Source organism: Pyrgilauda ruficollis, unplaced genomic scaffold (genome assembly GCF_017590135.1).
Source record: "Pyrgilauda ruficollis isolate IOZ18807 unplaced genomic scaffold, ASM1759013v1 scaffold37, whole genome shotgun sequence".
Lineage (NCBI taxonomy): Eukaryota > Metazoa > Chordata > Aves > Passeriformes > Passeridae > Pyrgilauda > Pyrgilauda ruficollis.
This window is the reverse complement of record NW_024525156.1, coordinates 13,459,986-13,604,164: the sequence shown is the minus strand read 5'-3', so window position 1 is coordinate 13,604,164 and position 144,179 is coordinate 13,459,986.

Sequence of the window (144,179 nt, the reverse complement as noted above, 5' to 3'; positions counted from 1 at the left end):
CACAAAGTTATGACAAAGATAGCAAAGTCCAAAGAGATTTAATATTTGCATTACAGGATATTACTGAACATTAAAGTATTCATTAATATATTTTTAGAATATATTATTTGATATTTAAATAATATAAAATGTATATACATTAGTTTCAGTCACTTTCTATTCTGATACTGAAGTGATTTTCCCAACTTTGACACTTCTTTTTGGAGATGCACATATGTGTTTTCATACTGTTCTTCCACTAAGTCTGCTCAGAAACTCCAGTTCCATTTTTGTTGCACCTCTTGCTCATTTGCAGTCTATTCTTTGTTTCAAATTCAGCAACAATTTCTGATGCCTAGAAACACTTCTTTTTTTCACCAAAGAAGGTCTTAAGAACATTGGAATGAGTAATTGATACTGAATTATGCATAGATTTAGACTCTCTGAGTCTATTTTTTAATCATTATCACTATTACTGTCTTCTGTTTCTCTTAGTAACAAGTTAAATAAAGAATTAAGAAGACAAGAGGATCCCAAGATTCATTTTTAAGAAGGTTAAAAGTTCAGCAGTCTCCACGTAGACTAGGTCAATATCAATTCCACTTGCAGCATCCAGCAAATGAGCTTTAAGAGAGGGTAGCAGAGCTCCTCATGATTAAGAATTAGAATAACAGTTGCAGATTAACTGCTAATTACTCACAACATTTGACTCAAATATTTTGCATTGAATAGAGACAGATGAGAGTTCTCTCATGCCAAAATAAAAGGGCATACTGTCAAAACAATTTCAAACATTACAGTAGAAGTCAAGATTTTGGGGGGACTCCTTAACTGATGTTCTATTCTAAGCAGAAATTTCCCATCACCAGTAGCTCACAAAATTAGCATAAAAACTAAAATCCCTTCCTATCCTTCATATTTCTGTAGACAACATCTTTTGTGCAAAAAATGAACACTCTGTTCTACTCTGGGTTATAATATGAACTAGGCAACTACATATGCCAGGGCAGGTAAAGGGCCAGCTCTCTTGTATCATAGTCTGGAAAATGATGATTTTTTTTTTTTTTTTTTTGCTAGTCTGAGTGAAAAGCTTCTGTAAAAATTCAGAAACCTTGCAAACACCAGTGATTTGGGATTGAAAAGTAAATATACATTAATCAGGAATATCTTGAAAAAGATTCCACAAACAGAGCTTTTAAAACACCTGAACTCAACAAGCTAGACATTTATGTTCATATTGGGTTAATAAACAATTATTGAACAACTGAATGAAAAAAGGTGGAAACTTTCCATTTTATATTTTAGTATGCATTTTTAAAGTAAAAGGCACAGGAAACAGCCTAGCCAAAGGCCAACTCTTGTTTTCAATGCAAATCTAATGCAAAATATTCTGTGAAAGGAGCACTTGTTGCTGAAGTTTAGACACAAACCTTGTTGCAGCAGCTGCTCCTAAGTATCCACACACAACCTATTTGCATGTTATAAAAAAAATAAAACGCATTGCTTTTCTTATTGCATGTGGCTTTCTTCTCTTTTATTTTTTTTTTTTAATTTCTCTGTTAGGCCTTCTTTGTACGTCCACTTTACTTCATCTCTCTTTAATTTATATGTTTTAGTCAGGACAATTTTAGTCTTAGAGAGAAAAAAATAGGAACTAAGATGTATTTGTCTGGCTTCTTTATTTTGTCTCTGAAAATTCCCTTCTAGTGAAATACCATATTCTGCTTGAACTGTATTCTGGTTTAAAGTATCTCCATATCTGTTTTTCCATGTATAATTCATAACCATTTCGTTATTATTTTTGTTATTGTAATCTTTCCCAAGTTGTCTCCTCTTCCTGAACTCTAAATTGTGTAAACAGATGGCACTAGGCACAAAACAGATTATTTTTATTTCAACTCTCAAAGACCATGAAGTGTATTTGGAAAAATTTGATATATATCTTGAGTTCAGGGTTTTATTTAGAGTAGGTTCTTTTTTGTCCAATATGTATGTGACCTGTACACCAGTTCTATGCAAAAAATTGAAATGACAGGAACAGGAGGTTTGTAGTTTATGTTTGCATCAAATTACACTGTACATACAATCACAGCAATCACTAACTTTTCATATTGTAGCTGACATTTTTAAATTATGCCTCAGTGTCTAGGAATCACCTCTCCATCCAAAACCACTTTTCAGGAATTTTGGAAAACTAACCCAACTTTTTAACTTCTTTCTTTATGAATGCTTACAATTACATTTATGAATTTTTTTAAGGAGACATAAAAGTATCACTCTGTGCTCTAGACTGTCTATATAAAACTGAATCTGTTCAGCTAAAACAAGCCACTAAAAACTCTCTCCAACCAACAAGATGAAATGAAACTTTTAAGTCTCTCTCAGTGCTAAGGAAAAGTTCTACAAGCTTCAAAATGGCAATGTTTCACATGAATTACCTGTTGACAGAAAGTAAATTCACAGTATAGTCATTCAGTCATCCATCCTTGTCATCTCAGTACAGGTCAACAATAGCCCCCTTTTTTGTGGCTTTCCCATGACTACTTGAAAAATTGACTATAAGAGTTTTCATTTCATATGAAAGAAGATTTCTAAGTTAATCTCATCCAAATATTACCCAAAATAAAATTTAGAATTTAGGCAGAACTTCCATATACAAAAGAACAATCCTCAAGAAATATTGACTCCAGTTTCTGTTTTCATGGTGAATTTTAACTGAATGTATTTTGCCTCTAATGCATATGTCACTCAGTGAAGAAAACGCAGACATTTTATCTACAACAGCTATGGGCTTTACAAAGTACAATTTTTATAATGGTGTGTTCAGCTCCACGGGGGAAAGAAGCACGAAATAAACTGCTTTTTATACCTACTGTTACTTTTAAAACCTCTTTAAATTGTGTTTGATGACTAATAAAAGTCAGCATATCCAATGCTTTTCTGACCTTAGTTCTGTAGAAAGTGTGAGAAGAACATTTGCTTGTTTTCAGCAAATGCCTTCTCTTATCCAAATGCTACGTACCTGATAATAATCCCAAAACATGGGTTAGAGTGGTACCATTTGCACTAAAGCACTTCCCCCTTTCTAGCTGCCTGCCAGAACTGATTATATTTCAAAAGCCTTGCATAAAATATAATCACTTATCTCAAAGGTTCAGGAGACTCTATTGATGAAAATCTGATCATTTAAGATGAACAGGGTCTGACTGGTATGGAGTTAAATTTCTATACACCTGTCCATATGGTGCCATGCTTTGGACCTGTGACTACAACACCCTCAATAATACACCAGTGCTTCAGACACTGTTGAGAAGTGCTTGCACATTGTCAAGGCTTTTTTCTGTTTCCCACTCTGTTCACTCAGAGAGGAGGCTGAGGCTGAGCTGAGCTTGGGAGGGGACACAGCCAGAACAACTTACACAGACTGATCCATGTCATATTCCTTGCCATGTCATGCTCAGCAATAAAATATCAAGAAAAAGAGGAATGAGAGATGGTGGCTATGATTTTTGTGTCCTCACACTATCTTTATGAATGCCAAGGCCCTGCCTCTCAGGTGGTGGCTGGGCATTTGCTCGCTGATGGAAAGTATTGAGTGAATTCCTGCTTTGTTTTGCTTTGCTTTGTGTGTACAGATTTTACTTTATCTATAAATTATCTTTTCCTTGATTCATAAGCCTTCTTGCGATCCTTCTCTTTTCTGCCTATCCCACAAGAGAGGCGAAGGAGTGAAAAGCCACGAGGATTTAGATGCTGGTCATAGTAAACATATTACAAGGCAAATAAAATAAACTTTAAAGTGTATTTAAACAAAATTCACTTCACAAACTTACAAAATTGTGAATTATCTTGTCCAAATATACCTCCATAGATACGTACATTAATTCCAGAAGATTTTGTGGACAGACATTGCTCTAACTTAGAGGAGCCAGTGGGCTTTCCACAAAATGCCTGTGGGCCCCATAAGAAGCCAGGAGCAGTCTGGAAGCACTGTAGGTAACCTACAGAGATATTCCCTCACATGCTCCATAAACTTGTCTTTATCCAAGTTCCACCCTCGTGCTAGTCACTAGGGACGTTAGGAGGAAATAACTGTAGACCTGATGCAGCCCTTCATGTCTGTGAGCTGCAAACTGGTTTGTTTTTTTTTTTTCTGCCTGGAAGAATTCTTTTGGAAAAAGCGTGAAACAAATTCGTTGTAAATAATTCACTCAGTGTGAGAAAGCAACACAAACTATGTGACAATGGGAGGAGTAAACTGTGTCAAAGCAGAGTGCCTCAACAAACAGTGGACAGTGAACAAAAACTGGGACACAACAAATACTCATCTAATCTGAAAATTTTTCATTTGACCATGTTTCTCAGCTCTGAGATTTGCTTCCTGTAAACATTTGAATACTAGACTGCCATGAATGAGCAGATAGATCAGTGAGTTTTAAACTTAAACACCCAAGGAGTTATCCAAAGTTAGTTTGGAGTTATATATTCACTCAGAAATTACAGCAAGTTTCATACTGGCCTGTTAAATCCGTCACAGACTCAGACTCAGGCAACCAGAACAAAATAGATAAAATCTGTAGCTAAAAAAGCACTTAATGACTTTCAAATACCCAAACCAAATCTCAGCAGCTATATACAAAGAAAGCACACAGAGATAGATGTGCATTCATGCAAGAAATGTAGAATTCTTGATCATGTACAAAGGCTGCATTTGTTGAATAGCTACATCAAATATCTGCACTATTGATAATTATCCATTGTCAGAGGCTGATGCAGAATGGTACACTCCCCTTCATACTACAGAACCTAATATCACAAATTTAATTTATCAGATGTTAGGGCCACATCTCTAAGGTATTAATTAACTGAGTACCAACAGCTTGTACAGTTATATAATCCTTCAGAAATACACAATTCTTTCTCTCTTGGACGCTTTTCAAAAATGGTTGAATAAACAATCACTCAGCTGTCACTTAAATTGCATGAGTACTATCCTTCTATTCAATACTGTATGTAAAACCTGTACTATATACATAAAAGCACTAAAATAAATTTAAAATTCCTTGAATCTAGTGAGCATCTGGCTATTCCTTACCTTGCATGCCTTCGGATGTACCAGAGCTGCTTCTTATTTTATGAAATGTGTCAACTTAAATAGCATAATTTTGTCTTTTATATAGAATTTCAATGCAAGCATTTTACTGTATCTCATTATCTTTTACTTTTTTCACTTCACCACATCAAATGCTTTTTAGTTTTCCTGACATTATAAAATATCGTCCACAGGAATGTAAGTATTTGTTATTGAGCTGTAAATGGTGACAGGAACTTGAATCATAACTGTAACCATGAGTGACCAGGTGCAGAATTTAGCAGAGTGATTCTAGGGTTGTGATCCAGCAGACTCCAGGAGCTGGGACTTGCTTCTGCCCAGCTGCCCACCAACCCATGTGGCTGATGCTTTCCATGTTATGTGGTTCTACCAGGAGGAAGGCTGTGTGTGGATCACGGCCAGACACTTTGTAGTGTAGACAGCTACACAGGGCGCTGCCTTTCCATATAACACCTTCAGAATCTGCATGAAACCTAACAGGTCTTTGTCATTCCCCCCGGGTATCAAGGCTGACACTCGCTAAAGAAAACTCACATTACTTCAGACTGTGCCATAGCCAAGCTGTTGACATTTCTCTATGTTGAACTACAACAGTTTTCTTTTACAGATTCTGGACTCCAAGCAGCAAAGAATCCTGTGTGTTAGCACAGAAACAGGGACATAAAAAATCCTGATAGTTAAACCATACAAGAAAGCAGAAGAGCTTGAGGCATCAGATACCACAGAGTAACATCAAATGTCACATCTCCCTGAGTGGAAAACAATGAACAAATACCTTGTGAGCTTATGTCTGGGTGAAATAATGTCAATAAACATGCAGAACAAGCATTTTATACAAACACTGCTTTATAAGTCTTCCTGGCTTTTTTTCCCTCATATCCTTTTTCCTGATGAAGATGCTTCAAAATTCAAAATAGTAAGGGTAATCAGGAGTAACTTTACATTAGACTTATTCTTTATTTGCATTCAATGCAAGTACATAGATTATACTCCCAGACTGTGATCAAAGCTATACTGAGTCTGTGCATGCCTTCTGTACAAAGAAGAAACAGACAAAACCCTAGCAAAGCAGCAGATGCTATACTTGTGCAGTATGTCAGAACATGTGGGAGAATGAGGGGAGCTCAGGACACTGGAATTGTGTCAACTGTCTCCTCAGAGGACAGATCTAAAAGCATGTGAATCTTGATGCTACCTGCCCCTATAGTCACTGGAAGTGACTTTACTTTCAAAAAAATTTTGGTTTGGTGAAAGTACGTTGACTACAGTAGAAATACAGCTAAATACCATAAAGATGATAATCGGTCTCTGCATTTGAAATAGCAAAATACAGCAGGTCTAATAATGTAGCACTGACTCTTCTGAAAAGGTCATGAGCATTTAATGTATATGCAAAACACATTGTACTACATTAGTTATCTAATTGTAAGAAAAGGCAATTTCATGCATGATAATTCACAAACTCATAAAAAGAGTGCATAATATACATCCATGTACTTTTGCTATGTCTTCCAACATTTGCATTTAAATATTTTTAATTATTTTATATACTGTGTCTTATTGAGACAGAATGGGTAACTTGAATATACAGGCAGTCATAAGTCAATAGTGAACACGACTGACATGGAACAGCCTTTAGCCTTCTGACTTACTCTTCAGCTGAACAGACACAGCATTATTTTGTTATGATTACCAATTCAGAACATATTCATAACTAGCAGATGTTTTTCTCTTGGTTGCTTGGAAATTAGGGATGTTGCTGCAGCTGAATTTTGCACCTGGACAACAAATGACCAAAACAATTCTGTAAAACCTTTGACTTACAAAAATTGTCCCTTAGTGCAAATGATTATTTTGAAACTAACACTAGATCTATGTGTCAAAGATAATTAATTAGTCACAAATCACTGGTGAATTTAATCAGATAGCATTTAGTTTCCAACCACTATGTACGTAAATAAAGAACAAAGAAGAAAATAGGATGACATTCTCCACGGCGCTGCTAATTTTAAAAACTTCAATCATATGTTCAGTTCTAAGTACACTGTCATTTCTTTCTCTTCAACAATAAAAAAAAATAAGTGTGCATCCATTATGAAAAAATAATATGCAACTGGCTAGCCAAAGGTTATTTATTGTTACATATCTTCAAAGATAGCAAGCAAGCCAAACATCTCTTGATTTATAGTGTCATGTTTTAACCACAACATGGTGATTGTGAAAATGCAACAGAAAATGCAACTTGGGAGGCACATTCTTTAGAAAGTGAAACAAACAAAGTTGAGGTGAACTATTTGCAAAAATAATTTTAAAAGCATCAACTTGTTATACTAACCAGCATCCATAATCACGTAGCAAGTGCAAGCAAGGATTTGTATCTGCCACTCTGACAGCAGACTTGTACAAGCCAAGTGATTCTTCTTGATAATAAAGAGAGAACAAAAAAAAAAGAAAAAAAAGCTAATGTTCTAATGTTTCTGATAAGAATCACTACACAACAATCACAGATTTCTGTGCTGCATTAAAATACCTGCCTGCCAGAGAGTAGGACCTTCAAACAGTGCTATGAGCTATATTTCTGCTATATTAATGAAACTCTTCAAGGTCTCAGAACAAAATTCTTCCTCTTTACTCTCTCTCTCTCTCTATTCTAGGACCTAAAATAGCAGTCTCTTTTTTTTTTTTTTTTTTATTCAAAGGGTTGATGATAAGAGAATTACTCCCTAGTATTTTGAAAACAAAAGGTCAGAATGTATAATTTAAGATCTAATAAGGTTTGATGGTATTGAGACCTTTGGAAAGTCATTTAATGCATGCGTACTTAAGGTACATTCAACATATATATTTCAAATATAAGTTAGTTCCTTCCTATCAAATAAAAAAAATATAATAATGAAGTAAGAGCTTGAAAGAACATGGGTTTTTTCTTTATAAAACAGCACAAAGCACAATTAAAGAAAGGTGACAACCCAACAGTCAGTACTGAGGAAATTAAACACAGCCTGCCACATACCATCACTTTAAGATAAATCATTTATTATGCTAGTTTAAAAAAAAACCCAACACATCACTAACACTCTCTGCATCCAATCACTGCAAACTCATTTGTTATTCATTGAAACATCCATCAAGGATCAAAATAGATTCATTTTCTATTCATGATGCTCCCATATTCACTTCTGCAGGTCTTGCACTGTATTTCAGCATTTAAATGACAGGTTCTACAGTGGGAAGTAGCACTATATATTAACACTTTGAAAGCCACCTAGTAACCTAGTCCAGAAACACATACAAGTGTATGTTTTATATATTAACTTAAACTCATGGTTTCCTGTGGCCTTTTTTGAGCATTTTAGCCTAGGATTATGAGTGGTTTCTGAAGCCCTGAATCATCCACTTTGGTATTTAACATTTACCCAGACATGCCATTATTTTCTCACAGAAATTAGTAATACATATTTGTAAGATGTAAACGCCATAACAACAATCTCACACACTACATTAAACTTTGTGGAAAAGATAGCATGTTTTGGAAAAATTGGGGGAATTTTGTTAAAAGAGATATCATGAAATTCTGTAGAGAGCTGGAAACAGATTTTTAGAGAAATGGAATTGTAACCTGGGACCATCTTTTCAGCATAACTAATAATTAGTGTAAAATTAAAGAAGGTATGAGAAAGAAAGGACAACAAAACAAGTAATAGCACACACAAATTGCTTTTGTGTTGTCTGCCTGAGGTTTTCTACTCTGCAGCAGGACATAAAGATCATTCACTTTCTTATATGATGCCATACAGACAATTTTCTTCTTCTCCACATAAAGAGGTTAGCAAACTGTGTTTCCAGTTTTCCAGGCCTATATATGGGCCATCCCTGTTGAAGATGGAAGCAAACCATCACTTCAGACATGCACCTCTGCTCTCTTCCAAAGGTCTTTGAAGACTGAACAAACTGCTGCACGAGCATCCCAGCTGTTATACGTCACATTTTGAGGCATCTTAATTTTATCACACATTTCACCCTGAGACCAAGGGCTTAGCACAGTATTCTGGATTATAGCTCAAAGGCCAGATTGCTCAAATTATATCCCATGGGACTTAAACACCCTTAAATGTGCTCCTTTCCTTACACATTGCAAGAACAAAACAGGTGTACAAAGCCACTAATCAGAATGGCAGAATTCCTAATTCATCTGATACTACAGTAAATCCCTGCAAAAGTCATTGAATCAACACATTCCAGAAAGCCTGATACCTGTGGTATAATATTAAAAAGAAAGATATAAGCTTTTTTTAATTTTTCTTAACAGTTGCTGTAAGAAAACACTGGTGGAAAGTTTAAAGAATAAGTACCTTGTAACAATTTTGGACCTTTTTTAGAAGTGAATCTCTAGTAGTCCATTTGCATAAGAATTCTTATACTAAATAATAGAGAAAAGTATCACATTCATATTTAATATACCTCTAATTTGGTATATCACTGACCATTTTTTCAGTAGTTTGCCACTGAATTGCACATTTGAATCTTTCTTGTCCTTTGTATGATGCCAAGTTTTCAGTGACAATTTAACAGCTGAAGTGACAGGAACTTAAAATTTTAAAAAATATACATCTACACAGGCTCTGGATTTTTAACTTCTTTGAATTTGAATAAAATGAGATATTAAATCTTCACATGAAATATTTATTCATATTAGAAACAGACAAAAAAAGAATACTTCATGCATAACTCAGAACAAAGCAACCATATTATGCAAAGAAGAAAGGAAAGGTTATGTCTTGACTTTCCTCACGTTTTATAGTGGATTATTATTCCTAAAGCAGAAAGGACAAACAAAATAAAATAAATATTAAATCTTTGTCTTAAGGTGTTCTGATTTTGTTTATACTTCACCATAATGTGTTTTTGAACACCTCTTATTCAAGAATAATTGTGATGCTATATAAATTTTAAAATAAAGTTGAAATAAGTTTTATTTTATAAATTCAGTGAAGAACTTGGTGTAGTAGAGAAAATACTACCTACCCTTTAGAGGAATGAAAAATAATTGACCGTATTAACCTTTATTCTGAGGAATTCTTATTGAACTACCGGCAAGACCTACCATGGTGCCAGGTTGCTCCTATGAGATACTAGTCATTTAAATTTAAATTTAAAAACAAAGAGTTAAAATACAAAACAAGAACCTTTTTGTCTTTACAAATACTTTTAGTCCAGGAAACAAACTTTATTATGCCAAAACACATCAGCCCACACATACACTAAGTGTGCAGTGGTTTGCTGCCCAGCAGTGCTGTCCAGGACACTACCACATTCTTATGAAAATGCCGATATTCAAGATAATTCAAAGACAAAGTTTGCTGCAGCAATATGGATGTACTGCTTTCAACACCCAAGATACTAATTTTAAAGCTGAATTAAGCTTGAATGTAAGATCCTAAGATGAACTTTAATATTTCACATGATTTTATATATTCTGGACATTTTCTCTGGGTTTTTAACCAGTTTTTGTTGATGGCATGCACACCACAACTACTTTTGCAGAATTTCTCCAGCAGAAGCTCCAGCTGCAACACTCCGTACTGAAGCTGTACACAGCTGCCTGACCAACCTGTTTTGCTGCTTCTCCTTGTATTCATACTGAAATTTCTTTTTGCTTTTTCCTTGCCCATCCTGTAAAAACATCTTACCATAAATGGCTTTGACAAACATAAATTTAAAGGAACAGATAGGACTTTGCATAAAACTGAAAGAACTGAAAATTGGTTCACATCACCTGTGAAAACAAATAAATTTCCTCTTTGCAGTGGATGTAATTAACTCATTGGTTTGAGCTGCACAACAATATTTATTTAATAAAAACACTAGTAAGTCTCTGTGACCATTTATATATTTTGGCCACGTTTGTCATGATGGGACATCAGGACAAATCCCAGTCCACCGGGATTTTGAAGTATTTTCTTTGATTCTTGAATAGGACATTAAATAGATAGTGAAAAAGTAATATTGATTTATAAAAAAAATACTGTATGTGTTGTTATGAGATATGGGTAAAAAAGATGCTTTTTTGAAAAAAAATATGATTAATCCATTTCTACTCAATTACACCAAAGCTCAAAAAAACAAATCTTAAGACATACAAAATTATATTGCCACCATTGAATTTTTAACTAAAATAGTTATTTTTCTAGCTATCCCCTCCAACACTGCAAAACCATTTTACATTTTTACAGTTGGTATCTAACAAAAGAAATTCTATACCATATAAGAGCTAACAGAAGTCAAAACTATATTGGTAGAACAGCAAGTAACAGATGTCTTAAGATCTATTTTAGTGTAAGAACTCCAAAACAAATGGGAAATATAATGAGACAACTTGATAATAAATTCACTTCAAACTCAAGCATGCAGTAGTTGAATACAGTTGGAGCTGTATCAGCTAATGGTTTGTCCCCTTAATACCTTTTCTTTAAAAAAAGAAAAAAATTGCTCTATTTAGCAGCCACATGAATGTCACCAACACTGAAACAGATGTTTGCAATGCTGACAGTGCAATGTGCAAATATCTGTTTATTTATATATATATATATACACACAGAATTTTTAAACTAAATGTTAGAGAAATTTTGCACCACTAAGCTATATTCACATAAACTCCAGAAATTTACTACTTTGAGTAAGAAGTTACAGAAGTTACAGAATATTCTGAGTTGGAAAACACACACATGGATCGAATCCAACACCCAAGTGAATGGCTCATACAGGGATTAAACTCACAAACTTGGCATTATTAACACCATGTTCTGACCAGCTGAGCTAATCTCAGAGTTGAGATCAACAGAAATTAGTTTTCCTAAGAGAAAGCTGAATTATTCCAGGATGAGCAGAATAGGCAATCCTCAGACATGGCCAAGAAACGCATCTAATGGACTCCTAGGTATTATTCGATCCTTCATTTTTAACTTTGCTATAAAGCTGATAAACTCAGGTAAACTCCAGGGGCCTCATGCCTAAACATGAGGCTTTAATGACCATCTCATTTAAGAAGTGGTTATGCTTATGCAAACAAAATTTATTTTGTCTGACCCTACCGCCAGTGAGATGGAAGGTACCAGTAGGTAAGAGAGAGAGAGCAAGGAGTAAAAGGATGAGGCAGCTCCCTCGTCCCCTGAGGTAGGCTGGAAGCTTTAAGATACAACACCTTTAGCTATCCAAGGCTGAACCTCAGCAGAGGCTCCTCTGCACCCAGTCTCGTTGCAGCAAGACTCTTCATCAGGCCAGAATGAAATAAACCCATGGAAAATAAAGTTCTTAATTCTTAGTCTCCCCAGCTAACACTGCTGAACTCTAAAAAAAATATACGATAATGCTACAGATATGGATATTTTTCCATCTATTCCCATTCGTCCTCCAGATATGAAATAAGGGAAACCACATAATGAATGGTAATTTATATGCTGGGATTCCACACCACATAATCACAAGTGACAATAATTTTCTCCAATAATACTAAGGACTCAAACACAAACCATTAGGATTAAATATAAAAGAATGTATAATCTAGAATGAAGGCTTTGCACAGGGAAACTTTCCCTGCCATTGAGCAGGGTAAAGAAGCTATTGCCTCCTTTAGGTAATCATATACTAAAATTAAAAATTAGCATATAAGGCTGTTTGAATGACTTCTACAAACTCCTGAAGGGCAGGAGAAGGATGCAAAGTTTATGCTGGAGAACTACTAGGATATGGAAAGAATGAAAGGAAGACAGTAGTTCCTTTCTAGCAAGAGGTACTTTAGAGATAAGATACAATTCCTACTTCAGCTGTTGGGGCACCTCAACCACTGCTTCTGCATCCAGTCTATCTTTTGTTGTTGTTGTTTAAAAACTGAGGAGTGCAAGCTTTTCTATTAATTCCCTTTTTCACACATACTCTGTCTTACTCCATTTTTATATTTTGAAATCACTATGATATTTAAAATTAAAAATCTAAACACAGATCAGGAGTGCATTGCAGCTGCTGTATTAGAGTACTAGAGCAGTGAAATTTCACTTGGTTCAAGAATAGAGCAGAGAAAAAAAAAAGAGGGAGGGGGTGGTGGTGAAATAGGGGGATAAAAAAATATTGTCTCCTTAAAGAGCTTTCCCTTTTGCAAAGCATCATTAAGTCTCCATGCCTTCATACTTTGTTCCTCCATCTACACAATAAATTGCCTAAAATATCACTGGAAAAATATGTATTGTGAAAGACTGATCAAAATGTTATCTCTGCATGCTGAAGAATCCTGTTATTAGGAAACTATCCTAGTGCTGCCACTAAAGTAACCCAAGAAGTTATTGATGCTCAGAACATTATAACCAATGGATCTGTGATTAAGCTGACTTGTTACTGGAATCATCTGGGAGTGGGTCTTTGCTGGAACTCCATACCTATCAGTATCAACATATCTGTGAAATTCCTATCTGTAGGGCAAAGACCTTAAAGGAAGCTTCGTGGTATGCTTATACTTTCTACAATGCTTCTCGGTTTCATTCCATTCTATGATGTCTTTAGAGATTGCCAAAGGGAACAGAAAAAATAATGATACAGTAAGAAGAAAGAGCAAAAGTTACCAAAAATCAAGTACTGAGGAGCACAGTGGTATGAGCTGGAGGGAAGAAAGCCTGCCTAGTGAGAGACAAAAAGACCAACACTGATAATGGAAAGATAGAGTCAATAAAATCACTGAGAAGAATCCCACATGTGGCTGTGGAAGCTTCATTTCTTTGTTCAGATGATTCCTTGGGGCCTACAGAAGGAAAGTGTGACAAAATACACAGCCAACAGTTACCTCCATCCCTTTCAATATCCAGTCACATATAATCTCTGTCCTCTGGCTTCATACAATCTTTGGGACTGACTTCAAAGTTGTGACATTTGCTGTTGTTTCTGCATTTGACCAACAGCATTGCATTCTCCTGGCTTGATGAAAAGCCCACGTGATCGAAAACTTAGATTCAAAATACCACTGCTTTATGTCTCAGGCATTCCAGCTTCACTCTCTGCTGGATTACTTTCTCCGTGCTGTACAGCGTTCTTAAATCCTACTAACCAAAGAGTCCTCAAGGATCCTGCAGGACAGAGATAACCCAATGTCTAGTGACTCGAAGCCTGATATGCCCAATGTATGAATCAGTAACAAGAGCAGTTATTCTTACAGCAGAACACTGCCTGGCAGGGATAAGTAGCTAGCAGTACACCATGAACAATTAGAGAGCACACATACAATTTTTAGCAATGAAGCTTCAAAGCGAGAAATATTTTAACTTTTTTCACTTTATAACTGAAAGGGTACTGTAAGCCTCCATTAATCACTGCTGCTGTACAGAGCAAGAATGTCAAAATTAGAATGTTTTCAATTGCAGTGTAAATAACTGAAGGTGTCGCTACCCTCTTTGCAGAGTTGGTGTGTGCATTTCTGAAACTGTCTATCTGTGTACATGGGAAGTTATTGCATACACTGAATTTTTATTTGCTAATGCTCCTCCCAGATATTTAAAACACTTAAATATTCCTATTAAAATCCCTTTCTTAATCTTGTCTAAAACTTCATAAACAGCTGTTCTTTGCTCTATTCACACTACTGAAACTAAGAGCAAGATCATCATAAGATCGCTGAGTTAGAACAGATGCCTCAAGCTCCTAAGCAAAGTCCCTTGCTATGGAACATGCTGTGTGATTTCAATGCCTTTCACAATGTAAGACACCTCCAAATAAAGGAAAAAGAAAAAAAACCAACAAATCACAGCAGCTTCCTTCCTAACAATTTTGTTTGGAGGAACATTCCAGAATTTGTTTACTCAAAAAACTAGGAATCTTCCAGTTTATGAGTTATATTTATTCAGAATAAATCAATACCCACTTGTTTGTGTCAGCGTGGCTCTTTAGACAGCTAGCTCTTTTTTTCACAGTATTTACACCTGATAGGTTTACAAATTTCACTCACGACTCTTCTTAGCCTTTGGTTTGCTAGAGTAAACAAATCAAGCCTTTTCAGTTGAAGGGGGTTTTCTGGCTCACCATTTTCTTGACAGTGTTCTGCAGGCAGCTGCTTGAGCTCTAGTTTGTCTTTCCTCTTTGTTCCTGAACATAATGTTTCATAATTTGTTTCATCGAAATCTTAATAGCCCCAATTGTCTCTTTTCCTTTATTTTTCTTTCCTTTTTTTTTTCTTTTTATGTAACATAGTTCTAATTGCATTCTGCCCTTTGTGCAAATGCATCACAATAGCAGTTTATAGCTGCACCAGCATACTAAGACTTACCCTTAGCTACTTATTTCCACATTAGGAACTCTCAATGGAAAAAGCTTAAATGACAACAGGAATAAGAGCAATGAAAGCAAAAAATTAGTGACACACAATCTAATAGCAAACATTCTCTCTGTAATATATTAGTCTGCTTTTCTGTCCTCCAACTTAATTCTGTTGGCAGATTATGCTGAAAATGTTTCCCTGTTATTAATGTAAGGGTCATTAATGAAAACATTTAAGAAAATTACTCCCAATGCTAACCTTTGAGAAACACTAATGATTTCCCTTTTGCTTGATATTTCTTCTTTCAGCATGAATAGTTGCATTAGCCAATACTTTATCCTCCTTTTTAATCACCTACATTGCTTTCTGTAACTTCTGATTTAAGACATAATCATGTAAAAATCCCTACTAAGGGCTACATAAAAGAGGTCTATCTTATTTTCACCAGGGGAAAATCTCTACACTATGCTATATCACATTAACCTCCAAACCTTTTCTTTTTCTCCTTTTGTTCAAAGTGTCATGGCTGCAGCAGTGGCACTCGAGCTTTTTCAAAAAGAAGAACTTAACTGAAAAGCAGAAAGGATGAGATCCAAACTAGCAGTGGAAGGAAAGAGCAAGGACTAAGGGTAGAAGAATTAATGATAGTGTTAACTCAGCTGTTAACATTCTACTGGAACATACGAGGTGCCTTTATTTCAACCAGCAGAAACACATGCCTTGATATCCTTTCTCTTGTGGTCAGAATATTATCAGCAGAAAATTACTGGGGCTGATAAACACCTGGGTCTCACTCCTGTAAGGAGAAAAAAAAATCACTGTGCAATCAAGATATACTTTTGGAGCCAGCTGCTTTACCACTGTGTAGTAAGAGAAGAATCCAACGCTCTCAATCTCGGTTAGCTTTGGGAAGGAAAGGTAGGAGCATTGAAGTTAGAGGGGGCTCCAACAGACCCTTCAGTCTGGACATTGAGGGAAATCAGCACTGAGGATTACATCGTGCAGAGTTCATGCCCCACAACTGGGAATTAATCAGGAAGACTGTATATGTAACTTGCTGTGGACAGCCATCCGTTCATCCATTAGGGTTTCCAGGGAAGCCATACATACAGAAACAATAGTTAATCAAAGGGCAGGGAACAATGCCTTGGACTTGGAAGTCACACAACTGATCTTACAGGTGTCACTTATTTTTCTTTCAATACTTTTTTTAGCCTAGATTTGTCAGGAAATTATGAAGGTATGAATACATTGCAGGTACACCTCAGTCAGGCAAAGAACAAGTAGCACATTTAACTTCTGAAGTAGATGATCAGATTGGTTAGGCTTACTATGCCTAATCGTTATTGACAGGTGCACTACACATGAACGAAAGGCCAGAGCATGAGTATAATCTTTAGCAAAACAAGAAAATGCATGTGAATTTTAATCCTGTTTCTCTTTTTAAGTTTCCAGAGGCTGAAGTGTTCACAGTACAAACCTATTCATCTTGGTTACAAACCTAACTTCTTGTAAAGAAGGAATTAAATCCAAGTAATTTTATTAAAGTAATTATATTATTTTTGTTGTCTTTCATTCTAGATTCAAGAACAGTCAGGATCCTAAGAAGAAGGAGTGTCTACTGCAAAGAAGTACACATACACATGTGTATGTGTGTGTGTGTGTGTATATTCATTCTTGCACATACCCCTGTAATTAAACATCTATAAATTTAAGACTGTAAAGGTGTTGTAACACTGACCTTTCTTGACATAAAGGTTTGATTTAAAACCTTAAAAACTGTTTAGGCATACAAGACAACAATTTACATTCTCTATTTAAAGACTCCAAAAACCTAATCACCTATCAGAATAAGCAATCAAAGTAAACTGTATAAATTACAAAAATGCAGTAAACCCTCTATATAACCCAGTCATCAAGACAAATGGCAATAGCTTATTTGTAGTACAATTGGAATGCTTATTTTCTCTAGCATACATTTTGACACATTGTTATTTCTCACATTCTGTTAAACCCTGACATATTTCAACCTCCTTAAAAGATATTCTTACTTTGAAAACAGAATTTGTATTTCCTAAATAATATACAGGTTTGCTTTCAAATTTCCATTTCAAAGGTTCAATTAATTCAAGTGTAAGCTACAAAAGCTACTCATCATCCAATCTGACTATCAAAATGTAGCAGAAAAAGTAAGTTAATTTTCTTCTATTCAAATTTTAACAGAAGAAACAGTTTCACATCAGATGAAAGCTTCCATTCTTTACAGGTTTTTCTTCTTGTTGTCCACAGCATACAAATGGGAAAAAAAAACAAAAACAAAACAAAACAAAAAAAAACCAAAAAAAAACCCCAAAACAAAACAAAACAAAAAAACCTCCAAGAAAACCCCAACAACAAAAGAACTTTAATAGCTTTAACATCAAACTTTTAAAAAAAGAAAATCAAAATTATAGTTGCTTAACATAAATATGACTTTGATGAATGACTCAGAAAAATAATCCAGAAAATAAACCTTCTATTTTATATATCAAATCCTTCTGGTTCAATGATAGACAATCTTCAAAGGTAGAAGAGCTTTGGTAAGGTTTCCTCTGGATTATTTTAAGCTTCTTTGATTTACCTGAACCTCTGAAGGTCCAGTGGCTCATAGTCCCTTGAATATTCTTGTTTGTTACAGTTTGCTGTAGAGGGCACAAGTTATGGGTCTGCAAAATTGTGAGTCCTCCTTTGTGTACTGGTAATCAGGAGAAATGATCATCTTGTCCCTTGCCTACATTTGGCAACTCTAACAGGAATCTCAGTTGTCAACATAATCTAATTTCCCTTTATGGAAAAAGAAAAACAAGAAACAAAGTAACAAACAGCACCACAAAATAACATAAATACAAACCAAAACCAACTAAATGTACTGCAAAGGGAACTAAGTAGTTTCAGTCTTGATATCTTCCTTTTTTGGTATAGATAGCTATTATTTTGAAAGCTATGCCAATCAAAATAAATGTTTCTCAAAGAAATGAACAAAACAATTTAAAGAGAATAGTCCTTAGCAAAAAGATGAAGCATCCAAGTGTATGCTTACAACAACTGGAGTCAGCAACAGAAAGTAGCTCAAAAGGTGACAAAGTTATGAGAAGAATGTCTGGTCAGAAGATATGCCAGGTAAAATTATATTTCTCAGATCAATGATGCAGCAAAAAGGGGAGGGAGATATGTGGACTGGAGTCTCAGTAGCATAAAAATTTGGAAGTGTCTGTTTCCTTTTCATGTTACTTGGGCCCTCACCATGCTGTGCTCTACTTCCCCATCAAAAACAGAAAGAGACATCCTGCACCACACCTCTATTTCTGAGTTTCAAATAAACCGAGCAATTGGCAAAGCTGTGATTTATATGAATATGTAAAGCACAAGAGTCAATCATGTTGCCTCACATTTTAGAAGTCTTGAGTGACTTTCCATTTCTGGAAAGGAAACTGGTGAAAATTAAACTAAACCACAGAGAAAATAACTGCTGAAGTTTCATCAAGGCTTAATTTGCCTGGTTATTTTCTCTGCAACTCCATGAGTTTAAGTTATGACTCAGTCTAATTTGGCTATACAAGTGAAAAAGGATACTACTTAACACTTGATGGAAAATTCCCTGAGTCAGCTGTAAAGTTAAACAATAGAGAATATTGTACAATCACGGCAGCCAATGATCTTCTTTATATAATTCTGAGGTGTGGTCCCTGTATTTATTTTTTAATTAAAAATTGGGCTAGCCAAATTCCAAGTAAATCAGAAAACTCTGGTCTTAGAATTGTTCTGATAAGTACTAGACATAGGTGTCTTACAGTCTGTAAATGCTTAAAAGACAGAACTAAAATATTTGAAGAAGGACCGGTCAGGCACGATTGCAGTATACAGAGAGTTCTGAAAATTGACATTTTAACTTGAGTCCAGGTGATCCTCTGGCTAATCATCAAAAGCATTATGCAGTTTAATACAAGTAGCCTTGAAGATGAAACTACACAGAAGTTTTGAGTGGAATGTGAATTGTTTTTTCTAAGAATTTAGGACTACCCAAGCCCTTATGGATGTTTCAAATCCTTACATATGCTAGTGCTGTTAGTCATACTGATATCTTTCCATGAAGGGTTTGAAATGTGAACATAACTATGATGGGCTCAGGTCATCCTTCTTCAAGGATAATATAAAGAACAAAAGCAGAATTAAAAGCAACTCATATTAGAGTGCATAAACAACATATTAAGTACAGAATAGAAACAAAGTTCTGTGAAGCACTGGAGAAAGCTGAATCCAAACTCAACTGCAGCTCATTAGGATAAGATTTGAAATGCTCAAGAACAGTGGATATTTCCTCAAGTATCGTATCACTGTTCACATATCAAAAAATTTGCAGTTTAGTCAGCACACAAACCAAGTATATTATGGAGCTTCAAGGCCTGTGATGCTTTTCCTCAATGTAATTTCTGTGGGAGCTCTTGTCCCCTCAGACTAATTCAGCAGCTATGTGCTGGGAAGTGGGGGAGAGAGGGGCAGGAGGAATGGAGGGAGGGAGGGAGGGAGGGATCTTCTAGTAGACAACTTTTCTCTTTTAATCTCCTCCCTGACCTGCATCTTTTCTTCATTTCTTTGACTAAACAGTAAGGCTTAGAAATGATAATACTAGAATGAGAACTTTAGGACAGCTGGTAAATAACGTATTAAAACAATACTGTCATTAATTAGTTTCCTGAAGATCATGTCTGCTAGATTTGAAAATAAAGGGGAAAGGTTCTCATCAGCCCAAAGCTAAGGAATCAGATTTTCTGATCAGCTACTTTCCACAGCAAGTAAAAATTGTCCAAATATATAACAAGACAGGTCTTCATCCTCTGCTACAGTCACAAGACAAAACTTTTATTGAAGGATATTAAAACCCCACATCGTATCTACAGGAGTTTCTCATAGAGCCAGCAATGATAAAAAAAGACACTGTAATATCATGTTAGGTCAATAGACACAATGATGAAATATCACTTTTAAATAAATGGATCTCAATTTTTTTTTTTTTAACCTGTACTGGCTATTTAAGAATCATTTAGCATTTTTCTTATATATAATATATACACAAAGAAATTTAATGGGAAAATTGTTCATCCTTTGAAGTTTATGTTAGGAAAAACAAAGTAAGAGAAACTTCACAATTTGCCGTCACACAATGAATTATCTCATAGATGTGCACTACCTGCTTATTATTTGACTTCTATCAATAAACACAAACACTGAATTAAAAATTTAAGATCCTGATGGAATATGCGTCTTCTGTCAGAAGTTATAACTTCTGAGCAGCAACTGGCAAACCTACAATTTTTTTTCACCAGCTCTGAAAATAAATTCAGCCAAGGACAGAAACTGGTGAACCATGAAATTGTGCACTTAAGTGGACTTCACACTGACAACAGAAATGCCAGATGAAATTTATATAGGTCTGCTAGTATCACATCTGCTGAGTCTTATTCTCCACAATCTTCTTATCCAAAATCCATTTCCAATGCATATAGCAGTCTAACCATTTGCTGTATTAATGCCAGTTTTCAGCATCATATTGATCAAATTCTTTTTCCCTAAAGTTTCAGCATCAGAAATTATTACCTTCATCCCAAACTTTTAAAGGATGGTGGCAGCTAACAATATGTATGAATGTTAGGATCAAGTTAACTATCTGTACCTTGTGAGAAATTTTGGGATTTGTTAAAAACTAACCAAGAGAAAAACCCAAACAAAATATGAAAAAAATGTGGTATGCAAAACTGGACCATGAGAGAAGATGCATTCTATAAAAACAAAAAAGTATGAATACATGCATTAGATGAATACATTTGTTTAATTAGAAAATACTGTTAAGAAGATAGATAAGTATGCTTGGTTTAGAAAAAGATTTTATTATTTTTCCTTTAAGAAAAATGGTGATTGATAGCATTGATTTCTTTTTTAAAATTTTTATTCTTCACTTTAGCATTCACTTGGAAAGCAGGAAATATTCACATGACTACTGGAAGAAATGCTAAAGTGGTATATAATTCATCAATCTGGAATAACACCAAGAAAATTCTCAATGTTCTCAAGATAAGTGCTTCTTCAATTAATTTATACTACTGGATTTACACAAGATGTGGGATTCTATATGTTAAACTACACCAAAACCTATGACACAGTTTTGCCATACAAATTAATAATGCAGATGATGTGAGAGCACCTTAACATAAAAAAAGCTGTAAAGAGATCAATTACACAAAACAAATACATACTGAAAAATATCTTCTGTCTTCATTACTCCCATGCCAATATTTAATGTTTGTAACAATAGCCAGTTTTACTTAAATGTTATTGTCATTTTCTTCAAGAACAATCTTTCCCCATATAAATTCAGTAGTCACAAATCTGACTACCTGTTCTGTAGTTGCAACTGTGACAATCTGCAAACTAAACACTGAAGAGAGCAAAGCATAGATTTATATGTTTATAAATTTGTAGCATCTCATCTGGGCAACCACTGTGACTGTCAGAGACCCAATCCAGAGACAGTAATCCACCATTTCCCTCAGTCACCTCCTACTAAATGTGCACAGAGATTCATGCTGGTGCACAGCCATTTTGTCAACTGCCAAAGCAAGGTCACAAATCCAGAAAATGCTGTTCCAAATATTTAACCCAGTGGACCAGACCGAGTACAAATGGCCAATGAATTCTATTAATTTAAATTTGTTTATGCTGATTTATATCACCTGGAACCCAATCCATTTTGAAAATGTTTTTTCAGAGAAAATTCTTCTTGGTGTATGTCCTCCCAACAAGTTTTCATCTATGTATATAAAGATCCAAATAAAAATACAAGCACTAGGGGGAAGAAGGAAAAAAAAAAAAAAAAAAAAAGAAATAAAAGAACTAAGGAGTACTCCTTAGGTTTTCGAATTAACCAAAAGCAGCTTGGCTTACGGTCCAGATTTAAAAATTCCACTCAGAGAATTTTCATCTCTTTCTCCACACTAGAAAAGCATGTAGAACATCCATCAAAGTGTCTTGGTGCTCTTCCTACCCCAGTAAAACAAAATTTTTACTTAGCTTTTCATTCTGATAGGTAGAAACCATGACAATGATCTTTTTTCACACTTGCACATGGCAAGGACAGCCCAAGCTATTGGCTGAAATACCATTACCCCTACAGAGTCTATATTTAGCCTGTACTTCTCCTGTAATCCCTTGTTGGTGACTGCAGGTAGCTATCTCATTCAGAGTATGACAGCTCTGTTGCCTGATTCAATAGCTGTTAAATCTAGTTTGTTTCCTCAGCAGATTTTGCTGTGTTGCTAGGTGAATTAAATGTGGGAAGCAATGTGAAGCCTTCTTTATTAAAGTCCCAGGTGATTTGCAGGGAAGACAGGATAAAATCTCATATAGACTGCACAGTAATCCTTCCTGTGGACAGTTTGAGTGCCCCTTACATTACTCTTGCCCCCTAAAATAACCAAAAGCAGGGGAGTTACCATGGCCTCACTCCAAGGATGCTACTAAGCAACAATCTCTGTTAGACTCAAACATGTTTTTAGGTATACAAATCTTCATAGTAAATTTCAATACACCTATTAACCATGTGTCAACACCAGCAGAAAAGTACACAAACTGTTAAATTCCCTCCTAGCACATTCTTAGCAGTGTAGACAGGAGCTCTTGCTGGCACAGCAAGAGCTAGATGGCAAAAGTTATTTTCAAGGAGGGATGTCATTACAGCTGCATTACTCTATGCAGATGATCACAATACTGATATTTTTATGGCCTCATTCTGTAACAGAAAAAAACCCTGTTCAATGATATTCTATACCAATCTAAGATAAAAGTAGGAAAATATTCATTATGTATCTATATTAGACCTGCCAGTTCTACTGTTATTTTTTAAGAGTTTCCATTTACACATTCAGGCAAATGGGACACTGCAGGCAGCAAAGAGATACTGATGTAAATGAGGCCACTGTCCAGACAGTAAGTAGCCATTATGATTCCCATTATTACTCACTAATAGAAATAAAATCTAAAAATACAAAGACTATCTTTAATTCTTCTAACTCTTTCACATCCCCAGAACCTTCCGTAAAGGAAGTATTTCTCAAATTTCTTGGCACAGTCCAGTGAAGTCCATTGCTGGCTGTCAGAACATCTCTCTAATTTTATTAAGTAGGAAAATGAGCTGCCACATTCCAAAGAGACCAATAATTTAAAACACATTTTCCTGCTAGTTAGCATGTGTTCACACCATCAAAATGTTACTAGTGAAATTTTTTGGGGGTACTTGGGAGAAAAAAAAAGCAAAAAACCTGAAAACGGACAAGGTACCCATGATTTCAAGTAGAAGTTAGAAATATTGATGTCTGCAAAGAATGTATTAAGGCAAATATGATCCAGAGCTTTAGAGAATCCATTCTCTCTCATTCATGGTAATGTTTTCACCCAGGAAAAAAAAAGTAAGTAAAAAAACCAAGCACTCCCAATTAATATGGCATAAGTTTGCAAAGATATGTGTCGCAAATAAAGGTAGTTTTTACATTTAAATTATCACTATTTTAAACAGAACTGAAGTGACAGACAAAAAAAAAAAAGATATGCTAATTTATATTAAATATTCTTTTATGTTCTGATCCTATAAATGTGACTGAAACAGCTGTTCATTGCCGAGAATAACATAATCATGTCAGTGCTATCACTATTTTGCAAGAGAATTAATAAAAGTTCATTATACGTAACAATGTCTTACATTGCAAATGCAAGATGTGGCAGGGGTTGTGTATTCTATTGCCATCTGTTAGAAGTTATCTTCTGTTAATAGGGCAGTTTTCTTTATCTCTTCCACAACCCATCCCCCTCCAGGAGATGTCTTCTGTTGATGGGCCAGTGAATCTCACTGCATGATTGATAAAATTACATCATCCCAGTGTGAGAGGTTCTGCTCAGGGGGAGGAGCCAAGCTTTCCCACCCAGATAATTTCTGGCATTTGGAACACCACCAGCAGCCTTTTCCCACTGGAGTCCCAAAGGAGCCGCTTTCTTTTCCACTGGATTCCCAGAGAAAGACAGGCCCATCTACACCACCACTGGACCTTCAGAAGAAAACTACACCCTTCTACAGGATCATTGTTGTAACAGAACCACATCTGTCACTGCAGGAGGGCTGCAGCCACCATTTAATGGGACTGCTACCAACACCCTGACCCACAGGGTGTCAGGTCATATTCTGACTCTATCAGTGTTGTTTTGTACTACTGATTTTTTTTTTCCTAGTAAAAATTTTTCCTAGTAAAGATCTGTTATTCCTATTCCTGTTTCTTTGCCTGAGAGCCCCTTAATTTCAAAATTATAATAATTTGGAGAGAGGGGGTTTACATTTTCCATTTCAAGAGAGACTCCTGCCTTCCTTCCTATCTTTTCAAAGCAAGACAGTAACATTTACTTTAGGAAAATAATGCCTTCGAGGTAGCCTGGTTTCCTATAACAGTAGACATTCATTTACTTTAGGGTCAAACGTGCTTGCATTCAAACTCTTACAATCATTACTGTCTAGACATCACTAACATTTTAACTGTGTCCCTTAAGAAGTTCAGTGTCCAAAGTTTTCAAAGTTCAGAATTGAAAAATTTAATTGGAGTTGTACTTCAAAAAAAATTGTATGCAATGCTAAGAACTCAAAGAAAAAAACATAATATTTTGTGTTAAACCTGATGCCTTAATTTAAAGGATAACTGCTATACTTTTTTTAAAAGGATGAACAGAAAAAGAAGAACCACTTCATTTCATAGGAGTGTTATGAAAACTAAAAAATCATTCAGTATCAGATTTGCAAGAATCTACGCATGAAAGGGAATTAATAACTGGTTTTATAAGAGAAATAAGTTTTATGAAGATCATCTGTTGTCATGCTTGCTCTAGGACATTCACGTTCACTAATTTAAGACTACCCAGCATGATTGCTAAGCAAAGAAGAAACTATTTCAAAACTAGAACATTGTCAGTTATAGATAGTGTATCTATACATATATCTGTGTATATGTATATATACCCATGCAGTTATAGAAGGTTATAGAAGTTAAAAGGTTATAGAAGTTACAGTTATTAAATATTTGTGTGCATCCCTTTTAAATGTATATAAACCTGCAACATTCTACTAAAAAAAAGATTTCTAGGTATTTTCCAAAACACAGCATCCTGCTTTATACCAAATATTAGAGAGGTCACAGTGAAATTTTTTTCTTACAAATCTTTAACATGATTGAATTTTCAAATCTGCAAGGCTAAAGTGCAAAAAACATGTTGATGTTCGGACACGTTCAGAACACTGTGTGGATATATTGGGACAGTGTGGGGAGTCCTGAACAGAGTGAGTCCATAATTCAGACTGACTGCCAAATAAATTCCAAGCACCTTTAAGGTAGTTAAACTAGTAGCAAAATATAAATATTCGAATGGGAAAAGCAAACAAACAACCAAAAAACATAAAGTAGAAGAGAGAAAGCATTTAAAGATAAATAAAAAATATTTAAAAATCACGTTTATCATACACTTTCTAATTCTAGAGTCACTTTCCACTGTCATCTTGACTGCTTCCTATGGACGTGCAATTGATCCACACAGCCATGGGTTTAATTTCTATACATAAATTTAGATCTTAAACTGCATCTCCACTCCCACCCATGGAATTTTCCACTCCTCCTTCCTCCATTTATTTGATTTTATATTCTGCATTGTAGAAGGTCTCAGAAATCTCATTCAGATTTGTAGCTACTCAACATTTACCCATTTTTTACTCTAACGCAGAAGTTAGTTTCAAAATATCCCTCACTAAATTCTTAAATCTCACCACGTCTCCAGAAATCCAAGCCTCTTATTGACATTTCAAACACCACATCCTGTACTTGATTGGAAGATTAGCAAATCAACCTCTCATTGCAGGGTAAAGAGAGGGGAAGATGGCAACTGTTTTTCTCTGAAGTGAACAGACAGTGATTAAATTTTAGTTTAAAACCTTTTGAATGTGTCTGATTGCTGCCAGTTAATCTGGTATCCTTTTTCAAGGTACAGCAGGTACTGGTGCTTCAGACAAAGACATGACACACCTTCAAGATTCATCCAGCTTATGTCCTTGTTTGCATTTGGGGATCTTCTGACCCTTATACAGGCCAGTGTCTGAGTCCCTGAGGCATATGATTTGATTTTCTTTACCATCTTCACTACAAAGAGCTCCGTGTTAACATTGTAGAATGAAAATGGAGGTTAATGTTCCACTACTGTGTGTAAGCATAAAGGCGAGGCATGAAGTGAAAGCAGAATGAGTTTATACATCATACTGAGGAAGATTATACATCTTTAATCACCTTGAACAGCACTTCACTGAAAAAACATGAAATTCAAATTTGCTACAGAGTAGAGACACAATTTCCTCTATAAGGGAACAAGAATGTTCTTTGTATATCAACACAAACATTCTTTTATATAACCACAGATTAAAGCAAGTCTATTTTGGTTCTCTAAATATTGTTGGAAGGAGGCAATTTTTCTAGAAACACTAATGAAACTACCTTGTGTTTTGCTGTGATGCTCTTTCCCAAACCACCATGCAGAAAGAACATAAGATGCTGTGTTCAGTAAAATCTGCAGAAAGAAATTCTAACTTTGTCGAATTGAACCTTGCTGTTGATATAACTAAATTTCTACCTTATTCAGTCTTACTTTAATAACATTCACAGCATTCTGTTAATTCGTTAACAGAAATAGGAAGGGCAATAATATATATGTGGCATTATCTTCACTGGGACACACCAGTTACATCTCACCTTGCAGTGACAATCTTACTGAATTCTACTTATGGAACAAGATAAGATATTAGTACCTCTTATCTACCCAAAATAATATTTGGGCCTATGTAACCTACCCAAATTTCATTACTTGCTTTTGAGTTCAGAGTGTCAGGTGCAGTTAAAGAAGTACAATATTATTTAATATGCTGATATATTTCAAGCTGTATTAGTAAAGGTAAAAAAAAAAATACAGTAGAAAGAAGATAGTAGAGAGTGGAAGAATTATAATATGGGAGATAAAATTATAAAAAAGGCAAAAACAGAAATGTTGCAGTTTGAGTTCTATGAAATTATCATGCATTCAATATATTTTTAAAACTATAAAAAAGCCAGCAAAAATTGTCAGTGACTTCTAAAGTTGAGATAGTTCAAATAAAACGAAAAAAGAAACCCATCTGGCATCAGTTCTGTGTAATGACAAGGATATACAGCAACTAAAGGGATATTTTGAAAAAGTAGCTTGTCAGATCCTCTCATTTTAGAAAGCAATTGGAGTGAAATTCTTCTACTAGTCAAAAATAATAGCACAAGAAGGAGCAGAGCTGAGATTCAAATTGTAGGATCTTACATCCAGTGAGAATTCATTATGTCCATTTTCCTGCTTGAAACTTGCAGTTCCCTACAGTTATAGCTTTTCACAGTACCTGCCAATAAAGTGTTTAAAATTGTTTTGAGATTCTGAGATTCTGAACTGTTTGTTTAGATCCTCAAGTACGCTGTGAAGCTGCATGTATTTCTGTATAAACTGCACTATCCCACATTCCTAAAAAAAGAAAAAAGCTATTGAATTTCCTATATAGAGGCAGCTTACATGCTGGATTTCTGTCAGTGAATGAATCAACAGGCCTGGGAGCTACAGACTGCAACATATTGGAAGGGGTCTTAAGTAGATTTTGCCACTCAGCAATACAACAGTTATTCAGTATGAGAGAGATTTTCCTGTCTTCAGTTTTGCTCTCTATTTCTGACACACACTGGTACATTTTTCTGATTCTTATCACATCCTTTTTTCTTCAACACTATTACAAGAGCAGAGTTCAACATGGAAATACTGTTATGAAATAAAACTACAGTGCAAACTCCAGAGCAGAAGAGAATCTAAGCACCTCTGGCTGCAAGCAGTTACAAGATATAATACATTATCCTCTTCCCAGGTAGAGAAAGAAAATCCCGCATTGTGTAAACACTCTCTGATTACATGGTAATACCATACAAACCTAATCAAGATCAAGAAAAAGATCACTGGAAGCAAAATAAATGTGGAACGTGATGAGAAACAAAAGGCTCCTATGAGAACAATGGCAACAAAACAGGACCAAGAAAAACTCACATTTGCTGCTAATAAAGGTAAGGAATCCAGTGATAAAGGAAGAACACATAAAGACATTAGTACTCATTTGCCTCTTCTGCCTCTACAGGTGAGGTCTACTCTCAGTACACCTTACTGTACTTAACAGCAGCCTCAGGGTCTGAGGCAGTGAAGTATTACCCAAAAGAGTAAATCACGGTAGAGAGGAGGACCATAAATTGATCAGACTGGAAATATCAGGTCCACTGGACTGCATAGGACTCGAGGACATTACCAAACAACATTGCTTTGAGACTGCTTTCATCTCAGAGGGATTGTACCTTTCTAGCAATACTACTGTTGCCACTACAAATGTAGTTTGTTTTCAGAGAGGGAAGGGAAATGAATGAGTACTAAGAGAAAAACCCAAGTCCAAAGATTTTGTGTCTGTGGCCAGACACACATAAAATCTATCTCTCAAATGTCTTTTCCACTGTCTACTGGTAGCTCACTACTGCTAGACTGCATGACTGCTAGAAAACTTTGCCATGATACAACAAAAAAGCACTGCAGAAATCAGTGCTCAGCTGCAACAAAGCCTAGCCTTTGCTCTGTAAAACAGCCCAAACAAAATGTTTAATCAACACTTTCTCCTGCCAGAGCATTAAGATTTCAGTGGAAATATTGCACAGAAACCTGTGCAAGAATAAAACCAAGACAGGTGAGTACAGGATGTTAATGGAAAACTGAACCTTTCCTGAAAAGTGGAATAAATCCCACTGGGAAACAAGAATACCTATTCCTTTAAACCTAAATAAGAAATTTCCAGAAATTTTGAAATTATTAGGGGCTGAGAAAATACACACATTTCCAATCATGCATGTGTTCAACATTACTCCTCTCTTAGGTACGATCCCATGTCTGCAGTTCTGACAAAAACTGGAGTGTCTACAGTATTGACTTGCTACTGAAACTGAATTAATTTACTTCTTTCCAGGTGAAGATTATAATATAGATAATTTACTTAATACTAAGCTTTTCTTAATGAAACTGTGGTGCACATTTAGGTACTTCAGAGCTGTATCAACGGGGTGGGGCAGGTACAGCACTCTTAAGTGAGAAAGGATGGTGAGAAGAAGAATAAAATGCCAAAAATTCAAAATATCAAAACTATTAAATTATAAATAAACAGAAAGGTTTTTGAAATAATATGCAAATAAAGACCTACTGTTTTAATGAAGACACAAAGAAGAAGAAAATACCTCTTTAGAAAAAAAGTTAACTTGATACCCATCCATATATCATGCATGTCACCACAGTGCTGAATATCACACGTATGTGGTATATAATAGCCAATTATTATACAGTTCAGATTTTTGAATCCTGCCTTATCACCCTACATAAAGAGTAATCATTATATATGGCTAGCTATTTCTACAAAATCTGGAATATTTGTCAAAAGTTGATAGATCTTTGATTGGTCTGTGTAAATTACTTGCCAACTGTGAAATGGCGAATGTTATATAAAGTAGTTGTGTTAAAAAAAAAAACAAACAAAAAAAACCCACCAACTTTAAAGAGCTAGTATACAAAGTCAAGAATCTGGCATTGCTCTAAAGGTATTTCAAGGGTCATCAGTGTTTGGCACTGAGACATACTTCATATAAAGTCCTATTTCCTAAATTTAAAAGAATCCTGTCTTGTATGCCTGAGAACTAACATAAAAGAAAAAAGAAAATTTTCATATGCTGCCAGACTGTACACACAAATATTTCTGATAGAATGCATGAGACCTAGCCATGTATTAACTGGCAAAGCTGTGTTTTCAATCTTGATTCCTTTTCATTCAATTGAGACAACTATGGAAGTCTTATTGTGACAAAATAGTGTATATATTTTATGTGTAGGAAGCCTTTGACCTTTTTTATCCAATAATTTTCTGATCTGTACCAACTTATGTCAGTTAACAACTTTATACTTTTGACAATTCCACTTTATTAACTAGGAATCTGATATAACTTCAGCTTCTTAAGTGTATGTGTGAGCCATTTGAATAAAGTTCTAAATTTAATAATTAGACAGAACAGATAATTCACAAGAACAGAAAAATAAAAATAGAGTGATTGTTTCTTACATAATTTTCAGCAAGGCTTTCAAGGCAATGCTCCACAGCAATCTCACAGGCATGTCCTGAAAATACAGTCTGGATGGATGGACTCCATAGCATAAGCAAGGCTTGTTGGATGGGTAGCCTGTGACTCAATACTGGAGCATACACTGTTTAGTTCCTCCAGCAGTGATCTTGCCAAAGAGATGAAAGAGATGGGAGCCTGGAAAAGGGAAGGCTCTGGGGAGACCTTATTGCAGCCTGCCAGTACTTCAAGGGGGCTTATAAAAAGGGAGAGAGTGACTTTTCACACAGGAGATAACAAGAGGACAAAGGAGAATGGTGTTAAAGTATAAGAGAAGAGAATTAGAATAGATGTTAGGAAGGACTTCCCTTCTGTGAGAGGGATGAGACCCTGGAACAGAGCGCTTAGGGAGGTGGCAGATGCCAGATCCCTGAAAACATTCAAATTCAGGTTCCTCAGACTCTGAGCAACCTGATCTAGTTGAAGACGTCCCTACTCAGTGCAGGGGGTTGGACTAAATGACTTATCTGTTCAACTTTTGTTCCAACTTCAGTCTTATATAGATGAAGGGGATTTTTTTTGATAGTTCCTGACATAAGTTTTCTTCCATCACGCATTTGTCTTAAAAATAAATAAGTTATTTAGAAACTAAACTATATTTGTTTTGGAAAATCAGAATGATGAAACTGAAACAAAATAACTAGTTAAATGTTGCAGAGAATATTAAAAAATCACATGAATTATGAACGTGTACAAAACAAATATGAAAACCTTTAGACCAGCTGTTAACTAGCATTTCAAAGCCAAATGAAGTGAGTTCATAGAATAATGCACCAGATGGAAGAAATATGTATACCCAGGGAATAACTGTTTCTTTATCTGCAATTCTAGCTTACTTTCAGACACATACTTATCACCACTGAGGAAAACTTCTTCACTCTATGTAACACCTTGAAATAAAGTAGTGTTCCTTTTGTCCTTGTCATTTTTTTGCATATTTTTTTCCTTCAGTGCACAAAGAAGGAAAGTAGTAGGTAAAAAAATCAAAACAAATTTGACATATCTAAAAACAAAATCCTATATGCTTTCTTCTTTAGCTTATATCTGCACATGATCAAATATTGTATGTATTATTTAATCATAAGCAGAGACTGAGGCAGTGCCTCTGGAATAACAGCTTTAAGAAGGCAAAAGAAGTTATTGCTCAGGAGCAATCACAGCCAGAGAAGAGAGGATTGAGGGTATGTCAAAGGAACAACTCTGCAGACACCAAGGTCAGTGCAGAAGGAGGGGAGGAGGTGCTCCAAGTCGTGGAGCACACATTCTCCTGCAGTCCATGGTGAAGACCATGGTGAGGCAGGCTGTGCCCCTGTAACCCATGGAGCTCCATGGGGGAGATACTGATATCAGCCTGCAGCTTATGGAGGACCCCGTGCTGGAGCAGGGGAAGAGTGTGAGGAGTGCTCCTCATGAGAAGGAAGGAGAGGAAGAGACAACATGTCATGAACTGAACAGAACCCCCAGTCCCTGTCCCCCAAGCCACTGAAGACGAGGATGTCAAGAATCAGGAATAGAGTTGGGCCCAGGAAGAAGACAAGGGTGGGAGAAAGGTGTATTAAGATTTGGGTTTATTTCTCATTATCCTTCTCTGATTTGAATGGTAATATGCAGCAATTTCTCCCAAGCAGGGTCTGTTTTCCCTGTGATGGTAATGAGTAATCTCTCCCTGCCCTTATTTTGGTCCACAGGACTTTCATTGTATTTTCTCTTCCCTGTCCAACTGAGAAGGGGAGTGTTAGAATGACTTTGGTGGGCTCTTGGAATCCAGCCATGGTTAATACTACCATATAGATAGAAATTAATTTTCTGCATGTGAAAACTATACGTGGTCCTCAGATGTTGCAAATCCATCTAGATCATGATTTACAAAACCTTAGGATACTAGCTGTTTTTTTGTGCACTTGGTGCTTGACACCAAAGCTTTTCCACATTAATTTTAGCAAATGTGGGCCTATACTAAGAAATATTACTCCTGTGCATATAATATTTTATCCTAAATCTCAAGAGCCAATCAAATTATTCATTATTTGTCTTCTTTTGCTGTGGGGCAAAAAAAATGCTTTCAGAGATATAACTTCATAATAAAAACTACAGAAAACAGAGTGTGATATGGACATCAAACACTAATGTACTTTGTCTCAGTATTTTGTTCAACCAAGCATGAAATCCTTTGCTGTTGGTATATGTTTTAATGTTGCAGTAAGATGCAGTTAGTACCCAATGTATAGAGATTAAAAAAAAGATATGTTTCTTTGCTTTGTGCTATGACCGAAATGATTTTGCATAATCACTGCAGCAAGTTGTGGAAGAGACAGAAAATTAATAAAACCTGCCGACTGAACAGAGGATAAAATCATTGCTGTGACTTTTCAGCTGTGCTGTACTAGGTTATTTACTGCATATTACAAAAACAGAGGATGCTTAGCTCAGATGCAGGCAGAAAATAAAGGCCTTCCAAGTCCAGATGTCTTAACTGTGATGAAAAGAGAAAAAGTTGAATTTTGAAGTGTTAATATTTTATTACTAAAATATTTTAATTATAATTTTTCACTCCCTAAGGCACTTCCCTTTCCTGTTTCCTTTAAAGCAAACAGATGGTTGAAATTCGTAGAACAAGAGCTATTTGCACATTTCAATCCCCAGTCTTCACAATATTCTGTAGAAAACACAACACTGTTACTTAAGAAGATAATAGTAATTGCACATACAAAAATATCCTTGTGGAAAGGGAGGCAGCTGAGAACCTGACAGTTAAATTCATTTCTCCTCTCCTTGCAGAATAGAATGTAAATCCTTGCTCAAGGAATAATGAAGGAGGGTTTGCTTGCCTGAACAACCTGTAAGAGACTTCAACAGAAGCTAGTACAGCAATAACATGAAGGTATAAGAAGAGTTTTCTAAATTACTCTAAAGTCTACAGAAGCACTGTCAGTAGGGCCAAAGTCACATACAACTATGCCATGGTTTAGTTGAGGTGTTAGGTCATGGGTTTGACTCGATGATCTTTAAGGTCTCTTCCAACCTAATTATTCTGTGAATTCTGTGAACTAAATTAATAACGTTAGTCAGTGTGAGACCCTCTCTGCAGTCACAGCTGCAATGCATAGGGAAATAAAATTTATTTTTACAATTTTTGAAAAACATATAGGCAGGCAGCAGCTTGAATTTAATCCTCATTCATTCCTAGATTCAGAATTATCTGTGATTTGGAAACAAGCAACACTGTTAGGAATTGTCACAGCTGCATTTGTACCTGCCATGAATGAGTGTTTTGCGCTGCTCCAAGAACTGGCATCAAAGGTATTGGCAAAAGCGGGTTTACTATAAAAGTTAAAGCATGAAAAAGTTTGTTGGCAAGGTGCACACTCACTAGATTATTAAATCACACAGGGAAAAATCAGACTAAAATCTGAAATCAATAACTCTGAACCTTAATGATCTGCATAGAGGCTGGGATGGAAAGAGTTAAGGATAAAAAAGAGTAAGGGAGACCTACCCATTGAGCCACAAGGTTCAGGGTGGAACCTTTGCCAAATTTTCCCTGAACTTGACCAACAATTTAGACCAAAAGGTTTAAGCAGCACCTGTACTTAGCACTAAAGCAATAGCTGAATTGACACAATTTAACCAAAGATTCTGTAGAATTGACCATAGTACTACAATACCTCACTTACAGGCCTAACTTGCTTACATATCTGATATCTTTAAGAATCTAAGAGAGTAACATTCATAGTGCATTTGCTCTGTCATATCCACATTCACAGAATAAGGGAGTATGTACAAGGTTCCACAGTCAGCATTCAACAGTGAACTTCCAAGTATAGCAAACTTGGGAGTTCCCTATCTCTGGGAGGCTTCCCACCCAGAGGGAGTTTGCTGGTCACAGCCTGTTGCAGTCCAGCAGAGCTCAAAAGGCCCCACTTAGGACCACTACTGACAGGGCCACAAGAGAGCTGGCTTTAGGCAGAGTAGTTTTCCATCCTGGCCTCAATCCAGGTCAGTAACTTTATTTGAAAGTTCGATAACAAAAATGTTGTTCCACTTGGGTTGTTATTCAGGCAAGAAAAATAGGTTTCCAAGGCTGTTCGTTAAAAAAGCAGGATCTCATTAGACAGCAGAAGTTCCTGGCAGCAGACAGTGCTTCTGCTGAGCTCAAGAGGAGCTTAGGCCAGGTGCTGTTTGTCAAGACTGAGGCCTAATGAGCATTTCTGAGATAATAGTGCAGCTCAAGAAAAAGGGGGAATGCACCACCACAGTACCTTACTTCAGTCAAGAGGTAAAGTCCAACTTCCTTGCTACTCACTAGACAAGGAAAAAAGTCTTCAGAGGACCCTAAGATTTATCTTGGTCTAACAATTTTGGAAAAAACCCACAACTATTTGTGCACACTATTTTTATAACAACTATACCAAGTTAGCCTTTGGAAGGGAGGTGGAGAAGGAAAATAACGTAGCTGTGACCACATCATGATTTGGATGTGAGCTCTGTCCTTATAGAACAGTCCTCTATTTTAAATTAACTGCACAGTCCCTCAGATAAGGGTCAAATATATCCTCAACTATACATGCTTAATGCAAGTGTTCAGGCACTGCAAAGAATAGTTGGGACTAGGCTATCTTTTCACATGAAAACAAGTGCTGACCCACTGCAATGTGCATGACTGACATCCATCCCTGGCCACGTATTCCATCACATGATGCTTATATTAATGTCACTCAACAAATGTAGGACAAGTCACTGAGGCTGTTTCCAGACTGTCTTGATGTTATGTTTTGCAGTGTAGTACGAGATGCAATTTGCCAGACAGGGGCATTAGGCCTGCTGTAAAATGGGGACATAGTCTGAATCTCACTGTAGTGCTTTATTTCCAGTCCCAGGATGCAGAATTGGTCAGTCTACATCAAGCCTGCACTACCAGTGGGAAAAGATAAACAGAAGAAGGGAACAGTGGACATATGTAGAAATACAAATTATTCCATGCACATGCTCCTTGAAAATAGTGGGCTTTTTCCTGTTCGTTCTCTCAGGATTTAGCAGTGTCCCTATAAAAACTTTCTGGCCTCCTATGTGACACCTACTACCTCCAGTCCACCTGAATTCCTCTGATGAGGCAATGACCAGGAGTAGTACTACATTTTCATCACAAGGAAGTGTGTTAATGAAAATGTAATCGTAAAGGAGTACAAAAGCCTCAAGAGTGCTGTGATATTTTCTTTGGAAACATCAGAGGATATGGGCCAAAGAAGCTGGTGTAACGCTAACTGCATCCCACTGAAATATCACCTTCTTTCTGGCAAGGTAAAAAAATATAGAAAACCAGAACAAAACATATTATCCTCCCCGCTCAAATAATCCGCATTTCACCTATTCCAAACAAAAAGGAAAAAAAAAATACTAAACAACAAAGAACTTAATCCCATATAATTGTCCCATATAATTGTATGTATCACAAATTCGGACTGGAAGAACTCAGGAGGTCCCTAGTCCAGTTGCCCAGAGATAGCAAGGCCAACTCTGACGTCAGACTGATTGCTTAGGGTTTGATCCAGTTTGGTCTTGAAAAGACAGAGGCTGAACAGTCTCTCCCACTACTTAGGGTGTACTGTACTTAGGGTGAAAATGCCTTTACAGACAATCAAAATCTCTTGTATCAACTTGTGTCCATTGTAGTTTTTCCTGCCATGCAAAAAGAGCCTGCAAAATGCTGTTTGCATGCCTGCAAAGAGCCTGGCATCTTACATATTTTGCATGCAATTCATGTGAAGAAACAGTCATTGTATAAAATAAAGTGAAGCTTTTGAAATACAGGCTGAAACTTTGACATTTTCAGCTTGTGCAAAGAGAGTTAAGAAGTATCCCAACTTGCCTATCCATTAAGTTTTAAGAGACGCTCCCTGGCTTTTGCGGTGTCCCTTACCCAGCAAGAATATGTGGAAAGCATCAGCTAAAGCTCCCCAGGAAAGACAAGCAGAGAAGCGCCAAATTTCTAAGGACAAATTTGCCTGGCTTAAGTATTCAAGTTTTCTGAAATATGCATAGTGCATATGCACTGAAATAGTGCATTTACAAGCACTTCAGCTTTGAGTCAGAACTGCTATATAGGAACCTTTGAAGCTTTTTGATAACTCACACTCTCCAGAGTATCCTTTTTGGTTTAAACACTGAGTTCCCTTCCAAGATAAATAAAACCCAGCAACAATCCTACATGCACTTGGTGCAGACATTTGTTAGAGCTGCTTCACATGCATCCCTTCCTCAGCATAGCTCTTTAGGCTCTTCATAAATATTAATGTACAGAATACCCAAGAAGCATAGATTTATTTTTTTTTTAGTGAAAAGAAAGACAGAACACCTATTCCCAGCTTCACAAACAAAATCTTCAGCAGAGCAAGAAACTACACCTACATGCCTCACTTGCTTAGGCAAACTGTAGTTCAACAGGTTCTTTTCTCTCCAGACCACTCTATTATTCAGTTGGCATGATCTTTTGGAGATCTTAGATCAAATGTTGACAAAGAGACAGGATCAGGAAGGAGTGCTCAGCTGGGAGACCAGGCAAATGATTGGTTACAATGCAATATGGACTCCTAGTACTCCCAAGAGAAATTTGAGACAAAAAGCAGCTGTTCATCTGATCATTCCAGAATATGCAAGCCGGCTGTGGGGTGGAGTTTATTGTAGTTTGTTTGGGGTTTCTGCAAGTTTTTTGCACTTGAACAGATGGTTTGAACTTGGAAGAATAGACATCAGCAATTTAAAAATTCAATAAAAATCATTATAATAAAAAAATCTTATTCTATGCTAAGTCTGATGATATAAACAAATTAATATGGACATGTTATTACAAAGGTTTGCTTTTCTAATTTTAAAAAATTCTGTGTACGGAATTTACCTTCTCTTATTTTTTAACTTTCAGAGACAAAAATTGTTATGACCAGCCACTGAGAAAAAAAAGGATGCTTGATAAAACAGTGATAGCTAAGTTCATTTATATTGATGTAGTGTTTTGTTTACTAATTTTTTCCACATATTCACGTGAAAGTGAGATAGCACCATGTGTGCCAGTCTTTCACCCTCACAAAAGGATTTTTATTCTGAGGGCTCTTCTTCTTAGAGTTCTACAGTTGAAATTTTCCTGCTTAGCAGATGAATTAGAGAGGGAAGGTGCTTATCTTGATGTAACTCCTCAGCTGGACAGGAAAGAGAAAACATAATGAAAAGCTTGTGAATCAAGATAAAGACAGGAAGGGATCACTCATCAGTTACAGTCATGGGCAGAACATACTCAGCTTGTGGAAATCAGTTTATCAACAATCAATTTAGAACAGGATAATAAGAAATAAAACAACAACAACAATAGCAACGACAAAAAACCCAGTAAAATCCCCCATTCTTCCCATTCCTCCTTCTTCCCAGGTTTAACTTCATTGCTGATTTTGCTGCCTTATTTTCCCCCAGTGGCACAGGGAGTGGGGGCTGTGGTCATTTCAGCATATGCTCTGTCCACCACTCTTTCGTCTCAAGGGAAGGACTCCTCATACTCTTCCCCTGCTCTATTTTGTAGATCCTCACCCATGGGGTGAGTCCTCTATGAACAACTCAAACGTGAGTCCTTCCCATGGGCTGCAGAATGGGTCCCTTCCATGGGGTGCAGTCCTTCAGGAAGAGGCTGCTCCACAGTGGGTCCCCTTCAGGGTTACAAGTCCTACCAGAAAACCTGCTTCAGCACGGGCTCCCCACAGGCTCACAGCCTCCTTTAGGGGACTGCTCTGGTCCTCCATGGACTTCAGGTGGATCTATGCTGTTACCATGAAATCTCCATGGCTGCAGGGAGACAGTCTTGGTCTTCACCACAACTTCAGTGCCTGAAGCACTTCCTCCACCTCCTCATTCACTAACCTTAGTGTCTGCAGAGCTGTTTCTGTCATACATACTAATTCTTCTCTGCTGTTATTATTACAACAGTAGACTGGGGGTTATTTTTCCTACTACTGTCTCTGATGGCTTAGCTAGTGCTTCCACTGGTGTTGCTCTTCTTGGCTGATAGCTGAGTTCAACAAAATTGCTCAGTATTCAGTGTAGAAATGCAACATTTTAGGTATGGGAAAGTGTTTTAAAGTTTCTGCTCTCTCCAAAAGTCCTGTGTTGCTTCATTCTAGAGAATATCATCAGTGTAATTCCAGAAAGTGGTGTGCAAAATTGCAAAACACCAGCAGCAACTTTCAAGTACGTTTCAGACATGATTCAAATTGCTCTATAAGTAACTGTTAAAATAAAACAAAAACTCCAACATATACAACATCTTTCTCAAAGAACTTAACCTCCAGTAAAATAACTTTCTCTTGAACAAAAATCTCCATTAAGCACCTCTCTGCTTTTAGTATCCATTAGCAGAGAAAGGGACGTTAGAAATATTCACATAATGGCAAATCTGAAGGTTTTTACTTGGGTATTTTAAGCAGTGTACTCTGACTTTCAGTCTTATAGTTCCATTTTCTCCCTTCCCTAATAGCTTTTCTATGCAAAGGAACACTTTTTTCAATGAGGGGAGGAAGTGTTGGTCTAAATATATATACACACACATTTACATGCCTTGTTATACACAGATAATTTATATTGAAACAGCTATTTCTGCCCACTGTTTGGACAATCTAGCATAATGGTGAGTTACAGTTATTCATACATGTATTTCGCAGATACAGAGAGAGTTTCGTGTGCCTCTATTCTCATTTTATGCCTCTTTACCAACAGTATATTTTAAACAATCATATAAGCAAAAAAATTAAGTTGCATTATTACAAGACATGTAATTTCAGAGTTTATTAAAAGAACATTTTTGAAGATTCACATCCCTGTAGGCAACAGCTGGTGAGAGAAAAGGAGCAGCTGGTGGTTTGCAACAGCTGGTGACAACAACCATTGATGAGAGATACTACATTTTTTTGATTAAAAAAACAGAAACATTTATGCTACTTCTGAGCACTGAGAGAACTACACTGGCAAAAGGAGTCAAAAGTGTTTGCTTGCCTTATAGATTCAGGCCATGTCTACCACTGGGAACCGAGTAAGAGCTGACAAAAATCCAACAAAACACCGTAACAAAAAAAAAAAAAAAAAAAGCAAAACAACCCAAACAAACAAACAAAAAAAAGAAACAAAGGAACTAACTTGAGTCTGAAACCTACACTGGTTTGGGCATAATGACAGAATAGTTGTGTTTACATAGCATTTTGGGAGGTGGACTTCAGTAATAAATGGATACCTAGTTTTGTGGTAGGAAGATTTGAAGTTGCCACACCTTGTACTATTACACAAACAAATAGAAAGGGTTTCTAAATCCTTAGAAAGGGTTTTCATACATCTGCTAAGTCCTGATAAATTTGCAGGATAAGATTCCCTTACCAAAGGTCATAAAGCCTTGCAACCTCTTTTGAGGGCCGCCAGACCACGTGTTGCCATTTCCTCACCCTCTATACGGAAGATCAGTAATGGGTAGTAGCCTGTGGGCTGCACCAGGCTTGAAAATTTCCCTCTACATCCTTAACCCATAGAGGCAGCAAATCTTCCTACTGGTTGGACCCATTTACCCCAACTTCTTGCTTCACAACTGGTATTCTCCTCCTTATTGGGGGATGAATAGATGACCCCTTTGATCTTGAATTGTTTCTGGTAGCTGCTCCTTCTTTAGGAAGGTCCAAGCATGGTCCAACCAGTTTATCTCCCTCTCTGATTCTCTGATGCTTCTCAGCCTTTCTACTTCATTTCATAGCTCCACTAGACTGAGCAGCTTGTCCACCTGCTCACGTCTGATGCAGCTTCCAGCACTGCTACAATCCACTGAGAGGCGTGGACATTCTCTGTAGCCTGAAGGCTGAATGGCTACGTAGAGTTTTGCATGTTTTGCATGTTTTTTTGTTTGGGTGGCTGTGCTCTGTCTGGGTTGCTGCATTTTTTTTGATGACCTTAGACAAGACCTCAGAGTGGACATCATATTTGAGCTGTCTTGGGGAAGGTAAGGACCAGCAACCGAGCTGTCTGCTGGTTGCAGAAGCAGAGGTTACTGCTTTTGCTGCAGTACTTCATCCTGCCTGTGCAAATGGGCTACCACTTGCACTCCCTGGAGCCATTTAAATCTCCCTCAGATGCTCCTGGCAACACCCCTTCTTTGCCTGGCTGGCTGATGAGGTGTGCCAGGTCCTGAGGGGACCCTGGGCTGCTGCTCCAGTTAACATTCAAATAACATTAACCCAAATTCCTAACACCACAATGATCCTGGGAGAAAAAGCGTGCCTCCTCAAAGTTTCCATCCCCTTTGTAGCAGTTTTAATCCACAGAAAGCAATTTAGTCTATAATTAACATCCTAAAACACCCATCTTGTTAGTATTGGCCCACATGCTCTGCCTTTTAAGACCTAATCTGCCAGTTAAATACTTTTTTTTTTTAATTACACTTTTAATGGTTTAAAACAAGCAGAAGAAATAAAAGTTAAATAACAGTGTGTAAAGAAGCAAGCTATTACTACTGAAATAATGTCATTCTTTTGGAACATGGAGCCAAGCCATGTTGTGTCTTGTTGAGCTGAGCCAGGCTGAGCCATGGTGGGACAGGTTGGGTGTCGTCGCTCTTGCTGCATGATGGGATAAAACTCTTAAACAGAGAGCTGGGCTGTTCTGTTCTTCCTAACAGAGACGGAAAATTCACTGTTAACCACTGAGTGCTACAGTGATGCTAGTGAGAGCCCAGTCTGAGGGCAAAGCGCTGCTGAGAGATGGAACAGGGCTCCCCTGCCCTGTGGGAGTCCCAACACAGGTACAGACAGCTATGGTCTCATTGCAGCCAACATCTTCCCTTCTCCAGAGACTTCTCTACCCACGGTCCTTGTCCTCCACAGGAATATTTCAGACACAACAGTCATAATGCAATACAACTCCTAGAGCTGGACATGACTCTCCATCAGAAACAAATTTTCGCTGAATATTGTTGTTCCCATTCCCTGCCCATGCACTGAGACACTGCTGCCATTCTGATGTCTCGTGCTGCCAGACATAAATAAATTTCAGCAGTGCCCTACTTGGCTTCCTGAAGGCTCTCAGGAGCCAGGAGTGTATGTTGAGTTGCTAATCACCCTCCCTAAGTCCTATCAGTAATCCTCTCTGCTGTACCCTGGCCACACGGTAGTCCAGAATCTCATCAGGAGATTTAATGGAAGGGACACTGAAAGAAAGCTGTTCCATCAACTAAAACAAACCAAGGGCTTCAGCTTACATGGCTTGCCCAGTGTCAGGTTTCAGCACAGGAGACTCTGGACTAGAGAGCCCTCAGAGCTGAATGGCGGGGGAGGACTCAGTGTGTAAATGGCAATACAATTTGAGAGAGAGGAAGAAAGATCAGAGTGTATTTAGAGATGCTGTGTAATCTCTGTGTTACATCCTGTATTTCCCTAATCATCAGGAAAACAGTGCAAGTGCATGGCAAATGTGCCCCCATGCTGGTCAGAGGTGATCCACCTTCACACACATACATCCAGCTGGGTTGAAGCAGGATCCCAGGGGAAGCTCAGTCTCTCTTTCTGCTGCACAGATGGAGCTCCACCTCAGCAAGATGTGAGAGCACCACAATGAAGTCCGGATGGGAGCTGATGAAGCAAAGAAGCTCAGAAAGGCTGCAGATGGAGCAGAGGCCTCTAAAAGAGCTGAGAGAGGCTCAGGCAAGGCACCACAAGGAATGGGATGTTAAGGAGGTCTGCAAGCTTACTGTGTGCCAGTGGAAAGTTTGAAAATCATTCACACTTGGATCTTAGGACTAATGAGACTCTGCAAGTGGCGACATTCATGTGTGTGCAGCCCAGGAGCACATTGTGTACAGCAGAGCCTGGAGTGCTGGGATTCTGCAGCAGAATGTCATCATCAAGGATGCTAATGCACAAACTGGCAACCAGGTCTGTCCAAGAGAGCCTTGCTGGAGTGGGCAACTATGGTGTTGCTGTCACAGCCTCACTTGGTGATGCTCCAATACCCAGAGTAGCCAGGAATGCTCAGACCATGCCTTCCTTCTCCCGCTCACTACTTAGCCATCCTGGAAGAGTGAAGACTACGGTGATGCTGCACGCTCTGCAGTTCAAAGTCTCCTGCATCCTTCACGTCAGGTCTTGCTCCATGGTTCAGCAGGGGTTGACTCCCTCCACTGGTTCAATTGTAAGTCACTTATTTGGGAAATATTTTCAGATATCTTTCAGGACAGGAGACAATCTTAACACTCGTTCCCCTCTAAATCATCTGGGGATAACTCATCACACCAAACACAGACAACTACTCAAAACTCACTTACTTGGAATGGACAACTTTATCTTGCAGAAAACCTTAGCCATTTGAAAATTTGCCTGTTCAAAATCAAACAAAAAGGAAAAAAACCCCAATAGCATTGTTTTCTCCACATGATTCTACAAAAAATTTCCACTGCAAAATCCCAAAATTACTATATTCTTCTGCCATATTATGATAGCTTCAAAGTAGTGTCATTTTCACAACACACATTTTAATGCTTAATTGTATTAAAATATTTAAGATATTTAATAGTTATCATTGTGCAGACCACACAGATTAAATATTAATATTGTCTTTACAAAATTAAAAAAAGGTATATCAGTAAATATATTTTTCTGGATGTTTCTATATACACATAATATATGTGCAGATTTGTATATACACATACATAAACAAATCTCTATATACATTCACAAAACTCCATTAAAATATGTTAATTTTAGAAACATGATATTTTCTGATGAAAAGCTGTTTCAATGATTTTTTTGTTTTTAAAGAAAGCAATCTGTTTTTATAACTTTGTTATTCAGATATACATCCCTCCCACAACTGCCCCTCCAGTGTCCACTCAGCCTGCATCAATATTCACATCTCTCTCTAATCATAAGATGAGCTCCCTGAAGGCCTATAGTAGTTAGGTTCTCTTTATATGACCATTAAAATAGATAACTGGTTTTGCCATTAAGCGTCTCTCAGCCTTCTGTGCAGTTATGCAGAAGTGCTTATGGTCCAGTTCCTAACAGGGAATCCACTCTGACAGAGCCCTAGAGAAGCATTTGGGGTACTATCTTGCCAATAATGCTTAGAAGCAGAAAGTTAAGTTAACAAAGTCCTTCAGTGAAAGTTAATTTAGCTATAACCTTGAGTCAAAACCTTACTGAAGAAGTACATTAGAAAGAAATCTTAGCTTAAATTAATTCAACCTGAAAGCTCAATAGAGACATATTAACATTTGTAGCTAGACAAATCAAAGCAGGGAGGCTTTTGGTAATAAGCAGCACTAATTAAAACAGAAAAAAGAACACCAGAAATTTCTCTAACCTAGAAAATTTCCAAAACCTGTGGTGGAGCCAACAAAATGATATTTTATATCAATAAACATCAACCAGTAAAATCTCTTTTTTTAACAGAACTGTTTTCATGAAGACAATCCTCTATTATTTCTTCTTTCTTTGCCTCTGTTTCTTTCTCTGCTTATTCTTTTTTTCAAGCAGTTTTTCATTTCACTTTCTTTGCCCTTCTTTTCTTTCTAATTTCATGTGTTTCCTCTGCTCTGCAACTCTCCTGCATGAAGCCTTTCTTACGTTAATCAACTCAGTGATAACAAACTTTCTTACTCTAAGCACACAGATATAGGAGATGTATCTAAGGGCTATTATAAGCAGATGTAGGACAAAAGGTAACAAGGCCCTCACACCCCTCTAATTAAAATGAAAAGTCGTTTCTCTGAGAGCTTTGATGTCTAAGATGCTCATGCTTATATTCAAACCTATTAATTTAAACTAGAGGAACATGGCCAAAGGCTGGAATGCTTTCCGCTGGTGATCTGTGAACACATTCTGTCATTGTTTTTGGTAAAGCCTCAGTTCCTTTTACTTCAGGACCTCCTATTTAGCTCCAGCTCTCTCAAAATTTAAATAAACCAAATTTTGGAGTTAGACTTTTGAGATTATACTGTAAATATAATTGCAAGGACAAATAATTTCCAGTGCTACATCAGAATATTACTGGGGTGTGTTTTTAGACATAATCAGTAAGTGTCAGCTGTGAAGAAACCATTATTATACATTGTTCAGTCATGAATTGAAACAGTGATTTTACACAGATACTAAATGGTTGTTTCGGGTAGTTTCTGTTGTTGCTGCTACAAGATTACAGTATAAGCAATGATTTTGGATCTTCACAGTATTTAAAATACTGCTTTTATGAATGTTGCGTACATCTTTAGCACATATTAAAGAACCTACCATCTAACATCAAATAGACTCTACCAAAAAAAGCCTCCACCACAGAAGCAGCAAATAAATGAAGTTTGGCTTTCACTAAATTCCAAAAATGTTACTAAATATGTTATGTCCAAAGGATATAACTTCTATTCACCTAAAACCTAATCATTAAAACAGGACTATATAACTTCATGTGATTAAGCCTAGATATAAAGAACACCAGAGTGGCAAAAGAAAGCAAAAATGAAAAATAATAAAAAAAAAATTGATGCTCAAATGCCTTATCAAATTGATGTTTATATAGATTTTTCTGAAGAAGTTCAGGACAACAAAACCCATGGTTACAGTTATTATCATTCCTGGCTAATAAAATGACATTAAGTAATAACAACCTTTTGAAGTCTATCTTGAATATAGAAACTTTTTTTTTTTTTCTTTAAAATCTGAAGTCCATTTTGTACGCCTAGATCTTCTGGGTTACATTCTAAAATGCTAGTTCTCATTAATTTAAAACTTATCTGCTTAATCCACCTCCTAAAGAGTCCTATCTTAACTTCCAGAGGCAACACTGCTTCAACATACCTCGGATGTATTCAGCAAAGACCAGAAAATAGCGTCAGCTAGTCCAGAACCCAAGGAGCAAAATTACATAATTTTATCACATGAAAACAGAAAAATCTCACTTGGTTGTAAGGGCAGAAAGTTGCAAGAGAAAGATAGATTCTCAAAATCTGAGCCAAACACTGTTTGCTAACTAGAATTAACTCACTTCCGAAAGCATATTCCATCTTATATTATGAAACGTTACCCTCAGGGCACATGAACATAAAAAAGGGAAGGCAACCTCAAGAGCCCAGTTTGAAAGGTGTCTACAAGCATGTCTTGAAATCAGAGAAACTGTAAAGAATAACTGAGGCAAAGCCCTGCAGGTGTTTGGAACAGCTATTTCCTTAGGAGACTTCTGTCTTCCCTCTAGGCACTCTCATAACAACAATCATACACATTTTACCCACAGAGAAGTTTTGTTTTCTACTTATGTAATTTGGGTTAAAAAAGTCATCTTTGTTAAGAGGCTATCTTAGAAAATAACTTTAAGATGAGAATGGCTACATTATTTAAATTGTTGCATTATCAGTACTGCAGTTTGTATAGGTACTACTAAACTAAATACATACTTGCAATTCAAGTACCATTTGCCGTGGTGTAGCTGCAACAAAAAGGGAGGTTTGTTCACATGTTTAAAAAAAGAATAAAACTTAAATATGTGAAAAGGATTTTTGTCCAGCTGAATGGCCTTTCCAAGAAGTGAGAGCCACCCAGCAATACAGTCTGGAGTGGTTAACTGATGGATAAGAGCACCTTTTTCAAAGTTCCTGGAACAGCTTCAAAACTGCTTTTCACTGTTCTGAATTCAACAGGTCTGAAATTTAACTTTTACTGTCACTGGTTCTGTAAAGCAAGCTTTGTTTGGAAAAGTTGCAGACACAATTACTAAATCTGGTAAGGCAAGCAATGATTTTCTTTTATAACATGTAATAAAAACTATTTTTTTTCAATAACTGGTATCAAAGAAACAGAAGGTTTCTCTGAAAAAGAGTAGATACTTAGGAAGACTGAAACATCAGATCATATGTATTAAAAAAAAATTGTAATGAGCTACATTTTACAGATGTTAAAAAAAATAAAATAAAATCATAGAATTGAGTGGGTGCCAGGAGCTGTTAGAGCATGGTGGCAATAACACCTAAATTGTGTTCATCAATCCCTGTATGGGCCTTATACTTAAGATTTGAACTTGATGACCCTTATGGATCTCTTAAAACTCTGAATATTCTGCAAATCTGTGGTTCCTCCACCCCAGGTACTGCCCTTCAATAGGACACAACTCAGGCCAGGAAGCCTCTCCTGGTCCTGTTCCACTGGAGTGGCTGCTCTGGTCCTCTTTCCAGCCAGCAGCAGGATTGTACACCCATTCCAAAATGACACGGTTAAACACAGTCAAAATACTGACACAGACAGCTACAGAGACAATGTCTTTACTGACACCTTCTACCCACAACAAAAACACCACTAAGCTTTATTCCCTCTTCGACTGATTTGTGTTGCAGTCCATTTACAAAAAAATACATGCTCTCACTCTGTGTTTTCACAAACGTATCTTAATTTATAATATCTCTGTGATGGTTTTGGCCAGGATAGAGTTGGTTTTGGTGTTTTTTTGTTTGTTTGTTTGTTTGTTTTCATTATATCTTGTATATTGCTATGTTTTGAGTTTACTATTAAATCATTGTTGACAATGTAGGGAAGTTTTAATTATTGCTGAGCAGGGCTTGTCAGTGCAAAGGCCATTTCTGTTCTTCACATCTACCAGCTAGGGGTTGCACAAGATATTGGGAGGGGGCATATCTGGGACAGCTGACCCTGACTGACCAAATGGCCATTCCGTGCCCTATGGCATCAAGGTCAGCAATAAAAGCTGCAGGGAAGGAGAAAAGGAAACAACATTCAGAGTTATGGCATTTGTCTTCCCATGACTTCATTCTGATGAAGCCCTGCTACCCTAGAGATGGCTGAATATCTGCCTGCCAACGAGAAGTAGTTTTATAATGAAAACAAAAGAAGGAATTCATTCACTATTTCTATCTCAGACCATAAGTTTTCTCAATTTTACACTTTCAATTCTCTTTTCTGTCCTGCTGCAGTGGTATGAGCAAGCAGCTGTGTGGTGCTTAGCTGCTTACCAAGGTTAAACCAACAGAGTCACAAATATCAGCACCAACTTCACAACCCCCTAAAACACAGTTTAGAGATTCTGGATGCCTTATGCAGCCATTGCTTCAGACCTTGAGTCTTCCCATATGCAGGTCTCCTTCTACTTGCCAGTGAGCTCAATTTGACATCTGCTAGCACATTACATGTACTCACACAGAGAATTGCAAAGCCCTAGGGAAACATCAACCAGCTGCTGTTGGTAGACCTACAGGCCTCGCCACCCACAGCCATTTCTCCAGCGATAGACCTTTCAACCATTCATCCCCTCCAACTGCTGACATTTAGATCTTTAAGCACATGCACAGGATACCTTATATGAAAAATAGTTAAGCCCAGGATTATTAAGAAGAAAGGATACACTGAAGTGGACATGTACCGGGTGCTTTGTCAGCAAGAGTGCTGCAGCAGCTGTTTATTTGCAACTGGCCCCTTTTGTCAAACTTTTCTCCTTTTTCTCATGTTTGTGCAATCATCACCACTCCGCACTATACCCTTAGCCTTCCATTTCTCCACCTTGGTCTCCTCCAAAACAAACAACCTGCCCCCATCTGCTTTATTCCTGGTCAGTCTCAGTTTGGCTTCACCCATATTCAAGTCCTGTATTTCTGACATTCTTACCTAGGTCACCATGTCTTTCATGACAATACTGCTAAAGTTACCTACTACTGTTCTTGCAAGATAGCACTCCCACAAGGTCCCATAATACTCTTCCCCATCTCCTTAAAAAGGTCAGACACTCCCTACATGACTGATTTGTCATAGCAGTACCTCAGCCTTCCTTGAGCTGTGTTATGGAACCTGTGTTACATCCCATAGTTTTGCATTCTCCGTTCATTCACCTAACTCTCATGGCCAGGGCCTAGTACCTTCCCTGCCTGTCCCAGCAGTAGGACACACACAGATACAGACACACAGACACAGACACACAGACGCAGACACACAGACACACCGACTTACAGACACAGACACACACACACGTGCCTTCAACTCTCTGAGCTGCTCTCAATCAGCCTCTAAAGGAAGAGCTTTGAACACAGCTACTCCATGAGTTAGCAAGCTTTCCTTCATTCCTATAAGATCATTCACCACTACTGAGGGTCTAGGACTCTCCCAGAAACAGCTGCTCCTACTCTTGATGGATGTAAATTACAGCAGATTGCTGCAGTGACTGCTGTGAGGTTGGAAAATCTTCGCTAGTTGAGCCCTGGAAGATTAAAAATGAAACACCATGTTTCCTGCAGAGGAACAGTTGCTAAGTAGGGTACTACTTTTCTGGTCTAGGGAGTTCTCCTAGAAGTTGCTGCTCTGTTACAGAATTAGCATTCTGATCCCAGCATCAAGTCACAGAGGAAAAGCTTCATCCTTTTGGTTAGGTCATGCTCCAGTATGCTAACAACAGGCTGAAGCCTTGAGACAATTAATACATATGAAGATCCTTTTGTAGTGCTAAAACAGCATATGGAGACCTTAATGAAAGTAAAAGTTGCATTACTTTTTGATTAATATTGCTGCCAAAAGCTCAAGACTCTGTTTTGGCACAGAAGGAAAGCATCAGTGCATTTGTTTCCTGAAATTAAATTAAGTTTATTAGACAGGAAAAAGAACAACTAAATGTGACTTAATAGGAAAAGCAGAATGAAACTCAAGATCCAAAAAGGCAGCAATATCTAATTGCAAGGATTTGGGAAAAAAGCTACTGTTTCTGAGTATGGTCTATATTAGGATCTATAAAATATGACATCTGTTGTCTTCTCCAAGAGTAAGTATCTGTTAATAGATTAATAACTTTTGTCTCCACTAAAGCTCTGTGAGGTCACCCTATGCAGTAGATTGAATTTATTAGCCTGGGCTAGAGTTCAGCTGCATCAAGTGCAAGACGGCCAAATGTCAGAATATCTATTGACTACGCCCCTGGAATCTTAACATTAAACTGAAATCCGCAAGAGGAACTCAATTTCAGTCCATCCAAATGAAATCATAACTTACCTGCTTAAACCGCAGGAACTCTGGAGGAAGTAATCTGCCACCAAGCAACATAAATTGAAGCAGATAATGCCTAGTTGCAAATAGTTCCATTATCCTAATATCTGCTGAGAATGTTTGCAATTGTTAACCCATTCCCAGATGGATAGTGGTCTACAAGGCAGAATGAACGATTTATGAATGATCCCAAGTATTTAAGGACTTACAGGACCAATGGATGTTTTTGAAGGTTTTAGCAAAAGCAAGTTACTAGCAGCCTGGAAAAGTTTCAGAATATTCAAAATGTTGCGGAGAACCTCATCAGGAGAAATAGCTTCCAATAGAGCAGTTATGATTTTATAGATATGAATATTTTCTGCAAGGAAAGCAAAAAAATTACACAGAGAAGTCTCTAGCTAGATGTTTTTGCAGACCTTCTCTTGTAAAAGCTGTTCTAAAAGCCATTAAGTGTGAAATAGGGATAAGATATAGATATACATGGCATTGACATACATATTTGAAACATGAATGAGGAAAAAAAATAGCTCATCACCAAATTCTCTTGGGACCTTCAATCTGAGCTTGTTTAGCAAAGATTATCTGAAAGAGTTTTAATATAACTGAATTTATAAAACCCAGAACCAAAAAGTTATAATGAAAATTCCAAAACCACCTGTAGTAGAGCAGCAGCAGACACTGTTATAAACCAGTTTTCCCTGTGATTCAGAAATAATTCTAATTTCTTTTTCTTAGTGGAATTTACTCTTAAATGTGACATTATACACTTACAACTTATTAGATTTAATTCAGCCACACACATTGAAAAATAAATCAATTAAATATAATCAATTAATCAATTTTTCACTCTAAATGTCCTTTTATGAACGGAGCTTTCACTTTCCCAGTGAAGATGAAGATTTTTATATTTTCTTAAGCCTGCGTTACGTCTTCTTAAAGCCAGTCAGACTTCTTGAGGTCAGGAAAGGGAGGATGACCGCACTTTCAAATACTGAGAATAAAAATCAGTTGGAGAAGTGAGTTGGACTCCCTAGTTTTTTTTCCAGATTTAAAACAGGTAACACACCAGTGAGGGTTAGCTATTATCAGTATCAGTAATGAAGTCACAGAGGTAGATGTGATTTGAAAAGCAGTTCTGTTTTGAAAGTATATCCTTGCAGTTTGTCTTACTAGCACTGTAACAAAAAATACCAAGGCAAATTCAACTGAGACTATAAATTCCTGCAGAATGGTGTCCTGCCAAATTCTTGCTTGCTTTTCACCAGAATTATTCAGGTTGCATAATTCTATTCCTTTCCTTTGGAATCCTCCTTCAGATTGTTCAGAATTCCACATCTTCTTTGATGATTTCGTGCTGATGCAGTGTTTCACAAAATATTTCTTCACCCATACAAAAAGATTACCTTTCTGACAATGCTCTCCTTCTTTGCACCTACAAACAGGTTTTCATATCACAATAAGAAATAATTTTTATTTTGTTCTCACTATGAATCAAATAGTTTTTAAAACCATCCCTCTGCAACTGTCCTGTTATTATTGAAAGGTGTTTCATGAATTTTGAATCATCCCTCCTGACTTTTTGCACATGGAGAACATTAGTTTACTCAGACATTAGAGCAAATGTCAACCTACACGGGCCACTTTTTCTTCCTGAGAATTCCTACACTAATGTGCAACATTCAACATTTTGGTTCCTACTACTTGAGAAATTAAAACCAATTTTTCCTACAGCCTAATGCTAGTGCTACATTTTGTTTGTTTGCTTGTTTCTTTTATTTTTTTTCAGGTCTGTTTTTCTTCTTTTTTTATTAGTTAGTTTGTTTTTTCCCCTGTGGATCATGACCAACACTAAAGAACATAAGGTTTGTCAGGATTTTAAATTAGTGACATAGAATGAGATTTAAAGAACACATCCATGCTTTTATTTAACTTAAATTCAACTGCCTGAATTCTTTTGCAACTAGTCTTAATTCCTCCAGGTTTGGTGGTACCGCTAGCAAAAGTGGGACAGCATGTTACTCGTCTGAACAGGGTTTTAGTTAATGTCCCTTTAAAAATATTCTGCTTTTGTTAGGAGAAGCAGATTAAACCTACACAATGTTGTACTATCTTCATCTCCCAAAGGGCAGATAAACACCGGATGCCAAAGAGATAAATACTATAACATAAATCTTTCCTGTAAGCAACCTAAACTACACAGAGTTTCAAACCTAACATCTTTGTCCAAATAGAAAGTGGAACCTGCTGTATATTCTACTTGAATTACTGCTCTTATAAGCCTAAATATTTTTGAATTTTGATCAGAAGTTCTAGTCAACAAAAATTTGGCAAGGTAAACATTATGGACTTGGATTCTAAGCAGGATTAAGTTCCTGACACTTGCCTGGTCTTAAGGTCACTCGGTCAAGCATGAAGTTCTCAGCTGCAGGAAGAGGACAGCATCTTCATCTTCCCCAGCTACAAGCTACCACAGACATGGGCAACAAAAGGAAACAAAGGCAACTCGTCACAGCAACAATTGTGAGGGTGATACTGTACAAACCCCTAACACTTAGTTGCCCATTATGCAGGCAAACTCTTATTTACACCTGACAATCCGTACCTGGCAATACAGGAAAAAGAACAACTAGCTGGAAATGTGGCTTATGTCCAGTCAAGGGTGAACATGCTACAACACTGCCACCAGAGCATGTTTGTTATCCCCAGTCTGATCTTTTTCATATACCACAAAGTTACCTCCTTGCAGAGAAGCTGCACACTTTATACTCCTTTTTCAGAAAATGTGAAGACGGTAGTCCAAATGTTGCTTTAAAAATAAATAATCAGAAATGCTAAGATTCCCGGGAGGGTTGGAAGGGGTGAGGAGAAAAGCTTGCCATCAGAAAAGCAATGCTGCTCTTCATATGTTTCAATGTTCTAGTTTATGCATAGGAACTTATACAGGGAGAAGCAGGAAGAAGTTTAGGTCTCAGCTGACAGAATTATAGTAGAAAGTGCTAAAAGATTAGGATACCTTAGACAGGTTAAATTAAAAGTTGTACTAACAAAAATATGTCTCAATGGTATCACTAGGACATAGTATAAGCCAGCTTCAGGTCACTTTTTATTTTGCTAAATATGTTAAGTTGTTCCTATTTTTTTGTTTGTTTGTCATTTTTATTTGTTTTTTCTCCAGGATATGTCTTATAATGAACAGCATAGCTATTATTAAAACTGTTAGTTTTCTCTACCTCGTGTTTTCTCTCTTTGTAAGAGCACTAGCAATTTTCATCTGAGTACACAATCAGATATTAGGGACATACCTGGAGCAATGGCATATATAATCTCTCTACATAAACTATGCAGTTTACACTTACCTGATATTGTTCATGTCACTTCTTCCCTTACCCATATAACTAGATCTTCTAACCATGCCTAGTTTTCATAATTTTTATATTCCCTCAAGACCAGGACATCCTCTTACACTTAAGTTTAAAAATAAAAGTAGCTAACAAACACATCAAAACCTAGTTCATAATTTAGTTCATACTCTAATAAAAAAAAAAAAAAAAAAAAAGGAGAAAGAAAAGCTGATTTTATACAATTGTGTGAAATTACCAAAGGTAAACACAGAAAAATGGAGTCCAGAGCTGTAGAATTCAAATTTTCTGCATGAAAGAGGATGAAACTGTCAGTAGATATGAAATCAACAACACTTCACAACCTGCATTTATTTTAACTACAGTGTCACAGTCACATTGCCCAGAAGATGCTGAGAATGATAGTATCCATCAATGAAGAAGAAAAAAAGATCTCTTAATTGGTCTGATATATATCAGTCAAACAAACAAAAATAATTAGTCTGTATTTCAGACTAACAAGAGTTACAGCTTCTACATATACACACTGTTTCTGTTGTATGTTTCTACAATAACATATAGGGTCATTTACAAAGGTTCATATTGTCCAATAAATCAAAACCACTGAATAACTGATGCTTACAGTGAATTAACTAGTTGACTGGAGTCAAAAAGAACATGGTTTCCATTAAACACTGCTACACACTGTGGTACCCAGGTACCCTGTTCGGCACCCCTTTTGCAGGTAGGAAGCATCCCACAGTCACCACCCCACCTGGCTGCAGGGACCAGTTGTTGGCACAGATTAAAACACAGAGAACAACAAGGGAGAACAGCAGCAGAAAACACTCAGGGCTTCAGTAAAGCATTTTTCAGCCTGCTCAGGGACTGAAGGGATGAATGCTGTGCAGTGCTGTTCCAAAAGGCAAACAGGCCCTGGAGGATCTGGTCAATCTTCAAGAGCAACCTCTTCAAAGCACACCAGTTAGCCTACCCCAACATGCAAGAAAACAGGAAACCAAAGGGTGAATTCACAGGTTACACAGGGATGACCAACAGTGTCCAAGCTTCAGGGCAGCTATTCATTCAATAGAAAGATGAATCTAAAAGAAGAGTACATTTATTAGTGAGTCCACTGAGTGAGAACACATTTCCTGTCTATCAAATGTAAAAACACTGATTCAAATCAATCCTTGTACATCAACGCAGCAGTGATACAAAGTTAACAATGGAAGCAAACAAGCAGAGAATGTGTTTTTATATCCAATACTGAAAATTCATGTAGGAACTTGTGCTTGTGGGGTTTTAGGTTTGTTTTTTTTTTTTTTTTTTTTTTTTTTTTCCAAGCGGTTTTGGCCCATCCTCAAAGCAAAAAACAAAGAATAGAACAGTACAACTAATTCCTTTCAAATTCAGATGAATCCTATCCTTTGCAGATCTGACTCACTGAGTCAGCTAAGATTAAAATTAGATGATAAAAAAGAACAGAATGAATTTTAAATTGTTAAGTCGTGTATTCATCAATATTTCTTTTTTAAGCTTTAAGAGATCAAATTATTTAGAAGGCAGACTCAAAATCCATTAGCAGCACTTAAAAATATGCTGTTGTATAAACTTCTATATAAATGTGGTAAAAAGATCCTATTTATAACAAGTAGTTAATAACTTAATAAAAGCAAGGAAACAAAAGAGGGGAAAGGGAGCTGAAAGAAATATTTCACCTTCAATTACAGTCCCAGGAGACTCTCTGGTGTTTCACTTTGACATTGTGCTATCAGCAACTTCACTGTTACAAGATGGTGGTTGCCTTGTTATACACCCAGCTTGTTTTGAAGCTCATCTTCCCATCTCTAAACAAAATATTTTACTTTACACTATCCTTCTAGTAGAAAAAAGAGTAATGTTTTGAGCCTTTTTTAAATTTTTCTGTTTACCTATTTAAGCCAAAAGTCAATTCAACATGTCAGCCTCACTAACTTAGTCCAAAAATATTGAACTTTATAATACTGGTGGTGTTCTTAACACTGTTTTATGACAGAGCAGCACAGTAAACTGTAGGCCATCCAGGCCACTCCTGCAGTACTGAAGGAGTCATAAACAACCCTACCAGAGGGGATGGGATACTGGACATGATGGTCACCAGCACAAGTGAGCTAAGCAGTGACATCAAGACTGGAGGCAGCTTGAGCTGCAGTGATCATGCATTGGTGCAATTTTCAAAGTGTGGACAACGCTGAACTTGGAAAGGGATGTAAAGAATAAGAGGGGCTTCTATAGGTATGCCAGTCACAAAAGTATGGCCAAAGAAAGCATTCTTTGATGAACACAACTGGAAAATTGCTTACAGTAGATGAAGAGAAGGCTAAGGTATCAAGAACATTTTCATTCTCAGTCTTCAGAAGAAACCTCACTTCCCACACCTCTTGAGTGAAAACATTTCACTCATTTTTAAAAAGGTTAGGAAGGGGGGACCTGAGAACCTGTCAGCCTCACCTCTGTGCCTGTGAAGATCATGGAACAAATTCTCCTAGGAGCTATGCTGACCATATAGAGGACAAGGAGGTGGTTCAAGACAGTCAGCAGAGCTTCACCAAGGACAAAACCTGCCTGACCAAACTAGTGGCCTCCTATGGAAAAATGACTGCAAGAGTGAACAAGGGAAGAGCTACAAATGTCATCTATCTGGACCTCTGTACGGCCTGTGTTGTGGGTGTTTGTTCCCCACAAACTCCTTCTTTATAAATTGAAAAGATATGGATTTGATTAATGGACTGTTCAGTGGATGCAGAATTGGCTGGATGGATGCAGCCAGAATGTATTAGTCAACAGCTCAGTGAGTAGGTGAAGATCAGTGACAAGGGGTGTCTGTCCGTCAGGGATCCATATTTGGACCAGTACTCTTTCATGTCTTCATCAATCTCATAGACAGTGGGATCAGTACACCCACGGCAAGTTTGTAGATGACACCAAGCTGAGTGGTGTGACTGACATGCCTCAGGGATGGCATGTCATCCAGAGGGACCTGGACAAGCTTGAGAAGTGGGCCCATGGGAATCTCATGTACAAGTGCAGGCTGCTGCACCTGGATCAGAGCAACTCCCAATTGGCTGGGGGAATGAAGAGATTGAGAGCAGCTCTGTTGAGAAGGACTTGGAAGTAGAGGTGGCTGAAAAGCTGGATGTGAGCTGGCAATGTGCACTTGTGGCTCAGGAAGCCATTTGCATCCTAGTCCTGAATCAAAAGCTAGCAGGTTGAGGGAGGTAGGTGATTCTGCCCTTCTACTCCAGACCAGTGAGATCCCACCTAGAGTACTGTGTCCACCTCTGCAGTCTTCAGCACAGAAAAAAACATGGACCTTTTGGAATAGGTCCGGAGAAGGGCTGTGAAGATGATCAGAAGAGTGGAGGAACTTTCCTATGAAGACAAGCTGAAAGAGGTTGTTCAGCCTGGAGAACAGAAGGTTCTCAGGAGATCTTATAATGGCTTTTCAGTACTTAAAGAGAGCTTGTAAGAAAGATGGAGACAAACATTTTCAAGGTGTTTTGCAGTAGGACCAGAAGTTCAGACTAGACTAAAGGAAGAAATTTTCTATAATAAGTGTGGTGAAACACTGGAATAGGTTGCTCAGGGAGTTGGAAGATACACCATTTCCAGACACATTTAAAGTCAGACTGGACTCATTGCTGGGTGATTTGTCCAAATGATCTTCAAAGGTCCCTTCCAACAAAAGTAATTCTATGATTCTATCTAACCAAGTCCATGGCACAACATGCTGAACTTAAGAATCCCATGGTTTCAGATTTCAATGTCAGGAATCACTCAAATTCAGAAAGCAATTCAGATTTCTGTAGTCACTGTTGAGAAGAGTCTTACTTTCCCTGCACACTAACTGATAAGAATGAATTGGCAGTGGGAGAGCATTTTGATCTCAGGACTACATACCAGATTCTGCTTGGATGAAGTTAGTGTTCTTCATAGTAGCCAATACATAGCCTTCACAGTAGTGTTCTGCAGGGAATTTGTGACAACACCAGTATTGATAAAACTCCATTGTTTTCACTACTGCTGAGCAGTGTGTGCACACCTGTCACCCTTTGCACGATGCCTTCTCAGCAGGTAGGCTGGAAGTGCTGAAATTGCCAGGGAACACAACCAGGACAACTGACCCAAACTGACCAATACCATGTGACTGCCATACCTCATGGCATCATGTTCAGCAGCAGAACTCAAAGGAAGATAGAAGAATGTATATGGTAACCACATTTGACTTCTCCAGTAACTGTTACATATGCTGAGACCCTGCCAAAAACTGGCTCTGTGTCTGCCTGCCAACACAATGCACTGAATATTTGTCTTTGCTTGTATGCACAGCTTTATTTAACATATTTAACTGCTGTTATTTCAATCCCTGAATTTTCTTATTTTTGCCCTTCCAATTCTTTCACCTTCATTCTACTGACAGGGAGGGAAGTAGTAGCAAGTCCCAAAACTTAAAATTAAAGTGATATATTTTCTGGTCATCAAAGCACCCTGAAGTCTTGTTGAGCTTAAAATAAACCCCACAACACTTCTTTAGAGGTATAACACAAGGAGGTGTTTATTTCTCTGAAAAACCTGAAGAGTAAACAAATAGAGGAAGTGATGGCAAGTTATAAAGAAAACTCCAAGTAAGACCTTGAGAAATATTAGTGAGATCTGCAATAGTCAGTGTCTCACAGGTTTTCCCATAGTTCAAACTGCCCATGCCAAAGCCTTTCAAAAGGCATGGCTACATAGCAATTGTGAATAAGGGCTATAAAATGTTAATGTTAGATGTAAATGTAAGTGTTGATAAATACTCTATATGTTGTATGAGGAACATATGGGATCTATTAAGTAATAGGACACTGCATATTTCCTTGCTCTCTTAGATGTGTCCATGAAACCAATGTTTTATTAAATTCATATTTTCCTTCAATCCATCTATAAATATTGTTTTCCTAATGCTAAAAATATTCAAACCACTAAAAGTCTAAGGCTTAGGAGTTGTACTGCTGGTTTAACAAATTTCTCTAACACTTTGGAAGTTGTGATTTTAATAAAATGTGACAGCAACATACTTTGATTAGATGAAGGTTGCTATGTTTTTTTAATTTCTACTTTATTTTACCAATATCTATGCAGATCAAATGTAGAATATTAAATGAAAGGCAGAGACTTTCTTTGTCCTTTCTACTTATCGATCAAGAAGTTATGACTGAATTATCACTGGCATTTTGTTTAGAAGCTTGAGTAATTTAAATAACTCCGTACATCCTTCCTACTCCATTCTTCTAAAGAAGTGAGCCAATATCTACTTTTCAGTCCTCCCTCACTCAAAGCAGGATTAGTCAACAAAATATAAAAAAGTGACTCAGACTATTAAAAAAAAAAAATCAGTGGGTTTGATAGTCTGTATTCCCTTTTACATAAACACAAGCTTCATTGTCATTTTCTACACCCCCACACACACTCAAAACCCCCACAAAAACACAAATCAATCAACCTTGATGCATTTGAGGATATTGTTGTTGGATTTTGCTCCCACTCAGAAAACTTCTAATCTCCTTCATTAGAAAAGAGTTCTTTTACTTAATGAGAAGTTCCACTGGTGTCACTAGAGATACCAATGAAGTTTACTCAAAATATCAAAACCTGATTCTTAAATCTGTAAAGGCAAAATAAACTGTACAGAATTCTGTGGAAAAGGATACTTGAAGGGCAAATATAGAGGAATGCAGCCCACCTATCAACAACCTGCATCTAACTAAAGCAGAAACCTGAAGTATGAAATTACAGGAGGCTTCAGGTAAGGGGACAGCCTAAGACATTGCTTCTTAAGCATAAAGATGTGTCTTCAAGCTTCAAGAGCATTATAATTTAGTCCAGAACTAAAAAGATGTGTTTCATCATTCAGCACCTAACAGACTACATTTGAATGCACACACCATAGCAGGAAGTATGAAAAATACACTGAATAAGAACATTAAGATAATTTCACTATAAGAGTTTTGCAAAACTGATAATGCATCACATGCTGTGATACAGCTTTCTGGCTCTTGTGGGAAAATGGTTGGTCTTTTAAGAATAGGTAGTTCCTTTTCAGTAATTACATCCTGCAGTTATTCTCTGTACAATATGCAAGCCAGAAGTGCTAAAAAAGATTTTCACACCTTTTGCTTCAGTACCTTTCTGGAATGTATGCTGTACTATCTACAGCAACCAGCTGTGCTCACATTGGATATCCTCAGTTAAGCAGGATCAGATTTTGGCACTTCTATCGTTAGCTGTAAGCATTTGTTTGTTTCATTAGTGGTAATTATTCTCTATAGGGACTGCCAAAGTCACATAGTGATCCACGAGGTAGATTTAATAAATAAGCTTATATCAGTGAAAAATATTCCATCAAGATGTGAGAAAGCCCTGTATTTTAGATTTTCTTACTTTTCAAAATGTTACAATTAACTTCTGAACAGGAAAATTCTGACTTTTCAGACATTTTAGCCTCCAACCTACTTTCAGTTTAGTTGTAAACGTGGGAAAATTATTAAAGAGCAATCTGCAAATTTCACCAAACAATTCCTCATTTCAAGATAAAGAAGCCTTCTTGCTTCTTGTCTACCATGACTGAGCCTTTCAGCTTACTGACTTTGAATCTGACATAAAAATACTTCTTTGTGTATTTAACAAGAATACAGTGCTAGCTGAAACATTAGGAGTTTTGGCTTCACAAGCTAAACTATACAGACATCTGGACCTAAAGTTGAAGTTAGCCAACAAAACCAAATACAAAAATCCCCTGTTTTATATTATCCTGGAATAAACCTTGAGATCTGGGTAGGAATAAGAACAGACAATTCAGACAAATCACTGTAAACTGCTGAAAGCATCAAGTACTAAATGCCATCTCAAAAACTCAAAGTCTTCACTTCAGAGAACAGTAGAAGTACTAAGATAGAACTCAAAGAGCAATCCTTTGGCTTCAGATAATTCCATGCCAGGAAATGTGGGGGAAAAATGAGAAAATAAGGCTGGCTGATTTTATACTGATTGAGATCTTAAATAGTACTGAAACCTTTCACCATAAAACCACAACTTGTTCTAAAGGACAGGATGCTCACTGTGCTAAGCACAGTTGGCAAAGGACATTTTAATTGTCAAACACCAAGTGTTTGTCAAGCATGTTACGACTTCATCCAACACTTTCTGGCTGCAGACACAAGTTAGAAAATATCTCCAGGTCTGAGTTTTTCTTCCTGAGACCAGCAGTACAGAGCTTGGGAATCACTTGGTCTATATGTTTTAGTATTAAATAATAATAAAAATATAAAGGCATCAAAACAACAACCTGAACATTTTGATTTTACTATTGGATGAAATCTTATATTTAAAACTCAAGAGGAAGATATTGTGAAAGTAATGGAGGGTGACACACTTTATTCTTTCAGATAACTACTGAAAATTATTCTTTCAGATAACTACTGAGAGTTCAGGCTGTCTTCCACTTAAAGAGTTTTGCTGGGACTATATATGCACCTATAACTCTCACCACAGCATAAACCTTGATCTCAGCAATCACAATGAAAATTCTGAACCACCAAACCAAACAAGAATTAGGTGACTAATTTCTGTTAACAATCTGAGCCAAAATTACTCTCCTTCTATTAAAAAACCAAGCAAACAAACAAACAAAAAAATCCTTACAAAAACTACCCTCCCCCCAAAAAAAGAATTAAAAAAAAAAAAAAAACTAAAAAAGAAAAAACAAAACCAACTTATTCCTGAACAAACCATATATGTCATGAACTGTGGCAACACCATTTGGGAAAATCTGGTTGTCCTGATGAACTTCTAAATTCCTACTAAAAAGCATTGAAGCCAATTAGAATCTAGTAAGGGGAAAAAAAAATTCAAACAATTTTTTGTGAGATATATTAAAAAAAATAAGTGGTCAGTAATGAAAAAAAAAAAAGAAGTTTATCGCAAATGTTCCAATGTTGCATCTTAAACTGAATCATATATTCTCCTTAATGTACAGAAAAAATATAAAATGCTTTAAAAATTATTCACTCCTGTGACTCTCCATAAAAGAGAGTACAAATCTTTTTTCTTATTTTATTTACACTTGTAGAGTTGCAGGAATTGGAAAGCTCTAAAAAAAAAAAAAAAAGCTATTTTGGGAAGAATAATCTGTTTCATAAAATATCATCTGCATGGGATATTTATTCAATCCTTTTATAAGAAGAGATTTGGCATCTGAACATTATGTATGACAGACTTCTTTCACACCATCTGTTATCTGTAGCAAATCAGAAAGCATTTCTTCATTATTTTTTGTGAAGAACTCTCAGTGCAGTTCAGAACACTTCAAAAAAATATTTGCTATTTTTTAGAGGAGAAATACTGGCAGTGGCCATTCAGTTCCAGGGCTTAAATGCTTTCTTCTTAGGGAATCCTGCTCAACAGTAGGCTAGTTCACAATGAGTTAGAAATTTTTAAGGCTACAGAATAGGGAAAAAAAAAACCTTGTTTTTTTTCTTTCTAATGTACTCCCTAACTCAATTATCTTTCATATGATTTTCATTCACAGAGAAAGTAAACTAGGCTCAAGTGAGCCATTGCTTTAACTCCAGTTGCCCACATTGAGCAATTTCTTCAGTTGTTGACCTTGTTAGCATGAACATTCACTGATACCAAACTGTAACTTCATTTCACAGTGTGTGTTCCTTTCTTAGACTGGAGCTCACTCTTGAATGAATATAATTTTATTAATAAAACTATATAACAGAAAAATTGGGAAAAAAAGACCATCAAACACATGCACACACAAAATCCTAAAAAACAAAACACAAAAGCAAAACCAGACCCAACCAAAAAAAAACCCCAAAAAATCCCAAAATAAAAATTAAAAAAACAAACAAACAAAAAACAAACAAACAAAAAAAACAGCAAACAAAAACAACCACCAAAATAAACCAAACCAAACAAACAAAAAAAAAAAGTCAAAACCAAGAACCCTAAAATGTTATTTTTATATTGGGGTTTTTATTACAGATTTTTGAGATGTGTCTATTTTCTCAGTATCATGCTTCAGAAAATTCAACATGTTTCTTTTAATAATAGAAAGTTACAAAAACAAGTTTTAGGTGCACAAATTATTCTGAAACAGATTTGCTATTCTACTTCCATCTTTGCCATGGCACAAAACAACTACACACCCAGAAGTGCTTTAGCATTTGAAAGTAGTCATAGAATCACAGAATATGCTGAGATGGAAGGGACCCACAGTGATTATCAAGTCCATCTCCTGGCTCTGCACAGCACAACCCAAAGACTCATACCATGCCTGAGAGTACATTTTTGTGCTCTCAATGCCTGAGAGCATTGTCCTAACTCTTGAGCTCTGGCAGACTTGATGCTGTGACCAAGCTGGGGAGGAGCTAAGACAAAAGACTCATGTTTTTACGTAAGTCAGGATGAGGTCATAACACTTCCTGGAGCAAAAGCTGTAACTAGGAGAGGAGGGACAAAAAAAGTTTCAAAAATACTGACCTCACATATGACCCATTCAACCAAATTCATTTGGTAAATAAAGATTCCCACTGATAAATTACCTTTTCTAAATTAACTAAAGTCACTGAAAATTTATTTGGAATTTGGGAAACAAGAATGGATTCGCAGAACAAAAGAGGATCAATCCAGGTTTCTTATCTTTTTTTTTGTGAACATTATTAGCCTGACTATGTTCTTCCTCTATCAATCAGGGTGGATGCTGCTAGTTGATATTCTCTATGCACATATATATGTACCTGTTCTTAGAAACCAAATTTATTCAATAATTAGCCCCAGATCCTCTGATCTCCCTACTTATTAGTATCTGGCTGTAGAAGTCCTTGGGTTTTGCAGACACACTCTTCTTGTTGGTACTCAGACCACCTCTGTTCATACCTCTCCCACTCCACAATAGTTGTCCCAGACCTATGGCTTTCTCAGAAGATGACTGCCAGACTGTCTGCCCCAGAAGATGAATGAACCACCAAATATCTGACTGTCAGACTGCTGGTGTCTCCATTGTCTGGCACCCAAACCTAATCTCTCCCATAATGGGCTGCCAGACCTCTTATCCCATGCAGCAGCTAATTCGGCTTGAAATTATCTGGTGAAGTGCACACTGCAACACTGAAATTCCCTAGGGAAACATTCATACTCTTTCTAGTTACAGATATTTAGACCTCAACATACAAACACCACACAGGATTCTACCGAGGAAAACAGAAATATCATTTAACATGCAGAAATGAAAGATTCTGGTGATCAGATCTAGTCCTTAGCCAAATCTATTGACCAGGAATCTGTTTACACTGAAGTCCTTTCTCCCACCCTGCTTCACCCTGCCTCCTCTGTCTCCCCATTTGCATGTGCTTGTTCCCCCAATACACCCCTACTCCTCCCTTTCTCCACCCTTGGTCCTTCTTTAAATACCTCATTACATCTTTGACAGTGCCTCTACCCCGTTAAAATGTTCTACAAAATTTATTACACAAGCCCAAAATGGCTTTCCTTCTGCATTCCATCATGAGTCCTATATTCCTTTAGGCAATTAAATACCCTTCAATCTTTGAGGCACTTGCACTCATTAAGATACAGCATCCCTCCACTTAATGTTTATTTGCATTTTTGGTGATTAGCCTGTAATTATATTACCTATTAATTATTAGCTTTTATCCTCCTGGAAATCAAGTTGATTAAAATGTGTTTTTTTTTCCTAAGACTGACAGCAACTTAGTTTAGATTTCCTTCTCTTTCCTTCTTCACTTTTATATCTCATTGATTCTTAATGCCAACTGTCCCATTTGAGTTATAATTAGAAAATATTCAATACTGAATCTTTCAAGTCTAAGTGATTTTTAATCTGTAAGTCAAAGTCCATAGGTTGTTTTTATACCTCCTGGTCCTCCTAAGTGAGACTTAGGAGGTCTAATGCCAGCTGGATTGATCCCTAGACCTTGACAAAACAGAAATTAGAAACTTCGCAAGAACTGCCCCAAACAAGTCTTCTAACTTTCTTGATTTTTGATTTCTTTAGAAGCCCTAAAATGAAACTAATTCCATAAGAATTCAGAAACTTTTCAAAAGCAGTATGTTGAACAGAAGTAGACTTTTCAATTTCTATTTTAAAAGAAACAAGTTTACTCTTTGAAAGCAATGCAAATACTACTAAAAATTTTTCTGGTACTTTTATAAAATAGATATATGAATGCTAGCTTAAGAATAGAATTAAATACACTGCTTTTTCATGAAAGGCAATCTACAGATTCCTTTTGCATTTTTGTGTGTCCTGCAACTTGAAAAACATCTGGATGCTATAGGCTGGAAACGGATTCTTTCAGATACAATAGAAAGTCTTATGAAGACTTTAAAAAACAGAAGCTACAATCACAAGAGGCTGTTTCATGATCCAAAGATGTCTGTAACTAAGATTGCTTTGGGGCATCTAACTTTCTCCCCCCACCCCCTCCAAAAAGTCAGCATTTGTTCAAGAGGTATTTTCCATTAACAATAGTGTTCTATCCCTACAGGGATCCTGTCCCATAAATACTATCAGGTTTTTGTCTATCTATTGTCTTAGAAATACATAATCCTTTTCATAGGAGATTTCATATCCTGCAGCAGTATGTCTGTTTTCATTGCCCAGCTCTCTATTTTAATGCACACACTTCAATTACTTCCCTGGTCTTGATGAGCTTGCAAATTAAACCACGAGCTGTCCTTTTATTATCTATAGATGAAACTGAAGTTATAATACAACTAGGCTTCATTTTGACAAAAATATATTGGACTCCTTTATATTGTGAGAATGAGGAAACTTTTTTATTCTTTCTCCATCCAGGCTTTCATACTCGTGTAGTCCTGCAGATGCACCTGCTCATGTTCCTAAGATGATCGCTTCTCATCAGCAATTTTCATTTCTAACTCATTTCCTCAGTGATTCTTCAAACCTTAGGCTATTTAAAAACAGACAAAATCCAAAACATATACTTGCACCCAAATGTTGCAACATGAGAATTCAATCCCTCTTCCTCCTCTGCCTAAAGCTAAAGGAGGGGCAGATCAGGAACATGAAACCTTCAGTGCAGCTGTGGGACCATTCTTAGCTTCTCTTTCTCCTTCAGAAGCAGGAAAGAATATATATCCTTTTTATTTTATTATAGAGGAAGACTAGCTGCTCATTAGAGACATATTCTGTACCTCATTTTATACACATTTTATATTGATATTTATATATGTTCCAGTATAATTCATCATTCAGATACAAGCAGGATTAAGAGTACCTCAAGATTTGTTTGCATGAAGTAGAAATTGAAAATTCCTAGGGTGTCTTTTGTCTGTTTAGAGCATTAAAAGAAATCATACGTTTGCATCAGATAATTTTTCTGAAATTACAAATGTAATATATGAAGCAACAGGTATTTTTTAGCATTCAAGCCAAAAAGTTTTGCTTTCATTCCTAGGAAATGCAAAGACTTTCCAGCAGACCTAACTGAACCTTTTCCTTTAGAAGTTGTGACTGGCATAGTTAAATCTAATGTGGGATCTAATTCTCTTTTTTTCCCTGTGGGTCATTTCAATCAGCCATCATGTCAGCATCTATAGCATGTCTAGACAATACAGCCCTTCATTAAGCCACATCACCTCCCTGGAATAACCATTGTTTTCAAGAGAAAAATACAGGTTTCAATACAAGTTTTTTAATGTCATGATTGTAATGCTTTCATCTTTCCAGAAAATGCGCAAGCTAGTTACATTTGCTGGAAACCAGGACCATTTTGTCCCCGCTTTTTCACCCTCCTGCTGTCATTCATGGTTTCTGGATCCCAACTCTCTACCAAGAGAAGTCTCTATTTCAAAAACTGAAACAAATTATTCAAAAATTATGTAGCTATCCTGTCCATTTCAATATCTGATTTTCACAAAGTTTGTGACTCTAAATCATGGCTGGATCTCAAGCCATTTTCAAGTCACCACTAAAAAGCTTAAGATCAAAGTACAGATCTTGTAGGAAGGACTGAATTGTCCAATCTGTTAGTATATTTAGCCCAGTGATAAAATCTTAGCATGTTTATTAGATAAGCAAACAGAATTCCTATGGCTTGACTTCTCTTCCCCTACAATAGGGAAGCTGTATAAGATAAGGCTCAAGCACTTCATTACTGTTACTTTCAGTAAGTGTCACAATAAAGTGTCAAATTGCTAACCATTAATGACAAGGCAGGGGCTAATAGATACCATAATGAAAATGTTCAAAATCAAGACAGCATTTTCCATAAGAAAACTTGCAAAAAACTCCTTGGAATAGCAGAAAAAATATGGAAAAGTACAATTTTGGGGGAAAAAAAAGTCAAAAACCCTATTTGTTAAATCTACCTCATATAAGCTATACTCCCTAACACTGCTATTCCTATTCCTATTCCTATTCCTATTCCTATTCCTATTCCTATTCCTATTCTTTATAACAGATTAAGTGCCTTGTACACCTGAAGAATAAATCCATTTATATCCAAATAATTTTTGTTCGTAAAATTATGGTCACATAATCTTAGATGCATTTTATTAGAATTCCAGAGACTGTAAAGAACTTCAAATAAAAATAATGAAACTTCTTAAACGAGGTACCAAAAGTTCCTCATTAAAGATAACCAAGATATCATTATGACTTTTGTGAACATTCCAATTAAATAAAATAAGATCTAGAAGCATTTTTTTCTACTAAAACCACATTTTTTCCTACTTCTTAAATACCTGAAAATTACTTCCAGCTAGGCACATAAGACAGAAGCCAACTTCCTTCTATCTCCCATTAAGATTTCTTAAAAAAAATTAAAAATATTGTTATAGAAACAACATACAGCATTTTAAGACTATTTTGTGAAATGCACAGTCCCATAGCTATGCTGTATAATGGACTTCTTGAACGTGAGGTCTACACACTGCCTAACCCATAAAAAAATAATATAATTCTTACTTATTTGTTAGTTTGATACCTATTCCCCAAAGAGCAGGTATTATCTGCACACTAATGGGTATCAGGTATTTTAGATATCACTTTTGTGACTAAAGCAGAGTTTGCGGTCTATAAATGTGTTTTAAAACTGAGAATGAACCTTGTCAAATTTCCAGAAAAAGTTAAGTCAACTAGAAGGAAAAAAAAAACCCGACATAGTAAGCAGCTAGCCTGAAGTCCCTAATAATCTTGAATTTAAAAGAAAGCATAAACATAATATGATTGTCATGGTTTAACCCCAGCTGTCAACAATGACCCACAGAGTCTCTCACTCACTACTTCACAGTGGAATGGGGAGAGCATAGGAAGAGCAAAAGCAAGATTTATAGATTGAGACAAAAGTTAAATAGAAAAGGCCAAATCTGCAAGCACAAGTAAACCAAAACAATGAATTCATTTCCCACTTCCCAAGGGCAGAGAAGTGTTCAGCCATACCCAGGAAAGCAGGGCTGCAACACACATCACGGTAACTTTGTCCTGTGTCCCCTGCTGAATTGCCATGTACTCCCAGCCTCCTAACTGGTGGGGCAGTGTGAGGAGCAGAAAAGGCCTCAACTCTGCATGAGCATTGCCCAACAGTAGCAAAAACATCCTTGTGCTATCAACAGTGTTCAGCACAAATCCAAAACATGCCTCCATACCAGCTACTACAAAGAAAATAATAAGAAAATGCTGAAGAATCCCAGGAATTTTGTTCTGTCTACATAAAGAATCAGTATTCTGAACACTAGAATCATCCTTCATCTCCTCCAGCTACCAAGACTCATAATGACGATTCCTTTCTCAATAAGTCTGTCCTGGCACTCACTTCCCATTTGTAAGTCTGTGGATTTCAAGTGCCTGTCTATTGATAATTCTTCCTCACAATATTTTTAAGTGAACACGGGGGAAGCCTGTCTGGTTCTTGCAGCATGATTGCAGAAATGATCTTGCTCATCTAGAGGGGATCTGGTTCAGCTCACAGGCATAGCTCAGCATAAGAACAGGAAAAAGTGTTTCTACAACAGCATACTTGCTTTCATATAAAGCTGGTAGGAGGAATGATGTGCAGCTGGAATATAAATCAGTGTGTGGAGATGATCAGAATAGTTCTGTATAGCTAGATAGATGGACATTTTTTGATTAAAGATATCAAGACAAATCCCAGTTCCAAACACAGGAGTAAAATTTCAGAACATAGTGTAGTTGTTCATTTCCTCTTCCAGGAAAAAAAAAAAAGAGTGAATAATAAGTGCAGTTCTTGAAATACTTGCTTTGAGATCTTATTTTCTGATTTGTAATCACTTTACAGAAGCAGTCATCTTCTAAGTCAGCTCAGAAAAGCCTGAGCAAGATTCAATTACTGCAAAATGAGCATCATAGAGTCATGGAATGTTAAGGGGCTGGCATGGACCTTAAAGATCATCTAGACCCAGCCCTCTCTGTCTGCACTGTGAGTGCACTCTGCTGGTTCATGATCAAGCAGCACCCCCAACTCTCTCTCTGTAGGGTGGCTCTCAGTCATTTCTCTGCCCAGCCTGTAGGTGTGCCTGGGAATGTCCCAGGGGTAGGACCTGGAGTTTCACTTTGCTGAACTTCACAAGGTTTCATAAACCTGTCCAGGTCCTTCTGGATGGTGTTCCTTCCCTCCAGCATGTCGACTGCCTGACAGAATTTGGTGTTGTCAGTGAACTTGCTGAGGGTGCCCTTGTTCCCAGTGTCTGTGTCAGTGACAAGAGGTTAAACAGTATCAGCCCCACTGCTGACCTCCAGGGACATCATTTTTTACTGGATGGAGTGTTTGAATATTCTAGTCCTTCCCATTAAAAGTTTCATTTTAAAGACTTTCTACTCGCTTTCATTTTATCACCTCTTAAACTATCCTCTTAGGATCAGAGCTAAAATTCCTGAGGCTGATTCCAAAATATAGGAAACCAAGGCTTTACTTCAGCTGCTAAAGAACCAGACATCTTCCTAATGCAGAGAATCCAAAGCTTCATAGGCAGAGAAATTCAGTCCAGTTATTCTGCTACCTAATCTAAATAGATGGAAGGCCCTCTTATTTAAAGGGAAATATTCAAATACAGATGGCTAAGCAGCATCAGGTCTAAAATTACAGTTCTTTTATCTCTCTAAGCATCCACCAACATCAAGAAGAAGTCTGGGCCAATATGAATCACAAAAACTGGCCCTTCATATTCATTAGGCCTGATATTATCTTTTGATCCAAATTTCTAGGGCAAGCTGCAGATTAACTGAAGTGCCAGAAAATAAGCTACACATTTCATACTGTTATACAAGCTGCAATAAAGTGAAAGGTTCCAAAAAAGAATAGCCATTACATTTTACAAGTCTTGAACTGAAGCAACGATGTCTGAATTATCAAAGATATCATTCTGATTGCATTACTGGTGTACCTGAAGTAATTCAACTCTCCTTAGAAGCTATTTTCATATAGTAGTTCACAGAGAATTCTCCAATCATGTGAAAGAGGTCATTCAGTTCCTTAAGGGGAACAGTGAGAAAGAATAAAGTCTCTATTTGAGGGAGGGTTACAAGAAGAAATTAGACTCTTTAAATGGGTTTATTTTCAATAAAATGAGTGAAATAAGTTATTTCTCTTATTGGTTTCTCACATTGGAATGTGTACATATTAAAAAAAAAAAAAAAAAAGCTGCAAGTCAGGATACAGAGCAAAGTGCAACCTTGTACTCAAACCTGCCTTTCAAACAAATTTGCTGTTTGAAGAAAGCTTAGCACTTGCCCAGGAAGTGGATCCTCAGCCTTGTGGAGGCTGCTAGAACTCATCAAACCCTTGAGTTACTGCTGCTTGTTGCCCATTGTTACAACCACATAAAAATGAAAAACACTGCTCAGGGACAATGCAATCAAGGTTGATGATATGCCTCTGAGGTGAAGAGGACAGGGACCTGTGGGAGATTCCCAATCAAATCAAGGAGAAAGGCTAGAGGAAGAACAGCTATATCCTGTCAGTGAATCCATTGCTCTGAAGATGCCAAAGCATTTTGGCTCCTACAAAACCATAATGACCTTCAAAGAGCAGACTGCTGTCAAGGAACCTGTGATACCTGACAAAAATGGGACAACAAATCAGAAAAGCAAGATGGGATAGTTTTTATGAATGGAGATGTGAGACAGATGGATACATGATTTTCAGGAAAAAGAGAGGAAAAATTATTTCATTCTACATAAAGGAACAAAAAGAATACGTGGAGCTCTCCTACAGAATGATAATCTGAAGCAGGATCTGTAAAAGGTCAAAGAGATCTATTAAGGAATGACTGTGGCAGCTACCACAAAGTAGACTGAACATTATTCAAGATCTACTAATCATAATCCAGACAGCTGGAAGAGGCTCTAGCCATAAATCTTCATTCTCATAGAGGAATTTTACAAGCTCAATATGTACTGAAAAACCAACATTCTGAAACACACCTAATCCAGAAAGTTTTAAAAGTGTGTTGAGTGGGGGTTTTTTTTGTGTTTTTTTTTGTTTTTTTTTTTTCCCCCCCAAAAATTAGGGAGTAGACGAGCCAGGAAGGCGCTCTACTACATATCAAGAACTGGTTAGGGATATGAGAGTCACTGACAATCTATGCTGCTGTGACCTGTAGGTTGAAGAATTAAAGAACTTGAGCTAAGACAGGGAAGCAAGCAGCAGGAGCATGTTCAGACTTCAGAACTGTTTTCAGTCTATTCAGTGAACTGCTGGCAGGATTTCATAAGTTGCATAGAAGATCGAGGAGCTCACAAAGTCTGACTGATCTTCAGGGGTAACTTCCTTAAAGCACAAAGATTATCAAAAAAGTGAATCAAGTTTTGAATCAAAAGATCTAAGTGCAAGAAAATGAGCAGTCATACCAGAAAGTCTCCAGACAGGTTAAAGAACCCCAGCTAAGCTCAAATGCAAGGAGAGAGGTTCAAAGAAGTGCAGGTAGCCATATATTTATTACAAAGAAGAATTCAAGGAGCATTTGAAAGGCCAGTGCTTCACTGGAGTGAAAATTGGAAGGATAAGTGAGGACCAATGGGAAGGTACTGGCGTACACTGAAGCAAAAGGAAAGCCAAGAAAAGCCTTGGCTGAGTAGTCAGTGTGGTGTGTATCCTAATAATGAAGCAAAGACTGACGTATTTGGTCTCTCTTCTTCCTGCAGGTTTTCAGTGGCAAGTTGGTGTCCTAAGTCCATATGCTTGGCAGCAGAGCTTGGAGAGGAAGCGTGTGATTAGAAAAAATTTAGTCAGTTGCTTGAATAAGATGAACATGTACAGGCCGAGAATTTTTAACCAAATATTCAGCATTGCAAAGTAACCTGGCTAAAGTCATCACAAAGATGTTTCACCAACTTGGAAAGACAACAGTGTACAGAAGAAGTTCTCAGAATTAGAAAAACCAACTAGAAAAATATCAATTTTATGTCCCAAAGAGAGCACAGAGAAGGATGTGGGAAACTGAAGTCAGCCACTCCTCCATTCCTAAGATTACAGGTGCACTCAAAACAATTTCTAGGCATGTGAAAGGCACAGAATCAGCCTGAACAGATTTACCAAGCACAAAGCCTCTACCTGACTAAGTTTATCATTTTGTGACACAAACTGAATTCAGGAATACACCCACAAAGTAATTAAAACCAGATAATTAGTATCCCAAAGTAGAATCAAAATAAACACTTAGATAATTGTGCTAATTTCCAAACTATTCTTGACAAAAAATTCCTCAATTTTCTTATTTTAGACTCAGATACCATCTTCTTGCTTAAATCCTCCAATATTGTTTTAGCTTACCATAACCCATATCAGTTTTTACAGCAGAGTCAGGACAGGTGTCTCAGAATAACCAAAATACTAGTGTTTACAAGCAAGCCATTCATTCACTGAAGCTTGTCTTAAACACATTTTCTCCTTCAAAAATAAATACTAGGTTAACATTAACTAGGGCTAGAAAACCTACTTAGCATTAGGATGTAATTTCTATTTGCTCAGTACTTTCAGACATGATCTACAGCTTTGCTCATTTTCAAGGACTAGTTAATTTGTAAGCACTTCTTCAAACCTGGCTCAGTTTCTCCCCATAGTGTAAGTATTGAATTACAGGTATTACTAAGTCTCTACAATCAAGTTGAGTGTGTGTCAGTTTGCATAACATTCTAGAGGAAAAGTTACCTAAGTCTTCTCACCCAAATGATTTTCAGCACTTGAAATTTTCAGGCTTTTCCTCCTGCTTCAGCTGCTGTCACTTTCACTTCCATTATCTAGTCTCCTTGCTTTAAGTTTGATTTTATCACCAGTCTTAAACCCAAAATAGTTATTCTCAACCCAGAACAATGAACTTCATTCTAGACAAACATTTCTCCTCCTTACTTTGCTTTGACCATATGGCTACGGACACTTAAAAACAAGTAAAGTTCCAGAGTAAAGAGACCTGCAAAGGAGGTTTTATTATTGTCTTTCATAATCTTATTTTTGCACACTTATAACACAGGTTTTCATACCCTAAAATTCATGCAGTGTTAAAAGGTAAAGAAGATCTAGAAGATTCTTTTGTGGATTTCCCAAAAATTTCTACGGCATGAATTTTTCTACTAGTGATCCCTCATTTCCCCATAACAGAACACAGTTATAGACAGGTCTTGCAGGCAGGATGCTCTCTAACATTGCTTTGGTTAATTTGCTAGCAACTCACAGGAGCCTTTGGCCAGAGATTGGGCACAGGAGCAGATACTCCAGGGCATAGTTTTCAGTTTTACTGTCAGTCTCATTATAATTACTTTAATTTTCTTCTATTACATCAATGACAAAATGGAAAGAGAGGAATAACGCAGGGAGTCAACCCAGACAATCATGGCTCAGGTGTAAAATTATCTAAAGGCAATCCATACATCTTGAGTGCTTTCCCAGGCAAAGGAATGACTAGAAGGAAAGTGACTAGTAAGAGAATCATCTTTGTTAATGGTTTCCAATGCAACAGCAAAATATGATTTTATTATTTTCCAGCTCAGAAAGTAGTGTTTATGCCTGAAAAGAGGTATTGCCAGAGATGCAAATAGCTCGCTGAAATTCATCTGAAAAACATTAAAACTGCTTGAAATTCTTATTTATACACACAGCTGTGGTGCAATTACAATGGTTATGCAAAATACAGTAAAAAAAAATTAGAGTTATAGCAAAAAACATCTACTGGAGTAAATACTCCATCTGTGCAGGATTTCCAAACTGTCGTTCATATGAAAAAGACTTCCAGACCTCCACCGTTGATCAGAAGTGAGATCAAATTTCTGAGAAAACAGAGGTTTTGAGAGGTATCACAGTGTTTTTCCTTTAAAGAAAAATATGAATGGGCCACCTCTGAGGTATTGATTTAACATTTTTCTTTTATGATTAAGTCTTCTCTTTATGTTAATTTCTTCCATTTTTGTCAATTTGCATTTGAATACAGAGAGGTTTTCATTTTATTTCTCTAATTGAATAGTATTGATCAGTCACTGTGACAGTGATGTAGCCCTCTTTATAAAAACTTTTCACTGCAACAATTTAAGTGTGTTGTCTTCTTCTATATCACTTAAATGAACCTCTGATAAAAAAAAAAAAAATGTTTAAATCTCTGGTCAATTAGGATACCTTTTTTTTTTTCCTCTTTTTGTTTTGTTTTATTTTGTAGAATCATAGAATTTCCTGAGTAGGAAGGGATCCACAAGTATCATCAAGTCCAACTCCTGGTCCTGCAGAGGAAAGCCCCTCACACTTTGTGTCTGAGGTAATTGTCCAAATACTTCTTGAACTCTGTCAGTGCTGTTACCCCATTCCCTGGGGAGACTGTTCCAGCCCAAACACCCTCTGGGTGAAAAACCTATTCCTAATATCCAATGTAAATCACCCCTTAAACAGCTTCATGCCATTCCCTTGGGTTTTATCACTGGTCACCAGAGAGAAGAGATCAATATCTGCCCCTTCTCTTCTCCTCACGAGGAAGTTGTAGACTGCAATGAAGTCTCCCCTCAGTCTCCTCTTCCCCAGGATAAACAGATCAAGTGCCCTCAGCCACTCCTCATACAACTTCCCCTCAAGGCCCTTCACCATCATTTGAGCTCCCCTCTGGATGCTTTCTAATAGTTTTATATCCTTCTTTACTCAGCACTCAAGGTGAAGCTGCTCCAGTGCAGAGCAGAGAGGGACAATCCACTCCATTGCCTGGCTGGTGATGCCCCCAAGGCCAGGATTGACCCTCCTGGCTGCCAGGGCACTGCTGGCTCAGGTTCAACTTGCCATTGACCCAGATCCTCAGTTGTCTTTCTGCAATACTGCTCCCTCATTCTCTAGTCTCTGTGGACATCCAGGGATGACTCATCCCAGGTGCAGAATCTGGCACTTGTTTTTCTTAAACTTCATATGGCTGGTGAATGCCCAGCCCTTTGATTTGGTAAGCTCTATCTGTAGACCCTTCCCACCTTCAAGGGAGTCAACAGCTCCTTCCAATTTAATGTCCTAAATGTTACTAAATGTAATTTAGTATTCCTTCTAGTCTTACGTCCAAGTCATTTATAAAGATGTTGGAGAGCACGGGGCTGAGGATGGAGCCCTGTGGAATCCCACTAGTGGCAGGTTGTCAGTCTGATGTCACCTCATTCATTACATTCATTACAATGAATTACATTAATTGATGTCACCTCATTCCCTTTGTGCTCAACCTGTGAGACAATTGTTCACACATGTCATGATGTGTTTATCTATCTGTGTGCTGGACATTTTGTCCAGATGGATACTGTGAGAGACATTACCAAAAGCTTTGCTGAAATCCAAAAAGATCACATAACTTTGCTTCCCTTGGTCAGCTAGGTGGGCTACTTATATTAAAAGGAAATTAAGTTTGACAAACAAGACCTTCCCCTCATGAAGCTATGGTGTCTGTGACTGATAGGTACATTGTCCTTCAGATGTTTTGCAATAATACCAGTTGATCTTTGGCCACAAGAATTTTCTCCCTACAAAGCTGAGCAGCATCACCATATTCCTTTCATATCACACAAACTTGTTTCCACTGGGCATAAAAGTCCTTTTTCTGGCTTAGCTCCAAAACAAGATCCCTGGTAGCCAAGCTGGCCTTCTGTCTTAGCTGCTTGAATTCCGACATTTTGCAATTCCCTGCTGCTGAGCCTTTAGGAAGCGGTGCTTGAAAAATGACCAGCACTGATGGGCCCAATTATCTTCAAAAGAATTTTACATGGTGTCCCTGAGCAATCTGAAGTCTGTTCTCCTCATGAACATGGTTGAAGTTTTATTGGCTCTTTTCCTTCTGTCAGCAGAGCATCTTGGTGCTCTCCTGGGGATTCCCTGGTTCTAGAAATTCACCTTGCTCTGTGGAATGTGTCTGCACCAGAACTGTTCACTTTGGTGAGTGATAGTTACAAGATTACCTCAATTTTTGTGATCTTATACAAACACAAGTACCCTATTGCAAGACTGATAAAGTGTTTCAACTATAATCTTATCATGATCACAGCAGAACTGTTACCGGATGGAAGAAGTAGGAAGCAAAAAAGGTGTAGGAAAAACTTGCACAGTCTGCCAGAAGATAGCGGCCAATTCAACCAACTTTATTTTTGCTTAAAATCTTCTAGCAGAAGTGAAAAGACATATCAGAACTCTCATGACCTTTGTGATATAAATTATTTTCAATATCAGTTAACTTGTCTCATTCTTGAGTCAGGCTAGAAGAAGAGGAGGCAATAAAGCAAGAAGAGAAAACCTTGGAATGAGGTCTGAAAGGGAAGAAGCTTAGATAAGGAGCAAGGAAGGGAATTCCAGAATAAAACTTTCATTTTAGTGCACAGAAAGCAGCTCATTCCTGAAAGAATTATTCCAGTAGATCAATCTGATCCCCTGCAAGATAGGTCAGGTAACTTAATCAAGTCATAATCAATCTCTGTTTCCACAGACAAAAACAGGTGACTAAGGCTACGTTGCTCTGAAACCAGTCTCAGTGACACAGTTCAAAGGGCAGCAAGAATAGCCTGCTTTGAGTGTTCCTTCCTCTTCTTGGTGTGAGACCTTCAGCACTTTTATGCTTCAGACTTCAAGCACTCACTGTTTCAGCCGAGTTCAATGGGAATCGGTGTCCTGAACCTGTGTAATCACCACAATACAAAGCAGCATGAATCAAGTTGCCTACAATTATGGAGTATTTGTAACCTAAATTTCCTCTTGTATCCTAACCTGTGCCACAGGGGTAGGAAGAGTTTATCTTTGGAATGTTACTGCAAAGTTAGTTTGAAATGAGTCATTGTAATCACAAGAAACTCTAACAAAAGAAAATTTAACTAAATTTTCAAACAGGGTACAAGTGGTGTTCAGAAAGCAGTTTAGGGTCATACTTGAATACAGACCAGTTCGAGAAAGGACTCTGTTCTGTGAACAAAAACCATAGACGCACAGCAAAAATAAGATCCCATGATCACTGCACTAAATTCTATTATAATGAACAGACAAAGAAGCAAGGTAATTTTGTTGTCTGCACTGGTATTGCAGAGTCTTGTGAATCTTGAATTTTTATAAGTGAAATAATCTCCAAGTGTTCCTTGTATTATTTTTAGACAATGTGTCATTTTATAAATACTAACACAAGTAGAAATTATTTCATCTATTTTTACAGTATGTTTTGGTGTTCTTTTTCCACCCTGGTATAACATAAAATAATATATCCCAATATATTTGCACAGTCACTGTGCTATTATTCTCACTCAGAAGAGAAGGTACATACAAAGCAAATGTTTAATCTCTCCTGGGTGAGAGGTTACTTTCATGGGAAATTCATTTCATAACGATTTCATATCTGTGATACTTAAGTATGATCTTCCAGGATCACACAATGAAACAGAAATCTTCTTGGGAAATGATACTATATATCCTGTTAAAATTTAGGTCAGCTATATTTTGAAGAACTTCCATCAGGATATAAAGGTGTCCTCAGTGAATTGAAAAGGGCACAATAATAAAACTAACTGAACGGGGGAATGTGTGTAATATGAAATAATTTCAGTAGGACACAATAGAACATAAATTGAAGGTTAGAAATAGAAGTATTACAATAACTTTCAAGAAAAGAAAAAGGTACCAGATGCATATCACAAATTATCATGTTACGAGAGAAAAACTAGAGAAAGTAGAAAAAAGAAAGAGATATTTGAAATGTAAGAGAAACATTTCTGCAAATGACCTTCTTGTGGCCTTTGAAAAATTTTCAGACTGATCTGCTTTTTCTGCTGCTTCATATCAATGAGAAGGCAGTGAGACCCTGCAAAGAACATAGAGTACTATTTTGGAATGTAAGATCAAAAGACTACTGATAGCTCACAAGGATTCCAGTTTGGAAATATCAGATTTATTAGTTTTCAATTCCTCTTATTATAAAGGGACTGATAATGAACTTCATACAAAAAAATAACTTGAAGAACCATGAAAACAACAGTTTACAAGAAATTTTTTGTGCCTTATGCAGGAAGAGAAGTTTATTTAAGGGACTTCAGCAGGATGTATTATTTTTTTCCTTGTTATTCTCTTATTTTCCAGCCTTAAATGATGCTCCTCCAAGACATATGCAAACTAAATCAAACAGAAAAAGCAATATAATGTTCTGTTCTTGATCTGAGTATTCTAGATTAAGTTTAGAATGACAGCAGTAAACAGAAAATACTTTTACCCATAATATTTACTTATAAGTCAGAGATCACGTTATTTGTTCCAGATTAAAAAATATGAAACACTCACAGAAATTTTAGAGAAAATCAAACCCCAAAAAAGGTAAAGTCATCTGCATTTCAACATTAAATAATTGCAAATTTTATCTTTTGTGAGATTCATGTTTACATAGAGCTGATATTTTGTTGTGGAGGACCATTGAGTAGGCAAGTAAACACAGTACTGTATTTCCTCTTCTGTATTATCAGGTCTTCAGGCTCAGATTTTATGATTCAAACTACCTTGGGGGCAAGCATGCCTGAGACATATTCTATAATCAAATGTGTTATTTAGTAAACTAGGGCCCCTAAGTCACAGAGCAGATGATGTATCTATATCTAGAGTAGTGTATCCCAATGTACTATCATAAAATGTAAGATGTTTTCTCTTACTACCATAGTCAGGGTGATAACAGGTCAATGTCAATAAAAAAATAATTCGGTATTTTTAAAAGAGGATTTTTTTCCCATAAAATGTATACCTAGTTTTAAGTAAGTTTTGTCATTGTATCTCATCATCGTGTTAGTATTTCCATACTATAAGCTCCATAAGATGTATATGTGTCTTTTCCACTAGTAGAAATCATCTTAAATATATGAACAGTATCAGTCTACCAGTGATACTGCTTTTTGTGAGCATTTCAAGTTTATGTTGATATGCGAGTGCGTGAGAATAATATAAAAATTTGAATATAATAGAGTAATTTAGGTCAGAAAACGTCCTTGAAATGGAGCTCAACCATAAACTTAGTGCTGCCACTACTAAAACAAATCCCCAAGTGTCAGTCTACACATCTTTTAAATCCTTTGAGGGATGGTGACAATCCTTTTGCTGGGCAGCCTGTTCCAGTGTTTAATAACCCTTTCCATAAGGAAATATTTCTTGTATCTGATCTGAACACCCCCTGGTTCAACTTGAAGTTATTTCCTTTTGTCCATTACTTGTTATCAGAGACAAGAGGCTAATCCCCACCTCACTACAGTCTCCTTTCAGGTAGCTGTTGAGAGCAATAAGGTCTCTCCTGAGATTCCTTTCCTTCAGGCTAAACACCCCTCACTTCCTCAACTTTCTGTCAGACTTGTGCTCCAGACCCTTCACCAGCCCCACTGTTCAAGCACCTCAATGTCTTTCTTATTGTGAGGGCTCCAGAACTGGACACAGGAATCAAGGTATGGCCTTGCCTTTGCTGAGTTCAGGGGAACAGTCACTGCCCTGGTCCTGGCCGCACTATCGCTGATACAGGCCAGGATGCCATTGGCCTTCTTGGCTAACTGGGAGCACAGCTGGCTCACGTTCAGCTGTTGAAACCCCAGGTGCTTTTCCACCAAGCAGCTTTTCAGCTACTCTTCCCCTGGCCTGTATCACTTCCTGGGGTTGTTGTCACCCAAATGAAGGATGGGGCACCTGGCGTTTTTCACCGTCATTCAATTGGCCTCAGCTCACCAATCCAGCCTATCCAGACCCATCTGCAGAGCCTTTCTATCCTCCAGCAGATCAACATTCCTGTCCAATTTGTTGTTGTCTCTATGCCCTCATCCAGATACCTGATAAAGATATCAAACAGAACTGTACCCCAATAGTGAGCCCTAGGGAGCCCCACTTGTATTTGGCTCTCAACTGGATTTCACTACTTTCAACACCACTTCCAGGGCTCAGCAATCCAATTTTTTTTCTAGTGGAAAGTGCACCTGTCCAAGCCATGAGCAGCCATCTTCTCCAGGAGAATGGAATGGACAGTGGTATCTGGGTTACCACAGCTTTGCCATCGTAGAATCATCAGGCATGGGAAAGACCTCTAAGACTGAGTACCACTCTCAATCTAACATTTCAGGTCCACCACTAAATTATTTACCAAAGCACTGCATCTACAAGATTTCTGAACCCTTTCAGGGCTGGTGATTCTGTCACTTCCCTGTGCAACCTGCCCCAATTGCTGATCACCCTTGTTATCCACACTAAGCTGCTCAAATAAATTAATTTATCAGGCTGAACAGTTCCACAGTTTTACACTCGCAAAACGTCAGTTTTTAGACATGAGTATTTTGGTGTACTCCATACAGTCAGTACAATTGTTTCAACTTACACTGTCCAAAACCACCTCGTCCATGGCTGTTATATAACTGAAGAAAAATACTCAGTTTGATTAAATTCTCATCTCTTTAGCTAAATAAATTTTGCTAGTCTGATCATTTGGGGTTTAAAAATTACTTTCTAGGAATATATTTAATAGATCACTATTTTCAGAGTAAACTTTTTAAAATAAAGGTTATTTCATCAAAATACTCCTAATCCATAGCTCATTTTCATAGAAGGATCTTAACACAGTACCATTAAAAATTTAATATGCAGAAGAAGAGTCATACATATAGAGAATTAGCCCCAAAATAGATTTTGTAGTGCATCTGATGCATTTTGAAGAAATCTTCTACTTCTCCTTTTCTGTAATGACCTCATGACAGGTATGCCAGAGGAAATGTTACTTACAGATAAAACCCCTGCAAATTAAATACATGCTTGTACAAGTAGTACTTTTTACTCCTTTTTGTGTAGAAACTACTCATATATGTATAGATAAACTAATTTTTAGGTGTAATTTGTAAAATAAAGTTGTAAGAGGCCAAGGCAATATTAATTAGGAAACTGAAAAAAAAAGATTATCTCTTGTGATTAAATTCCTTGTTTAAACTGTTACTGCAAACACCAAGAATAATTTCCCTTTTCAGTGTTTCAGATCAGCAGGGTTTGTTGCATGCTGAGTTTGAGGACTCTTAGTAAGTAAGCAAAATGCATGAATTAGAACTGTTAGATTTGCTTTCAAGCTGTATAATGTAGAAATACATTAAATAAGTTCTTTGAAATTAATTCCAGTCTCAAAACTGTAACATTTTCTAAGAACTGTAAGATATATTCCTACATGAAAAAGAACTCACCTTCTGAGTTACAAAGAGTTACAAAGAGTTCCAAAAAATAAACAACTTTCCTACAGGTTGTTGATTTGAAAATTGTCTTTCCCTGTCTTCCATAGCCCAGACGGAGAGGACAATTACAGCTGTTGAGATTGGAATGCTGACTTTGTTGTGTTTGCCACTGTTTTCTGCTTCAGTCAACTTTTTCATGCTACTGCTTTTGGCAGAGGTGGATATGAGGAATTCAGCTTTTTCCCTTTGGTAACTAGAGAATAACAGAAAAAGATCTGGAGTTCTTCTTTCGAAAGCGCACAATGAGTAGGAGTTGCTTATACAGTATGCACTCCTTGTGCTAAAGGAGAATGGACAGCCAAGGAGGAAGTCTGTTTACTGTCAGCAAGATGTAACTACTCTTTCTGGGAGAGGGACAAGAGTACAGCAAGCATATAATTTTTCTTTCTCAACCCCAAATTAACCTACAATAAAACTTCAGAGTACCGATTTTGACCTATGAGCTCTCACCTTTACTATTGGAAGCTATTTTTCTTTCTTCCTCTGTGTTTATGGAAAAGTTAGTCCAGGAAATGCTCACTCCAGTCTTGTCTCTGGAGAGATGAAAAACATAATCATTCCCTGTTTCCCTGGAAAAAATAAAGGTGTGGAATTGTTCTCAGATCTCTCTCTTTCAACTTTGTCTTGAGTAGTCACTGTTGGCTATTACAGCCCTGAGTTGTGCAAAATAGTTATGGAGTTCTTTTTGTCTCTAGCCCAACAGCAGTGTTTCCCAGCTTGTACATCATTGTACAGCTGACTACAAGTTTGGTGGGATTTAGGCCAGAGATGGACTCAGTGATATTGTCTCACAAAGAGTCCCACACTTCATCTTATCATCTGAAACATTTGGTAGCACTTCTGCTAAATGTTAAATACCAAACCAACCAAAAGCCAAAATTTTGTCTAGTACTTGTCTTCTTGCACGTAATAACATCAATTCTACTACTGCAGTACATGCATTTTTTTAAAGTTAAACTTCAACACAATCCACTTTTACATCTTGTTTCAATATCTTCATTAGTACCAGAGTACTAAGCTTTATACTGGAAATGATTACATTCAGTATCAACCTAAGATGATAGAATGTCTACTCAAGGTGCTTTATTGTCTAGATAGAGTTTATATTGCATCCTAAAAACCAGAATTCATAGACCAAATACAGAAAGGCACATAAAGAGCTAAATGGCTGAATAGCTAAATATTGTGACGCTATGATTTTGTGTGTTCTCAACAATTTAGAGAACCCTGAAAGCTGTGTCTCTGTTACAGCTGAGTTACATAGCACTTTATTCACTTTGAGGTCCCAAGACATCACTCAATCCATTAAAAAAAAAGCTGCCTTGTGTGACAGGAGACTCCACCAAACATGAAACATCATGGATGTTTCCTGTGTAATCTGTTCCTTCTGGAGCAGGAAAAATAGGCACTCTCAAAATTCTTGCATAGCACTTCAATGAAGAAAGGAAAGCCAGAATACAATGGCTCTCATCTTTCTAAATGCCATGGTCTTGGGAACATCCTACATTGCGTATCTATAAAGCCATTCATCTTCACTTACTGCAAATTTCACTGTTTACAAGCATCAAAATAACGATGATGACCAATTTTTTTCCCCATAACATATTCCAGTCCACAATCACCTGCAGAATAATTTATGCTGTCATTTAGACTCAAAGGTCATTACAAAGCTACATTTTGCATCTGGTGGTTTAGTTCTTTACAGAAAAATCTAATTAAGTTGTCCTGAATTTCAATTTACAGTGGTCCCTGCATTGGTTTTAGAATCTGGCCTTCAGAATAATGTGTTCTTATTTTTAATCACTATATTAGCCTTTGCTTATAGTCCTTCAGTCAATTTTCACTTCATTGAATCTGAATGGAAAGCAAAATTAAGATATATTGGAATAGAAGCTCTACCTTAAAATAAAAATCAACAAACTAAACACCAAAACCCTCATATTAGCTTTATCCATTTTCCAATGGAAGTGAATATATAACAGTTTGAGAGAGCAGAATACCATTTCAATAGTGAGTACTCTGGGGCATTAATCTTGGGCAGCTGCCAGACAACTACCCAGCTGCTCTGTCACTTAGCAGGTTTAGAGGACACAATAACAAGACAAGGAAAAACTCATGAACTGAGATAAAGACAAGGAGACTCCTTACCAAACACTATCACTGGCAAAACAGACTTGACTTGGGGAAAATTTGGGTTCCTGTCAGTTAAATTAAGGTTGTTTTAAGAAACAAAAGCAAAATCTAAAGCACCTTCCCTTATCTTATTCCCTTCTTCTGAGGCTCAGCTTCATTCCTGATTCTTCTAACTCTTCCCCTCAGTCTATATTTAGCTTAATACATAGTTAAGCATATAATAATGGCCAACAAAAAATAAATCAGTTTCAAAAAGAATTGAAGACCGACTTGAATCCTGAACCAGTCCAGTATTTTACTTCCAGGAAAATTTAATCATTGCAAAAGTCCAGTTAAAATAGGGTTCTGAAAGTAGTAGATAGAGGGCAAAAAGGGCAATAGTTAATTATTCTCATTTCTGCTTTGACATTAAATTAACACAGTATTAATATCAGAGCCTCTTGAGTCCTTATTAATGTAAGTTCGTTTAAGTCAAACACTCCACTTTTTTTCTTCAACACTGGCATACCATTTGTATTTCTTATATTTTCACAGCTCTTACTACTGTTAGTTTCTAAATTAAAACAGAACATATTACAAACCTTAAAAGATTTACTGTTTAATGGTTTAACACTCTTCGAAAAGTGACATAAGTAGCAGAAATAAATAACTCTGAAAATGAAGCAGATTCTTTCAGATGGGTTGATGCTACCATAAGTGGCCAAGCAGATATTTTGAGCATTCTAGTAGTGCATTACTTCATTCTGACGTTACAAGCACCAAAACAGTATATTAGCTACCTTATCTTTGAAGCCTGTTTCTGGTTTCTTTTAGTGAAAAAAGTATTCTCATCAACACCATGGCCCCAGCCAAACATTTAGATGGAAGGTTATTAAATTTGTGTCTTGGTTTTGGCTGGGATAGACTAAATTTTTTTTCCTAGTAGCTGGTATAGTTCTGTGTTTTGGATTTAGGATGAAAAGAACGTTGACAACAAACTGATGTTTTAGGTGCTGTTGAGTAGTGGTTATATGAAGCCAAGGACTTCTCAGTTTTTCATACTGCAAGCAAGTAAGTTGGGGTGCACAAAAAACTGAGAGGAGACATAGCCAGGACAGCTAAACCCAACTGGTCAAAGGGATATTCTAGACCATGTATTTTCATGCTCAAAAAAGAACTCGGGGAGCTGGCTGGGGAATACAACCTGCCACTAAGGGACTGGCTGGGCATGAGTCACTGGGTGGTAAGCAATTATCTTGTGCATCACTTGGCTTGTATATTCTCTTAGCATTTTTATAAGTTTCCCTTCCTTTTCTGTGCTGTTAAACTCTTTATCTCTACCCATTAGTTCAATTTTTTTTTTAGATTCTTTCCCCATCCCACTGAGGGAGGTGCAAGCAAATGGCTGTGTTGTGTTCAGCTGCCTGATGGAATAAAAAACAACAGCAATCCAGGACATATTTTCAAGTATCAAACTTTATTTAGAAATGCCAAAAGTGATATTTTGGCAGAATCTTTATCCTTATGCTCTTGAGAATGTCTAGTGTCAGAACAAAGCAGACTGTATTATATTCAAAAGTGTGACTCATAAACTTTTCTTTGTCCTGTAGCTCATGTCTGTCTTTCTTGTGTCAGTAACATCTTTATGGAAGAGCATTCCACGATACAGTCCAAGCAAGCCGTGTAATTTTTCTCACATTTCTTACAAATTATTACCTTGATAAACATTCCATAGCATTGATAGCATCAATGAAGGCTGTAAAAGTCACTGCAAAACAAGAGCTCTAAGTTAAGACTTACAGAAAAAAAAAAGTTTCATGCTATTTAAATGTTTACACAAGAAGTTCCAAGGACTATTTTACCCCACTGTTGCAGAACCAATCTTTATCTCTGCAAGAAGCCTTAGTTTAGATGTGTACCTTGAATTTAACAGTCTGTCACAGGATAAGGGTCTATGGTGATTGACATAATGTAAATGCACTAAAACTTGTTGTGGAAGCTTAAATTTAACTCTGAGGAACAGTGCAATTCTGTTTTTATGTACTCTTTCAGTAGAAGGACAATTGCCAAAAATTTCTTACTGAAAAACACAGACTTAGGAAATGAGAAACATGGACACGCATTCTACAAGGAAAACTAAATCTGAAGCTCTTGTGGTGCTGGAGTATGTTACGTGCATTAACTATGTAACTTTAATTTTATACTTCTTCTACCTGGTAAAACTATTTAAGATGAATGGATAACAGCTCACTGAGATCATATGTAGTACACCTCAATCTAATAAAATGTTCTTTGTAATAATTTATGTTTTGTTTTGGGTGTTTTTCACTTTAAAGACTGGCTGTTTATCTTCCACTGCTCAAGTCTATGAAATAATCGACTGTGAACAGCATTTTCTAACAATTCATGCAGTATTATTGATAAAAGGTATCTCCTAAAAAATTACAATTTAGCTTAAATTGAGCTTCATTTTTCTGTAAACAAGGAGAAGAATAAACCAGACTGATCCTTGACAATCACAGGTTTTAACAATCATTCACATAACTTACCCAGATGACTGAATGGGTGTGTAATAAGAAATGCAGTTTATATTGTAAAGCTTGTAAAGCTGCCTTACTGAGTCATTTCTCTCCTTCCATCCTGTGCAAGGCTAATGCAGTTGCTAAGGTGAATGGCACAAGTATTTGACATTAAGAACAGCCCTTTGTAAAACTTTCAGTGAATACCTGTAGCTGCATTTAGCACACTGAAAACAGGATCTGGAATATATTAATCCAATGCTGTAAATAGATGTCTGTAACGTGACATATCTATTGACTAGTAATATTTGTGTTGATTTTCTAGGTACTATTTTATTTTACCTCAACTTGTATTGCATTCCTTTAGGAAGGGAGATGAGTTCCAACAGAGCACTTAGAAAAAAGAGAGGGCAGTTTCTGGGGAACTTAGCAGTATACATAGGAATATTTAGAGGACAGTATGTGTTGCCCACAACAGCTGAAGAGATAGAAACACTTAGAAAATACACAACTATGTCTCAGAGGCAATTGATTATCTTCTAGGGGCTAAAAGAAAATTTTTCAGTTCACTGCAGATCAAGAAGTTAGTGCACAGTCTGAAATCAAACCTAATCATAAAAATTATTTTACTTCTAAATTTCTGTTTTCTCTGACCCAGTCACTGAGTTGCCTCCATTTTAAAAGTACTATAATTATTTTAAGCTGAATTATATTAATCTTGAAAACCCCTCTGTCATCTTTGAGGAATTTATTAAAAATAAGTCTATATAAGTATGCTGTAATTCTCTGACCAAGATATGTTCACACTATTTTGTTAGCATCTCATGACAGAGAACAACTAATTTGGACTTCATTCCCTGAATTGCGTTATGTTATCAAACATGGAATAAAGAATTTTTTAAGGTCAGACAGAACTGATGAGGAAGTCAAAGGAAAGAGAGACACTGAAAACTGTTAGAAGTTCTAGAGTCCTCACAGTGTCGGTCACTACCAAGAAACCCAAGAACCACATTCTCAAGCCCACTATGAGGAGAAAAAAAGAAAAAGAACAACCATACAACACCTTTGCTGCAGAAAGTCAGGACATCAGAGTTACAAAGCATTAGGTTATATGGGTACAAACAAAAACATACACAGCATGTATATAAAATCTGAGAGACAAATAAAAACAGTAGACTACTGCCATTTTCATCTGGCCACATCCAGTCCAGATTTTTACATTTTTAACCATCTCAAAATCCCAGCTTCAGGGATCCTAAATTCAAAACCACCTCCACTTTTAATAAGATGAGTGTTTTTTAAAGCATAAGAAAAATGATACTGACCTTCAGATAGCTGTTTTAATTTTTTTAATTCTTCTTCCAAAACAGAAAAAAAACCCCAAAAACATGTGCATTCATATCCTTTTATTACAATATAGGTGTAATAAGTGTCACCCAAGACAACAGGAAAATTTAAAAAGGAGGTCAAATTCGGAGCAAGCCCAACCTATATTTGGGAGCAATAGCATTCTCTTTAGGCTGGTTTAGCCTTAGAGATCTGTGACTGAAAACACTTGCTGGTTATCAAGTTACCCAAATGAGTTCATTTTAAAATGCAGAGACCTGGTATCATAAAACGTTCACTAGAAACATGATTAGCGTGCATGGAAAGAAGGGTTACCTTGAATAATGCAATTAGGCTCACCTATTCGGTGTTTTTATTGGTCATAGAACCAACCACTGGTGAATGAGAATCCTATTTAGCATTGCAACAGCTCACTTCACCACACTTCATACACATGAGCTACACACAGTAGAACACATGGAAATTCAAAATGAACCCAGGGAGGAACAGACTGAGGACAATTTTTAAATTTAGAAGTAGTTGAAGGAAGAAACACTTAACCTGACTTTTTGTTATCCTGCATATGTTCTTAACAAAATATTCTTATTCACTCAGCTGATATTAAGGACCATTTTCTACTGAACCTGCATGGAACAATGATGACTCAGTGAATGACTATGCAAATCACACATCAGTATTCCCAATAGGTATTATACAGCATAAATCCCTGGCTCCTTCCTGTTAAGAAAGAACTACTGAGAAAATGAATCAGCCAAGTATCACCTGTTTCAAACATTACAGGTTTTCTACATTTGAAGTATAATTAAACTGTCTTGAATTTGCATTGAAAAAGTATTTTCAAAATGCTTCTGTGGCTATTCACAACGTTGATAGTTCTTAGCGTATACTGTGCTTGTGTATCAAAACCCTGCTTTAACAGAGCTTTGCAGATTATGATAATTACAATACACTGCTGGACTAGAAGTAGATATAATACTTTAATCCTTCATTGTCACACTTGAGGAGTGAAAAAAACCCATGGTTTTGGTTTGGTGGCTGCTTGGCTGTCAGAGTAGGATTACACAACCCACACTCCCTGTCCCCAAGCATTTGCAATTCTGAAAAAAAAGAAAGCTAAGGTCAGAATATGACTGAAGCAGAAGATGCTGAGAGAATTGTAATTTCTTTTTTCTCCCTTGGGAGCAGTATGGCAACTGCATTGCAGCTTTTCTGCTGCACCATGGCTTCCAGCTCCTGTTGGCTACCCATGCTGGGTGCATTGCTGCTTTTGGTTCAATTTTGCCCCCAACAGGCAAGCTGTCCCCAGGCTCATCTCTATCGAGCCTGGTCTTATACCCTTCAAAACTAATTTACAGCCCTCTCAATCAGCCTGCCAGCTCATGGACTGGAGTTCTTTCCCCTATTTTAGACAAGTGAACCCTATCTGCCTCCAACATGCTCAGTGAACAAGAAAGAAACAAGGAAAAACAAAATGTGTGAACACCTAAAAAGTTTCAAACCAAGTTACTGTGCTTATGATTGATACAGAAAATTACAGATAATTCTCTCAACAATTTTTCTGATGAAGAAGTGCTGAATACTTAACCCATTTTCTTACGGGTATCTAAACTCAAAGAAATGATCTCTACATAATCATAATTTTCATCAACAAAGGTTGTTTCTTTAAAGAAAAAGTGTGTATAAGGACTTTTAGCTAAAAACTGATATAAAGTGTATTTATACACAGCATGTTCAAGTGAAATGAGTTAGAGGTTATGAACATCCTAGCACATTTATAGCACATTTATATGTATAATTTCTACACATCCTAGAATATTTAAGCATAACATAATTTTCTCTAAATAAAAATCACCTTTAGAATAGTTTTATATGGCTACTAAGAAGCCCTGTAACATATCAATATCACTTTGATTATTCTAATAACATACAGCTATCTAAATAAGATTGAAATTAACCTGATTTTGTGGCAAAAAATTTTTTTCCTTTGTGTTTATTCTTTTTTTTCTTGCATGTTGATCTAATTTAAATAGTTTTCTTAGATTAGCTAAGATATTACTACATGAGTATTCATTAATCTTTAATTAGCATTTTTAATCCTTACATTTTGATTTAAACATGCATGAAGTCTAATCTCTGTAACTGCAATTAGAATTGCTAATTTAATAAATTTTGAACTAATGAGTGTATTGTTCTAAAATTGTTTATCATCATCTATTTCACAGAAAAATGAGATTATAAGACACTTATGGCAATACACTCTTGGAAGACTTTTTTTTGGCAGCAAGGTGGTCTTGGTCAGTTTGGGGGTTTTTAAAAATAGTTTTTTTCCTTCTAATTTTATATAAAACCAACAGTAGCCCCAGTTTATCCAACTGTCTCAGTATTATAAAGAGTGATAGACACTTATCAGCTATAGAGGTCATTTGGCCATGAAGTTGTGGCTGCAACATTTCTGCTTATTAAAAAGGACCAAAGAGTCTTATTCCCTTCTGTTAACCAACAACAACTTTTAAAACAAGGAGGAGTTTGTACACTGGTGTAAACCTCACTGTACAGATTGGTAGAGTTCTGCTCACTTCCCATTTTTAAGACAATAAAATTCAGGCCAAATAACAGCAAATTTCTCTATAAAAGTCCTTTTACATAGAGAAAATCACCAGGAACAAAAATGGTGCAAACATGTATTTAACATCCGGCTAAGATAATATAAAAGAGTTGAATTTAGAGAGAGTTAAGTCAGAGCCACATTTGATATCCACATTTCCTAAAAAAAGTCTGATCAGTCTGTTCTCCTGCACCATACCATGGCTGCTATTTACATTTTAGACTTTAGCTGAGGACTGAGAAAAATTAAAGTTAATGGTTGCCAACTTATTGGCCAGAAAAGCTCAAGACAGAGGAATAAGTTTAAGGTGCCTGGGTGCTCTGGTGTGCACCTTGTCTTTTGACCAGTGCAAGGATATACATCCATGCCTGCGGCTTGCACAGCTGCGCCAGTGGTCCTTCACCATTTTGATCATTTCTTTGTCACTTGGAAGAGCCCAGCTTGTCAACTGGTTGTTTGTGGAGCATGATCATGGTAATAGGGATGGGCTGGTCATTCAACTGTTAGATTTAGCACTTGGGTAGCCCTATATTTCAGTATTAGCATTGCCAGCAACTGGCCACAGGCTGTGTGCTCACAAGACCTGATAACTGAGCTTTGTCACAATTGTTATATTTGACTTTTTTTTTGACCTGCCTGCAACATTTTTTCACTCGGTTTAGCTGTGACTTTTTTTTAAATTAAGCAGGTTCCCATTGCTGGGGTTTTTTTGCTTCTCTTGTTTTTACATTGTGCAATCACAACTTTATATACAAAGTAGTCATAAATATCTATTCTCTACAAATATATCATCCTACAACTAACATAACAAGATACATAAAGAAAAGAGTACTGACAGGAAAGCAGAGGCCTTGATTTGTGATTATCTCCACAAATGCAACCTCAAGTTCTGCCTGCAGTCTCATCCTCTCAAGCCTATCTGATCAAGCATGTCCTGTAGTATGCAAAGTGTGTTCAGGCATCACATTTGCTGGGTTTCCCATGTGTCTGTTAAACATGAAAAAGGTTCACCAACAGTGTTCGCACTGCCTCTCCTGATTTCCTTGCAGCCTTTATTTTGCTTTTGGCTCAAGAGCAGCAAGTTGCAATGGCATATGAACTACCTGGACACTGCTCAGGAACCTACAGACAAACATACAGCACAGAACAAGCCCCCCTATATAGCTGTGTGTCTTCATTTCTCTCTGCTGTTGAATGCTATATAACACTTCAGCTTGTATAAAACAGCCAAAGAACATTAAGGGACATTCTGTTGATGAACAGGGTTAAGCTCCAACTTAGGTAGAAGGTTGGAATGAATTTTTCCAGGGTTTGCAATTGGTTTTTTGTACTTTGTCATGACAATGCTTGCATTAGGGAGTTTTGAAAATGTTCAGTAGACCAATTCTTAAGAGAAGAGTGAGTGAAGGGAAAAGTTGGGGAGTTTAATTAACATTTTAGGATGAAAACCAGTTCTTTACTCATTCAATGTTTTCAATAATAAAAAAGAAGACAACTAGAAGTACCTTAATTGAAAATGTTTCCATTAATATTGCAGCTAAGCTTCACAGCAAGACATACCTCTTCACAAGTACATGAAGAGGTTGCTAAAAATGCTTGCAATGTAATGGTTTTGCTGATAACAGTAAAATGTGCATCTGAGCTCAACAGGATTGATTCAAGTACAAGGCATGCTGCCGAAGGTGTGTGAATGTCAAACTAGTCAAAAACATGGAAATTAATACTTCAATCAGCTTAGCATAAATTTCATCCAAAATCTTGTTAGAAATTGAACCCAGCCTCCCTCCATCTGCTGGGAATTTGCAGAATTTAGCTAACAAAAGCTCCTTTATTCTCTGTGTGAGTCCTGCATATTTTGTAGGATTTCTTTCAATTCTTCAAAAACTTTGAAAATCCAATAATAACCTACATATATGCTATAGTGAAGTCATACAAACACTGTCTGAAGTGTTTGAGAATCTCAAAATGAGAATCCTCACAGCACTGAGAATCCTTATAGCATCTTCCAAAATTTGACACAAAGTTCAACTTGGATGTGCATGGCTTAGATGTGTCTGATTAAAACTGCTTTTATTAAACATTTTATCAAAACTCCTTATATTTTCCATATTCTTACCCTTGGATGTGTGGGAGGTGGGGATTCCTTGAATAAGGGAGGCTGAAGAATGTATTTTTAATAGTAAATGCTTCTGTTGCCTTCGAAAGACACAATGCTAGCAGATCCTGTATTTTCTCCTAACTGTACTATGAAAGTGTAGATTGTCATCACAACTGCTGTTAAAATTCAAATTTCTTACCCAGTTCAAACACAGCCCTCACAATGCTATCTTGGTGCCTCAGATAGATTTACTCATTTTGTGCATGTACACAACGTAGATGACACAAAGATTATCAATGCCATCTTTAGTTAAATAAAGGAAACAAAAGCACAGGTACCAAGAACAAGAGCAACAAAAGGACTATCATGTTGCTAGATTGGACATTATGCAATATTTTCTAGGATTTTTTTTTTTAGTTCCCCTTTTTGGAAAAGCATTGTTGTGGTTATAACTATCAGATATGGGAGGTCTGGCTCTTCAGTTACTATTTTCCCAACTTGCACACACTGAAGTGACTCCAATACTCCAGAAATATGTTGTATGAAGGAGCAAGCACTTTTAGACTGGCTTATAATACATTTCCGAACTTGGGAAGCAACTCTCTAACCTCTGGCCAACGAAATAAGCTTCATGAAGGTGAATTTTGTACTTCTATGTTTATGTGATAATGCTGCATCTTAGACAAAAGAAAGGAAAACCAGGATGGCTGTAGGAGCACCCTCTCTCCACTCCAACCTTTCTTCACCTCCCATGATAAGCAAAGCCACGAAAAGGTGCTACTGGTCCCTAACAGACTGTAACCTTGAGCATTACACATTTAAAGACTAACAAAGAACATACATCCATCATCCATGGATTTTGGCAGGAAGTAGGACAAATAAGAAAGTGCAATTCCAGTTATGACCCAACAGTTATAGCATCTAAGAAAGAAGAGAGAGCTCGAACCTCATCTCTCAAAGCTCAAGACACAAGACTACATCAACATTTCTACTTAAATCATAGACTAATTCATTGCGGGAAGACAGCTAGGGCTGAAATTAGAGAAAACTGAGAAGCTATATTTACATTCTAGCAGAAGTTATAACACGATCCCATAATCCCATATATAGGATGAAAGCCCCCTGAAAAGTCTTCATTTTTAAATTTACTTCTCACGATGTTTTGCTGTCACGTACTCAGCAAACATAAGTTATTTTGAAATTTAAAATGTCCTCCCACATTTTCATATCACCTTTCCCCAAGGCAGTGATGGGTGCCATAGAACTGTGTCAGTGTGAATTCAGCTGCAACATGTGGATTATTATACTTCCATTCCACTTGACTTTTGAGCTAGATAACTAGGCCTAAAGCTGTGTAAGCATTTAAGTCCCTTCCAGAAACCAGTTCATATTGCTGATTTACCACCTGAGCAGTACTTATAATACAAGTATTGACATGGATTCACATGCAAGATTTTTAGGAGAAGTTGCCTGCATATATTCCAGGAGATATCAGCTGCTTTGCAGTATCTCAGTATATAGCACAGAAATATGAAAAGAGTAGTATGTGTCAACCTCAACAGACAGTTGTAACAAAAGCCATAGCTATTATTAGAAACAAAGCTAGGAATGCTGCAGAGCTTTATGAACAATGAAGCATCATCAGCTCCTGCTATTTGTCATAACATGACCCAATGCAGTGTAAGATCAATACAGTAGGCACTGAATCCCTGGGGAAACATTTCAGTGCAAAGCATAGTGATTTCTCTGTGGAGGCAACCAACCACATGAAGAACCTTTTGTTGTTAAATCAAAAACCCTCTTCATCATGCACAGAAGATGAAAAGTAGGACTTTGTGCTATTCAGTTCTACTTTATTTGGCAAAAACATTGAAAGTTTACTCTTAACTACTGGAACAATATAGGTTTACTTCAATGAGCAAGGACTTTTGAGTCAGCAAATAATGATTAGAGGAATTTTTGGAGAGACTGATTTTTCACAATAGCTTTTATAATGCAGTCAAAGAGTACAAGTCACAAGGCTCCACCTGATTATTTGAGAGATAGATTTAGAAACTGTAGATGACGACAGACATTCAATAAGAATGAGGCAAGATTTTTGCATACATGTACCATGAAGAACCTTTGTCAGTGAGAAATTTAAACACCAAAACTAAAGCTGAGCCATTGCTACTGGGAATTTTGAGTACAGCCCTGAACTAATTTACCATTTAAAAAGTTGAAAGGTGAATAAAAAGCTAAGTTTACACATTTGCCTGTTCATTAACAATTGAACACAAAGCCTGGCTTAATTTTCAAGTTATGTAACACTGTTTAACAGACTGTTTTAGCTACAGCGCTAGGCATCTTTTGCAATGTTAATACTCTGATATTTAAAACTTTGCTGATTCTAGTTAATGCACCAAGGCATCCATCTCGTCTTTGTGATTTGCATCCAAACCTTCTATTTATGTTTTTGCCAAAATAGTACCTCACTTTAGCAACTGCTATACAAGATTTAATTGCTAATTTTATAATGATTTATTTACAACAAACAAAGTGATTGACAAATCACACAAATCCTCAATATATTAATTTTTGCAAGAGCTTTAACATGCAATGTGCCCTTGAATAAATTCTTGTGATGTGGAACTTGAGAACTGATAATACAGCAAAAGGATGTTTGGAAGAATGAATACACAGTTTTTAAAGCTTTGAAAATTGATGTTCAAGTGGTGACTATTGGACAAACTTATGTTTGATAGAACTTGGATTCACCTAGAGTTAAATAAAAATTGGTGAAACCAAGTTGCTGAAGAACAGCAAAGAGAAAATAATCTTGCAGAGAATAAGAATGTGCAACAAGAATGACTGAAGTTTGTTCTTACTAGAAATGGTTTGTAATGAAAATATAATATGAAGTTAAAATTGTGATTTAAAAAAAAAAAAAAAAAAGATAAGCCTGTAAAAGAACAATAGTCTTATCAAAATAGTTACCTCACACAGAGTTTAAACCTTCAATACACCTAATGCTCTACGGTTTCCAGTGCAAGTATGCTGTCTTACATGTAGAATCAACAGTGGAGTAGGCAAGCCAGGGAGGAAACACCAATTGTGGGTACTGATAACCTAGAGAACTATTCATCCATCTCTGCCAACCCCATCAGCTCTCCAGAGGAATTGAGAATATGTTTGCAACATCAGGAATGTACTGACAGAAGTAGTTTTTTTTAAAGGTGTGTTATTTTATTATGTTCATTATCTGGGAACCTAGTAAAAATTAGTCAATAAGTCAAAAGTTTAATTGCTTTCATCAATTAAAAACATTTTTCATTGAATATGTGTGGATGTGACAGAAATTTAGTCTAGGGGTTAAGAAATTCCCTTATTTTGCAATATATACTCTATAAGTGCATTTTTTATTTTCTGAAACAGAGCTACCTTAGAGATGCATCTGCTAGATTTAGAGACAGGTTGTTATGTGCAGGTTTGACCACAGAGCTGTAGGAGCCACCCTGCTGTGTCTCCCACTTGTAAGGGCTTTTGCATTTTGGTTCTGATTGCCAGTTGAACAAAGCTAGCTTAAAACCAGCGGGTCCAGGTGCTCATAAATATAGACAAAGTCACAAAATTAAACACTGTCTTTAGCTCCTATAAGTCCAGCTGGGGTGTGTAAAGTTGCACAAGTGTTTTTCTAGATCTAATCCAAGCTATTAGTTCAGATACATGGAGTCATATAGTAGAGATTATTCCTTAGATTCCTGTTTAAAACCATGTATTTCTAAACACACTAATAGCACAGCAGATATAGCCAGTAGGACATTTGTTTAGATAAAGTTTAGACACCAGAGTACAAGAATATAAAAAAAAATTTAAAAAAATATATATAGCATGCACTGGACAGAAGTTCTGCCTACAAGCAATCAACTGGTAAGACTGAGTATTTGCACAATTGTCTTGCAGTCACAAACATGAGCAAATTTAGCTCTTCATGCAAGTATAAAACTAAAAGCACAAACCCATGAACCGTGCTTGCATTCTCTTAGTAGCACAACAGCAGTTAGAAGTTTAACACCAACAACTTGAGATTTTTTTTCTCAACTTCAAACAGGCTTCATACTGAGAAAGATGGATTATTTTTGTCAGACTTGAAGCCACTCAAACAGAAAAAAAAATTAACAGAAAAAAGTTCACATCCTAGAAAAACACCAGCCCAAACCAATTCAGTATTAAAACAGAGACTACAAAACACAAGCCACTGTCTTTTATACTTACTTAAGTAGTGCTACCTCAAGGAAGTCTTTATGGTTCACTCCTGAAGTTTCTCATTCCTTCTTCAGCATCTCAGCCACCACTCATTCGCATCATAAATACCAGATCTGTTTTGACAGATTCAAGTCCCAGGGGAAACCTGCACTACACATTTCCCACATAGTCTTGGTGGGAAACCTGTCATTGAAGTCAGGTCTTCCTCCCACTCTTTATTTCAAAGAGAAAACACAGTTTCTTCTACAGTAAATAAACAGATTTTTAAAAAGCAACAATGAACTCTTGTTTGAATTTTCATATGCGACAAACAGAAACTTGGTTCACCTCTTTTTTTAACATACAGAATAAGCAGTGTGCCACCCTACTCTTTCCTTTTTAAGTAATTGGAGACATCTGGCTACCATTTGCTAATGGAAAATAATCAACCAATTTATACTTTGTCAACGGATCTGTTTTTATATGCTAAAAGGCTTGGCTTGTTGAGTGCATTTTGGTTGTATTGTATAGAAAAAAATGCAAGGCAGTTCTCTTACTGAGAAGGCATTGGATTTTATTTTAAAGTCTTTTATATTTTCTGTCTTTTCTATAAGTTAGTAACATTTTCTGATCTTATCTATTGAGTACTTTCTTGAATATTGCAACATTATCTACTGTGTCTGCCTTAGATAATAGAACTCTACTATAAAATGGAAGATTAACAAAATATTGGGCTGATATTTTCCAGCCCAAACTCTTCATATAAGGATGTAATTTCAAGAAAATAATTTATTCTTACCATATAGGCTGCAACAGGAACCAAATCTGCCTTTATTCTGAACTGAAAAACATGATATCCAAAAGTTCATTAAACACATATGATAACACTCATTAGGAAAAAAAAAAAAGTAATAAAAATAGTAACAAGGAAATTACTCTATATTCTTTATGTCTGTTGACTCAGAGGGACTGTGAATCAAAATCAGGACAATATTTTGTCAATTTCTGGGGGCACAGTATATCTAAAAACAATTAACTAAGGACAGGGAGAGAAATGGAGAGTAGGCACTTACACAATACAAACTAGTTTACCAACATATTTATTGGAATGTTTGGATGATCTATAGTGAATTCTACTTCTTGAAGAGCTGCCTCAGTTCTTATTTTTTGTGCTATCACTGAAATTTCTTAAAAGCTCTGGATAACCAACTATCTTATGGCAGATCAAATGGACCAAGTGCTGCATTTTGCCTTTTGAAAAGTCCTTTCAAGAGGATAACTTTACAGTATTTAAAATCTGTGCTAAGTTATGTAAAGCTTATCACTATTATAAATTGTATAAAACATTGTGGATTCAAAATATGCTTCTGTGAACATGGCTTTATAATACAGTGGCAACTCGAGGCAACATAGTTCACTGTTTAATTTTTTACTTGAAGCTGAATACATAGTAGAAGTTCCTTTCCTGAATAAATCTATGGCTGAAGAAGAACTTGTGTAAAATTCCCAAATGCCTTCCAACCAGCAGTAAAAAAGATAACTTCTTTTTTTTTTTTGATCCTGGCAGTACTATCTAGAGACACAGATCTTCCACAAACAGATCTATTAATACTTCCTAGGGACCAACCAGATCAAATGTGAATGGGCAAGTACTGGAAGTACGCATAGTTACTCTTTAGGAAATGCTTAAGGAATGAAACAGGAAAGCAGGAGATCAGAGTTGGAGGCTAGAGAGCAGAAATATATGCTATGTATCTGTAAGCATTAAGAATGATAGATAGCTGAGCCCTTCTGAATTCAGGAGCTATCTGTGCAGCTTGTAATATATCCTCAGCTGCTACTGAGGATATAATTCATTACATTAAGTTTGTAAACCTGTATGCACGATAAAAGGACAGGAATAAGGGTTTACTGTTGTAAGCAAACCGTTCCTTCCATAATGAACAGTAATTGCACTAAGTTTGTATATGCAGCATTTTTTATTTTTTTACTCCTTTGTATTAGCATAATACTGTAGTAGTGGTGAAAGCTGACTTGGAGTTCTTTTATCTGCAACTCTGCTGTTTAAATATAAAGTTATTCATTTTCTGCAGAGGCTTCGTGCTTTTTGGTTTGTTTATGTTTTTTTTTTTTTTTAAACCAGCGAATAATAATCTCTGGTCATTAATTTTGGAAATGTGATTAAAGTCAAAAGAAAAAAGACAAAGAAAATAATCTTTGGCCTACATTACAACCAGCCACTCATGTGAGTGTATGGTTCACTCATAGTTCACTGTATGAAAAAAATCAAAGGCAGTTCTGAAATTTATCTTGCACAAAGGTGAGAAAGAAAAAGTGGTGGGAGTGCAATTAAACAAAAACTTTTAAATAGGACTAAGATCCATACTAAAATAAAGAAGTTTTCATTATTTTTATTCCCTTATATCATGCGTAAGTTGAATTTACTATCATGCAATATATCTTGGAGCAAGAAGGCAAGTTCTAATTATTAAAAGCAATTTCACTGGGTCTGATGATAGAAACAGATTTTTCTGTGCTGTGTCAGATACATATGCGTGATCATATGCCACAAAATGGGAAATTCTGATTGCTTTGCTGACATACTGCAGGTTGAATTACTGTTAGTTTGTTGTAATTCTCATAGGAAAGTGGAATGTAGAATCTTTCAATTCTTAGATCACCACATTAAGGAACAGATCTGTCTTTTCCCTAAGAAAATATACTGCCTTTGGTCTAAAACTCAACGCACCTAAACACTTAATATCATTGAGGCTGTTTATAAATATTTTGGGCTTAATTAATATTTTATTAGTAAGAATTAGTTGCATTGCAAAATGTCAGCCAGCATTAATGTTGAAGTGGGCAAAGATTTATTGCCAAGAAGTCCAAAACCATCCTGCCTTGTATGAGAAATAGCATGGCCAGCAGGACCAGGGAAGTGATCCTCTCCCTCTACTCAGCACTGGTGAGGGCAAATCCTAAATCCTGTGTTCAGTTTTGGGCCCCTCAATACAAGAAAGAAATAGAGGTGCTGAAGCCTGTCCACAGAAGGATAATGCAGCTGGTTAAGGGTCTGTAACACAAGTCTGATGAGGAGGGGCTGAGGGATCTGGGGTTGTTCAGCCTGGAGGAAAGGAGGCTCAGAGGAAACCTTAATGCTCTCTACAAATGCCTGAAAGGAGGCTGTGGCCACTGAGGGGTGGTCTCATTTCCCAAGCAACAAGTGACAGGACAAGAGGAAATGGTCTCAAGTTTCATCAGGGTAGGTTTAGATTGGATACCCGGAAAAACTTTCACACTGAAAGGGTTGTCAAATATTGGAACACAGTACACAAGGAAGCAGTGGATCTACCATTCCTGTAGGTAATTAAAAAACGTGTAGCTGTGCTTTAGTGGTGGACATGGCAGTGTTGGGTTAATTGTTAGACTTGATGATCATAAAGGTCTTCTCCAGCATAAATTACTTTATGATTCCATGGCCTTTCTGTTTAAATTTTGGAAGAGAGGTTAATAGCAGCTATTGATATCAAAGGAGTCACAACCTATTGGAACACATAAGTAGCAAAAACCCCAAAAAACCACCAAAAAAAAAAAAACCCCAAACAAACAAACAAAATAATTATTTCTGATATTACTCCTCATAATAGAAAGTTCAGCTGGTAGAGATGTGGCAACATCAGCTGATGAGTTGGCGGAAAAAATAGCAGCAGAAGAAGACACTGCAATGAAGCAAGAGACACCAAGTAAAAGTATGTGCTAGATGATGTTGCAAATGATGTTGTACTTAGGAAAACAGGATGAGATTAATAGCTAGTCCATTAGCTAGGCCAATGTCCTGGGTTGCAGTAATGCAACCAACTGAATTTTGAGATTGTGTTAAATAATAAACTTTTTTGAAATAGTAGTCCATATCACCTCTGTGTTTTCCTGTATACAACTTCAAAATCTAGTTCTCTCAAATTTCCAACTACTTAAACTATTTCAGATCCCATGTATTACTGCAAAGACACCTACAGGATGGTGGTGTCAGCTCTTGCTCCTCTTTGGCTCTGTTCAAATAATATCACAATCACTTTCAAACTATTTGAGTTTTCAGACTAACACCAGGAACAGATTAGAGGCTCTTTTCAGCTCTGTTTTAAAATATCATTTGCAGTTGAGCTTGCCATCTGGTGCTGAGAATTTCTCCATGGTATTTGCTTCATAATGCTGCCAGTCAGTACTGCTGAACAGAGAGGAGAAACACCAGTGTATCACTCAAGCAACATTCATTTCTGATTAGGGCTCTTCCATAGATGGTAAAGCAGAACACCAGCTTTCCTGTCCCACTCATCTCCCATGAAATGCTATTTGTTTCCTGGTGGTGCTTGTAATAACCTTTTTTTATTACCCAACATGTGCTTTTAGCACCATGACCTTAGCTACAGTTCATGATTTTTCCATATGCCTTCAAAAGTCTCAATTTCTTGGAAAATTGTAAACTGCACTTTTTTTTGTTGTCTATGTTAAAAGAAACTGGAATTTATGCAACATGCTCACACCTAGCCCTAGGGAGGAACTAAGTGCTTTACAGTCAGACATAACTATTTGAAATGCAAATTAAGAACAGACTCACGAAAGCTGTACAGTTATGAGGGAACAGTTTTCCAGCTCCAGTGTTGCCTAACAGCTAGCATTTCTTTCCACCTGTTTTTCCTTCCACTCTGCTTATCAGGTCATTTGATTTTAGGACCATTAGTCTTTCACAGTAGAAGGACATTTGTGTCAATTCTTGAGTCCCTCTCTGAAAGCTCTGCTAGTTCTTCACAAGCCACTGATAACTTAAGGCCTTCGATGACTCAAGATCAACATAACTACAAGACTAACAAGAAAAGAAGACTTAGGACATAGGAGAAATCTTTCTATAAAAACAGAAAAAGTAGCATCCAAATGTCCACCTTGAAAGTTCTGCACACCTTGAAAGAAATTAATGCATCCAGAAAATGGATACAAGCATTTATTTAGCTTATTTCTCCTTTTAGAAGCTGGAAAAAATTCAATTGTCCCTTTCACAAGGAAAAGGTTATACAATATCATGTACGACCCTCTCTTCTTTTTGTTGTGATAAAGTATTGCCAGCTCATCAATTAAAAAAAAAAATCACTCTACCTCTATGAGAGTAAAAATCAGAGCTCCTGGAAAATTTAAGGCTAAGACCCTAAATTACACTTTCAACTTCTCCACAGAGTAAAAAATCCTCAGAGGATTTCCACAGCTGCCTCTCACCCCAGTAAAAAAAGTAACTTAGAGTATAGATAGTATATAATTATTTGGGCTAATGAGTGCTAACAATCCAGACAAAGCAAGAACAGGTAATACAAAGCATTTATAAAACAGCCAAAGTATTTCAGGATTACTTTTGAAAACACAAGCTTATCAGACAAACAATCTATGTCACACAGATAGCATTTCTCATTGCACTATGCATACATGTGGTCCAGGCTGCATACTCAAGAGACTTGACCCTTTCTAAAAGGATAAGCAATGATCAAATTTTTTTTTTTCCAGTTTTTACTTTTTTTTTAGGAAAATTACAGACAAATTGGGTTGAGGACAGAATGGGGTAACAGCCCAAGAGTCTTCAGAACTACCCTAATGACTTTCAACAACCTTAAAAAAATAAAGATTAAATAAAAATGAAGCAGTGACTCACTGCTGTTCTAAAAGAATTAGTGAAGTTCACCACTAGAGGGTGGCACTGCAGAAAAACAACAGTTGTATTAAGGAGAAGAGACAAAAACTTTTCATGTAACTCCATCAGTAGAAACTGATGCAATACTGAGGCTTCACAATGTCTTTGGACCATAATGGAGCAAGCACTTTGACATGACCATGCCTCTGACCTTTTCTTTGGTGCAAGTTTCCCAAAGACTAAAATGTCCTTAAAACTAAAACAAAAAACAACCAAAACCAAAAAACAAACCTCGCACATATTTTATTAGAATAGAGAGAATGCTTTGTCTTTTATACAGACACTCAGAATGACTAATTAACCAAACAAGAAATTATTATACACTTGCAGCCATGTTGGAAAAGGTACACCAGAAGCACAATGAACTGCTGGCTTTTAAACACCTCTCAGGACCTTCTTTCTTTCACAAGCTCTCTTCCTTCAAGAACACACCAGGAGGTAGAAGTTGGAAGACAACATAGCCAGGACAGATAATCTCAATTAACAAAAGGCGTATTCTGTTCCATACCTTATGGTGTCATTCTCTACGAAAACAAATGGGTAGGTAAGTGTGCTTGGGCTACAATTGGTCAGAGGTTGGTAGGAAATGGGTTTGGCATTTTTTTTTTTTTTTTTTTTTTTTTTGCCTTGGGTTTTATGTTTAGGTTTGTTTTTGGTTTTTTTTTTTTTGGGTTTTTTTTGTTGTTGTTGTTGTTTGGTTTTTTTTTTTTTTTTTTTTTGTTTTTTTTTTTTTTTTTTGTTTTTTTTTTTTTTGTCTGTTTGTTTGAAGGGATTTCTTTGTGTGGGATGGGGGGGATGCTGGGAGTGGTGTGTTTGTATGATTCAATTTTTTTTACTTGTTAAACTGTCTCTCTAATCCATGAGTTTTCTCTCCTTTACCCTTCTGATTCTCTCTAGCACCTTACTCAGAGGGAGTGAGGGAGCAGTGGTGTGGTGCTTAGTTGCCTAGCAAGGCTATACCACAAGTACTGTTTGCAAATTTTAAAGTAGTCAAGAAACACTGAAGAGTTTGTTCCTCATGGTATCTTCAAGTAGCTGAATGTAGTGTTTTAGTAATTAACTGGTTTTAAGTGCTATTAGCTGATGCTTCAATGTTATAATGGCTTCCAACATAATGGCAGATTATGGATTTGTAAAACAAATATTGTAGATATTCATTTCAGAACTATCACAGATCAAATGGGTAGTGATGCACTTGTTATTTTATTTATTCCTGTTTATGATTTTAATAAAGCAACAATGTAAATCTTTAATTTCATTAGAGTCAGGCTTGTAGCTGCATGGAATCACATATCTGAGGCTTTGACAATAGTGCTTTTTCTAACTTCATATGAGTCCCAAAACCGACATTTTTACACTAGAAAATGATAAATTTATATACATATGTACATATATGTATATATATATATCTTCCAAAACTTTTGTTCAATGAATGAGGTTTCATTCCAAATCTGATTGACTTATTTTTTACTTTGGAATACCATGAACCAGAGAAATTCAGGCCCTAACCATTCCTAAGTTCCTCTTTGTCTTTAACTCTTCAACTACTTATGTTCATAATATCTCAGTCACTTGAAAATTTGCCTCACTAAACAGTTTCTTTCTCTGCAGTCTTATCCAACTGGAAGAGCAAACCTACACCTTTGTGTCTGGGCCTCTATGAATTATTTTCTGAGGATATTCAAGCTCCCAGTAGTCCACAGGTCACTTTCCATACCATCATTTTCCATCTTTTGTTTTGTCTATTTACTCTGCTGTCTGTGAACTGTACATCCCAATTCCACCACGGCTAGTGCTGCGACTTTGTGCCTTATACAAAATACTTCTCCAAGAAACTGATGTTTCCCTGAAATTCATATGATTAGCCAGACTTCTTTTCTTACAATTTTATGGGTGTCATGGCTGACAAGAAAATTTCATTGAAGAACATAAAAAGTCTTGTGCTTAAGGAATACATACTGGCATCAAGAGATAAGCAATACAGGTCACTGACTTCTCATAAGGTTCCTAATATAATTTAGATTGGAAGCCACCTCTGGATAGCTAACTCTTCCATAAAGAACACTAAACTCAAACTTAGATGTGGTTTCTCAGGACCTTTACAGGTCAGTTTTGAAAATCTCTACTGATAAAGGTTCAACACACTCTGAGCCGCTCTTCCAGAGCTTCTAAATGAGGAAAATTCCTTCTTTTTGTCCTGTTGGGTTTCCCCTTCTCTAAACTGTGACCTTTTGATGTCTTTTCTTTTGCTTTGTGGATCTGAGAAGAGTCACGACCCACCTCTACAGTCCTTCCTTTTGACAGTGAAAAGCTAAAATAAGATATCAATAGCCTTCTATTTTTCAGGCTTAATAAATACTGTCCCACATAGAAGTCTCTTTTATGTCATGCTCCAGCCCCTTGCCCATAGCTGAGGCATAGTGGGACTCAGCTGAGCCCACTCCAGTTTTCCAACATTTTTCTTCTGCTACATATGCAAAATCAGAATAAGTGTTGCTTCAGGAGTGCTAAAATAGACAGTCTTTGTCCTTGAGACTCTTTGCTTATTATTGCAGCCTAATATGTGATTAAATTTCACTGCCACAAGGAAATCTTGCTTGTTCATATTCCATTAATTCCTCAAAATTCTCAGATTCTCTTTTGAATAGCTTCTACACACTGTCTGAGCCCTCAGAATTCACAGAGATGTCCTTTCTGAATCAGTTTTTGCATTTGTGTCTGTTGCAGTTCATGGGGTGCCTGTAGTCCTGTTCTGTCAGCTTGCTAAAATCCTGACAAACAAATCCCTGAATCTACCTGCGTATGCTACTTCAGAGTATGATCTCAGATCACAAGAACACACATATGTGCAGGCTTAGTTAAATATGACCATTATTGATGCTTAACTTATTTGTGGGTATGTCTCAGATGATCCTCAACGCAGAAATAGGACAGTCCTTTCCTAGATAGCATTCAGTCTATAGAGAGACATCCCAGCACAGACTGATGGACATACAGAAAGAAATAATGGAATGAAAATATTTCACATCACAAGTGATTGTGAAAGCATAACAAGATCAAGCCATTACAATTTCTTTCTAGATTTCTTGTGTACCTGCTTTCAAGCTCATTTTTCATCTTTGTGGAGGGGCTTTGTGAATAAGTATGCTAGTTTGGAGCTGCTTGAAGACTATAAAAAAAGAAATAATAAATTACCTGAGACATGTTCTTTCCAATTAAATTTTTAAGGACGAAAGATGGAAGGAGACACAGGGAATTTACATAGAGATTTATATAGGTATTTTTTAGAAGAAAGCATATATCTTTGCAATATTAAACAAGTTGGGTTTTTTGGGGTCAGTTTGGTTTGGGTTTTTTTATTTTTTTCATTTTGGTGAAGCATTACAGGTTAGAATTGTCTGGGAAATGAAAATTTAGTTCTGTGTGAAACCCTCAAGTGGCAAAATAGGCCATTCTTCCATGCTGAAATTGTTTCAGGTAAATTTATTTTTAAGTGATCCTATGTTCTGGATCTTTTAATTATTCTCCTTATTTCTCAAAGTCACCAGAAAGTCCAGTTGTGTTTCAAAACTTTCTTGTTGGGAACTTCATCAGTATCAGTGGTTCCATGAATTGTGTTTGCCCTTTGCAGAACAGCAACTTTAAGCCCAAAAGGCATATTTCTTTTAAAAGGGTCCAGTGCTATTAAAAATTGTGTCGGCAAGAGAAAAGTAAATCAAGGGAGATAATTATTCTCAAATTAACATTTAAATATTTAAATACTTTTAACAATTAAAATTTATTTGAATGTTTCAGAGGATTCAGTCATGCTTTGTGCTATAGGGGTCCAAAAAGAAAATATCTGCCCCAAACTTAGGTGAAAAGAAATTGATGTGCTATGCACCATTCTAAGGAAAGACTGCAGCATATAGGTGCTGCTATCAGAAGGGATATCCCTGGAGAAGGAATGTATAGGAGCCACAGGAGTTTCTAATATTCAGGATTAATGCAACTGTGTTACTTACTCTATGATTCAGCTGTCTGTGACCTGAAGTCCAGGTTTTGTAAAGCAAAACTATGTACCAAGGCTAAGGTTGCTGAAGCAACTGTTTTGTGATTAGAGAAATTGTGAGAAAGTACATTTGATTTTCACTATGCAATATATAGTAAGACTGTTTATTGCCATCTTGTTGCAAAGGTTTCATACCTTCTTGGTGATGTCTCATGGGCAGCTCCTCACAGCACTGACTCCTTCTTCTCCTCCTCCTCTGCACAGTCAACAAACTCCACCTTACATCTCAACCAGCCAACCTACTCTTTTACAATACCCCTACTAATTGGATCCAGCTGTGGCCTATTAAGGGCAGGCTTGTTCTTAATGCTTGATAATTAGCACAGCTGTAACTACTTAGGGGTGAGATTACCTTCACCACTATCTCTATTCTCCTACATTCTATCTATCCACAACTGTTGAGATGTAAATACAAAGAGTAAAGAGAAGATAAACCACAGTCCAAAATTATATGGAAGTGTACAAAATGCTACAGGGAAAGACATTAATATAAGACAGCTCCACAGCTCTGAAGCTCCATTTCAAGGAGCAGCAGATGCCAGACCTTTCCCATCACATCAGCTACTGCCTGCTAGCAAAGACGTTGGATATCATAAGTATGACAAGACAATTTGGAAGTCTGAAGTACTCTTAAATAAGTATGTGAGTGCTTGGCTCAGTGGCTTGATAATGCTAGTTATCATTTGTATGTGATATACAGTCAATGACGGCTTTATACTTTGAAGTTTTATATAGAAATCTTCAGTCTTTCAGTATGTGCAAAAAGATGCACCAAAAAGTGACCCTGAGAGAGACAGATGGTTACATCAGTTGCTACTGCTCATGTCCCAGCTGAATACTGAAAATAAATTTAGGTTGGTTTTTAAGAACTGCAGTAACATTCCTAGACACAAGTGGAGGCATAAATAAAATTTGGTGACCTTGAGTGTAAATCTCTTCTGAGGTAATTCTGAAGTCATTGGTAAGATATATATGTGTACTGGGAAACACTGAATCCTCTATGACAGGGAGGCAAAACTGAACCTCAGAGTCCTTACAATCTGTTTGGGCAGGTCAGACAAAGCTTTAAAGGTCAGCACAGAGAGCACTATAATGAAGAGATGCATGCAGCTCATTTGCCAGTTACATACAGTAAAAAAGTATACAGTATTTCAGTGTATATAGGTGTGCATCTTTATATATAAAATGAAATATTTACCTGTATGGACATGCTGGTATGTGGTGACATAGCACATTGCACTGTCAGTCCTTTAGAACATTTGCGATAGCCACCATTCAGATTTCAGCCATCAGCATACCTGTCAATGATTTCCATATCTCTGGCCAAATAGATGCATAGAAATCTGGAAACTTACTGAAAATTGGTCTGGAGCAACAAAAAGATTAGTTGTTGTCGGCAAGAAAACAGATTCAACATGCAAATTCAAAGAACCATGAAGCAGAGAAAAATTAAGTTACATAAACTTGATGTAGGTTAGAAAAGACAAATAATGAGTATTGTAAATAGGCCACCCTTAAGCACAATAATGGTCTGTGCTGTTAAACTCATAACCTAAGGGCCACACCTAATTTTCTTGTGCATTGAGATTTATGTCAGGAAGGTAAACTCTAATTGCTGCAACACTGCTCCAGGCCTGATTACTTCATTTATTGTAAAAAGAGGAGGAGGAGGCATGTCACAATGTATCTTTATTTATATTTAAGCAACTCCCAACACAAGACCTTACTGGTATAACAAAATGGAATATAAATTATGTATACATTTATGCGGAGAAAACATAACACAATTTGCCTGTTCAGAATCTGGTTTGGACTGAAGAAGTAAAAAGGAGGAATTCCTTTGGTGTTTAATGAAATCTGTGAGATATATACATACAGTCTTTTCCAATCTAATTACTGAGATATGAAACATTGATTTTGCATGTGCTCATGCATTCTTTGATTACAATAAAGCACTTTTAGGACTCAGGTCTGTGTTACTTGTCTTGAACTGCAGCCAGTAAATCTCCATTTGGCTTGCAACTTCAGTCATTGGGAAGGAGAATTGGAACAGACAGAATTAACTAAGGGACTGACTGTATGAAAGTCTGCAAAGAAGATGTGCAGACCTCTGGTGTTAGCTTGAAGAAGAGTTGTTCCCATCCTGTACCTACAGGGCCTCTTACAGCACTTTGTAGTTCCCTGCAGCCAGTAGCATCCACTGAGAACCTTTAAAGTCACAATAAACTTGTCAGTGTCTCACGTTCCCATTCTCACAGTGTTGAGGAAAGGAAGTTGAATGGATAACACTGATATCCTTTGTTGCTATGTCCATGACTCTGGGGATGTTTTACTGATTAATGCTCAATTCAAAAAATATTTGAATTGGATGTAAAGATTGGAATTTATATATACATACAAAGTTTGAAAATTGCTTTGGGACCTAAGAGAGAGTAACTCATACTGTGTCTGCATCAGAATTTTCAAATTACAGACTTTGAGGTAAATAGTTTTTTAATCTTATTATTACAATAATTATTTCTACTTAAATAGTATGATACCAAATTCCACATACTAGAGAATTAGTAATAAATCCTTCTGAAACAATGCAGGAAGTTCATTCTTTCAAGTGGCTTTTCATGATGCTGTTAATAACTGTATTACAAATTAGTGATGTTTCTCATATTATAGACTCATATACTATGCTATTAGGTATTGTTTGCAGAAAAATATGAGAAGAAACTACAGATTTCTAAGAAATCTGTGAAGACATCAATGAAAAACATAAAAGCATAAAGATATTCTGCAAGACAGGGAAATCCCTTTGGAAAACTCTACTGTGTATATTACAAAACATTTCAAAGAAAAAGTGTTTACGAGACACAGTAAGAATAGTGAAAAAATCTGTCCTTCTGAGCTAAGAGATGCCAGCAATTACTTTCAAGGGAAAAAATAGGGCAAAATAGGAGAGAGAAGTGATGTTTTACCACCCAAAGCAAAGGATTGTATGCATTAGATCTCCAAATGTCACTCATTTTCAGACTGTAAGTATATAAATTAATTACAACATACATTTATCTCTAGTATTCAAACTTTAAGCAAAATTTCTTGCTTTGCTAGCAAAGTATGTGAAATAAAATGCACCATGAAAGAGTTCTAAGACACCCAGCTGTAAAAGCAGATGAGAGCTATCTGCAGTAAGCCAGGAAGGCAATTTATGAAGACAGTTTTGCTTCTTAAAGAAGAAAAGGACACTGAAAATTACAATTCCCTTTAGTTTTGTTTATTCTTGCCTTCTTCCTGTTTTACCATAAGAGCTACAATTATTTTCAGCATGTTACTTTTTCTTACTGGAGAAAGCGCAAAGAACTGAGGGAAGAACACTTCCTTCTCCCTGCAGGCAATACCAAAAGTGCTACTAAAGTAACACTTCAGTAACACTTGGCCTAGTTGAAGTTCAAAGAGACCAGTAATGGATCAGCATTTCTGTAAGATTTTGCAATTTCCCATTCAAAGGTTTATAAAATGCAGTGAATAAAGTATAGCTTCAAATTTCCTGGTCTCTGCCAGGCTCGTCAAGTTGTGTTCTTCCAGTTCTGCTTTGAAAAAATAACAAGGACCAGACCTTCTCTCAGTCTATTCTCCTGAAATAGCATTGGGAAGAGCTCCTCTACATTCCTGCAACCCTAGCAGCTCTCTAACGTGCATCTCAGTTTTGCCTTCAGGTGAGATCAAGCTTTCCTTCTTTAAAGGCTAAGCTGAGATAAAACACTACTGAGTCATTAGTGAACAAAGGTGACATTACAGCGATCATCTCAGACAGTAAATCACTTTGCACACTGTGCCACAATGATGCTAATTAAACACGAAGCTCTCAGTCCAGCCCATATTTCTGCTGAAGAATTGCCACTGAGGACAATATTACACCAGCAATAAACTTGACCTAATGTCCTTGGAAAGATCACTTCAGTGTGACATTTTTGAAAAGAAAAATGGCATAGCTACAACGGTGAGACACAGAGGAAGGAAGAGGGCAGTAGTTCAAACCTTTTCATATGGACAAAAATCACTGATTATATCCTGGAGATTCCTGCCTCTTTTAAAATTTAAATTAACCACAAAACTCATCCCTTGCTTCTCATATTGGCACTTGGTTGCTTTAAAAATATTCCATAGCTAGGCAGATTAGAAAAAGAAAAGCCCTTTCCCTCACCCAATCTCGCAAAAAAATCTTTTGTTGAAGCAGAAGGAATAATATGGCCTTCCAGATAAACTTTTCAACAGAATTTAAGGTTTGACTTGCCAGTGAGCTCTCGAAAAATCCATGAACTTCTCAGAAAAGTATGTATCTTCTGATAAAGTGTAAAAGAGGAGGACAGAGGCAAAATCATTGTTATCAGTGTCAGCTGCGTGAAGATACTTCACAAGGGTGATGAAGACAATCAGGGGGCTGGAACACCTCTCCTGTGAGGAAAGGGTGAGAGTGTTGAGTTGTTCAGCCTGGAGAAGAGGAGGCTCTGGGGAGACCTTACTGCAGCCTTAAAGGGGGCTTGTAAGAAGGATGGAGACAAACATTCCAGCAGGGCCTGTTGCAATAGGTCCAAGGGTAAAGGTTTTAAATTTAAGAAGGGTCAGTTTAGGTCAGATACAAGGAAGAAGTTTTTTAAAGTGGTGGTGGTGGTAAAACACTGGAATAGATTACTCAGGGAGATGGTAGACGCCCCATTCCCCAAAACACTCAAGGGGCTCTGAGCAATTTGATCTCATGGAACATGGTCTTGCTTAGTGCAGGAGGGCTGAACTAGATTTTTTTCTATGCTGCATAAAAGAAGAATAGTCACTCAGGTTGATTGTCTGAGAGAACTTTTCCTCTTTATATTTTTTTTTCCAATTTTGTTTTTTTCTTCAGGGAGGGAAGAGAAATCCAGTTTAAAAAAATACTGGTTTAAACAGAGACCCAAGACAACTCTGAATGTAATAAACCACACCAGTGTCTACTAAACAAGGAACCATGGCTGGATGAATTTTGGGGGAGGCAGGAAGCTTCTACAAATTCTTTTCTATTTTTATAGGTTGAATAAATTTCTAGTATGGAAAGGAAAAAGGATAATTTCAGTTTTTAAAAAATTAAAATAAATTTTAAATTTTTTTTTTAATTTGGAAAATATAAAAATGGTGAAGGTATTATGTCAAGAGATTGATGAAAATGCTTATGGAAACAATGAATGTTTTTCTGCCTCACATTCCACTTGCCATAACAAATGAACTGAGAATTCAGACCAAACATCTCACTCCACTCCTCCTTTGATTTTTGAAAAGCCAAAATAAGGTGTCTTATCCTCTTTTCCAGCAATATTTTTTCTGGTACTCTTGCATTTTCTTGACTCTAATGCAAACAAATCTGACAATCCAATTTTCTGTCATTTTTTCCCCAGATTTCTGTTATCTGCATGTTCTGTTATCCGCATGTCATAGAGTTTGCAAGCTCCCTTGTTCTGCTAGTGTCCAATCTCTTGACTTACTGTTATTCAGATTTTTGTTTCTTCAGAACACTTCAGGAGATGCACTGGATTGGCTACACCAAAGCCTCCTATGATATTTTTGATTAATTTATGGCCAAGCTGCATAAAGATATTGCTGGAGCTTTGCTAACAAAATCTGCTGCTTCACTAAGCATTTTTAAAACAGCCAGTCATCAAGGTAGCTGAGCACGCAAACACATTTATACTTTAAAACATTTATCTAAAATGAAGTACATGCAAATACCTTTCATACTTACTTCACAGTTGATCATGAAAAAAGCTTCAAAGTAAAGTAAAATAGGTCAAAAAAGGCTACAACAGAAGAAAAAGAGACTGTATTTTTAGTAGAAAGCCTTTTCTCTGTTGACTGAATGCATATGTTTTAACTACAGCTGTAGCTATCTCAGAAATGCATTTGCAAGTGTACAGCATACGGTATGCAGGGCTGATGATAGGCAGATTAGCACACTGTCAAGATTGAAGATGAGAGATATTCTTTCACAGAGTGACAGAAGAAGTATTAACATACAGGAGGGAGTTAATGTCTCCTAATGAGCATAAAAGATTTGCAAAAACCCTTGAGCTGTGTGACTCATTGAAATATCAGTTTACTATCTAACAGGAAGAAAAATAGAAAAGGAACTGAAAATGGGTTTGGTGTTTCATTTTCAAATCGAGAAAATAAATAGATTTATTTTAGAGAAAGGAAAAAGAATGCTCTGTTTCACGTGATCATTTTCTGTTTAGATTTGATTTTATATTGCTTACAAAATGGAAAGACATCAGAAAAAAAATGGGAACAGGAAAAAATTATTTAACCAAATTTTTAGCTCTTTCAATCTGGAGGTAAAAAGGAGATGAAGAGCACAAAATCTCATGAAAGTTAAATTGAAAAAGATTTCTGTGATACTCAACAGATTTCTGTTAAGGTTTTTTATTTTATGGCAAACTAAGCTGAACTTTAAAATTTAGAATGCTCAGAAGACAGAGAAAATACTCTGCAAAGCAAATTCTGTGTCAGTTCTTTTATCAAAACTTCATTGTGATCAATGGAAAGCTAACTGAGAGTTTGAGAGGTTTTAGCTTGCAATCCTGATAGCAGCTGCATAGGAAATGTAGTAAGAGACTACCTGAGGTATATCAAAAGGTATGATGCGGGATAGAAGATATTTTCTTATTATTATCTCTTGTTTTCTTTAACTGCCAATTGTGGAGTAAGAATCTTCACATAGAATAAGGCCTGAGATCTCTCTCTTTCACAGCTAAATGAGATTAAAAATGCCCACAATCAACACTTTCTTGTTATCTTTTGAATTTTACATTTATAAAGATCATTCTGAAGAAAAAAATCACAAAAATTACTTTCTAGGGGTATGTAATGTGTGAGGCCACTTATCTTAAGCCAGTGTAATGCTATAGCAGCCGCTGCTGTCTAAGCTATCCCAGTGTAAAAAAGAGAAGTCACTCCACTTGTGAAATTTACTACTACATTTGCCCAGTCTTGTAATGTCCAGCCTCTGACGGAATTGAGTTTCTTTTCTCCAAAGCTAGGCTGATTTTAGCTGAGTTTCTCCCCTGTCAACTGATTCTTTCGGTCATTTCAATGAGTGAAGAAAAGCCTAGGCAAAAATATTAAGAGAAATACCTGGGTCAGAAAGCAAGTCTGCTATCTATGCTTAGCACATGCTAGGGTGTCATGCCAATATGTATTTCAACAAGCAGCAACTATTCCTTACTAGGATATCATGAAAATGTGCAGAGTTCTGCAGCTACTTTGACTGTATTATATCACATACCTGTCCATCCCAGCTGGCACATAATCTTGAAATGAAAAAGCTCCACAAGAAGTATTTGAGGTTGAACAATTTTTGTGTAAAATAGGCTGGAAGAGCATAACCATGTTTTCATTATTATTGAGGGTGCTATTTAGATTGTATACTTTTCAGTGCAAAGGTAACTGTATTTTGCCTGCATGCTGCCATCTGCAACACCTCCATTTCAGATAGTCAATATCAGCAATTCACAGGTGTGCAAGTAAGCTGGCAAAATAAACTTTGATCATGGTCAAGTCCTAGTGCTATAAGAGTTTATGCTTTATAGTGAAGATTTCATGGCAGAAACTTTCATTTTAACTGCTAATACTCATTTTGGTTGAAAAATTATATTTTCTCTTCAGTAATTCTGTTTCATTGTACCAGTTTCCCCTTTCTTAGATACTGTTCTCTATTGCTTACTCTTGCTGGCACAAGATCCTATACATCACTGAATCTTTCTATTCAGTGCCCTCCTATTCAGTGCCCTCCTATTTATTTTTCTTCATCAGTCCATCCCTCTAAGTAACCATATTCCAGCCTGTAAAAGTATAATCTCAGTTAAATCTCAAAGCAAAGCTTAGGCAACACAAAGTGTGTGGAGAGCTTCCCTGTAGCCCTTTGGAATACCTGCCATAAGTTGTCAATTATGAAGAAATTTCATACAGATATCTTCTTAATGCAGTTCCCTTTGTTCATAAACTGAATAGATATTACATGAGACACTGGTTTGGTTTGGGTTTATTTTTTTTTCTGTTTAGTACCATGTAAAGGGTGGTTCCAGTAATTAGCAAAGATGCAGCAATGGAGTGTGTGCAAAAATAAGGGGATGATGTCATTGCCAGCTCCCAGCTGGCACCATTAAACATAGCAGGCTCTGCCCCTCTTCGGAATATGTATCACAGAAAAAAACCCATGAAGATATAAAGGCTGCTGATTTGGAAACAGGGGCAATGTAAAACTAGTTTTAAAAGCTGTGCTTTGTATAGAACCATTACCAAAGAAGCATTTCTCTGTCTTGAAATGGAAGATTTCAAACTTTTGTAACATCTAAAAAGTTCTTCACAAGTTCTTCTTAAAATGACCATGAAAAACGTCTCTACGTACATATAAAAAATGGTTTTTTTAAAAAAATACCTATGAGAAAAGCAATAAAATCCCTTTTTTTCCCAGAAGGAGTAATAAAGAAGCATTGTTTGTGAAAAATACTTACTTTTCCTACCAAGAATATGTGCTTACTTACTCATCTAATCAACTAGATAATGGAACTAATTTTTTGATAACAAGTCACGAAATTCTGATAAACTTAAATAATTAACTAAAAAAAATACATAAGATGTCTTTGATTTCTCTGTTCTAACTTAGATATTTTCTAATTTGGGGGAGAATATAGTTTCCATATTTAGATGGCTCCATGATGTTCTCCAGTAAAAGAAACAACCATTTTCTCATGCAGAATAAGGAACATATTGCAGAGAGTTGGAGGCAAAGAAATGTCCCAGTTTTTACTTATTATCTAGCCCTTCACCCCATGAAGTGCAACTTACTGTTATTTCAGTCTTCTGTTTAATTATCCTTGCTGTAGTTCGTGAAATAAGAAGGCGTAACAATGTCACTTGAGGTCAGATATTTTGGTTATTACTTGCAAACTGTGTCACATTAAGTGGACAGAATATTGGAAGAAATTGAAGATAATAATGCAAATCTATTTAAATTTGTTGCAGGGGAGACATATCAAGTACAAAAATTACTTTGCATTTCCTATTGAACACAAAATGAAAACATTAACAGCTGAAATTGGGTTATCCCTGAACTTTTTTCCCCCTACAGAAAGATTACTCTATTTTCATTATTTTCTGTGTAATTTGTTTAAACTATCAATTTATCAGCATTCTGTGTTCAATCAGTTGGTCTTTTCTGTGTGGTTTCCCTTAAAGAAATTACATATTTATTTAATGAAAATGATCCTCCTTGAAAATGGCTTATTTAATTTGATAGTTTAGTTTCGATTTCAGATTTTTTCAGATTTTTTCAGATTTCTTTTTTTTATTCTCGCTTGGTTTATATATTTGATAGATTGTAATAGATTGTTGTGAAACATTTATTTTTTATGCACTTTTCTTAACTGAAACAAACTTTTTGTTATTATTCTACTTCACTTTTGTATGTCATGTGAGTTTTTTATCACTGTCATTGATATTGGAAATAAGAAAAAATTAATGTTCCATATTGTATGTGCTGTCTTGTGAATTTGGATTTCTCATATCAATAATTATTGAATATGTATTTAATTTAGTGCATTAAATAGCCTTGAACTCAGAACTGGAATCTATTCCAAGATGTTTCTAGGAGGTGATTCTCTTAGAATCAATTTCTATATTTCCAGTGAGCTAAACTCTCAAACCTATTGTCTTCAGTTATTGATCATGTGCATAGGGGAGCAGAGCAGAACACTTTCAGTTTTCCCACTCAGATGAGTAGTGCTCATCAGCATTTCAGAGAACTATTCCAGGAACTCTTTCTGGATATAGGCCAATATAATTTACATGTAATTAAAATCAACAAGGTGATGTCAGAGTAGCAAACACTGTCCTTTAGAAGATCCAGGCATCACATGCCTAGCAATTAGGGTGTTTACCCAAATGGGACAAAATTTCACTAAAGATGTTTCTTTCCTCTACAAATATGAGTCACAAATGTACAGAATATTTGTCATGGCTCTTTGTGAAATGAAGTTTTCTTCCTTACTACTTGTTCCAAGCTCACAGCTGTCCCTAACAGAACTGAGTCCTGGAGCATTAAAGATAAAGCTGGAAATCCAGCACTGCAGTTTCCTCACCCTCGTAGATGTGGCTGAGTCTAGCAATATATGTAAATAGCTTTCCATATGTAGAGCCATATGTAAACTTCTCTACAGTCAAGGATAATAAAAACATTGGGGAGTGGGGAACCTTTAAAGTTACTAAAGTATTCAATTTGTAGGTATGCAGAAAGTACATACATTTTTAACCATAACTTGATTTTTTATTTATGTCACTCTGTGCAGCATTCAGAGAAACCTGAAGTAGAATTAAATCTAAAATAAAGAATTTATTTTATTTCAGTCAAAATGATAGCTGTGCAACCAAGCTACAGATTTTAGTTGGATGTTTTTCTCAATTATGAAATATTCATCACTTCTTCAAAGGTTGTACATGGCTTAGAAAATATTATTAAATAAATTATACATCCTCTTCCTAACTGCATATTTGATGCCTCTTTACCATATGAATTTCCGCCTAGCATTGTCATTATTATTGTTCATTTAGTTTTAGCTGAGACTGCATGATTTTCTATTGTAGAGGTGATAGTAAGAATTTTATAACCATTTGCTTTTATACCAATGTAAGTCATTGCTGCATATAAATCATGCTTCTGTTTTCTGTTCCATGTGTCCCTTAAAACACTGGCAAAAGGAAAGAAAATAAAATTAAAATTGTTTGCAGAAAATATAATATTTCACAAATTAAAAAGAAAAATGCAACATTCATTTCTATTAATAAATAATGGGGGGGGGGGGATAAATAAAAAAAAAACCAAGCCCCTAAACAATTTTATTTGGTTGGTATGGCCAGGTTTTGTTAGAGGGGGGGATACAGGGGTGGCTTCTGTAAGAAACTGCCAGAAGGTTCCACCATGTCCAGCAAAGCCAATGCCAGCTGGCTCCAGAACAGACCCACTGCTGGCCCAGGCTGGGCCCATCAGAGATGGTGGTAACACCTCTGTGATAACATGGTCAAGAAGAAGAAAAAAAAAAAAGTTATTGTGCAGTTGTAATTGCAGACAGAGAAGAAGGGAGTGAGAATAGGAGAGGAACAGCCCTGCAGACACCCAGGTCAGTGCAGAAGGAGGGGAGGAGGTGCTCCAGGTGCCAGAGCTGAGATTTCCCTGCAGCCCATGGTGGAGCAGCTGTGCCCCTGCAGCCCATGAAAGTTCATGGGGATGCAGAGATCCACCTGCAGCCCATGCAGGAGACCCACATTGGAGCAGGTGGATTCCTGAGAGGAGGCTGTGATCCTGTGGAAGGCATGTGCTGGAGCAGGCTTCTGGAAGGAGCTTGCAGATCCATGGAGAGAGGAGCCCACACTGGAGCAGGTTTCCTGGTAGGGCTTGTGACTCCATGGGGGACACACACTGGAGCAGGCTGTGCCCGAAGGACCCCATGGAAGAGGGACCCACCCTGCAGCAGTTTGTGGAGAACTATAGCCCATGGGATCAACTCACTTTGCAATTCATGGAGAACTACTTCCCATGGAAGGGACCCCACCCTGGAGCAGTGGAAGGACTCCTCTCCTTGAGCAGTGTCAGGAACAATGTGTGATGCAATGACCATGACCCCCATTCTCTGTCTCACTGGGCACGGGGGAAGGAGGTAGAGCTGGGAAGGAGGGAGGGGTGGGGGGAAGGTGTTTTTAAGGGCTTATTTTTCTTCTCGTTATTCTATTCTGGTTTTGTTAGCAATAAATTCAATTAATATTCCCAACTCTTAGTAAACTCTTTGCAGTAAATTGATACTGGGGTGGTTTTTGTTTTTTGGGTTTTTTTTCACCATTCTGTGCAGCTGTTCTCTTTGGAACTGAATTGTATGAGGAATCAGGAATATCAGTATTATGGCTTGCCCATAATTCAGTTATGATATATTAGCTGTTCATGATATTAGTCTGGGTTATATCATTAGTATAAGTCTGCACATTAAAATTTATTACGAAATATAAACCAAAATCTTTCAACCTTTCATTAATCCACAATTTATATATTAGATTTTTTTTTGTTTGCTTGCAATGATTTAAGCATAAATATTATTATTATTATTTAGTTCTTATCATGTAGTTTAGGACACAAAATGTAGCACAGCAAATCTAGAATCTCAGTTTCTTGCAGTCCTGAGGAGTGAATAATATGAAGAAAAGGAAGAATTTAAAGAATATTCTTTATTTCATAGATTTAGTGCTCAGAAATTTTGAAAGTCAGGTCTCTTCAGCAATCAGGCCCCACTACAGTGGAGTACTTAAAGTGTGTGAGTACCTTCTGCTTAGCATATAAAAGAAACAGGCAATATGCTAGTGAAGTTACTGATATAGTTGCAGAAAAAAGTACTTAAAATACAGAGAAGAAATTCTAGAACAGATTTAAAGTTTACATGTATAAACTGGCAGCTCACGGGAGAGGCCAGTCATGCTCAGAGGCAAACCAAGATCTGGGGGATAACCATGGCTAAGAGAGATGGTCCTTCTGTGAGCAGGCAAAGGTACAGAAAAAAACTTGCTCAAAAGAAAAAAAAAAAAGCAATATATCATTATGGGACAGTGTAAGGGAAGGAAAAAAATATTGAAACAACCATCAACCAAGTGTTCACAAAAAAAAGAGCACCTTCCACTTTGTTAGTGACCCACTGATAGAGTCATGGATAGTCTTGCAAATTTGCTGTTGCAAAAACAAATCAAAGTTTTGTCCATTAATCTAATATCTGTGTGAGCTGATGTGGCTGTCTCACAGGTAAACCTTTATTTTTTTTTCTCTGTAGTAATATAGAGAAATATTCTATTAAGTTCCAAATTTCAGTTAAATCTGAAAAATCACACTATTGTCTGAGAATGAAGTAGAAGTATAAAATCCTGGAGAATGTGTTAGTGAAGGAAATGGGAAAAAATGAATGCCTTTCTTTTAATGTTCTTTTATTTTGACTTAATTTATTTCACTTTATGAAATGATATTTTTAGCTGCAGATTAATTTAATTTGCAGACATATTTAATAGGTAACTGAGTGCCAAAATTAATTTCAATTTTTACACTGACTTGAAATTCAGTTCCTTTATTTCTGATGTGTGAGTATGAGTTGAAAGGTGCTGGATAACAGAGGACATTTAATTTTCCTACAAAATATGAATCCTTCGATACTGAGCACTTCAAACTTCAGGATCTGGAAGGCATCCCAAATTACCGGAATGGTGCATTTTAGGTTTTTTATTGTAGCAAGGCAGAAGAACAGACAGCAGAGTAGCAAAAAAAAAAAAAAAAAAAAAAAAAAAAAAAGATGAAAGTATCTCATGAAAATTGCTGAGGGCTGTGAACATAAACCCTGGCTTGAAGCCAAATCACTGACCAGGAAAAGAAAGAAACCACAAAAAGAATAGAGTCCAGTCCATCCTTAATCCATTCTGACATCATAAGAAAAAAATGTAATTTAGATATAAAATAAAATTATAATACAAATACCTTCACCAGGATTCCATACAGGGAATTTTGTGCTGTGGAACAACAGCTCCTTTATTCAAATCACATCCCCTGGGATCTGTGGCACCTTCTAACCCATACTTATCCCTGCAGATGTGCTGCTTCAAAATAGTAGATACTGACAGTGGTCTCCCCTCCACCCTGCTGCATACCTGCACTCTCTTTGGGTGCTCTTCTGTGGAAGCACAAAGCTCCAACCACACGTCTAATCACACTGTCACTTTCGGATAGCTGAATTCTGCACGCTGTGCATGGTGCTCTGCAAGACACAGGTTCTCTTTTGTTGGACACTGTTCTCTCTTTGTCCTGTTCAGCTGTCTCCCAGATATTCCCGGAAATGTTTTGGGATCTGATGAACTACAATTCCCTGGGTACTGTCTTATGAGGGAGGGTAGGATGTTCACCCAGGGGACTGAAGATGAATCAGATTGGAATAGACCATGTCACTAATGTCTCTAACAACGCAACCCTTCTCCTTTCTGCTGCACCCCAACAAGAGGGACCAACTCCCAAAACACTCTGAAAGACCAGCTGTAGGTTTGACTCCTGCCTATAGAACTGTGCAACCTATGTGCTTGACCATGTCATCTAGGAGAGGGAGCTTGATCCCTGAGCATGTCTCTGGCTCATAGAAATGTTAAATGAGCCATCAACTCCTGTGAATTATCACGCTTATTCTGTGAAGTCACCTTCAATGCACACTATAGATCTAGCATCTGACAAGAACAACATATTTGGTTTATCTGTCTCCCCCCAACATTTCAGTGATCCTAACTCACCACCGCAGACTTTGCAGAAGTCTTCTTCACTAATTGCAGTTGGAAAACATGGTAGAAAGAGTGAGCTATTGGTGTTATCTGCAGCTCTTTCAGCGGAGAGAAGTTGCTTAAGCCTAGCCCAGCTACTGGTTTCAGTTTAAAAACCATACCTGATGTTTCAGAAGAAAGCTAAGAAACTAGCAATCATAAATTTCTTGTCATCTGTTCAGGGGAAAGATGACAAATCATTAACATTACAAAGGAAGCCAAAATTTCATGTGTAAGAGAAAAATTTATCTGTCCAGGTGCAAATTAAAGCGGGAAGGAAAAAAAAAAAAAGAACCAAAAAAACCTCTCTTCCTGATAATATTATAGATGAAAAATCTTCCAAAGCATGGGATTACATTGTCTATGAGTTATCAATAAAGACTGCCTTGGATCCTTAATAAAGAACTTTATGCTGAGTTTCACTGAAGGATGTTATTTATTCTTTCCTCTGCTCCCTGTCTTTGAATTTCTTTCTCTCTGTGAATGGACTGTGAGTACATTATTCACTGATGGGACCTGTGAAAAGAAATTCTATTATGAAATTTAAATCAATTACATCTATCTATATAAGCCTCTCTGCTAATGTCAGAGAGTCTTCTCTCAATTCAATCACAGCTCTGGTAGAAGGGAGGGGAGAGAACATTTGCAAACATTCACAAAAGAATGTTTGTAAATTCATCTCTATTGTGAAATTCATGCAAACCACTCAGTGGCTGAACTGGTCATGGAATTTCCTTTAAGTTCTTTGTCTGGACTTCTTTCCCCACAGTGCTGACATTCATATTCTCCTTAGAATTTGTTAGATATTTATTGTGAAATTATTCAGTTCCATTCCAGACTGACTTTCCTGAACATATAAGCAGAACATTCACAGACTTGTGACATTAAATCAGGACTACTGTTACAGGATTGCAGAGATCATCACACCATTACTCTTTAATAAGAAACAAATGTATTTTGGAGTTTTTCAGATAAATGTTGCAATTTTTTTGCTCATTTAACATTGCAAAAATCAATTAAAAGATGCCTACTAGAAGCTTGAATTCTTGCTGGAACCATTTCTGCCATTTCACTGGTGCAAAAAAAGCAACTGAGCAAACGAGCAAAAAAGAGATTAGAGCTGACTAGACCAGATTACAGCCTGCTGAGAGTGGAGATTCACCCACAGTAATTCCCAATCTCATCAACATCCTTCACATTACCTCAGCAGAAGTGGAATGAGTTTATGCATGTATTAAAGGACTCTCGTGTCATGTTGTCATAGCTATTAGAATGGGCTGCATCCCATAATTTCAGACTTCTGAGGAAAATAGCTTTGAGAAAAGGTGTTGATTAAGACCAAAAATCTTTGATTTATCCCTCTTTCTGTGTGTTGGGGAAAAATAGGGCTTCTGCATGAAAAAAAGTTTGTGATAAGCTATAAACACTCTGACACTTTCTGATTTGCCCCTCTGTCCCCTACACATACGCACACACAGAGACACACAGACTCCCTCTGCACAACCCCTGGCTGCTCCAAATTCTTATGCTAAGTGGTTACACAGTTCATAGCTTGTGCCTGATTCATGCGCACAGGTTATGAAATTAATAGAGGTGCCTCCAGCATTCTTTGTTTTTTAGAAGGACTTTCTTTCTTGAGAAGCAATATGTGTGTCAGTAACTGGAGAGGGTTGTTGTTTTTTGCCTTTTCTTTTTCCACTTTTAAGTCTATATAAAGTGGAGTGAATATATAAAGTCTATATAAAGTCTATATATAAAGTCTATATAAAGCTGGAGTGAATGTGTTTTATCTCTTTATACTACATAATTTGTGAGGAAGCTGGCCTCAGCAAGTTTTGCAAGCATTTATTTTCTTTTTTTTTCAGTTCTCTTTCAATTTGATTGCACTTTTTTCCCCTCTTTTTTTTCTATTTTCTTCTGCCCTTCTCATAATTTTCTTTTTAATTATTTCTAAAATGTCATGAGTTGCCTTCTAAAATTAATTGGTCTCCCACTGTTTCCCTGCTTTCCCGTTCTACATTTACAAGATTCATATTTCCACTTTCTCCCTTTGTTTTGTCCTGTGGAACAAATATCTTATTTGTTATGGCACTTTTTCTTCTTTTTCTTCAAGGCTTATAGAACTTAAGCTAAATTTGTGTTATGATATTGTAGAGCTCTGTTGGCTCAATGTGTGCTATGACTTTCTGAAGGGCAGTGCACACGGAATGTGCCTCCTGTCGTTGTTTACAAAACAAAACAGCAGTGCTAAGGGATTGGATTTTATAAGACCAAAGAAAATCTGTTTGATAGATTTCAGGAGCCAGATTTTTTTTTTCCCTGAAAGTTTCAGAATCATTATGGGCTCACTTTAAATTAAATACACATTATTATCTATGAAGACTCCTTCTGAATATTTTTTTTCTGAATATGCAGGGGCTGAATTCTTCCTAAAACTCTGTCCATTAACACCACAAATGAAGCTTCATTTTCTCCACTACACTTCCCTCAAAGTCCATACATCTTCAAGTCTTTATGAAATAATTTATTTGCACTAAACAGTGTGATTGTAAAAGCAAGCCACACATTAAAGAAGTCATTTTAAAAAATAAATAAAATAGTGCAAGAGTCATCAGGAGACTGTCTTTAGAGATGTAATATAGAAAGCTGGAAAGGTGATGTTCAAAGAGTAAAACAGTAAAATGTGCCACAAGTTCATTTTTATTTTTCTTTAAAACTGCTATAATACTACTTTTATACACACTTATTTCCTGAGTTTATATCTGTATTTTTGGTACTTATTTTTGAAACTCTTGTATAGACAGTTCCGGTGTAGCTGAGAAATCTAAAACTATACAGGATTTACTTTTCCATTTCAGTGAAGTATATAATGTCTGAGCCTTTACAAAATCTCTGCACATCCGAGGTCTGAACATTTGCTGGTTTGGACTATGCTGAGAATTTGCAAGGCTGTGCAGAGAATTTGTTATGTCTCAGTTCAGCTGTGCCCATTTCAAAACAGTAAGGGGAGGCACCACTCTCCTGTTGAGGCAGCCATCATCACTGCTAGCATGTTACAAAGATCTCCTTTGCTGCTGCTGAGGGTGGGTATGGAATGTCCTCTGGCTGCAGCATCCCACCGTGGCATGTGCATGGGAGACATGGTGTGCACATCCTGCAGTGCAGCATGTGCCAGTCAACACCTCCTGGCTTCATACATCCACAGACAACTCCAAATGGATTTCTCTGTAATGTTTGGTCTGCTGTGAAAGGATGTACACTGCTCAGTAATTTGTATATAAACAGAACACCAGCTTTCTGTAGAAATTGGACTGACCCTATTACTGTTACATGAAGCACATTTACCTAAACATTGTTTCTTGATATTTTGTAAAATGTTAAATATAACCATAATTACTAATCACAAAATCTAATTTTCTGCTTGAATTAAGCTACTGCACAACAGTTTGTTTTTTGTTATTTTGTTTTTTTTTTTTTTAATTCACAAGACGGTAATTTGTTATTTGGAAAATTAACATCTCTCATATTTTTCAACATTCTTTTGCAGCAAAAGCCTCATTTAAAATTATTTATTATTCTACATGGAGAAAATTTCAGGATGGATTTTCATGCTACTTCTGTTGCCTTTCCTGAATGGCCTGATACATGATCAGGTGGGGCCACATTTTTGGAGGAACCTTCTTTGAAGGCCTCCATCTAATAAACCAATACAGTGCTCTTAGCCTCCAAACTGTAAATCTTTAGAAACATAAAACTTCACCTGCTTAAAACCCTACAACCACATTTAGAGGAAGAATTGATAAGGTGATAAATCATTTATAAAGAATAATATTTCTTTTTATGTCTTCACTAATAACCTAATAAACAGAGACCTACTTCTCAATGAGATATATATATAGAACAATTTGTATATGTGTAGATATTTATAGTTTCCTGTTTTGTCTTGTTAGAGTCTATCCAGTATATAATGCCTTTCATATACAGAAAACATATTTAACAATTACCTTTTTCAAAATACTCTCCTGAATTAGTCACTTACCCAGAGAAACAAGGATGCCTCCTTGACTGATATATTATAAAATACCAATAAGATTTAATTTTAATAATAAGGATGAGAGCTCAAAGACCACCAAAGAGTAGGTATCCTTGGAACAGAAAAAAAGTGTTTCTTAACCTCTAAGACTGTTTGAAACTTATTGTCAAAGACAACATAATATTCAATTTAAGATCATGATTCTCAAATTAGGAAAGTAATTTAAACATATATTTCAATACAGAACCAAATGTCAGAGTTACTAGAAGACTTGAGAATCTCTATCAATTAAATCAACAAGCAGATGACCTTGTAATTTAGCTGAGTAGGATGCTGAGATAAGAACGAAAATTTTGCTGGATTGTTTATCAATCAGTTTGTAGAAAATCTCTCTGCATGGTGTACCATTTTTAACAGATGTACTTTATGATTCTAGACAGCTATGGAGGCCCCAAATTACAGGTGAATGTGCAGGAGTCCATAACTTCTAAAATAAGAAGGATTATTAATAGAAAAATTACATGAAAGTGTTGAGTTCTATTTTTAATTAGAAATATATTTAAGCCTGCAGTGCAACTCAGTGAAATGGAAAAATCACTTGCTGTCAAAAAGGTCAACAAATGCAAACCATCCATGCTCATGTAGTAGAGATCCCTATTTCCAAAGTATTGGAAGACTGACTGTGTCTTCAAAGATGTAATCCAAATTTAAAGAATTAGTGGAATATGTTATGATATCAGAGAATAAGAGCCTGTAATAGGAAAGAATTGAAAGGGCAAAAAATAGATTTGTAGAGGTTAATCCACAACAAGAACAAACACATGCCCTTGGACAAAATATCTTAGCAGTCATTATAATAATAAGAGGGAGTATTGTAAATTACAGCCAAGATTTTGGACAAGATCCATTACTGAAAATAAATTCTCAAAACCACCATAAAGTAGGAAAGAAATAATGAACTTCTGATGCAATAAAAAAATTCAATAAGTTACCTGATGACACGGCTTTTGAGAGCATGCATTACAGAAGTACATATGTTTAGAAACTGAACTGGGTAATAGCAGTATTAAAAAATCTTTTTAAACCAATATTTCAAAATCTTTGCAATAACACTTGATCCAAATATCAATTCCTAAGCCTGCATAATTATTTAAAATTTGACATTTTATAGTTACTTAAATAAATATTGGAACACTTCTTCTTGGAAATTTAAATTCACTATTTTTATCTGGCACTATAGATTTTGAAAGACGTGTAGGTTTTGTCACATGTTATGCATGCACACCTATGAATTATTGGAGTAATCAGCAGTGAATTGGAAAGACACAGTTTGCAGGCTCCCTTAACACTGTAGAAACATGAGTGCTATCCCTCGGCAGAAACAAATATGGCAATAAATAATGAGCATAGCATCACTTCTTGTATTTTGATATGTACTTGATAATTATTTGGAGCCTAAAACTGACAGATATATATTTATCAGTTATTTAAGGAACAGAGAAGACCATTATGTTCTATTCAGTTTGACATTCTGTGTAATAAAGGTCACACATCTTCTGAGAAAATACATATCAGAGGTATGAATACTAGAGAATACAGATTTGCTACATTGTGGAAGACAGATTATTTTGGAAGGACAGAAGTGTTAAAGAATATTTTATTAGCATGTGGTATATATTAGAGATACATAGGTGTTTCACAGTTATGAATGCACTGTTGCACTGCCATGGTCATCGTTGAAGAATTCTCGTGATAGTTTTGACCCTGGGAAAAGAGGACTACTCATACCCAGAGGCATGACCTACAGTGAATGTAAAGGATACCAAGAGGCAACCGTAATCTCAGGTCACAGAACAAATTCACACCATTCCTGACATGAAGAAAGGACATAATGAAACAGCCTGACTAAACTCAATCTGCATTAAAGATCTGGTTGGGATGATGAAATAAACTATACCTATTTTATGCTATGAGGCTTAATGAGACAAAAAAAATCTGCAGAAGTAGAACTGTATTAAAGTTCATAAACCTGCTGGGCATAATCACAGTGAGTTACAAATGGATTAAAGACCAAATGAGTGTTCTGAAAGGAAAGGAACATAATGTCACACTTGAAAAAGATTACCAAGAACTTGACATTCAGTATTTGTTCCGAGAAGATCAGCAGTATCATTAGTCTAATAATTATGGCACAAATACTTTTGGCATTGTGTAAAAACACAAATCGGCATCAGTTAATGAGAGAATTGTTGGAAGGTTACTTGGGCAGTACAGAAATATTTTTCCCATAATGTGTTTCCATTTGAGTGTACTTCTATGAAATTATAATAATTAGGGTCAGATATTTGGTACAAAATTGAAATTAAATTGCCTTAATGTAATTTGCAAAGTCAGATTCTGGGTATTAGTTTTTACCAACTGCCAGGCAGAATTAGTGCTTTCTGACAAATGAAAAAAATACTGTACTCAGAGTTCTCTGAAACTAACCATGGAGAAACCACAGAGTTTGCTGCATCAATGAACAGAATACATTTATAGGCCTTTTTTTTTTTTTTTCATTTACCTCCTTACCCCACATCATTTTGAATGAAGCAAGAAAATGAACACTCCTTGCAGGAAAACTGAGTTCATAACTGTCACAAAACACTGGAAGTCAGCATGATAATGAGCCAATTTGTGTGGAAATGAACTCATTAATGCTAATGTTTTGCTGACTCCCAACTGATTCACAAACTCCTTAACAAAAATCAAAACAGAACAAGGAGGGGAAGTTCATGAATTTTGGAACTGTTGTGTGAAGAAATAAATGTATCTCTTCCTTATTCATATTCCAATTTCAGTGATCTGCTCTGTGCTCTAATCATCCCATCCCAGAATACAGCCTGGGGAATATCAGTTTGTATAGAAGATATTATAGCTGAATTCTAGAAATACCCACTAGGTAAAAAAGAAAGTATTGATTACTTCTAATTTTTAATTCTTTTTGAACAAAACACTCCTTTACTTTGAAATGAATAGGCTTTCCAACCTGAAGAAAATAAAAGTTTTTATATAAGAAATCTTAAAACCAATTCTGCAAGATATTGATTCTCATACAACACTTCAGATATATACACAAATCTGTCCTTCACGCAAATTATCTTTTTATCGAGGTAATTTCCATAGTATACTGGTAGAGTACACCAGTATCACCAGTCATTTCTGCATCTAACCCATGTATTTCAAATTCAACATACTTTTTTTTCCCCTTAAAATAAACTCAGGAAAAGCCACAGAACAGCTGAGGTACAAAGGTAAAACATGAAGTTTTTGTTATCTCAGAGGAGCATTGAGAGTTTTATCACTACAAGCTGCAAAATATTAGAAAGCTTCTACTGCAAAGCATATTCGACAAGCTAGAGGTCACAAGGTATGTGCAGTTCAGATAAACATCTCAACTCTTAACTCAGAAAGATTAGACTGTAAATCTTGCTTGAGTGCTTGAATAAAGAACTTCAGAAGTGCATCACATGAAGTTACAACTATTTTATGAAGATTAGAATAAATTTTTAAGACTTATGAAGATAAATTTGCATTGAGTTTATTTTTAAATTGATATTTATTAGATTAGGTTAAGATGATGCAGGGTTCAATTAACATTTAGTAATTTATAATTATTTTATCTACTCTAATTTATACTTAAAGCTCTAATTAATTAAAATTTTAGAAAATCATTCTTCTTGATTATGCCAATTACTTCAGTCAAAAACTGCACTACCATTTATTTTTATAGGACCATAGTCAGTACAATTAATTGTATTTCTTTGCTACTGAGCTACATATCTGGCAAGGAAGAGAGCCAAATTAATTTAGTAAATATACTTCTTTTATTTCCTAACAAATATTCAACATTTATAATAATATTCTAAATGTGACAGCTATACAGTGATGCTATGTTTTACCGAATATATTCAAATTAATATTTTTTATGGGTTTTGGTTGATGGTTTTGTTTTTTCTTACATCAAAATGCCTTGAGTGGATCAAATTTCTTTGAGTTAAAATCTGAAGTGAAACATCTAGGATCATAACCACCTCCTAGACAGAAACCTAGTATTACCAAACAGTCCTTTATCTCTTTGCTAAGGTAAAATACCACAATTTATTTTCCTTTTCTATTCAGCTTAGAAATTCCAAAATTGTCAACTTGTTGTTGAACTAAATGAAGAAGATTAAATAGCGTAGTTAAGGGAAGTAAATGGCAGTGACGTAATTACATGTAATTTAATTCCTTTTTTTTTTTTTTGTGGTTCCTTGAGGCTAGTTTTTAATTATTGTTATGACAGTCATTGGTATTGCACTGTTGTGCTGCTGAAAAGTGATGCCAGAAAACATTCTGATCCTGCAGCATAGCTCTGAGATAACTGAGTTAATTTTAAGCAAGCAGTACCATAAAGTAGATAAACAACACATCCAGGGATCCATAAAGGCTGTTGTTTTAATAATCAAAATAAGATCATTTTATTCCAGTAGAGGCATCTCTCTACTACTACATTTTTCTTACATACCTGAGAGATATTTGAGTCATGCTTGCTTTCACTCTAGAAGAGTAATCAAATGGCAACTATATTTGTACCAATCAACCTTACATATTGAGGACATGACCTGCTCTCAAGATCACTGTTTTTCAGTGACAACAGTCCCCAAAACAAGCAGGTTGCAAATCAGTTTACTTTTACTAGCAATTTGCAGTTAGTCCTTGCCACTAGACCTCCAAAAACTTTTTCCTGAAAACTTGGGTTTTCCCACCATTTGCATCACGTGACAAAAGACCAGCAGAAGTGAAACGTAGTCAAAAGTCCCAGAGTACTGCAAAGAGAGTAGAGAGCATGGCTTACAACCTGTTTTCTGCCCACTTTCTTTTTTGTGGAGAGGGAATTTTTGGACACTGTAACCTGAAATGTGATAATTTTGACAGCAAAAACATTTCCCAGAGCAGAGAGCCGCAAAGGGTCACCTGCATGCAAAAGTGATTTACTGAGGAGCAAATACTATCAAGAAATACTTTTTCCCCAAAGTGCTCTCATTGTAATTCTATCTGTCAATACCAGATGAATATGTGACCACACGCTTTATTCACTCAGCAACAGTCAGGTAATGATCAGTGGCTTTATGTTATTCTTTCCAGTTTGATTTGTATGTTGTGTGACATTCAGCTTTTGCAGCACAGAATGGGTGGGGAAAAAAAGCTAAATTCCATTTCTGGGAGCTCCTGAATTCTATTGCATTTCAATGAAGATTCACCTGCACAGCTGATCTACAGAAGCCTATTTTGCACAGCTGGAATGCATTAAAATGTAAAATGTTATTTCAATGATCAGTTTCTTCCCTGTGCAGAGAAATATGCTCCAGATAAGCTTCAAAAGCACATACTTTAGCACTAGAGCAGATACAGCAGTTTATGCAGATGGATAAAAGAACTATAATAATCTTGTTAGGAGAAGTTATATCATAGATAGAATTTCTTTGAGTATTTAGGCCTTTATTTATAATCTTCATAAATCACCTGAGCAGACAATCCTACTTTGAAAAGCTTAAACTTGCTGACAAACCAAAACTGCAAACACTGAAGAAAAGCAGAACCAAGAGTTAAGTAAGCAGTTCCCACTGTAGACAGAGAAAAGAATTGGATTATTATGTGCACCAGATGACTAATGTCATATTAAAATAGTATTGAGATATCTGAAAATCACTGATTGCTTAAAAAAAGAAAAAAGATGGGCACAGCATGAGCTCTGTGTATCAACATTCTCCCTGTGAAAGGGCTGGGGTGGGCAATATCCTGGAAAGGGACACAACCAGGCCGAGCAACTGACCCAAATTAACTAAAAGGATATTCCTTATTATACATCAGCTCAGATATAAAAGCTAAGGGAGGGAGGAGGAAGGGAGGGCATTTGTTATTTTCCAATATTTGCCTTCTGGAGCAACTACTATGCCTGCAGAAGCCCTGCTTCCCAGGAAGTGTCTGAGCATTGCTTGCTGATGGAAAGTAGAGATTAATTTTTTCCCCTTCTCGTATTTATGTGCAAGCTTTCATTTTTTTCTTCTTCTTTTTTTTTTTCTTTAGTTAACTACCTTATCTCAACCTACTAGTTGTTTTCCATCTGATTTTTCTCTCCCCTGTCCCATTGGGAAGGAGAGTGATAGAGTGGCTCGGAGAGCACCTGGAGTCCAGCGAAGGTGAACTCACTACAGCGACTACCATTAACATATAAACAAAGAACAGTACCAGAAGTTTTGTCTCTGTCCCTTTTATCTACTGTTAAAGAACAAACATCTGTCTGTATGACACTGAGTATTGTCAAAGGAAAAGCCAGGTGAAAACCTCAGATTCACCAAGCAAAACACATTTTAATATAAACCATTTTTCTGCTTGTATTTAGAATCATTCAGATACTCTTTTTCTTATACTTTTTATTCTTCTAAACTAGATGCAAAATTATGTAGCCAAATAACTGTAAATAAATAAATAGCACACACACCTCATTTACTTCTGGTGTTTTCAGAAATACAAGAATAAAACAAACTTAGATTTTGAAAATATCAGAAATTTTATTCCATCCACATAAAATATAGCCTTCTGAAACTGCTCTATAACTCCAGTTGTTTGACAGAAAAAAAAAATCACAACCCTTTACAGAAATATTCAATTAAATAATTTTGTTTCCACTTGGAAAGATCACTTATCATGCTCTCTTATCAAAGCAGTCATTTTCTTTGCCTTGTACCTAATTAATTTAAACTTGCCTTATACAGTTCTTGAATGACAGTCCTTAACACATATTTTAAAGCAAGGATGATAATGGACAATCATACTGCCTCTCTAAGGATTTTCACACATAGAGAAGATCATTTGCAAAAATCTAGGGTGTAAGTTCATAGCAGAGTCATAATTTCTCATTAGCTTCACCTGCAAACACTCAGTGCTCTATACCCATGGGGTGTCATGCCACACTTTGCAAGTGGAGTAAATGGCCCCGTGAAAAAGGCACCCAGGAGGTAGAATAATTTTTCAGGCTGGTAGTCAGTAGTGAGTCTCTGTTTGGTCTGTACTGCTGAGCTACTGGACAAAAACTGCTGGAAATTCTCTCCAAATTGTGGACATTGCAGAAATGTCATCATCTCCTCAGAGAAGTTCTCCAGGCTGTTAACTTCATATATTGATGGTCACAAGTTGACTGCATATCTTTGACAACAGTTGTGATTACGGGGATGAGTCTTTTCTGGCTAATTTTCTTAACTTTTGTCTGCAGGCATCCAGGAAAGCCAGAAGTAAAAAGACCAACTAACCATCCAACCAAGCAAACAAAAAAGCCAAAGAAAACAACAGTGAAAAAACCGACAAACAATCCTCATTCTTTTTACTATATTCTCTACCTCTCTGTAAATTGGTTCCCATGTTGCATTCCGAGAACTGAATGTTATCTGCCATTTCCCCATATTTAATTCTGTACAGAAATGCAAGATAAAGGTGGAGGGAAAAGGGGAAATAAACATCTAATTATAACTGAATCTATAGACGTCCTTCAGTCCTTCAGGGGTGTTCAGCTGTCTGAAGTTTATCATGGTACCCAGTGATCAAATACCAGCAGGCTCCTTAGGTGATACTTAAGGATTAAACAGATAATATAATTCACATCCTTCTTACAGATTTTGATGCCTAAGACTGACACTATTCTTCATCAAGGTTCCTCTTAAAGATCTATAATCCTCATAGATCATAGTCCCATTTGAGCTCAGTTTTCTCTTTAAAATCTTCTTTTTAGCCTTGGCACATCCAGAGGGTTTGGCAACGAGGATCTATTCAGGCTCTAATTAATTACTCAGTCCTTTCTTTCTTGATATGAAAATGAGAAAACTTTACAATTATTAAAGTGTATTTCAAAGGACAAAACTATATAAAGGAAAAGACCCATATTTGAACCTAATGTACTCATTTCCCTTCTGTGCAACCTGGGCTATTGACAAATACAGTCCTTATACCCTATTTCAGAAATTACTAAGAGGACAGTGATTTTAATTGAACTTATGATGTTAAAATTGTACATATTGAGAAAACAATTGTGTTTTCAAAGTGTGTTTTTGTGTTGCTGTTCTATGAGACACTGAGAATCACTTTTCCACTAGTCAAAGGAACCAGGAGGCTACCAGGTCCTTCTGAGATGAGACTTTGATCTTGTGTTATTTTTTATTTCTGAGTCATGATTTACCTCTTGAAATCACTTGCTGCTAGTATTAAATCAGTAGAGGTTTTGCTCTGAAATGATGTCACTAACAAGAATAAAATATAGACTCTTCTGTTCATTTACCAGAAGCAGCTATAAATGAGCCATAATTTTTTCTTCACTTTTTATCATGGTCTACTAAGATAAATAACCTAAAATTAAAAAAAATAAAAATAAATATTTCAATTATATTTTGTTTTTATTTTTTTAAAGTTGCTTTATGAAGAGATTAAATTTTAATAGTGGTTAAAAAATACCTTTTTGTTGTGCAAAACTAATCTTAGTTTGTTTTTAAATTGGTTTAGCAAAATTGTAACTTATAATACGTGATTTCCACTCAAAATCTATCCACAAGTAATTTGGTTTAACTTGTAAAATATCACAGTCAGATTTCAGACTGCACCACAGCCATTACTTGTTTATCTATTTCTTTAATAAAAATAATAGAGATCAGTTCCTAAGGGGAAAGAGAAAAAAACAAGCACTTGTTAATGTAAATTACTGTATATGTTTGTGCTAGAGCTGAATTAAAGCCCTGTAGTTTACTATAGGAAGAAGAGGTCAGCAGGTGATAGCAACCACATTCTGTTGTGGCCACAGTGTTGTGTTTGCAGTTAGACTATCATGAGGTGATAGAGTAAAGCTTTAAAAGCTTCTCCCAAAATAAAGTTGATAGAGTTTCTCAGCCTCAAACCTAGTGTTTTTTAAAACACTCTGTATTCCTAAACCACAAAATGTATCTTAAATAAGGGTTACACAGTTCTGAATCTGAATTCACCAGAACAAATTTTATATGCATTAAAATAATTGTTAAAGTTGTTATTTATCATTATAAGAAGTGTTAGATGATAAAGCACCTAATTAGTGTTAAGAAACAAAATCATAGCTCTAACTTCTTTTTACTTCTCTAAAAGTAAAATTAAAATTGAAAATTGAAAATTAAAATTGAAAATTAATGCTACTAGCTTTCTTCATTGTATTTCTAATAAATAAAGGATTATTACTTTATGTATCTGGCCTCCATCATGCTTTCTTACATAAGAGTAGTCTTTTGTAAAATATAGGAATTGGCAGGGAGATGACATGAACATAACTGTAGCCAAGATATTTTCCTTAACTTTGTATATTTACACTACTAACATTTGAAATATTAAAATGAAGACATTTATAAATTATGTGTCTTGTAAATTATTTAACATCTGAAGAATTTAAGAGATGCAACATAATTGTTGTTAGTGTCTCTTCTAGAAACTGTTAGTTAAATCAATGGTAGTCAGCTTATTGGTTCCAGTTGTTTTAGCATCAGTCCCTACGATACTCTGAACAACCAACAAATCAAATTTTATCCTAATGTTTCCCTTCACATTTTGTTAATGAATTATGTTTATTTTAAACTTCACAAATGAGATTAAAGCTCCAGTTTAACCAAATAAATGCCATAGACATAATTGAAACTCGATTATGAATTTGCTACAAGTATTTCTAGGTAACACAGAGAGCAGTAACAACAAAATTTTGCCATTATCTGAGCAGTCACTATGATTGAGTGACAAAATGAAGTCAATGGGTTTGCATCAATACCTCACATAACCCATGGGAATGTGCAGGGTATTCAATATACTGTCTTCCTACATCACAAGATTTACAGAAACACCAGCTTAAGTAATTTTATGCTCATTCACTTGGGAAAACAGGCAAAGATTAAAGACTAACAGGCTGTCAAATGTATTTTTCCTTTACTTTCACATTTTCTGTCCTCTACTCCTCTGGAAAACAATATCAGTTGAGATCAGATGAACTGCATTTATTCTTCTGGCTAAAGAATGACAAAGTTTATTTCTTAGTTTGACACAATTAATTAACTATTTAAATATTCTCAAGTGAAGGATTAGAATGGCAACACTTGGCCTCAAGCACATTTCACCTTTTGTTTTAAGTCCTTGCAGTACCTGTATATAATATTGCTATTGATATGTTAGCTACAGCTTAAGGAATAGTGAAAATTTCAGGGAAATGAATTAAGACTTCCCATTCAGAGGCTGGCAAGAAAGAGTTAATTAGTATCTTTTTTTCTCAAGATAAGGATTTTTAAGAATGCCTATAAACTTACAAGTAATTAATTGAATTGTATGTTACCTAGAAGATCTGATTTATTGAAACAGAGTTAAATTTTTTTTCACAAAGATTGAAAGAAGGGTATTTTTTAAGGGATTTTGAGTTGAAAGCTGCATTCCTACACATTTTCCATCAAGGTCCATCTTTTTGAGTTTTGAAAATTTAAGTCTTCAATAAAAAAATTCCAGTTTTATAAAATCAGAAAATAATTTTATAAAATCTGAGAGGAGCTATGGAGTACAAGAGGGGGAAGTTGCCCAGCAAGCCTTGGCTGCAGAACTGACTGACAGTGTCAAGTGGCTTCCATGGGGCACTGTGTTAACCAGTCACTTGTCAAGTTTCTGCAGTGTAAAAAGTACATAAGAGACCCAGTCTCAAATGTGCCCCATATATTATCCTAGAATCTTAATCAAAATTCTAAAGAAAATCAATAATTCAATCCTTAAATTCATGGACTTCATGAGGAAAAAAAAAAGTCTTTTTTTTAACTTATTTTTGCAATCTCTTGTTGTAGCCATAAATATCACATATTTTACTAACTTGTATTTATTTGCAAGACAATATCCTATCCTTTGGCAATTGCTAGCAGAATCCAGTTCAAGAAGATTTAAAAGCTTACACCAATGGGTAATTGTATGATATATAATATTATCCTAAAATAACTGTAATAAAAAGAAGGGGATTTTCCTTAGGTTTGAGAGCAGCAGGGAAGTATTGATGAACCGGTCACCTGTGATACAGATCAAAGTTATTAAAAATGCAGTGAGTTACATATTATTGGCAAGGATAGGAAAATACATTCAAGATGTTCATTAAACAGCTATTTTTCAGGGAGATATTTCCCAGGGTTCACTAGGGAAATTATTTAGGTACCCTGTAAAGAGGTATGGGAAGACTATGTTAGTTTAGTTAGTTTCTAGTGAAATAAAAGCTGACAAAACACTATTAAGGAAAATACTAAAGAATAACACAAGTACACAGTTAAATAAATCCTGTAATAATATGCAGAAGCATACACTGATCATGAATTAATCTAATTTAATTTATAATCCTAGTGAGTAAAAGCTATGATGCATTTTAATGGTCTGTGGTACAGGACTCGTTCCACTTTCTGAAAGCATCTAGGAGTTTTATTTCTTAAATATACTATCAATGCAAAAACTTGGGATATTGCCAACATCCATGGTATTTTGTCTTTCTACAGTGTGTTAGATACATCAATTTTGTTTTTCACTACATGTCATAGGTTCATTGCAAAATGTAAATTTAATCTGTATTCTGCAAGCCTTTCTACATCTAAATTTCTCTTACATGCATTTACAGAATTTTGGATGGTATGGTACTATTCAGTTCTGTCTTCCTGGGTGTGGAAAACTAACTTCCTTGAAAGATTTCCAAACTTACTCTAGATTGTCCCTGTCTGTAAGTGCATCACCCTGGAAACAAAATCACAGTGCTTTCTCCCATTTCACATGTGATGCTAAAAATAGTTACCAAAAAAACCCACAATGTCTTTCAACGTATTGAATCTTTGTTTGTTTGTTTAGGTGTTTTTATAATTTAGGAAGGTTAAAATGACAACAAATACAACTAACAATTACTGCAGCTACTCAGCTGAATTACTGCATTTCCTAGCAGTAATTTTTCAGCTGAATCATTGCTCTGTATGGACAAAGTTAAAATAGCCTTTCCTCACAAATAAAACAGAACCAACTTTTTCACCTCTGAGCAGGTAGTGAGATTGAACTCAGTTCTTACACAAATGCATTTCAAATGTTTAATTATTTCTGGACTTTCTAATGGGACAAGTTAGTGTAAAACTATATTAGGAATGGATGATCATGACTGTAGAATATGAGGTTACCTGATAGAACCCTTTCTGCCTCCCACAGGCAAAGCTGTTTTGCATAGCACTGCAGCTGCCTTCAGAGCCAGATGATACATCACCTTCTCAGCGGGTGGTATAGGAAATAAGAAACTATGAGATGGAAAAGGAACAATAATAACTGTAATAATAGCTGCAAAAAAACCCCCTCCAATAATAGTAAGTATTTGCAAGGCAGGGATAATGTGTTCTATCTCAAACTTGCTGAGTTTGCAAGCCTTGTGAGGCTGTATTTTGACACATGCTGAGATTCAAACCATTCAGCAAAGGATAAGGAAAGATATGACTTTCTGCAAGACCTTTTCACACACCCTGGCGGTAAATTGAATATATATGCTGATTTCAAATAGACTTAAACCCTCTGCCCACATCCAAAACAGAACTCAAAACTTAAGAAACAGCGTTAAGGCTACAAAGATGAAGGTGGATAATTTTTTATCCATCTCTGATGGTTTGTATTCCCAGTTTCTTCAAGAAAGTCTCACCAGTACATATTTGCAGAAGGAACAGTCTTGCATTCTATTTTATGCTCTCAGTGTGTCAGATCATGATTAGCTCTAAAGAATCCACTCTGCTACTTTATTCCCTGTTAATTTATCATAAAGCAGTAGCTCAGCAACCTCATGAGAGTTGCACATTACCACATGTGTGCAATATAAGAAAGTTGAATTCAGATAAAAGTAGGAAGAAGAGGAAGGGTGAATTCGGTCTTTCCTGAATGGTTTCCAGGATGCCTCCATGAAATGTTGTTTCTTAGTTCATTTGCTTCTGTTCTATGACTACTTAATAGATATTAAAAGAGGCCAACTTAAGAAGCCTTAAAATTACTATCTGAAGTTTTATTTCCCTTGCTTGGATAACGAAAATTTTCAGCAGTTTATCCAGAATGCTATGATGTTTTGAAGTCCACAGGAATTTCAGCAATTACCGACAGTTTTTCTTCTCATTGAACTTTATCTTCCAACGAAGTGACAATGAACACAAATGCATTGATTATTGTTCCAGGGTTTACAGCTTGGGCCAGGAACTCATAAAACATGGAGAATTGATACTTTTTAAATGTGCAGTCATTTGAGAGTTTCTTTTTGTACTTGAAGATATTTAATTTCATGATAATAACCAAAGGCAAAAACAAAACCAAAAGTAGTATCAGTTACTAATGATGTCGAGGAACATTTGCCTTTGATATTAATATATGCTTGTGTTATGTGTCATAGAATTGCAAGAAACTTCATACATCATCTATTTCATTCTCCAACCCAACATATACATTTAAAATAATTGGAGTGTAAAAAACTTTAGATTATGAATATTCAAAAATGTCAAGGAAACCTAATCCTTTACCCAAAGGTATTACAGAATATTTTGTGTAAAAAGCTCTTGGATTAATTGTCATAATCCAGTATTGTTTTTCACTACTGACATCAGAGAAAAGTATCTGGGTAGTATTTTGCTGTAACTTAAAAAGAGAAAAAATTACAAGAATTCATGAGATACTGTTACAGTTTATTTTATTTATTTTATATAAATATAACAGTTGATTTTATTTATTTTATACAAATATAAAAGTTCAAGATTGTCTAAACTCTGAAGAAAATCTTCATCCCATCCTTAAATTGGGTTTTATAGCTGAGACAACATCTTGCTCCGATGTTGCACAGAGACATACTGAAACTGGGAGAAACACTGACAAAGTACAAAGTCTTGGAGAAAAACACAGTGAGCAAAGGGTGGAAAAGACAGGATAAAGTGCAAAAGTTACCCAAACAACCTCAGGTATTCACAATGTTGTTTGACAAACAGTCATAAAGAATAGTCTCTGACTTTCATTAAAAAAATATACCTATTTGGTTACTGCTGAGTATTCTCTAGCTCTGTAGAATTCCTACTTCTCTTTGGCGCTGTAAGGAACTGAAAACTTAAAAAGCATTATCTTTTTCAATGGGCATTTCAGAAGAAACCTGCTGAAACAGCAAGTCACAGTTGGCTGCTTTGGCTGTTTTAATGGCGTGGTGTGATTTCAAATATACTACTTCCAACATCTAACACCTGAATGAAATGAAAAGGAGTTGCTGAGACACCAAAAGAAACTACTGAGAAAAACTGAAAATTAAAGGAATGCCTGAATGAAACATGCTTGTGACACAAGTACAGGTCAAGCCAAGATCAGAAGACTAGACGAAGTGCTGAAAGAATATTGCTACCAAACTTAGGCACTCCTTTTGAAAGGACAACTAGTAAGATTGACCCTCTTTTTTTTTTAAATGTCTAAATAAGGCCTGACATTTTCCCACATTCAATCTCTGAGAAAAATCCTAAAAAAAATGAATGAGAGAAATATGAGATAATTGATGTTGCTACTGAACATTGTGCTGCACTGCCTCCATGCCTGACACCAGCAAAAGTTTTTTTGTATAAAAGAACATTTTGTTCTGAAAGTCACTTGCTTCAGCTCTGAGGCTAGCTGGATTTCAATGTCCAGTCTTAGATGGACACTGATTCAATAATGAGCTTCATAATTGTGAGTAGTTATTTGAAGGGATGGTTCCAAAGACTAATAAAAACTTCATAAGTGCAATAGATTAGATAAACAGCGCATCACAACAAAAGAGAAACAGCCTAGAGTAATAGAAAAGTTGCCAAATTGTCCTGGATGATTTCGTATTTTGTTTTTAATTCACAAAGGAAAAGTAGTTTACAGTAACCAGCTCGAAGACAAGAGGCTAGAAGAAAAAACATAATAGGGTGGCACTGGGAATAATACTTAATGTTTTTTCCTTATGGCAGGAAATTCCATAGTCAGCACCGAAGAAAGTGACTCTTCTTTGTTTATGTGTCACTATTCTTTGAAGCAAAATAAATCAGTTTACACCATTCTGCAGCAGCTGGGCTACTTTGGTGCCTCCTTTTACATATACCTGAGCTACAGCTGTCCTCACAATGAAAACAATGAAAGTGCACACAGTGAAAACCCACTTGAAAAATATACTAGTAATTGCCTTTGAAATAGCTCCAGATATTTTCAAGATATTAAAATAAAATTATGTCTTTAACCAAATTGCTTCTGTGGTTTATATATGTTGAGATGTTGAAATTTACATTGCCCACATTCATCTCCTCCAAATAAACTTGTTTTTAAATTTCTGAGGGCAGAAACTTTTGTATAGGAGTATTCAATTCTGTTTTTGCTTGATGTTCCTTCTAAAGAAAAAATGCTGTGATTTATTTATTGCAAAGTAAGCCTATAAAGTGCCAAAGGTTTAGAAATGAGAAATACTGTACACTCATTAAAATATTTCTAGTTGGGACATGTTGTGTTATTGTTTAAAAAGAATATTAATTGAACAGGATAATTTATAGTGACTACTTTTAGATAGACTGATTTAATTTAACTTGCTTGTATAGGATGTTTTGGGGAAGGATTGAGAGAAAGCTATTTAATAAGCACAGTTGTCTTTGTGGTAGCATGTAGTTTCTTCCAAAAATCATTGCTGTATTTATAGTTGGTATCACCACTATTAACAGTGATAAGGAAAAGAATCTAATATAACTATGATGAAAATAAAATTGATAATAAATTTTTATGTAATGCTCATGGACATTATTTTTAGCTCAGTGGAATGTGTCAGCTTTTGCTGATATTACAAAGTGGAAAGTAAGTATCACTGAACATTCAATGATATTTCTCGGTTAGAGAACTACATTAAAGATTTCCTTTATCGTCCAGACTAGAAAATCCCTTGTGGTTACTGTTTGCATCTCTGTGATAATCATATTTTCCATATGATATTTTCTTCAGGAACTTAATTTGTGATAAGTACAGAGTATGAAGTGTCAGATCTTAAATTTTCTTGCACCCTTCAATTTTCTTGCAGATAAAGCATTTACTGAAATCTCAAAATTGGTGAATTTGACTGATGAATTTAGGCAAAAGGACTTATACACTCCTGGCCTCACTTTCATTAGCTCTTATTCTCCAAAGCTATGTGGGGCTTTGGCACCACAGGGAAATTGAAAATGGGTTTAATTTTTTTTCTCTATTTTTTTTTTTAAATTAACAGGTTGCTGAGATAATAAAAAGTTCTGATATTCAAATAATCAATATTATTCAAGTGAGAATGGTCTTTTCATTAATGTATTGGGAAGGATTTTGGTTTTTTGATTTTTTTTTAATTAGGAACATTCATGTTTGTTTGGTTTTTTTATTTCTTCTTGCTGTACTTTGCCCAGCAACTCACAGAATAATGGAATGACTAGGTTAGAAGAGACCTTAAAGATCATCGAGTCCAACCCTTGCCCTAACACCTCAACTAAACCATGGCATCGAGTGGCACATCCAGTCTTTTCTTAAACACATCCAGAGACTCTGCCCACCCATACAACCGTTCCAGAGTCTCTCTGCAGAGTCCTCCTGCCTTCCATAAGATTGATACATGCTCCCAGCTTAGTGTCATCTGCAAACTTACGAATAAAAGACTCAATCCCCTCATCCATGTCATCAATAAAAATACTGAACAGAACTGATTCCAGCACAGACCCCTGAGGGACACCACTGGTGCCTGACTGCCAGGTGGATGCAGCACCATTCACCACCCTCTGGGCCCAGCCATCCGGCCTGTTCCTAACCCAGCAAAGAGTGCTCCTATCCAGCCATGGGCTGCAGCTTTTTTAGGAGTATGCTGGAAATTAAAATTGCCCTTATTTTACTCAAATACCTATGTATGCAGTCTATTTCACAAATACATAGGCAAGAAAGATTCTGATTTTTAGACTAAGAATTGTAATTTGACTGCAATTATACTTTAATTTCAGAACTGTTGGCTCCAGGAAATGCTGGACATTCAGAATAAAAAGCTTCTATTTATATGTCAAACTTTTAAGAAACAGATATTTTTATTTATTAAGCCCAGACTGTCTCAGGTATCTACCTGAGAAGAATTGCATGACACAAATATTACCCTGTCAAATCATCTAATGGAACCCATAATACTCATGTAGTTTTTCTCTTTCCTGAATTACTAAAGTCCCCAGTGATACCGCTTGGGAATAGGAGCTACCAGTCCTTTTTTACCAAAACCTATTTGGTAACTCTCATTTATCTTTTTATGTGCAAAAGAGCTGTAGCAGTTTTTAAAGAAGCAATGCAGAATCTCAAATTTCACTAAGAGCACAGGCCACTTTTTGTTTTCTCAAGGAAAGCTAAGTATCAACATCACAAATAAAATTAAAAAAAAAAAAGGAGATAGAAATAAGCACTTTGTTGAAACACAGTTCAGTATCCCAAGGATTTTCAGAAGCATTCTGTGAAGTTAACTTGAAAGAGAATACATAGTAATAGTTCAGTGCTAGTCTTTGTTATACCCTCTGTGGCTCACAGCAGTTGTAATATGATTTTGTGAATAAAACTGATTGTCCCTCTTAGTTACCTTTGTGGATTCTATCAAATTATCTGAGCAACCAAAAAATATGCTCTGAAGTAGGATCATAGAAAATATTTTCTTTCTTATATAATAAAAAGAGCAACTGAGAATCAGCTGAAGTTAAAGTAATATTAGAACATAAATGGTTGGAAAAATGAGACTACACTATTTTTCCTAAGGAAAAAAATAAAACATCAGTGAATGTGGTATCAACCATAGCTGTAATGTTTTCTTTCAACAATAAAAAATCTGAAAACATAGAAGCTGTCCAGACCTGTTATTCTTATGGTCACCATGACAGCTTAATTTGCTACTGGATTTAAAGTTTATAGTCATTTAGAGGAATTCAGGGCTGCTATTTGATCATGCTTAGCCTCAGGGAATAAAAGACAGTTTCATTCAGTAATAAATACATTGTGCATATACACAATTATATATTTGAATCATTTTTACTGAAGCTGAAAAAATCTATAAGAAGCAATGACAAAAAAAAACAAAAAACAAAAAATCAACATACTGACAAAAAAGACACAGATAGAATACAGAATAGAAATTACATTCTCAAATACAAACAACAATTTGACAAGATTGTAATACAATCCATACAGTTATAAAATTGTGATAGCAATTAAAAATTTATTGTCGAGTGGTAGAATGTTGCAGTGTGCTTTTATACTTTGTAATACTTTGTAATAGTTTTGATTCTCCCCAGATGATGTACCCCTTTTTGTACCCCCTTCCTCTACCTGTGTAACCATTCTCCTGTGTTGAGATCATCCCCCAAATCCCCGCCCTGGCTCTCTGTCAGTCACTCAGCATCCCATCCCTTCTATCTAGATCTTTCGGTCAAAGCCGTCGAGTGATTTGCCCGAAGCCAGGGGTCAGCCCCCCAAGGATGATGTTATACGCTATCCCAAATGTCCATCCCTAAGGCTGCATCCCTGGAGGGTCTTTATTGGTCAGCAAATGTATCTACCCTCGGTTTCCTCCCCCCCTTTAAATGTAACCTTGAGATTCCTTTGTCTTACTCTGAGCACGGGGCACCCCTGAGGAGTGGGGCTCTCTGGGGAGCTCCGAATAAACCTTGGATTGGCCCCCTGCTGAGAGTCGGCCTTTTACCCTCCACCGATGTCTCCATCGTCTCTTCTGATGCAAAGGCGACAAGCCTAGCTGCCCTCAGTACCCTCGGGGCACCAGAGAGTGTCCCCCCGCTGTCGGTCACTTCGGGGCTGCCCCCCCGCTGTTTGCCGACCCGGGGCTGGCCGGGGTTCACTGGGAGGCACCCAGAGAGACGGAGACAGTAGAAAATAAAAAAACTATGTCATCAACCATAAATCTCAAGGAAGAATAACAAAAATCACAAAAGTGATTTTTGGGATGTGAAAATTTCTGCTGTTCCATGTGTACTTTTGGAATCTCATCATGGACTATGCAAATCTTGGCAAATCCCTTGCACTAGATGAAGATGGTATGTTACAAAATCAGATTAAAATAAGAGCATTTAAGTAACATAGTTATTATAAGTATTTCTGTACCATAACTGCAATAAACCAGTGATAATATTCTACCAAAAAAAAAGAAAAAAATAATAAAAAAAATCACCATAAAGTTAGCCATATTTTTAAATATTTATTTAAAATATTTTTAAAAGATCATAGAATCCTAAAATGGTGTGGGTAGAAGGACCTTAGAGATCATCTAGTTCCAATCCCCTGCCAAGGATAGGAACACCTTCTACCAGACCACATTGCTCAGAGCTCCATCCAACCTGGCCTTTGAACACTTGGTCCACAGCTTCTCTGGACAACCCATTCCAGCGCTTCTCCTCCCTCACATTGAAGGATATTTTCCTGATATCTAATATAAACTTCCCTCTGCCAGTTTTAAATCATTGCCCCTTGCCCTGTCACTTCACACCCTGTAAATATTCTTTGCCCGTCTTTCTTGTAGGCTAAACAATTTGATAAACAAGAATATTAAGCTCACAAGTATCAAATATTATAACAGAAGATATTTCAAAGCCCACTTATACTATTTAAAAAAAATTAATTAGTTGAAAATATTTAGAAAGTAGTACAGGTTAGCCTTAGAAAAGACAAGACTGAAGTTTAAAGGGTAGTCAGTGTAAATGTAACAGACTTATAGCAATTTGGGGTTGCCTGGAACACTAATCAATATATGATTAAGAAAGAAATCATGTGCTGGAGCATGTCCAGAGAAGGTCAACAAAGCTGGTAAAGGGTGCAGAGTGCAAGTGTTTTGAGGCTGAGGGAGCTGGGGTTGCTTAGTCAGGAGGCTTAAGGGAGACCTTGGTCTTTACAACTACCTGAAAGGATGTCGCAGCAAGGTGGGGGCTGGTCTCTTCTCCTAAGCAACAAGTGAGAGGACAAGGGAAAATGGCTTCAAGTTGTACCAGAGGAAGGTTAGTTTGGCTATTTGGAAAAATCTCTTTGCAGAAGATGTTGTCAAGCACTTGAACAGGCTGCC